The 144,179-nt window shown below is 39.5% G+C and overlaps 7 protein-coding genes across 10 annotated transcripts in view; 2 read left to right on the top strand and 5 right to left on the bottom strand.

Annotated features, from left to right (window-relative positions):
- Positions 1-9,201, bottom strand: part of grxcr2 (glutaredoxin and cysteine rich domain containing 2) — a 10,438-nt gene extending 1,237 nt beyond the window's left edge. Inside the window, exons 1-4 of the mRNA XM_078265908.1 lie at positions 8,931-9,201; positions 8,379-8,562; positions 5,471-5,580; positions 2,594-2,821 (exon numbers count right to left, since the gene is read on the bottom strand). Coding sequence (XP_078122034.1) covers positions 2,594-2,821; positions 5,471-5,580; positions 8,379-8,562; positions 8,931-8,987 — 579 coding nt within the window. The 5' untranslated portion in view covers positions 8,988-9,201. The remainder of the gene's footprint in view (positions 1-2,593; positions 2,822-5,470; positions 5,581-8,378; positions 8,563-8,930) is intronic.
- A 42,866-nt stretch (positions 9,202-52,067) lies between these two features.
- On the bottom strand, positions 52,068-56,522 carry plac8l1 (PLAC8 like 1). Of its 2 annotated transcripts, none has more exons than XM_078266035.1 (5): positions 56,393-56,522; positions 55,756-55,946; positions 54,649-54,905; positions 54,264-54,400; positions 52,068-54,040 (listed from the first exon to the last, which is right to left on the bottom strand). In XM_078266035.1, exons 2-5 carry the CDS (start codon positions 55,779-55,781, stop codon positions 53,909-53,911), a joined length of 552 nt encoding a protein of 183 aa, XP_078122161.1. In that variant the 5' UTR covers positions 55,782-55,946; positions 56,393-56,522; the 3' UTR covers positions 52,068-53,908. The 2 variants fall into 2 exon arrangements, with proteins under 2 accessions (XP_078122161.1, XP_078122162.1); XM_078266036.1 differs by having other exon boundaries at positions 54,649-54,881; positions 56,393-56,519.
- Positions 56,523-57,277: 755 nt separating this feature from the next.
- On the bottom strand, positions 57,278-85,052 carry lars1b (leucyl-tRNA synthetase 1b). Its single transcript, XM_078266639.1, has 32 exons — positions 84,916-85,052; positions 84,400-84,521; positions 83,864-83,951; positions 83,647-83,727; positions 83,159-83,296; positions 82,004-82,165; positions 81,574-81,686; positions 78,614-78,677; positions 76,749-76,837; positions 76,354-76,579; positions 75,971-76,058; positions 74,169-74,245; positions 73,778-73,831; positions 73,492-73,632; positions 72,899-72,976; positions 72,612-72,697; positions 71,850-71,915; positions 71,530-71,612; positions 70,064-70,202; positions 69,360-69,572; positions 68,980-69,037; positions 68,561-68,624; positions 67,054-67,237; positions 65,823-65,913; positions 65,407-65,547; positions 64,463-64,603; positions 62,003-62,113; positions 61,186-61,296; positions 60,139-60,243; positions 59,074-59,169; positions 58,659-58,791; positions 57,278-58,447 (listed from the first exon to the last, which is right to left on the bottom strand). Exons 1-32 carry the CDS (start codon positions 84,919-84,921, stop codon positions 58,242-58,244), a joined length of 3,555 nt encoding a protein of 1,184 aa, XP_078122765.1. The 5' UTR covers positions 84,922-85,052; the 3' UTR covers positions 57,278-58,241.
- Positions 85,053-85,283: 231 nt separating this feature from the next.
- On the top strand, positions 85,284-105,227 carry rbm27 (RNA binding motif protein 27). 3 transcript variants are annotated; one of them, XM_078266641.1, is made up of 21 exons: positions 85,284-85,487; positions 86,476-86,594; positions 87,526-87,653; positions 88,572-88,642; positions 90,177-90,367; positions 90,844-91,155; positions 91,885-92,112; positions 93,020-93,199; positions 94,983-95,129; positions 95,308-95,461; positions 96,015-96,168; positions 96,620-96,853; positions 97,500-97,631; positions 98,262-98,387; positions 98,547-98,621; positions 98,729-98,857; positions 99,649-99,753; positions 101,395-101,622; positions 101,762-101,845; positions 101,982-102,101; positions 102,626-105,227. In XM_078266641.1, the coding sequence occupies exons 1-21, from the start codon at positions 85,429-85,431 to the stop codon at positions 102,719-102,721; spliced, it is 3,072 nt and encodes a 1,023-aa protein (XP_078122767.1). In that variant the 5' UTR covers positions 85,284-85,428; the 3' UTR covers positions 102,722-105,227. The 3 variants fall into 3 exon arrangements, with proteins under 3 accessions (XP_078122767.1, XP_078122766.1, XP_078122768.1); XM_078266640.1 differs by having other exon boundaries at positions 85,285-85,487; positions 98,729-98,905; XM_078266642.1 differs by lacking the exon at positions 93,020-93,199 and having other exon boundaries at positions 85,286-85,487; positions 98,729-98,905.
- A 4,352-nt stretch (positions 105,228-109,579) lies between these two features.
- On the top strand, positions 109,580-110,988 carry pou4f3 (POU class 4 homeobox 3). Its single transcript, XM_078266643.1, has 2 exons — positions 109,580-109,699; positions 110,047-110,988. The coding sequence occupies exons 1-2, from the start codon at positions 109,580-109,582 to the stop codon at positions 110,986-110,988; spliced, it is 1,062 nt and encodes a 353-aa protein (XP_078122769.1).
- An 11,253-nt stretch (positions 110,989-122,241) lies between these two features.
- On the bottom strand, positions 122,242-124,155 carry LOC144527409 (uncharacterized). The gene is made up of 4 exons (XM_078265394.1): positions 123,720-124,155; positions 123,512-123,550; positions 123,160-123,279; positions 122,242-122,976 (listed from the first exon to the last, which is right to left on the bottom strand). The coding sequence occupies exons 1-4, from the start codon at positions 123,858-123,860 to the stop codon at positions 122,860-122,862; spliced, it is 417 nt and encodes a 138-aa protein (XP_078121520.1). The 5' UTR covers positions 123,861-124,155; the 3' UTR covers positions 122,242-122,859.
- Positions 124,156-124,219: 64 nt separating this feature from the next.
- Positions 124,220-144,179, bottom strand: part of rad50 (RAD50 homolog, double strand break repair protein) — a 29,912-nt gene continuing 9,952 nt past the window's right edge. Inside the window, exons 13-28 of the mRNA XM_078265393.1 lie at positions 144,141-144,179; positions 143,848-144,023; positions 142,869-143,106; positions 139,559-139,748; positions 139,058-139,184; positions 137,804-137,997; positions 137,215-137,325; positions 136,708-136,800; positions 136,330-136,443; positions 135,709-135,836; positions 135,407-135,508; positions 134,973-135,095; positions 126,776-126,861; positions 126,518-126,660; positions 126,240-126,373; positions 124,220-124,697 (exon numbers count right to left, since the gene is read on the bottom strand). The exon at positions 144,141-144,179 is cut by the window's right edge and continues 119 nt beyond it. Of these exons, the coding sequence (XP_078121519.1) occupies positions 124,511-124,697; positions 126,240-126,373; positions 126,518-126,660; positions 126,776-126,861; positions 134,973-135,095; positions 135,407-135,508; positions 135,709-135,836; positions 136,330-136,443; positions 136,708-136,800; positions 137,215-137,325; positions 137,804-137,997; positions 139,058-139,184; positions 139,559-139,748; positions 142,869-143,106; positions 143,848-144,023; positions 144,141-144,179 (2,185 nt within the window). The 3' untranslated portion in view covers positions 124,220-124,510. The remainder of the gene's footprint in view (positions 124,698-126,239; positions 126,374-126,517; positions 126,661-126,775; positions 126,862-134,972; positions 135,096-135,406; positions 135,509-135,708; positions 135,837-136,329; positions 136,444-136,707; positions 136,801-137,214; positions 137,326-137,803; positions 137,998-139,057; positions 139,185-139,558; positions 139,749-142,868; positions 143,107-143,847; positions 144,024-144,140) is intronic.

Genomic DNA, 144,179 nt, shown 5'->3' on the forward strand with positions numbered 1-144,179 from the left:
TCAAAGCTGATTAACTTGCAACACCTTTAGCCAGTTCATAAATAACGAAAACACTAAACAACGACAGAGGATTTTTCCATTAAAGTTCTCATATTATGGTCATTTTCAGGTTCATAATTGTATTTAGAGGTTATACCAGAGTAGGTTTACATGGTTTAATTTTCAAAAAACACCTGCAGCTCCTCTTTTCACCCTGTGTGTTGAGCTCTCTGTTTTAGCTACAGAGTGAGGCATCTCACTTCTGTTCAATCTTTGTTGGGAGTCGCACATGCGCAATACCTAGGTAAAGACTACTAGCCAGTCACAAGCAGAGTATGAGGGCGTGTCACGCTAGCAGCTAGGCGAGCATTATAACATGTGTTACAAAGTGATGCACGTTCATCACGGAATTAAAGGCTGGACTACAATAGAGCTGTTTGGAGCAGTTTGTGAACAATGTTTTTTGTTGGAGATGGTAAGTCCCTTTGGGGTGGACTTTGGGCTTTTTCACTTTGTAAACCTATAACGTACACAAAAAAATATATAACACAATAAAGGAAAGGGAAAAAGCCAAAAAGCATAATATGAGCATTTTAATATTTATAATTAAACGCCTTTGATAAATAGCTGTGTTGCGGGATAATGTACAGCCACCCGGTCATTTATACAACCAGCTGGTCATTACAACTACATTTTTAACAACAAGCAGCTGCCTGTAGATTATTGATGACACAATATCAATGGGGTGGATACAAACAGAAGATGTAAATCTTTACACACTAATGGATGTCGTAAACCACTAGAAAAGTGTATTTAAGAATTGAAGGGCCACAAACTAAATGCTCTAAATATCAGTACAGCGCCTTTAAGACAGAATCAGATAATCAATAACCATTGGACCACCATTGACTGAAATGCACCACAAACAGCAGGTGAAAGTGTTCAACCCTCACAACATTTCACTGCACACAAGCTTTTTGTTTTAATGAATACTGGTTTGCCTTAGTGTAGAGTTTACGCTGCAAGTAGGGTTTAATGATATAGTCACACATTTCACTGTGAAGCTCAGCTGTTATGAAATCTAAGTCCAGACTGGGTAAACAGTTGCAAAATTGCTCCTACTATATGAACCTAAGTCTGTAGAAATAAAGAAACAAAAACAGTGAAACACTAACTACTTTGGAGTTTAGGCAACAAAGGCAAAGATGATAAAGTAAAGAAAGTAACAAAGAGGAGTGAGATTGCCAAATAATGGGAAAAAAGCTGAGAATTAACTTTTTTTCAGCTAGAGGCAGAGAAAATGAGAAAATAACGAGAAAGGTGAGAAAAGAATGGAGGGAGTGAGGGGAAGAGAACAGTAATCAGCCAAGGAGGTGAACGGGAGGGGATAATAGCGAGCTGGGTATCCTTGCGGGCTGGCAAGTGGCAAGCAAATGCTGCAAGGGCAGAGTAAAACTGTGGACTCATCAGTATGTGTTCACAGTTGACAGATAACACTAGGACAATGGGGTGGCAGTTGTTGCAATGGGAGGGGGCAACAGCAAAAGAAAAGAGAAGCAGGGAAATGAGGTGGCAGTTACAAGGAAACAGAGGAGATTGTAGGACGAGAATAAACACCCATCTGTGAACAGTTTCAAATTCAACAAGTCCCCCAAACCATAAAACGATATAGGTTGTTTATTCCTACCCTCTAATACGACCCATAGAAGCGTTTTATAAAGTAGTGCTCTTAGTGGTGGCAGGAAATACCACCCACAGGAGCATTTTGCGTCCCCATAACTAAACCAGAGAATGTAACAGTTGCGGTCTTAAACACATCATTAACATTTCAATGTTTTTTTGCAACAAAACTACGTAGTTAAGTTTAGAAAAAGATCGTGGTTTGGCAGTGCCTGACGTCGGCTAACGGCTAATCCAAAAGGGCAGGGAGGTGGAGCGGGAATGGAACTGAGGCAGGCCCAATGAAACCTACAGTCTATGCTCACCTCCTGTGACGGCAGCCACCTGTTACTCAAAGTGGAACTTTAAGCCTGAATATAATTTAAATCAGGAGTTATGAAAGGTGAACTCAGCTATAGAGACCAAAACCATTTTTTTGTACCAGGCTCTAAACAAGTTTAATTCTGCGGTAAAGTTGGGCCTTTTGGAGCCAGCCTCAAGTGGCCACTCAATGAACTGCCGTTTTTGGCACTTTTTAGCACCGGAGGTTACAGCTTGGTTAAAATCAGTACATCTGTTACGTTACTTCACTTCGTGACATAGTTCCGTTTTTTTTTCCTGTCATAATTACTACGGCAATAGAGGGCGCCACCACTATGAACATAAATATGAGTCAAATTGCTGCTTGAATAAACGATTGTTGTTGGCGTTTTTCGGGGGAGAACAGTCTCTTCAAATTGCAACAATATGGCTGCACAGACAATCCTGCAGTTATGCTCTTAAAAGCACAGATAAAGTGAAGAAAGGATAGCTGTAGACATATGCAGAGATAGAGAGAGTGGGGAGAAAGGGGAGGATATGGTGACAGAGACTGAGACAGAGAATACCAAGAAACAGGAGCAAGGTGTTAAAAATGCACCATACTAGAGAGAATAATTTGGTCAAGGATCATTACCTTGGTCTCTGTGTCGCTAATATGTTTCTCCTCCTTCTCTTCCCCATCCTGTGTACAAAGAGCTTTAGCTCTCCTCCTGCTCCCCCTCTCCCTGGCTTTTGGGTATCCATCCAAGTCCACAGGGGGCACTGTGTGGTGCCGCAACGCTTCAGGCTTCCTCGGTGGTGCTCTGATGATGCGCAGATTGCTGGTGTAGATGATTATCTTACCAAAGTCCAACACTGAAGACTGAAGAAAACAGCACGTGTCAGATAATCCTACGTCAGTTAATATTAACAACAGCTGGTGCATCCTAAAATTAAGCATTTTAATTAGCCTAGATTTGTGTTAGATATTTCCCACAATGCCCAGATTCCATTCCTGCAACTGAGAGAGCGTGCCCACATTTAGCTGTGGGCTTTATGTGTGGGTGAGAAGAGGTTCTCTAGTTGAATGCAGCTGAAGAGTCACGCCCCTTGTGTAAAACACAACATACTTTGTAGCTGTGTTCTGGCTTTCCTTATTCTGTATTACCATTTAAAATGTTTCTACAGCATCCTCAATGTTACTTGATATAGAAACAGGAGTCTACTGGATAATGTAATGACCCTATAGGTTTATGTAAATTATATCTGTCATTTTGGCATGATGGACAGCTCAAAATACTGCAATAGATCATCAATGAGCCCAAGCTGCTGTTGCGATGGAGAAGAAGCCAGTCAAAGGTGCGAAACTAAGCACATTTCAGAACGCAAAACCGGCAAAGTAGTTGCTAAATAATTCCAAAATTGAGCCAAAACGTAAAAGAATTGTTTTATTGGATGTTTCTTGCCAAAATGCACCTTCCATTAGAGTTGTAGTTAAAGGACAATTCCGGCGCAAAACGAACCTAGGGGTTATTAACAGATGTGTACCCACTCTGTCGCTCTCTGGAACATGTTTTCATGCTAATCGAATGTGTTTTCAGCTTGAAAGACGCTAGCGCGGACCGCTGATTAGCTTACAACTCTAGTATTCGGGGCACAGGGAAAGTAAAAATTATGTTAAAAGTTATGCAGAGTGCGATTATTTCAGATATATTAAGCAAATTGCTTTTGATTTTAGTTTGCATCGCCAGCTGTAAGTCATGACTGGTTTCCAAGACGACGGCGGCATGTAAACATGAACACGAGTGTCTTTATAATCTATCTTTTCAATAAACTGTCTGTACACTTACAAAGTTCTCAATGCTTCGGTTAACATTTAGGGACTCTCATTATGCTACCGTTGAAGTGTGGTGATATTTTGAGCCTTTTTAGTGGTATAAATAGCGATTTGTTTTTACTTTCCCTGTGCCCCGAATACTAGCGTTGTAAGCTAATCAGCAGTCCGCGCTAGCGTCTTTCAAGCTACTTACACATTCGATTAGCATGAAAACATGTCCCAGAGAGCGACAGAGTGGGTACACATCTGTTAATAACCCCTAGTGTCGTTTTGCGCCGGAATTGTCCTTTAACTTCTACAGTCTCACAGTTTTTATGTACAAAGGCTTGTACCTTTAACTTTCTACGAACCAGATCTTTTTTTATCACAGTTTGTTTACCTCTTACACTAACTGGATTTAACTGGAAGAGTTTCATGCCGATCCATGCTGTAGAAGTGCTCCAACATTAAGTCAATTAACATTGTCTATGGGGAAAGTGAATCAGAAAAAATCATGTTTATGGGAAAAATGTATCAGCTTTTAACTACATATTGGCAGGACTGCATTGTTGATTGCCAATGACTTAGTGATTAATTTCCTAATCCCTGGCATTTATGACTTTACCAACTCATTTTTTGGCCATAGTGTTTTGGAACTTTTCCAAATGATCTGAGACAGTAGGTTGCATTTTTGTATCGTGGCAACGAATGTGCGACTATCCCTAAAACCTGTCCTTTCATCGTGGTTACAGTAGCTCCTCCAGGACCACTGTGCCATCCTTTCAATAATGCTCTAAAAAGAATAAACTAAATCCAAATTGCTGTTTTAAACTGATAAATGTGGTAAATACTGGCCTTGGTCACCAGGGCCAAGCGTGCCTTTGTTTGGAGGATAAAAGAATGAAACTGACACTAAAGCCAGCAGGCGATGTAGCTGACCTCCCTCTCAGCCTGCTGCACTAATGAAGCCACCGCAAAGCAGCTCTGTAACTGTGGCTTTTTCTCTTTCAGATGAGCAATGTTGTAGCTGTTTTGTATAGTATTTGTTCCACTTTAATTGTTGTACAATTTTTACAGAACAGCATGCAGTTGGTGCTTTAATTACCCAAGGATTCTTCTCATTTTCTATTTTAAGTCTTGATTGCTTGTTCTGTTCTAAAGATGTATGAATTCATTATTAAATGACTGTGTTGGCTGGTAATTGTGTATGTGTTTATTTTGGTGTGTCAGTTTGCTTTTCAGCATATGTAGACTTCTCTGTGCTCTGTGGGGTTTAAAAAATAGATAACAAAATGTCCAAGGAGCTGTGATACTTTCTTTATATAATTCCCTTTATGTAAGCATATCCAAAGAGATGCTGCATAGTGATCATGTTCCAAAATTACTAACTTATTCATTCAAACACTTAATCATAATTTTAAGGTGTTATGCAACTTTGTCTGTACTGTAGGTGTTGTTTGCAGAAAATAATTCTACATATCACATCCATAAATAAGTACATATGTTGCGATGACAATGTTTCTGGTGCTACTTAACAATCTCTATTACCAAACTGTTGTTTTTTTAAGATAACAAACTGTTGCCATGTTGGATATTTGAATTAACATCCAGCAAAATCTAAACATTTTCAACACTGCTAGTGGGAAATCTAATCTTAGCTGATCTTGTTGAAGATCAAAACTTATAAAATCAATACCAGCGAGCAGCATGGCTTACTTTGGCATCTCCCTCTGCTTCCTCAGTCTGGCCTGCAGCAGGCTTGTAGCTTCCCATTCCTCTGTACACGTTTATTCTCTGGGCAATGAGCCCTGTTGGAGGATAGACACCTGGGTACAGAACAAAACATGTTGTCAGGATAGAGTGAGAACTTCTACAAGAGATTTGATGTTCATGTCTATGTTTCATCCACAAACATATGCATATGTCTTAAGGCCCTGACACACCAACCTTCGCTGACCTTCGGCAGAAAAGGCAGTCGGACTGATCAGTCGGGGCCCCGAGGTCCAAAAAGTGGACGCCAACTTGAGCGTACGCTCTGCCCGTGCGCGAAACGTAATACGCCTCCATAGCAGCAGGCGGCGCTGCTCTGTATTGTTTCCATTAACAGTCTGATTGTTTCCCAGAAAATGAAAACCGGCAGCTGATTGGACGAACGCGTCACGTGGTTCTTTTTTCTCCGGAAATTCACAGCCAGACTGTCATGGCGGCCTGTTCAGAATATGATCTCATATTGTACTAAAATAGTTCACCGAAACGTGTTTCTGAAAACATTTTAAGCGAAAAATAGGCCGTGCAGTTTCTGAATTTGTCTTCATTTCAGATCAACAAAAGTTTAAAAAGTCAGTTTAAAAGATTTTCATCAGATTTTGAGTGGCTCATCCGCTCCCCATTTCCGGGTGAGTCCCGACTGCCCTGTCTCCAGACTGAACATGTCGGGTCGGCCCAAATGAAGGCCGACAGCTCCTCGGACAGCCGACGGCACGGAACACACCGAACAGACTCGAGTCACCGACCTTGCCAGACGGTCCGACGGCCGATTATCGGGCTGGTGTGTCTCCTCTATTACACATTTGGAAGTCTTGGTTAACTCTGAGACAACAGCCTACAATGACCAATCATAAGGTACCAGTCTACCTGACTAGTCTGGATCAACAACAGTTCATTTACCAGATAATCACCGGATGTTCTGCTGGATGTGCCTCGCCTTGCAAAACTCAGTTCATTTAGGAACAACAACCAGCTTCGAGATAGCAAGCTAAATGCTGAAAATGGCAAGTTTTGAAGAAAATTTGGATCGTGCAACAAGGCAGGCCTGCTTGGTTCTTTCAGGGAATCAGCTAATTTAAATAGCTCATGTTACTGTATTGTGTAAACAGTTAACTTCATTTTATATTATATGTGGCCTTTTCTTTTTGCGGGGTACAAATGTTTCACCAAAAGTTCCTTTCCGAGACCATTATACAGAGCCTCCATCGCTGAGTCCAGAGTTTAGCACCGGCCAAGACGATTGTGATTGTTTTAATGCAAACAACTCGTTTTTTTTCCTCCTATCTTTCAATGTGTGTGTGGAGGAGCCAGACCTTACTCCGCAGCACTGGGTCTGGCATTGCGAGACTAGTACCTGACTAACTGTGACCACCCAGGTTAGCTTTTCCAAAATCCTCCATCTTAACATTCTATGGTAACACTTACTTAAACGAGCAGACTTAAATTTCCGTGACCAGTAGCCGGGCAACCAATTCAATTTCAATTTATTTATAGTATCAAATCACAACAAGAGTTATCTCGAGACACTTTACAGATAGAGTAGGTGTAGACCACACTCTGTAAATTTACAAAGCCCCAACTATTACAGTGATTGCCTCAAGAGCAAGCATTAGCAGTAGCTATTGTGACAGTGGCAAGGAAAAACTCCCTTTTAGGGAGAAACCTCGGACAGACCCAGACTCTTGGTAGGCGGTGTCTGACGGCACCGGTTGGGGGTGTGATGAACAGTGGCAATAATAGTCATAAAGCAACGCAGACTACAGGAAGTTACTGAAGAAGAAATTGTTTGACACATAACCTCGTCAGAGGGTTAAATGTAATTTTTACACTTTAGTTTCTGTAGAGATTAAACACATTAGATATGTTAATTAGTGAGCTAGTAGGCTGATTTTGTTACCTTTGGACAAAGCCAGGCTAGCTGTTTGGACAAAGCCAGGCTAGCTGTTTCCCCCCCGTTTCCAGTCTTTGTGCTAAGCTAAGTGAAGCGGCTGCTTGCTGTTGCTTCATTTTTGCCATACAGATATGAGTGTGTGGTATCAATTCTCATCTAACTCCCTGCAACAAAGCACATTTGCGCATTTCCCCAAAATGTCAGACTATTCTACTAACTGCGCACTAATTCTGATAATGCATTCACTACAGTAGAAATGTATACTATCATAAGCATACACAAGAAATGTATAATATCATAATCATACAAACAATTACTCAGTATTTCAGCATTTCATCCTATTCCAAATATAATTTCTTGCATATTAACTGCCAAATAGTGGACTGTAATACCATTTGCGCTTAGAAATAAGCCATATTTTATTTTAGCAATAGATTGTGAACTGCATCATCACAGCAGAGACAATATGTTTGTACAACTGGTTGAGAAAAACGTGGTGGTTTCAGCTCAACATGTTCTACTTCTCCATCAGAAAAAAAATGACTGGAAAAAATATATACGGTAGAAAACATGCCACACTGATCACAGTATGATCTGGGCACATATGGGCTATTGGGCCTGTAATTGTGTAGCTTTGATATGTTCCCCATCATCATCATCATCATCATCATCACAAACATTGCTGCAACTCTTAGTGTTTGAGATGCACACACTGGCAGTTCTACTGTGCACACACAAGTACAAACACACTGTACAACAAATGCTCAATCATGCACAGCCATTATATTACTATGAAAGCAAAAACATGCCAAAACAATTTCAAGAAAACCACTATAACATATAGGCTGGAGATACATATACAAATGTAATGTGAAAATGTTGTTGGCCTCCTTGATTACTAGCTTACAGCCCACACAAACATACCTCAGTGCATATAAAGTGTGTTACGCAATCATAAAAACCCACCCGGTTGGTCCCCATGAGCATCCTCAAACCCACAGAGCTGCTCCACCTCCAGGTGGCTGGGAGGGATCTTGCGGTGAACAAAGCTGTGAGGGTATTTCTCCTCTGGACTGTCCAGCTCCTGACCGTCCTCATACACATGCTTTAACACCCGACCGCTGTAGGACGACGCCAGCTTGAACCTCACCTGTGGTTTGGAGTTGAAGGTGATTTGCATAGCTTGTTAGCAGAGAAAAGAAGATTCATGGGTAGAAAAAAATGCTGTTTGATAAGACAAGAGGGCTGCATACAAACATTTGCAGCATCTCATACATACAAGCTAACATCCTGCTTCATTCAGTTTGACATCAGATGCAATTAGAACCTGAACTATCTTCAAGCACACCAGCTTCAGATAGTTATGTGCTAAAGCATGCCACTGGTATTAAAGCAACTGCATAAAAATCATTTAAAAAGAATGCTTGGCAATGCCCTCAATACGTCTTTTGCTCAACACTTTTTACTTACTTCAAAAAGCCATGAATTCGTAAGAAAGTGGTTCTGTAAATAACTCACCTTTCTGGGCTTGGTGCCTTCATAGTGTTGATTCAGTTTTCTCTGGAATTCCTCCATGGTGGCTGATTAAGAAGGGGGCGCAGAGAGACTGTCACACCATCCAAGAAAACTCCTACCTGAGGTGAGTTGACATCAGCTAGACACTGTGGTGCCTGGTGAGATAAAAGATGTATGTATATATGTATGTATGAAAGAATGGATTGATATACAGCTTGATTGAAGAGCCTGACTGAAGAGCTGCGTGTAAGGAGTGGGTGGATGACTAGATGAGATGAAGCTCTCTCCGTGTGTCCTGCCTCCTAAGTTTGAATGTACCTGCTGTTTTAAAAGGACCACCTTTTTAGCTCCCTGTGCTAAATTATTCAAAGCTAGATCCCGTGTACAAATGGTTGCGAAACCAGAAGCTGTGTCATCAAATAATTATGATGACCAGAATAGAAGGTAGTTGGAGCCTGTGTGGAGCATTGTGTGTTTGTGTGTGTAAGGGGAAGAAAGAGAGTGAGGTGTGTGTGGGAGTTGTTAGATACAGTAGTTGTAGGACTGCCTGTCATTGGATTGGAGCCGAGTCCATCAGTGTTTACAATAACCATGACATTTGATGTCTGTTGCTGTCATACTGAAAACCTTTACCTTTATCAAAAATATATCTATGATTACTGACATAACACCTTGCTTTTAGAGTGCTTCTTTGCTTTGTATACATGTCTGTTTCTGTACTGGATGTTCACCGTTGAGCACTAAAACTTCCATGATTTATATTTCATGACTCAGTGAGGTTTGAGTCAGTCTCTTTGCAAGTCTAGTCTACAGAAGTCTCAGTATAGTATATAACTATACTGAGTACAGTACAGTACGGTACACTATAGTACAGTATAGATCTCAGGTAAAACAAAAACATTTGGTTTTCACACATAGCTATTTCATATATTACAAATTTAAACATTTAAAAATTATTTAAAAATTAATGATTTCAATTGAAGTAAATCCTTAAAAGTATACAATTACCCCCCCATAATCCTACAGTTTAAGGACTTCAAATGATGAGTCATACAATTAGTTTTAGTTTTAACTAAATCACCATGCGCTAAGTATTTTCCTGTCTAGTATAATGGCTTCAATTATGTGGTAAATACGTATCCTTATTTTGTATTTAACTTTAATTACCACAGTCACACTAGTAGTGGGTAATTAAAGTTGAATACATTCCTATTAGTAATAGGAAGGGTTACCATGCATTAGACACAGTAAAGACCAGAGATGGGGACTCGAGTTGCACACAAAGTGACTTCAGACTTGATTTGCGACTCGTCCTCAAAAGACTTCAAGACGCAGGACTCGTGAACAATCTTTATTTTTAGGAAACATCTGATGAACTGAATGTTATTTCCCTCCCTGCGTAACCCCTAACCTACCTACGTAACACGTAACGGATAACGTATCCACCTGCTGCGCGCGGCTACACGTGAGAGAGAACAAACAAACAAACATGTCGACCACACCGGCAGTGCCATTCATCAGAAGCTTTGGCTTCAAAAACTCCAGACGACGAGGCCCAAAGAATCGCTGAATGCTAAATATGTTGTATCAAGATAAAGGATTCTGACTCAACCACATCTCATTTTATCAGGCACCTGAAAACGCACCCTGATAAGTTAGCAAACAGGTTTAGCTCAGCATTGGCCATCTAACGTTAGCTTGCTTCTTGCTTAAGCTACGACGTAGGAAGGACTCTGACTGCCGTTCGCTAGATGTTATGAAAAGATGAATGAGCATTTGTTTGTTTGTTTGTCAAACTTTTTGGTGGGATTTAACGTTACGTAATCATTTACATCCCGTTGTCTGCCACCACGTTATTTATTAACGCTGCTAAGCGGTTACAGGTTTATTGTTGATCATGTAACGTTTTATTTAGTTAACGTAACACTGGCTTTGAGAGTCTGGGGGATGTGTTGACTTACCGTAGTTTCTAGGCTGTCAGTAGTTGTGGACGCAGTACACATTACATGTTTGTGCTCTGTAAGTGAAAAAAAGGTCAGTTATTAATTCTAGCAATATTTTCTGATAACCTGAGTAGCCTACCTCAATATTTGGTCTGTACTGTACTGTAGGTTTAGCCTGAACTCACCATTGGCAGGGCTCAATCCGAGGGGCGGTTGTCTTTCAAATTCCCTCTGCACGCAATAGGATAGCGCTACAACCAACCAGAGCAACGCTAGTTGATAGATTAAACTTTTCCCGTATCCGGTCGGCAAAACTTCGAACACATCTATCTTTTTTAAGAATGACTTCAGTGCCATTCTTTGTTCTTTTCTCAAAGAAAAGCTTAACTCCAAGTCTTCCAGAGTCGCGGCCAAAGCCGATTTGAAAGACTGCTGCAGCAGCAGCCATCTTCTTTGTTTTCAAGTAGCAGGGAATTCACGTGGAACCGTCACAACTCTGCCGTTATTATGTTAAGCCTGCCCACCGACTCTATACATGATGTAATTGGCCTGACTAGAGTTTGGTTTTTCCAGCTTGCAAGCCAACGGACAGTTGCTAGATGACCCTGGCTGCAAATTACATTTGCTGCCGCTAGGGTGCGTCTCAAGTGAAGGAGTTCAAGTACCTTGGGGTCTTGTTCGCGAGTGAGGGGACAATGGAACGGGAGATTGGTTGGAGAATCGGCGCAGCGGGTGCGGTATTACATTAAATTTATCGCACTGTTGTGACGAAAAGAGAGCTGAGCCAGAAGGCAAAGCTGACGAAGATGGATGGATGGATGGATAGGGTGCGTCTAGATTTCTAGGTTCTATGTTCATATTACAAGGCAAAATACAGTTATTACCTTGAAAGTAAACATTCCTGGTGTTTTTCTCACATTGCAATAGTCTGTTTAGCCATTATTTTGTTATTTACATCTGTTTTTCTTATTTTGTGAAAAAGGCTGATAGATCACCAGTTCGGAGACTAATTTAAGATTTAAATCACATCTATGAGCACTAAAGTCTGCATCACTTTCTCCTGAGTCAATGTCAGGTCACATCCTGGCATCATGTGTTGGACCTTGGTGTGTGTGTGTGTGTGTGTGTGTGTGTGTGTGTGTGTGTGTGTGTGTGTGTGTGTGTGTGTGTGTGTGTGTGTCAGTAGGTGTGCATCTGTTTTTTTGTTTGTGAGTGCCTGTGTGAATATGTATGCAATGCTCAATCCATAAATGCATACATACAGCATTTTCTTATTCAATATAAAGAGATTTGAAAAGTGTTATTATCTATGCTGTTTTTTGAAACTGCTGATGGCAGTGGCAACTTTCCTGTATCTTCAAGGGGCCATTTTATAGAACAAACACTAATCGAACAAATGGATGCCATTACCCCCATGCATCTCAAGATCAATCTTACAATTATCCTTACAGATGACTGTTATTAAGCTGAGAGTGAACGGATGGTTTAAAAAGAGAGCGAGAGGGAGTACTGCAATAAGACAGAGACCCCCTCTCGTCTCTTCCCTGACCTAGAGTCAGCTTAATCAGATTGCAGAACAAGCAAGTACGGTCACTCAAGCGAAAAATTGTTTTGGGTGCATCACAGTGAAGGAATCGTTTAATGTGTCAGGATTCTGGCTGCTTTCGGTTTAAATGATTACCACTGTAAATCTGTCTCTCCACATTAACAGTTCATCATCCCCATTATCCTCCCTAAATACAATACGCAATATGAGCTCCATTGCTCAGGTACAGTAAATGCTCTCTGCTCGCTATAGATCTCCATCTAATCCATTTTCAGCGCTCTGATGGTACAGATCGAAACTGAGCAATAATAGTTTTGTTTTTCACCATGCTGGTTGATAATGCATTTGGACCCAAGTGTGCAAAGACAAGCCTCATTGAGCTGCACATTTAAACCTAAATAGAAATATATTCCCCAGGTGGCCTGAATCAAACCCTACAAGGTGTCTTTTTGAATGTTCATGGCTGTTGTCATTAAGAGTCATTCGGTAAATTGTGACATTTTTAATGCAAAGTCAGCATTGTTCGAGATGTTTGTGTTATGATAACAAAAACAACAATCTGTGTTATCACAACCTGACATTAAGCAAGACAATATAACCTGTCAATGTCTTTGTAATGACAACTTGACAGTTGTCATGACTTGTCATAAATATGTCATGACAGGCCTAATTATCAAAATGTTAATAAACTATTTAGCTTTATGTGTTAACATTACATTAAACTGTTATCAAGTGGTTGGTTTTTGCATTGGCTGTCATGAGACCGTTATAATTGTATCATGAACATTTTTCCTTGACCTCAAGTAAAGGGAAACAGTTTGGACTTGTCATTAAGATGTCATAAAAGTTATAAGACCAGTTTGATGACAGTGAATGCAGTACCGAGGTGATTTAATGAGTTTTGGACAGATAACTTTAGCTTTAAGCTAACATTACTTGTTGCTAAAGTAACGGCTAACTGTAGTCTACACTATCCTCCCAAGGGGAATTGTATTAACTGACTACCATATCAGCAGCACCTTTTCAGGCAACAACGGAACAGAGGTCAGTCAGAAACACTGGTTTAAATTTCTCCATAGCGGTCATTATCCTGCAGGCACATGGGACCCAGATGTTTGGTGAAAGGTGGAATTACTCAGTGTCATAGAAGGAGTTTCCAACGATGAACTGTCCCTTGTCCCCTCAGGTCAGCAGACTTTGGTGAGGAGGTAATGATCGCCTGTGTGTTTTGCCTGTTAAAATGGAAACCACTATTATTCTACACCATCTCTCTCTTTCTCTGCCCATTTCGGCAAACTCAGATTGTACTTTTTGACTCTCAGGTAGCTGACAGGCAGGAGGGAGGAGGAATATGAAAGAAAGAGAGGGGGAGACTAAGGTGGAGAGAGAGAGAGAGAGAGGGCTGGGACTATGAGAGGGAACCAAGTAGAGATAAGAGGGCAGTGTTTAAGCTACAGATGAATGGGAAAGCCCATATTTGTCATAAACCATATCTGAAGGCATTAATGTCACATCTTCTCTAAAGGTTACAGACAAAATAAGAGAAACAATCAGCAGCTCAGACGATATATTAGGGCTGCTGTTCATCTAATTCACAAATGTCTTTCTCACTATAGTTTTATTACCTTTGTTACAGCTATTCAGCGAATGAAATATAATTATCCATATGATCTTCATGGACAGGGCCCAAGTTTAAAAGCTTTTGATAGATGATAATATAAGACGCTGTAACAGCTAAACAATGAGATAGCTTTACTAAAATCTTAATGTAATAGGAGTTTGCCCATACCCTCTAGAACAACATATATAATATATAGCAGGACAATATAATTTGTCTGTGCATTCCAAAATCATTACAAATCACCGTTGAAAAATAAATCTGTTTTGTGATCTATAGTTAGGGTTAAAAGACCTCCATTGCCCTGGTTACAATAATAAACACTAAGGCAGACTGTCAGATCGACAAGAAAAACAAACAGCAGTCTCCCATGTTAAGGTCTGATGTTTTCTTGAGCCATCCTTCCATACGCAGGTTGCATTTGAAAACATGCTATTTAGTAGGCTAAAACAGTATGTGAGATTTTTTAGGTCCGAAACCTTAGTAGTATGAAACTAATAGTACACAAATTGCATACAGTTTCCATTAAAATATTACAGTATGCAATACTGGACACTACGCCGGCATAAATATCCCACAATGCAATGCGGTAGTAATGACAACAGACAGTAACAGACAAACGGACAGAAACCGAGGAGCTCTGTAACGTCAATAACCATCTAATTTATATTTCTACATATTTGAATGACTGTTGGTCTAATTATTTCCTCTTTCCATAATTTAAGCATTATCTGGTGATGCTGCTAGAGCGGAGGACGGCAGGGGTTACCATGGCTACGTCTTCAAAGGCAAGGAGGCTCTCAGGAAGTGATGTTGAAAATTCCAGCTTAGTGTGTCCGAAAAGATACACAGTACTGTTTATTCACACAAAAGTACATTGAATGATAGTATCCATATTGAGTATGTGGTGCAGAGTATGAGATTTCGGATGCACCCGCAGACTGAGTGACTCTAGAACGTCACCTAATTCCTCTTTTGCACTCGTAATTTCTTCCTTCGCTAGAGGGTTTTGTCACTTGAAATTTAAACAGATGTTTATTCCAAAAGAATCTGCAATAATGCAGTCACAAGTAGCCTTGATACTAAAAGGATCCAATATGTCAAGCTTAAAAACTTCCCACTTCCTAAACATTTTTGACACTATACACTAACTTTTTCACAAAATGATGATTGAGATTTGAAGTGGTTTGACTTGGAAATGTTAGATTAGTACCTGTTCAGGAGTAAATCGGGTAAAATATCGCCTCACCACACCATAAAAAAACATCTAGCTTAATTAAGTGGTAATTAGGTTGTTTTTTAAATGCTGACACAGCACAAGTTGCCCAAGTTTACAAAGGGACTTAAATGATGATGAAGCAGAAATCTTCAACACATTAGATTAGACTGTCATTAAAAAAAATCTGTTCCACAGCAGCAATGTTTTAAATAGAAATACTAATGCATTTAAACTTCATTATCTTAATTACAATGTCTATCAAATGATAGATGTTGTAAGTCACAGTCAAGTTAATATTTAATATTTCACTGGGACTGATTTTCTCTCTTATTTTAATTCGCTGTATGGTGGTGGAGATGGGTGTTCAGTTCTCATTAAACCTTAAGCACATGCAGCAACTTGCAGATGGGATGCTACACAGGCTTCCACCTATGACCTATCCCCTCCTACTCAAATTTCATCTTCAGAAAAAAACATCCCTCTCAAAAAATGATGCATGATTGTTTCTACCAACTGCAATCCCAGACAAAATGAGCAGCAGGGGAATCTGGGCAAATGGCAGTATACAATGCTTTAGAAGAATTTGTTGCAAGGCCCATTTGGCCCATCTTTAAATGGCTTGTGAAGTGACTGTAGTTACATTACCTAAAACATAAATTCATGTTGGCCAAGAGGTGGTGCTAACAAACTGATTCTGCTTTTGAGGTTTTTTTTCAAAAACAAGTTTAGTGCGTAACTTTGTTATAATAATGAACGTCTGTTGCATTCAAACCACTGCCAAATGATACAAAGCTAATTAAGACTTTCAGCTTAACAAAACTCTGTATTTCTCATTATGGCTATGTTAAGAAAATTGTGTCATCCGGCAACTTTTACACGAAGAAAATCGAGCGAAGATAATTACCTCTTTTGAAGAGTCTGTCATGTTTTTTTAATCAATCACGGAAGGCTTGTATCATGTGGATGCGCCAACAGTGTTGTTGTCATTATTTAGAATTCCTCATTGGGGAGACAGAAACTACGCACTGTAGCTTTAAGAACAAAAGTTAAGATAAAGATTGAAATAAGACTAAGGTTACCATTTTTCGTGAACTGTGCAGTGCCACACAGATTGCAGTCCTGCCCAGTGCGTCAGAGGTGTGCCAAGTGCACTCATGCCACTAGCATGGCTAAAAAACCTAAAATGCTCATTTGGGTATTTTTTAAAAGCAAACTAAAGGAACAGTGGGGTCATTGTAGCTAATTTGTGTGTGGGACACATTAAACAGATTGCTCTCACAATGGCTCCTACCCCACCTGACACCAGGAACTGATATGTGGACAACACGGTCACCAAACTGCACTGCTCCAGTATGAACAGCTTCACCCAACAATAACATCAATAACACAAGTGGTAAGGAAGAAAGAAATTAGACACCAGTGTTCATATGAAGGCTGGCAGGAGGATAAAGATTGAGAAAACCCACTAGACCTGATCCTAATTGTAACTCACCACCAAATTACAACATTAAAGCTCAGGGGTGAGGACCCCCCACACACAGAGCAGCTCTTACTCGTGAAGAGGAGGACAGAGAGAAAAAGGTGCACTCAGCACCACTGGGTAAATAGAACTGTTAACGAGAATCCCACTCCAACCCCACCAAAAGCATGCCAGTGGGTATACATTACACGGCTGGGCTGTCAGAATGTCCAGCTTGAGTCCTAAAGTCAGGAATCAACAAGATCTCTGCTGCTACACACTACAGGCAACATGCAGGACTCCCCAGAGAGGAAAGCTGCATATGGGTATGACATCCCATGCGACAGCTGTGGGGACCATAACATCAGTGAAACAGTTTGCCCTGGACCAGACACTGAATGAATTTGAATTATTTAGGTCACGTGACAAAGACTGAACCATCTCCATGACAACTAAGCAAACTCCATGTGCAGTTTGTGGAATGAAATGCTCAATTTGCAGGCTTAGGGTTAGAAAGTAGAGAGTTGTTCTATCCAACTGATAGATATTTTTTCATCTTTCTATTCCAAACCTCTCGGCAGTTGTTGTGTCAAAATATATTCTTCTAAATATATTCTCTTATAGTCTTATTAGCATAATAACAAGATATCAGAGACAAATTCATAAGCCTTAATTGTTGAACCTGGAAGCAATGCAAATGTGCAGTGAAGTATCTCTGAATTGACATGACCCTTAAACTACTTAGATAGTTCAAATTTAATCAGGCAGTAAATGTAGTCAAAACTAAAAATCCATTTAAATATTGGAAATATTGTTTGATTAAAATGATCAGTGCAGAGGACATTCCTCAAGACTCAGTGTACTAGAGTCTTATTAAATATATTTTTTTTTATAGTTTAAATTACATTTTTAAATTCATGGGAAATGGACCATTTGTTGAAACAACAGCTTTACTTGAAGATGCACTCCAAATGTATCAGGGAGCACAAAACACAAAGCACAACAGGGATGTTCAAAATTGATCTCGGCAGTTTATCCTGTATCAAAGACTGTAATATTTGATATCAATTGTACAGGTTGACAACATGTACCGGTGGTACAAACACAAGCTGGGAATAAAGGTATGCCCAAAGTGTTTCTCTGTCCAATCAAATTACTTGGCTGAAAAGGCTAGACATTGAATGAGAAAATAACTCAGTAGCTGTATAAAAGGAGGAATACAACAGCAGATTTGGGAAAAAAATGTTTTGACTGATAACTATGCACTAACTAACTCCATACAGCAACCTGAGCTAATTGAGCTGCACACAAGTCTCAACATGTTTGCAGGATGGAAGGAAATGACTGGTCAAGGTCAAGTTTTTTAATTGAATGTCAGTGTGTTCTTGTTTGTTTTGTGCTGTGCTGGATACCAGAGTTTGTTTGTTTGTTACCAAAAATAACTAAAGGAGCGGAGGAAATTGAGGCATCCAAATGCTCCTCATCTAATGGTTTTTCTTGGCTTTTAGAGGAGGCCCTTAATTCAAGAGGGTCTGGCTGCTTTGCAAAGAGAGAAACAGCAGAGGCAGATGTCACTTGGGAAGAGGGAGTTTACTCTAAAATCAAGTAAACAACCAATCCTTAATCCAATAAAAACACAATGGCGGCCCACAGAAAGCCCAGGATTAGAATGGATGTCCAGCACCTCCAAATGCATAGATTGAAATACCAGAAGAGATATCTGCATTTGTACATATTTCGATATAATGGCTTTCACTAAACAACTCAAGCAATATTTGATTTAAGTTGTTTGATAAACATGATAGGACCTTAATATTTGAACTATGGAAGTGACGGAGGGGGAAATGCATTTCGAAGTTCAACCAAAGCCAATATGACACTTCGGCAGTCTGAGTTAGTCAAATCAAATGGGTATCTAGTGTTTTTAGTAATTTAATACTCATTCCTTTTGGTACTCTCTCTCTACCGGAGCTCAGCAAGAATAGAACATTCGGGGAACAAAAAGAGGACATTTTGCACAAAAGACAAGAAAGGCTAATTTTCAACGAACAGCTGCACAACTGGCTCCTGATGAAGAGATCCATGTCAGAGGAAGTGTTACACAATGAATGTCAGAAATTCATTAACTTAAATAATGAACTCTTGACACATTTTGCAGATCCTGCACTCTGTTGCCATAGATTACCTACCACAATAAGTCTGCAAAGTTTTGCAAATGAATTCCCGGAGGTTTCATGTTTGTTTTTTTACTTTTGCTGTCTTACCCAATCTTTCTTTTCCCCTTTCCTATCCAGCATCATACTTGGTCTAATAATGGTGTAGATGGCAGCCTGTGGCTGGGGCTCTGCACTCAGTGTATTCAGTCTAACACAGCGCTTCTACCTGTCATAGATCTTTATTATTCATTGTAGGGAGAACTGATCGTGCTCTTTCTGCAGGACCCGGCTTCAGGTCACTTTTCACTCTGTTCCATTTCATTATTTTTATTTGAAAGAAAACGTTAGATTAAAAAAGACGCGTGTGGGGACACATTTCTTGTATTTGATAATGTATTTTTCTTTGCTACATTTAAAGCAATTCCAATGCATGAGAAGGAAATATAGTCTGAATATTTTTCTTCCCATCAGCTGTTTACATCTCATTGGTTATTATATCCAAACAAATCCATGACCTTCTGAGAGCTACCACTGTGCATTTATAATAACACGAGCATGCACAATGGGATTATGCCAGGGAAATGACAAAATAACAGGCATCACCTCATATGTATTATAGCAGAGGCAGCTCGATCTTATCGCTGCAGGTTGTTTCAGTCTCAACCTCTTTGGGAAATCTTACTTCACCTTTATAATCCTCAACCCAAAATACAGAACAACACAAAAATACATGTACACACAAATTGCAGGACGCAACACCATGGATATAATATATGTTATGTAAATTAATGAAAACTGTATGTGTGAGCAGGTCAAGTGAAAAGGTTATTTTATATATTTTGTGTTTGCATATTTTAACTGTGTTTTGCAGTGCTCATAATTATTTACTTATATGCATGATTTGTCTGTTGTATTGCTGTGAACGTTGTTTTTTTGCATGCTCTTATTTTGTAGTGTTTTGATCTGTGAATTGATGATAACTGGACCTTTCCCCTTCCCTGAGGACACATTAATACTGATGCGGGCCACCTGTTATGAGGTAAAGAGACTATTTAGGTGGCGTTGTCGGCCCTTTTTCTATTTTTCTCAATTTTAAAAGAAAAACCTGAACCCGCCCCCCTGTTACATATGTATTTGACATTTCTCAATCCTTGATAAATTGAATAAGAAGGAACAGAGAGAGAGAGAGAGTGAGAGAGGGGGAGAGAGAGAGAGAGAGAGAGAGAGAGAGAGAGAGAGAGAGAGAGAGAGAGAGAAACTCTGCTGGAGCTGGTAAGCCTCTGAACCACCATGCTTGACTGGTTAGAAGAGCAACAAAGCAGTGAGGCAAGCAGTTTGCTATTTTTTATTCTCCCCGTCCAACTATGTTTTTTGGTGTGTGTGTGTGTGTGTGTGTGTGTGTGTGTGTGTGTGTGTGTGTGTGTGTGTGTGTGTGTGTGTGTGTGTGTGTGTGTGTGTGTGTGTGTGTGTGTGTGTGTGTGTGTGTGTGTGTGTGTGTGTGTGTGTGTGTGTGTGTGTGTGAGTGTGTGAGTGTGTCCTTTTCCCTGTTCTCGTAGCTAATTCTTTTTTCTTTTTTCATGCAAAACAAAAAGCAGCTTACCAACTCTTGCTTGGCTCTGTTGTCTGCTTGCACATTCTGTCAACTTAGCCTGTCAATCTCCTCCTGAATCCTGTACATAAGCCAAAAAAAAAGAGATGCTACCACACACACACAAATGCACATGCACAAAAGAACATCTGAATAAAATAATATAATAATTTAGAAAGACCTGCAACAATGGAACCAACAGCTTTTTTCGGTGTGCCAAAAAGAAATTTGTGCAAGAACAATTACAAAGCTAATATATGCTGAAAGCATACAGAGCAATGTAAAAATTAAACAATGTCACGTCACACAACATTAAATGGCGAGTAATAGGTCACTACTACTTTTTTAACAATGCTAACATAAATGTAGTAAGGTATAACATGCTTCAAAAACACTAAATAATCAACTATAAACTCTGCGGAAGAGAGTGATGGACCTGCGTTTGTATCAGCAGTGCTAAGATGTTGATGCTTTTCCATCAAGGCTCATTGGCAGGAAATGGAAAAATACAAGACAGAGGAGGTGAGAAATGCCAAAACTGTTACTGTTGCAATTTTGGCATAAAATATCAGACTTGAATTTACAACGTGAAAATGGAAGGCTTGTAACATGTGGACGCACCGACAGTTTTGTTGTCATTACTTAGAATTCCTCCAGAAACTACACACTTTAGCTTTAAATACATTGTACACACTGTAGCAAAAGCTACTATTTATCATCTTTCCAGTCCACTGATACATTTTGACAGAGCAGAGCTGAACACACTCATTTAACACCATGCCGGATGATGTCTCTCATTTCTTTTCCTCTCCACACCTCCTCCCCCACTTTGACCTGCATTTCATGATCTCCTGTTTGATTACCTTATAAAGCTGGGGCTTCCTGGGCCCAGGCTGAGTATTGCACCAACCCCTCTCCCACACAAGTAGCTTTAATTACACATGGTTGTCTGCATGATTACCGAGTACAGATCAAGTATGACACAAAGTCATAGTGACAGAACACGTAGCAAGGGAGGAGAAGCGGTGGGGGGAGAAATGAAGGTAAGGATGGTTAGAAAACGAGGCACAAAGAGATGGAGGATAGACCAAGAGAGAAATATTGTCCTAAGCTCTTTAAAGTCAAGTTTAAATCGTTGAGATTGTTTTTCGTAAAACAAATTATAATAATCTACAGGGTTTGACAGTTACCTTTTCCATTGATGAGATTTCTGTCTCTGAAACTATGTGGACATGCACTCTAATCAGACTGAGGCAATATTCTGATTATTGCAGCCGTCAAATATCACCTTTACCAGATTATTTTATTTGCATCAATGTCTTAATCAGAGTATATTGTTCCTGTCAATTACAGGCCAACCATTTTTAGCACAACAGAAGACTGGCAGGGCACGTGGACTGTGCCAGACAACATTTGCTTCATGTTGTAAATAGACAAAAAAAGCAGCAGAAGTCTTACTTGATTTTCAATATAATTTCAAGTGGATGCTTGTTTCATTTGCTCCACAATAAATGGCACTCTGCAGTTATAGCAGTACCATGACCAGAAAGCACTTCACTTAATACACTCCTCTACAGTCTTTGACAGAAAACTACTGTAGACAAAGTATATAACCCATTTTAAGTACAGGAGAAGGTTGTAACATAACTTCTGACAAACCAAATGCATCGTTCTTGTTCTGACAAATTTGGAAATCGACATAAGCATTACACAGAAATACTGTTTCAAGCTTTATGCTATTAGACAACAATATGTCATCATTATGCATTAGGGTAACATTGTTTTTTGTTGATTTTAAAAATGACACTGGAAATTGGTGTACTACAGTTTTTCAAAATTATTAACACACAAACACAGATACTAGAGACACAATGCCCACAACCTGTAACTCATGTACCATACCCCTAAACCAATTCTGATGAAATGCAAGCACATTTCCTGCTTTATACTACGATTGAAGTTCTAAACCACACTTTTTTCAAAACACTACACACAATTTAAACTTTCCTACTATCCACTCTGACTCATCCAATAGGCAAACACATGTTGCACAATTGTTGAATTAGCAATCAAAGCTTTAGCAGTAAAAGGGCCACAGGTGAGCTATTCTGTTTGGCCAATATAAGAGAGAGAGGCAGGAGGAGTATAGGTACAGTAAGAGGAGGAGGATCAGAAAGAGGAAGAGCAAGACAAAGATGAGTTATATTCTCTGATGAGAGTCAGGTCATCTGTTTCAACAATTAGGGAGGCTGGGCAGACAGTACAACCAAACTTGAGCAGATTCACAGTAACGTCTATGACCGCAATCTCCATTACACGTATACCTCTTCTGCAAGTTACGGATGCATGTGTGCAGATATCGCTGTATGATGCTACTGTAGGTGAAGCTTCCCCTTTTGCTTGACCAGGGAGAACATTGTATGCAATGTAGAAGAGGTGCTGTGGCCAGACCGAAACCAAAGATTCGGCCTACTTTTATTTTTACTGTATGTAGAACACTTTACACATCCAAATTTGTGTTTGTTGGGATGTAGTTTTAATGACAAAAATAGATGTAAGTGAGGTTTGTTGTGTCTTGGTTGCAGCGCTGCGTTGCCGATGTGTGGAAGAGGAATTTCGCCGACACTGTTTCTTGATTATAAAAAGGTTTATTACATCAAATAATTCAGCATTCATTTACAAGCTTCTGCAGGAGCTCGGAGAGGCGACCAACCCAATCTTCAAATATTGTCGCGCTGAAGTTGAGAACACATGGTATATATTCTGTGCATTGTGTAACCTAAAGTGGGGGTGTGAGTATATGCTTGGAGTAGGGAACTGACCATTTAAGGCCCCATACATGATATAGCTCCAACAAAATATCTTCTGTCTTAGGGGGGCCCTTCTAATGTTAACAGTTTCCAAATGTTTCAGCAACAGTAGGGTAAAGTTCATAGGAATTCCCTTATATGGCAAACCTTAAGTCAAAGTTGTAAATCTTCAGACACCACATATTTCCCCCCTTCGAGACTAATCAAGTCTCGAAAACAAAAAGAGTAGGAATACAACAAAATATCTTCTCATTACATCAGGTTCCTTATAATATAACCTTTGGAGTGTAAACAAATTTATAGAGTGTAACAAAATGTAATTTATGGAGTGCGAGAGCGAAAAACCTATCTGGCAGCTTTCTTTCCAAATAACCATCAATCAATCAAGATAGGAAAACTCTCTCACGGCCCCTCTGCCCTAGGTGACCACCTTCAGTACTCCAGATCAATTAGAAAATAAATCTTTATCAATTTATGTAGAGATATGGTTTAAGCAAATACATATGAAAACCTCAGAAAATGAAATAAAAATCAAAACAATGTCCAAATTCAGGCTAGTCAACCCATCGGAGCTGAAAAAGGACTTTTTCCCTGCCTAGACCCCATATCCCTAACCGTCGAACATCTGAGGTCCCCATATATTCACTCCATGACAGAAAACATCATTCTCCAAACAATTAATGCAAAGAGTATATGATACAAAGTATGTATTACTCATGCAAACATGTATATATATCAGAAAATATATCAGAACAAACACAAGAATGTAGTCCACTACACTGCAGCTTTCTCAGCAGTGTTGATTATATGACAATGCAGTATTGGTGTGATGAAATCTGAACGTTTCCACACTGTCCTGGTTCAGAGTTCTCCCAGTCCATTCATATTGTCCATATTTGTATCAGTATCCCCTCTGCACATTCTCCCATATGCTCTGGAAGAAAAGAAAACACCAACCAGTATCTTTTGCAAAACAACACATGAAAATGAAAAACATCACATAAGAAATTTAAAAAATAATACGAATCAAGAATAATATGAATAATATGAATCACATTCCATTTCGCCCCCTTTGATTAAAAAGAAGACACTAAATAACACAAAAATTACTCAAGAATGTGAAAATCATAGCACAGTCAGATATTCAAAAATGATATGCTTCCATCAATACTCCATCTAGTGTCACTTCTTCATCTCCGTCTAAATCAGTCACATTTAACAAAGGCATCTGAGTTCTATCTCCAGGCATCACAACTCCAACGCATCTCAATATCATAGCCTTCGCAAAGACCATAGAGTCCTACCTGCCCATCTATCTGTAATTTTTAAAACCGAAGAATCAAACCCATATGCCTTCCATGTAGCTTCTCTCTTCGGTAATGAACGATACTGATCAGTCATATCTACTAGTGCTTCACCAAAATTAGGGAGCTCCTTCTGTTCATCTTATTCTGAACTGTTTCAGATTAATCTACATCCTTCTCTTCTACCATCTGCTCTCCAATTCCAAAAAATATCCTTACTGCTATTTGCACCTAACTCCATCTGTAACGTAGACTTCTGGGTTACATTTACTACATCCTCTAATTCCAGAGAAGTTGTATTCGGTGTCTGCGTCATGTTCACACAATTTGTAGACATTGAAGGTGTTATCACTGTTGTAACATCTCTTTCCAAGTTACTACCAAATTAACTGCTTTAGTTGACGTATTAACACACTCAAATGTTTCCGAGGACAAAGCGACAAACATCTTGTGTGTATTATTTACTCTTGGAGTGATTACTGTAGTATATGGTTCCTGAACTCATTTTGTGACTGTGGAAACTTCAACAGACTCTAAATCTTTATCATTAGTGTCTCAATCAATCAAGATAGGAAAACTCTCTCACGGCCCCTCTGCCCTAGGTGACCACCTTCAGTACTCCAGATCAATTAGAAAATAAATCTTTATCAATTTATGTAGAGATATGGTTTAAGCAAATACATATGAAAACCTCAGAAAATGAAATAAAATCAGAACAATGTCCAAATTCAGGCTAGTCAACCCATCGGAGCTGAAAAAGGACTTTTTCCCTGCCTAGACCCCATATTCCTAACCGTCGAAAAAAAAAAAAAAAAAAAACATCTGAGGTCCCCATATATTCACTCCATGACAGAAAACATCATTCTCCAAACAATTAATGCAAAGAGTATATGATACAAAGTATGTATTACTCATGCAAACATGTATATATATCAGAATATATATCAGAACAAACACAAGAATGTAGTCCACTACACTGCAGCTTCTCAGCAGTGTTGATTATATGACAATGCAGTATTGGTGTGATGAAATCTGAATGTTTCCACACTGTCCTGGTTCAGAGTTCTCAGTCCATTCATATTGTCCATATTTGTATCAGTATCCCCTCTGCACATTCTCCCATATGCTCTGGAAGAAAAGAAAACACCAACCAGTATCTTTTTGCAAAACAACACATGAAAATGAAAACATCACATAAGAAATTTAAAAATAATACGAATCAAGAATAATATGAATAATATGAATCACATTCCATTTCGCCCCTTTGATTAAAAGAAGACACTAAATAACACAAAAATTACTCAAGAATGTGAAAATCATAGCACAGTCAGATATTCAAAAATGATATGCTTCCATCAATACTCCATCTAGTGTCACTTCTTCATCTCCGTCTAAATCAGTCACATTTAACAAAGGCATCTGAGTTCTATCTCCAGGCATCACAACTCCAACGCATCTCAATATCATAGCCTTCGCAAAGACCATAGAGTCCTACCTGCCCATCTATCTGTAATTTTTAAAACCGAAGAATCAAACCCATATGCCTTCCATGTAGCTTCTCTCTTCGGTAATGAACGATACTGATCAGTCATATCTACTAGTGCTTCACCAAAATTAGGGAGCTCCTTCTGTTCATCTTATTCTGAACTGTTTCAGATTAATCTACATCCTTCTCTTCTACCATCTGCTCTCCAATTCCAAAAAATATCCTTACTGCTATTTGCACCTAACTCCATCTGTAACGTAGACTTCTGGGTTACATTTACTACATCCTTTAATTCCAGAGAAGTTGTATTCGGTGTCTGAGTCATGTTCACACAATTTGTAGACATTGAAGGTGTTATCACTGTTGTAACATCTCTTTCCAAGTTACTACCAAATTAACTGCTTTAGTTGACGTATTAACACACTCAAATGTTTCCGAGGACAAAGCGACAAACATCTTGTGTGTATTATTTACTCTTGGAGTGATTACTGTAGTATATGGTTCCTGAACTCATTTTGTGACTGTGGAAACTTCAACAGACTCTAAATCTTTATCATTAGTGTCACCTTGTCATTACATAACTTGCTTTCCAATAATTCTTAAACAGAACAAATTTAAACTCTAACTGTAGTATATGTACACATGTATTCCCCTAGATCTTCCTGCTGGGAACTATACACATCAACAGGCTCTCAAGTTTTGAAGACAGGCAAGAGTGACATTCTATCTGCATGGTGACTTATGACGGGGGTCCTCCCCCAGGAAATTTTGAGCATTAAACACTTAATTTCCTGCATTCTGGTGAATTTGTATGCGATTATTTCTACCTTTGTCTGAGTCACTTTATGCTGGAAATATCTTTATGTAAAGGGAAACATAGATTACAATTCAAATATAAAAACATAATGGAATATATTGCAATAAGGCTCTCTGGCATTCTGTATTGTTTTCATCTATTTATTCTCCTGTAGATCGATTTTTCTAATTGTATCTGAATCAACACACACGTCGCCCAAGCGTAATTTTTACTCTTCCCTTCTCTTTTGCATCTTTTGTTGACGGAGTAACCTCCTTAAATGTGCACATGACAATTATTCACCTCAATGATACATTCATTTGTTTTTTAATTTATTAATAAACTCCTGGATTGTAATATTGTTAAGTTTAAGCAAGATTTCTGCTCATGTTCAACGCTTTGTGCACATTCAAAATATATCTATGTTCTCTGAGATTTGGAGGAGTCGTGATATTTTGAGAAAAACAAAGTTATAATCACTATAGTCACTATATTTCAGAAAATAATCTACCTGCACCAGACCGTCTGACAGACACAGAGCCCTGTTTGAGACTCTGGTCTCTAAATGAACGAACGTGTCTGTACGCTGCGCTATGCTTTTTTTTTTTCATTGGTTGTTGCGTTCAATCTTACCCAGATACAATAGTGCTATTTCCTGATTGGCTATTGTGAGCCCCTTACTTTGTTTTGATTGGCTGATAAGTGGCAGGCTCAACTAAGAACTCCAGGGGAGACGCGCTTGATTCTTGCCGGTTACATAGTGAGAGCGGCGCACCAGAGAAATGTTGGGCGCTGCGGCATATTAAATATATTATAAATAGTTTTTCCGCGTGAGAAATACAAGTGCGTGACGAAAGACCGAAATGAGTTGCTGTCACGCTCAATGCGTGACACTCGAGAGCCCTGAAGACTGCAATCACCTTCAATCTTCAGTCTTCTCAGTTTATGTCCAACTATTATCAAAAGTATCATAGTTAAGGGTCATGCTATCCATCTGAGTTTTAATAAATGTATCCTTGGTAGTCCTCACACTTAGTGGTTCTTCAGTAGATGAGATCATAGTATTCTTCAAATTTCTTATTAGTACTGTTGTCTATTTCCATAATGGATTTCCGAATCACATTTACAATTCCTATGGGTTTCAGAGAGATTGTAACTGTGTTGTATCTATAGTTTCTCTAAACAGCTCAGATGTTATCATTGTTCTATCAATGACACTTTCAACGTTATCTTGCACTATCAAGCTTTCCTTTTTACTTAAAACCTTATATGTAGAGGATCTCACCTCCACAACCTCACTTATAGGATTCCTAGCAGCTGTATATTTAGAAATTATCCGTATGGTCAGTATACATGTTAAACCAACTGAAGTCATAGCAGAAGTTGATACATTAATGCTACCATTCACTCACAAAACTAGAATAATGGATGCTATCTTTTCACTCTCCACCCAAGGGGTTGTTGCTATGGCGATTTGCTTTTGAGCAGCCGCCTGTTTTTGAATCTCATTCAAATCTATCTCTATAAGTGTTATTTCACATGTACTGAAAAGATGAACCAAGAACACTACATGTATACTCCCTAAATCTTCTTGACTAACATTACACATAAAAAGTAAACAATTTTCTAGAACATTTACCCACTTTCTTTCATTAAGTAAAAAATACTTCCTCTGATTGAAAGACACCTCAAATCCTTTCGTGGCTATTTTCTATCCTGAATGTTTTTCCACACAGGAGGACTATTATCACCTAGGACATTGACATGGAAACAGAACCCAATCTCCTAACTTTGCTCTAATTATAAGCTCCAAATCACTTCGATCTGATCTACATTCAGACTGGTTTTGGACTTCTCAGTCTACTTGAACCTCTAGGTTCTCTTGGAAGAACATCATGTTTCTCTGGAACCTATGATGAAAACATTTTCCTCCCGACATTATTCTTCAAACAGATTGTACACCTTCCTATAACATAATCAATTTGCTCAAGCAAATAGAATACCCAAAAGCCATACTCTTTTGTGATTTTTCTCCTAACTTCCCCTTTGCAACATGAGTTTAGAATCTTTGATGGCACCTCTGTCCAGCCATAACTGTTTATCTATGGCATGCTGTTAAGTTTTCTTCCTAATCCCATAAATCCTTCACTAAACCTCCACTATCTGAACATTGATTTTCAGGCTTTAAATAAAAATTATAAATATACTGCATGCAGAACATACATTTTAGATGACATAATAGGATCTAAGAATCCTAGCCAAAGGGATCTAAGTTCAACTCTTCCTCACCCTTTTATTTTATTAATTTATCTATTTATCTTTCTTTCTACAAGTCATTAAAGGCTATTGTTGTCTCAGAAGTCAAAGTCAACAAGTCAATCTTATCAAAAGTCTTCCCCATGTATGATGTCATAGAGGGTTGGGAGATCTTCACAAATTCATTATATCATTAAATTTCAATACAGGTTTTACATTACATACATCTAAATTGTCTAAATATGGTCCCGACCTAATTTTAAAACTCCCAGATTAGATGGCTATAGTGCACTAATTGCAAAACAAGCTGCTTCTTTTCAAAAGCATCATCATCTCTCTGACAGTTCTAAGCTTTGCCTAACGAATAACCTTCATGCATTATTGTCTGACCTAAACAGACAACCTTCTACTGGCAATATTGCAACTTCTTCTGTGAGATATTATACCCCTTCTGCAGTATCTTTAGCAATTTAATTGAATCCTTATGACATGTTTCCTCATTTGGTGAGCAAATGATGATGCTATTTACCTTTTTAAATTACCATGCTTAGTAATATCTGATCTATCCCTGCTAAATCTTTCAATATTTTATTGAAAATGTGAGGGCTATGTTTGAACCCTTGTATTGCTTCATCATCTCTCTCATAACGTCTGAATCTATCTTGGCACTGCAAATAAATTCATGTGTCATCCATACAGCTTACACCCTTACAAGTAAAAACAAACAAGAACTGTGAGTTAGGATTCACCAGAATGCTAAATCTGCATTCACTAAATCAATTCCCTACAACACCACCAGGATCCTACTGCAACCTGTGACTTTAGTGTTGTAACATTTAATCCAATTGTCTTACTTTATCCCCCTAAAGTCTTCAAATGTCTCCACTCCCTATATGATCTCTTTACTAGCATCATTTGGTGATTATATAATGAATGATTACCTTAAAAATGGCTCCTTCATCTATGAGAAGCAAAGAACAGTATCTTCAACTGCTTCAAGACTAAGGTGATATATCTTTTACATAGTCTAATGTAGAGTTGCACTCTATTTTTCTCCAAATCAGAACTTTCTACAAGTCCTCAAACAATCAAAAACTACTGAAAGCGATGTTTGGACTCTACAAAGAATCTCACTATATCTCTTCATATATTTAGAATTAACCTCAAGTTATATATAGTTATATATTATTAGTCTGTGACTACTGACTCGTCATTGTCATCATTTATCTTTTCCTTGCGTGTCTGTATCTATATCTGTGTACTTATTTAATACTCTAATCTGAACCCAACTGTCTCCTATAATTGTTTCTGTAGTCCTTGTGTTGGTGCCTCTGGCCAAAGCTCCTCTGGATCTTGTCCTTCTCACCAGATCGGACAAGAGATGAAAGTCAAGGAAATCTTTCCACCATCTCTCTCTCCTGTTCTCTTTGTTTCTTCATCTGGTTCCACATCCACATTTTGTTTCTTTAAACGTGCAAGATGTATATCTACACAGTCACTAAACACCAGCCTGGAAATGTCATTATCACACTCCATTGTCCTTTGGTTCCCTTAGCCAGTAATTATAAGTATCTACTAGTGACAAAAGACTCCCTGGGAGAAGGAAAGTTCGTTTTTCTCTGCCCTTTCCCAGTCAATGTTGTAGCCTTCAGAGAGAGAGATTGAACAGGTCAGGCACAGATGATCTTCCTGGAATTGTTTATCTTAGAGGGGTTCTTGTAATAGGAGCCAGAATATGGAGAGGTTCAGCCCTTCTTCTGGCCCTATATGTCTATGTGTGCCTATGGTAGACAACACTAGTTACATGATACCAAATGTAATCATCCTCATTCAACATTGTTTCTTCCTTTTTCTGAAATTTCAGCAATACCTTTAAGAGAATAAAGTAAGTAATTTAATATCTCCAATTTGATCCCTATTTCTACCATAAACTCACGTGAACTGGTTTGCTTTTGTGGTTTGTATTCACACATCATTCTCAATCTCACTGATCTTCCATACCAGGTATGGTCTGATCTTATCATACACACAAATCCTTTGGGCATTTCAGATTAGCCAGGTGGCTTTCATGACACCTACTGCCCCCAGCAGCACACTCTTATAGTATACCCAATATATATTTTTACTTCCTTCACACATATGCCCTCATAGTCATTAGTGGAATTTACCTCGCATTCTTTTCTTAGTTACATATGTTATATTTAGTCCATATTTCTGGTTATCCTTTTTTATATATATATTGTCCCTATTTCAATTGTTCTCTTTTCTTTTTTCTATTTTATTCTTCTTTTATCTTTTTCTTTTACTTTAATGGTTTCGGCATAACCTGAAACGTTTGAACACCTCATTTGGCTTTTACATCAACATAGGCTTGGAAACTCTCATCACCTCTTATAGGATTGTATTATGCAATTACACCAATTCCTCCTCAGGAACTACACAGGCTCAGTTCCAACTGCCTCTTTAGTACTCACGTATGGATATAAATAAAAGAATAAAGATTCAATGTCTTGTTGAACACACTTGCTTCATACAAACTTATTCAATCTTGCATATTGATTAATTATTTATATCATCAACTAAAATGTAACCATATCTTTTTTTGAAAATACAGGTATTAACTATTTGAGTAATCACAATATATTTTCCTATCTTTTTTTTTTAAACATACCTGTGTTGACTTTCAAGCTTAAGAAATAATCAATCAACTTAACTCGAGAACACTTTTAATCACTATAATAACATTTTTCTTATTTATCTGTTAACATAACTCTTATTTATAATTTAATGGATCTTAATTCACAGTCAAGCAACAGTCACCGAATATTTTACTGGGCTGCACTCAAAAACTCCCCCTTCCTTTTTTCGCCGCTCTGCCTCTGCACCCAAGTGCAGGCAAGGAGTGGCCTAGACTGTCTGTGAAAACTTGCATTCCTAGAATTGTAGACATTCGCAGTCCATTCGCCAGTGTGATCTCAGAGTGAGATGAGCTCCCAAGCACACAACCAACCAAGGAGGATAACTGAAGAATAACTCAAGCCCACTTCAACATAGAATTTCTTAATCTTACTGGTTTCAAAGCGGCAGATATTGCAAATAGCGATACACTATCACAAAGCAGTTTAAGCGATCACAAAGAAATCATAGAGAACTTAATGATCCTCAGCAGACAGACCAGCTGCCTCTCCATTTTTTCCCAACAGACCACATTTATAAAACAACAGTAACACGGAACAAATAGAACAAACCAGCATAAAAACATAGAACACAGATCCTAATTTGAAGCTTCTTAATTTTACTAGTCTATTTTCACGTCCTCCGAAAGAGGCTCATAGTGTTTTAACAATTTTTGAAAACGTTCTCTCGAGAGAGAGACTCATACATTTTAACAGATTTTTAAACAAAGTCCTTCCTAAAGGCTCATGCATTTTTATAATTGTAACTGTAAGGAACAGACTACCTTGCCTTAGGCTACTAATGACTCTTCCTCACACAACAAAAAAAACAAAACGGTCCAGCGCTGTCACACACACACACACACACACACACACACACACACACACACACACTTCTCTCCCACAGAGGAAAGTTCACAGCACACAAAAAGTCAACTCCATTCAAAAACACAAACAGCCTCACTCAGGATCCTTTTTTCTTAATGAGCATGCTTCACAGCCGCTCTCCTTATTTCCTTTATCTTTCCTAAATTTTTGCTACCTTTGAGATGTAGATTTCAATGAGAGGTCACTGACATGATTCGTCAATCATGTGAGTGCATACACTGAATATTATCCTATATATATTATCCTATAAATATTTTACTGTCATTGCCACTGACAGTAGCCAATCACTTTCAAGCAGCATATGCTATTAGGGCTATAATGTGCCGGTGGAACAGTGGCTTAACACTCCAGGGATTGGCTTATACCACTGTACCACTAGTCAATCCCATTTATTAGGCTGTGTCTGCTTTCCAGGGCGTTGCTATAGTGTGGGTTGCTTCCAATCCTTCCTTATATTATTTAACATAAAGACAGACACATTTTTAAATAGCTTGATACATCTAAAACTTTGCTCCTAGCAGACTTGTTCATGCAGCTTTGCAACCGCACAATAAGGAGCACATGGGGTGGGAAAATACGGGTATATGCATTGTATGGCAAATTAGTTGGCAGATCAAATGCCAGATTTCTTTTATTTAATTCATGCTAATAATGTTCTCTACAAACCACATTAACGATTCCATTTTCAACTTCTCCAAATTAATCCAACTAGCTGCATAAACTACTGTCTGTATGTGTGTGTGTGTGTGTGTGTGTGTGTGTGTGTGTGTGTGCGTGTGTTTTAGTGGGAGAGAGAGAGAGAGAGAGAGAGAGAAAGAGATAAAAAGATCATAATTTCTTAGAAATCATAATTAGTGACATAACACATGAGTGTTAGCGAAATTCCTAATAATTATCTGTGCTGGAAATGTTTTGGCATTTATTTGTTATCTGTGCAATGTCTTATTGGCCAATTTATAATTCTTCAATCAGTTAGCCAACCAAATGAGTGTTTTAATACCATAATTTATGCAATCACCCACCATCAAATAACTCTAATAGAATGAAGAACCTTTAATACTTTGAAGAACTATATGACTTAACAGAAGAACCACTACTAAAGAGGTTCTTACATTGTTGATGGTTCATTGTAGAAACCAATAAGAACTTTTGAAGAACCATTTAAGAACCATATTTGCTGTGAGTATCCTAAATGTATTGTCTGTTTGTCTCGAGCACCATGAGAGAACTGGTTCAGTTGGTTGTTAAGACCTTTACATTCTGATCACATCTTGATGCATATTTCATCCATACTATTCCCAAGATATGGTCCTGTACATCAGAGAGAGGAGAGAGACAAAGGATGATGGATTATGGCATTATCCACAAACAAGTTTCTATTCAAAAATTTGTTATATTCCTGACCTTGGTGGCTGAAATGAATAGCACCCTCAACTTGCCATGTCACCAAAGGAACCATCAGTTTCTAGGGATAAACTTTGTTTATACTCACATTATTATCTATCCTAATGTTATAGCTAACTTAATGTACTCTGGCTTTTGGCTGAAAAAAATAACAGATAAAATGAATGTACAGCAGCTGTAATTGTAAGAAAACAAAGTGCAAAACAAAGTTAAAAGTGCATTTCTGACTGCTTTAGTCATCACACAACCCAGGAAACAAAGACTTAAGGCTGATTTATACTTCTGTGTAAAATATAGGCCGTTGCTACGCACGTAGGTACATGAAGACACAAACCTACGTCGGACCCTACGCCGTAGCCTGACGTGCACCTCTCGAAAAATGTAACTACACATCGCAGCGACGCACGTCGCTCGGCCGTGGCTTAGTAGCGTTGCATTTCCCCCAACTTATTTCCTGCTTCTCCTTCTCCATAAACAACATGAAATCAAGGAGAGGGTTAACTTTTCCTGCTAAAGATTTCCCACCGTGGTCAGAAAGAACAGGGGAGACACGTTGTTTCTCTCACTATGACTCTAGAGTCGGTACTCGCTCCGAAGCTGATCACCGTCACTGTCTCTCTCTACCTCACTCTACTACACACACACACACATGCCGGCTCGACGCACACACCAGCGCACAAGTATAAACATCAGGCCACTTATGAAGGGTACGGCGAAAGCTCTGCGTGGAGCCTCCACAGAACCATAAAACAGCCATAAGACATTGCTGTCTAGCTTGTCCTTTTACAGAGCAGCCTAATTTTAGCCATGGCAGCTATAACTACTTAGATTTCCTTTTAAAGGGCTAATCAGGGTTAGACTGCTGCAGGGATGTGATCAGGTTCAGGCAGAAAGAGAGCAGATAAGGATGCTCAAGGGCAGTTAGTTTGAAAGGCACTATTTCGAAATTATTGATCCTCCCCCCCCCCCCCTTTTAACATGTTAATGCTCATTTGAATGACCTTCCTGTGCTGTTAATATCAAAATCCAAGCAGGGCGTACCCATCATCAGCTTGCAGATGTCTGTATTTAATTACTGATACAATTAGCCTCTCTTAGTGTTACATTAACGCTACTCTTCCTCTCTCAGATAGTGTATAATGTTGTAAATGAATGAGTTTGTAATTCTGCTGCTACCATTAAAAAGTTCAGTGACATCACTTGAAGATTAGCTCTGCCTCACCCACATGTAAATGTAAACATTAGATGTTAAATAGTGGCAAGGAAAGATCTTGCCTTTGTTACTTTCTTTTCTACCTTCCTTTTATCGTTTCTTCCTCCCGACTTTAACTAATTCCTTGACCTTTCTTCACCTGCATTTCTTATTCTTCACGTCTGTGGACATCTCTCTCAGCTTGCTATTACTATGGCATAGTAAGGGGAAAAGGTGGTGTCTTCGTAATAAATTACAGCATAGTGCATTTCATGGAAGCATTAGTGTAAAATGCCTTTCAGTACCAGGGCCAAATCCATATTTCTGGCATGGTTGTCTCCAGTGGAAAATAGACTGCAAACCCTTTGGTGCCACATTCTCTTCATTCAGCTACATTTGTCATGCATAGTGCTGCAGGTAATGTGGTCTTGTAAGGTCAGACATATCAATGTGTGTGTGTTTACATGTAGATCATGAGGCAACTGGCATGGGTTTTACATAAAATATGAGTGTGAAAAATAAAAGTCAAATTTTATACATCAATACACCTGGTGAAAGTGGTGCTTAAAACAAGAATGGAGCACAATGTTTTACAAGTCTGTCTTAAAGCAATAATCAGGTGCCTATATATCAGTTGAAACAGTACACACTGAATAAATCCCTTTCTAATGCACAATTTGAGGCTTAAACTTTCTGAGGTAGACAAATCAAGTGAGTATCTTCTAATGTTGTAATGTTATAGTTGTTTTAGTATGAATGTAGTAATTTAATATGTATTACAGTAATGTCTCAGTAAATGCAGGCTTGGACCCAAAAGCATGACCCAGATACCGATCAGATAAACATAAAAGTTTGTCTCTTCTCAAAAAATAATCCCTACCACAAGGTCCATTTAGTGTAGATACTGTTGTTATGACTTGGATGCAGAGTAAATGAACATACCAATGCTTTAAATACACTAATACCCTAGTGTTCATACTGTATGCCATGTGTAAGATCTGAGGAGTTCCACACACTATGGCTATTTTTCCTGCATTTAATTTCACACCGGAGTCTCTGTTTTCTGTGCTCTCCTTTTTCTTTCTGATCCTCGGCTGCTTATTCTCTCTTACACATTGTTCCACCAGATGTCTACTTTGAAACGTCAACTTTTCCTCCCCTTTTCAACTGTCAATGAAACTCTGAGAAGAGGATGTAGGGCAGGTTGGTGGCTTCGTCTTCCTTTCCCCTCTCATCTCTCTTTTACATAAATATTTGTCTGTCTGTCTTCGTCTCTATCTGTTTCTGTCTTGGTATTTTTATCACAGTCTTTCTGCCTGTCTATTCTTTTGGTCTCCCCTGTGCTTTCCTGTCTTTTACTTTGTCTCTCGCCTATATCCTCGCACCTCTCTTAGCTGTACTAATGAAAGGATGACTGATCTAGGTGTTGGCTAGGAGATGGAACCTGTCATTTATTTTATGTTACCATGAGAGCTTTCAGTCCATGCTGAAATAGCACACACGCATACTGTACAATATACTGCATCCATACATACAGTATATGCACAAACAGACTACACACACATACTGCTCCCACCGTGCTGTTGTCACTGACACACTGATGTTTGCTGGATTTCCAGCGAGTAGGAGTCAAAACAAAACCTTGTAATTCAATCCCTGTTGCCACTGTGTACCTCACTCCCTCTCTCTCATTGTGGCAACAATCTCTCACAGTCAATCTCTTTCTCTCTCTTGAAGAGTGTTCCTTCTTTTTGTCTCTTTACCTGGCCCTGTGCCTTTTCCCACCCTCTCTTCTCCATCGCCTTCAGATTTTGTGTCCTTCCAGAGGCTACTTTTCTCAGCATTCCTTTCACTATTTGCATGAGTGAATGTTATGGCACACATGGATGAGTTGGGTACAATTATTTAAATATTTGTGTCCATTTTGCTGCATGTGGTTATGCACACCACTTGTGCAAATGCATTTGTTGGTGCAAATATACACATTTCCAACTGCGTGCATCTGTGTCTTGGATATGTTTGTGTCCTATGTGCGCTGAATGACACCTGAACCAGTCAGTCTCCTCCATGCCTCATCGCGCTACATTGTTTTCCTGTTTGTTTGACTGACATGTCATCCTCTAAAGATGTTTGCATCGCCAAGGCACTCTAGATTGGACACGCTTGCGCGATCCCAGCCTGGGCTGTGTGTTTGAAGAAAGACAGTCAGTTTGGTTCTGGTTTATTTATAGTCTCCCACACTTGTTCACATTCTGGAGACTATGTTTTGATTAGACGTTTCACACTGGGATATCAGGGCCTCAGTAGTTACACATTATCTAGTATTTGTTTTAATGTTTTCGTAATGGTGAGGTGAGTCAAATCAGGACAAGTCAGATCTCTTCTAGAATGTTTGCCATTATAGGGAGACAGTCCAAATTCTGAAGTTTAATGTTTCTGTTCATATTTGTTCTTAAACACAACCACAGCATGTACAACATGCACAAAAAAGTCAAATAGTGACTATATAGCTCTCGATTTGCAAGTAGGTCACTTAAAACTAACGGACATCTAACGGACAAAGGACATCTTGTTCATCAGCATCACTCACTTCAAGTAAGATAATCCAGGTCATGGTCCTAGGATGCTGAAAGGCACTACTGAGCTTTATTAAAGGTCTTGGAAAGCTGACTCAAATAGAACTTTATTCCAGGGAATTAATTCCATGATAGTATTTGTTAGGTTTTTAGCCACTCTATCAGCATCCTTCGAGAGGTGGATCTCCAGAGATTTTGGTGAAAGTACTGGACGGATTACCATGAAATTATGTACAGACATTCAGGGTCCCCAGGGGTTAAACTTCCTAATGACTATGGTGATCCCCTGACTTTTCCTCTATTGCCCCCACGAGGTTCATATTTGTGGTTGTGCATTGTAGTGGTTATGACCATATCAGTTACTATGTAACTATGGAAATGGGATAAATGATGTCTGTGGCTTGCACAGTAATAGCGTTTCTGGCTACAGGCTACAGTGCTCAATAACCTATTTTTGAGGGGGAAATACATTTTTCGCCGCGAAGGCATGATCTGTTCTCTGGAGGACATCCACCAGACCACGGGGCGCTCGGAGGATTTTTGTCCGCTGCGGAAGGCGGGGACGAAGGCTGCTTGCCCGGCTAAGGGAACTACCACCCAGATCGACACTGACAAGCCTCCTACTCACCAACACCAGATCGATCACACACAAAATGGATGAGAAATATACACGGAACTGCTGCGTGATGATTTTCACAAAAGCCTGGCTGAACACATTTCTCACGGACGGCAGATAGCAGCTAACAGCTAGCAGCTAACAGGCCAAGCTACCCACCGGCAGGATCAAGACAGGGTAGGTGAATTTAAACAATGTCTGAGTTGAAAACGCATCTTGTTGTCACGTAAGGGCCCTGTTCATGTGGCTATAAAACTTGCCCCAACAACTGCCGTTTTAGCTCAGTGGACGCTTGTACACGTAGCTGCAGCAACTCCAGTTTGCTAGGACCGATCCAGGTCAGGTTTTTTTCTATCGAAAGTACTCACATAGCTATAGCGATCAAAATTAACATCAAAATTGGCCGGAATTCTCCTTTAAAGAACACTGGGTTGGACAGGTGAACAAGAGCAGTACCCCTCCAACCTGAATAATTCTCTGGTCATATCTCTAAGTGACAACTGTGAAAAGCACACACACACACACACACTCATCGAGAGGTCTGTGATAAGGTACTGTAATCCATTTACTGGTGGGGGCTACTATCCTGCTATCATGCTGAATGATGGAAACCAGCTTTCATCTTTCAACTCTCTCTCCCCTTGTATATAACTCTCTCTCTCACACACACACACACACACACACACACACACACACTCCCATACGTTATCATTTTCAAGGATTAATCAGCTTATGAATGTATGTAAGTGGTGAGAAGATAACTCAACCCCACAAAGATAAGCAGTTGAATGTTTTTAGCTTGAGCCAGTAGGCAGGTGCAATGTAATTAAATCACAGGTTCCTTGGTTTGAGACATTCTGTTCAAATGTAATTCTGTGCATGATTCTGTAGAGGTTAACATTATCAAAGGACATTTTAAAATAAAGCAGATTACTATAATGGTGTGCAGACGGACAGGATACTTCTGAAAATATTCAGACGCACACACACATGGACATACACGCGCACACCTGTAACAGAAGAGGGGCTTCTGACATTTAGTGTATTGTTGGAAGTCTTTGAATTGTCTGTCTGTCTGTCTGTCTGTATTAATGAGCTCCATAGAGCTACTTCCTGTTTTGATTGTTTATTCTATTGAAATCTAGTGCATTTGGCACCATGCACATTTCTTCTTTTTTTGTGTTGTATGTGTGTATCTGCATCTGTGTGTGTGTGTGTGTGTGTGTGTGTGTGTGTGTGTGTGTGTGTGTGTGTGTGTGTGTGTGTGTGTGTGTGTGTGTATGTGTGTGAGTGTGTGTGTGTGTGTGTGTGTGTGTGTGTGTGTGTGTGTATCTGTTTTGGACATGGAAGCCTATTGACTAATGTTCCAGTTATAGTCCAAGAGGATATTCAAATCAAAAAAACAAGGACCTTATTCTGAAAAAACACAGAAAAAGGCAGCCTGCAGCTTGATCTAATGGTAAGCATTAAATCTGGTTTTATCACTCTGTGTGAATATGTGATTGAAAAAACCCAAATCAGCAAATAAAAGCAATGGTTGAATGGTCCACATGAACATTGACTGTCAATACTGAGGGTGAACATAACAGAGGTAAGAAGTTATTTAGCCATTATGCAGAGCTATCAAATACATCACAGCTGGCAGATAGTGTGCTAAAGATGTCTTGAGTGGGAAATGACTCCTAAGAAGACATTAACTGTTTTTCATTACTCATTGGGTTCAGGTTTGCACACTTCACATCCATGGAACAGACTTACTAGGCACAGATAAGAGGCCCAAGGGGTCAGGGGGCCACTATAAGCAAGATATGCTGTGTACAGTGACTGTTATTAAGATTTCATATTGCACAGTGACATGTCAAAAAGACCCTCTAGCAAACTGAAGGAATTACCTACACATTCACTTTGAAGTTGCTACAAGCTCATTATGAAACCTTTAAAGCGCCCATATTATGCTCATTTCAGGTTCATAATTGTATTTTGAGGTTGCACCAGAATAGGTTTACATGGTTTAATTTTCAAAAAACACCATATGTTTGTTATACTGCACATTGCTGCAGCTCCTCTTTCACCCTGTGTGTTGAGCTCTCTGTTTTAGCTACAGAGTGAGGCATCTCACTTCTATCCCATCTTTGTTGGCAGTCACACATGCGCAGTAGCTAGGTACTGCGCAGTAGCTAGGTACTGGGCTACTAGCTAGAAGCTAACGCTGCTGGCGGTTAGCCACCTCGTTCTCAATGGCAAAACACTGCTACAACACACACGAGTTTACCCTAATCTATAAAAGAAATTGTATAGAACTACTTACATGTCCTCGTCTGCAGGTATTCAACACAAAGTTGGAAGTGTGCCCTCGTTTAGAAGAAGTCTCCCGGCTAATCCTGCCTTGTACTGACCGAAGTTGGAGAAACAGCTAGCTGATGTGGTATTAGCTAAAGTGGTTAGCACACACCAAATGTTTCGGCCAATGACGTAGATAGCCCTGCCGATTTTGACCAGCTCACCCAGAGACTGAAGGCAGGATACATTCAGAAACCGTATCTCACTCAAAACAGCAGGGCTGTTTTTTTTTCTCCAAGTTTGTATGTGTGTGGAAGCACCAGAGACACAAAATAACACTCAACATCCCAGAAAATGTGTTTCTTTTTCATAATATAGGCACTTTAAAGGGAGTGTTTATCCCTTCAGGTTATCTGTTGAATGTTTACGACTAGTGCTCCACACTGACAATAGTGGTCCTCCAAGCCTGCATTGAGAAATAAAAAAGGGACCTTATTCTGAAAAAACACAGAACAGGAAGCCTGCAGCTTGATCTCATGGTAATTCTTAAATCTTTGAAGAAGCAATGAATCTGGTTTCATCACTGTGTTAATATGTGATTAGGAAATTACACATATAAAGCAATGCTTGAATATGGTGCTTGAAAATTAACAAGCATTCTCAGAATGTAGTTAAATTAGTTAATAAATAAAGGGTACTTTTAAGCAAATAATTAATTTGGAATATAATGCAATACAATGTTATAATAATATGTTTGCTAGAGCAGTTTACAGTGTTCACAGTGATTGTTTAGGAACACTCAATGCCACAAACAAACACTGTGTTCTTCCAATGGGGCTATGTGCCATTGAAAAAGTGATAGTCTTTCTCTAAAAAAGACATCTTTGTACATGTCCCACTATGTTGAAGCTACTGCTAAAAAGGAACAGCTCAATATTCATGAATGTAGCCACATGGTTATCATCTTAACAAACGGCTGCATTTTCAAGCTTTTTTGGTCTAAACGACATACCCAAATTAAAAGTGGTACAACTCCCATATACTTTGACACTCAGGGATGTGCCTGGTATCATTGGAAAGGAAACACTCTCAAGGTTTTGTTACAAGGGTCAGAGTGATTCTAGGCCTTACTGCCACAGAGTTACAGAGGCTAGAATGGACGTTTTTTTATTTCCGTCCAAGTCATACATCTGTAAATTTATTGAAATACACTGCTGTAAACACATCTAGTGAGATACAACAAGACAACACAATGTCATAGCCACATGTCTCAGCTTACTACAGAAAAAAATCCAGAAGCAAAAATGGATTTTATATGAATTTATTTCTACATATATGTCTGTGCGTTTTTCTGATTTCCATTTGAAAATGGAAAAAAAAGAAAAAAGCCAATAAATTACAAAATAAAACACTTCTCAAATACACAAACACACCCACATCAATCATACACATACTTGAAATAACTATATACATAAATATATAGAAATAAGTCATTATACATTGCACAGGGTGTGATATGCTTATAGGAGGCCCTGTTTTTGCTTTGACACAGCTCCAGCCATTACAGGGTTAAAATTTCAGGGGGCAAATGTGGTATATATCTTCTTGTCTGCTCACTGGCTAAAAATGTGGACGGGTCTTATAGCATTTAAATCTAACTGGTCAGAGCAAATGTCACTCGTTTTCACGTGGGCTCATATCGCGTCAGAGGACTCTTCAGCTTTTCATTGGTGTTTCACAGGCAAACTTTTACCGATTGGCTTATACCAGATGTCTATTGAAACCTTAGATCTCAGAGAATACAGTGACGCCCACATCAAGTTGCTAGGAGAGAAGCGAGCAGCGTTAGAAGTGCTGGAACAGCTCGTTTTGGATATAATGGCTTGGATATTCCATTTCCTTGGACTCTTGGGGATTTAAGCAAAAAAATCCCCACAGTGGCTAAAGGGACAAGAAAAAAAGGTATGAATGCACTCTCGATTCTAGACACCAGCTGCTGCAGTTTACGCTGTATTGTTTTATTTTCTTTAACTTTGTAGCAGTTGTGTAACTGCTATAAATCATCTTATGCTTTGTGTGTGGGCTTAATGGAATCCTGAGAGTCTAACCTTTCAATTGGTGTGTCGCATGGCTGTATATTTTTGAAGATTTAATGCTTTAAAGTTATAAAAACGTTTATGAATGGACGTTACAGTGACGCCACAGCCACAAGGTGTACCGTACACGGTACAGTGAACGTTTAAACCACTAGGGCATCATGGGAGAAACAGAGAGAGACCGTGACATTTTAACATTATATGCAAGACGTGTCCTAAGTCAATTATCACAGTCTGTAGCATGGAAACTGGATGGAACACATGCAAACATCCTAACTGGAGTAATGCCTTATGACTATTGGCCATAATCTGATTATTATGTGCATGTAAACATAGCCATTGTCTAGTTCCACTTCCTCTCATTTATTTTGCAATACATGCCATGTGTAATTAGATCTTTAAATTTGGCTTGAAATGAAGTCATGCACCAGCTAACAATGATGCCCCAAATACACAGACAAGTGTGAGCCACAAGCAGAAACCACCACAGCTAAATGTTGAGGTTCAGTTAGAAAAGCTTTCTCTGATGCTGATTTAAAAAAAAATTAAAATAAAATCTGAAACCACCAAATTCCATCTAAAAGTAAACTAAGGAAAAAATGCTGTAAAAGTGTGACATAACTCCACTTGTTGCCAGGACAGTTCTTAAATGTTATATTAAAATAAGCTGAAATAAGAGATTTTGGAGTTCAATATTAAACAAAGTTATTTAAGGAGGATTTTTTGTATTTAGTGATTTATTTTTACTAATAAATATATATTACATTTACTGAAAACAAGCTTAAATTTAGGTATAACATGTTAATTAGTGAGCTTTAGAGGTGAGTCCTTCAAATTTAATTGACAAATATGAGATGTTCTCATCTAACTACCAGAATGTGAATAAGCGTTATTTCCCAAATTGTCAAACCATTTCTTAGATGAAAGAGACAGACTATTAGCATAATATATTAGTGTAATTAGTGTAGCTTATCAAAAATACAAGTCGTCTCTGCCGCTTTTGTTGACACCATGATGTGAGAAGTGCTGGGTGTGCATTCACTGTTCATCAAGAAATAGTTTCAGATCTAAATCAAATAATTGTCATTGTTATATTTCTGATTGTGTACAGATTAAACAAACTAAATATAATGTTACTTGTTATGTTACTAATAAATATAATTTTATGCTAAGCTAGGCTAATCACCACCACAGGCTTGAGAGTAGCATTTATTTCCTCATCTAACTCTCAGCAAGAGACTGAATATTTCCCAAAATGCTGAACTATTCCTTATTGGATGTTCACACTGACATTGTGGAAAGAATCACACCAAAAGGGCCCATTTGAAATGACTAAAGAGCCACATTTTTCATGTGACACAAGTAACCTAATATTAGAATATAAAATAAAATGCCCCCACATATTTTGGATATGAATAGGCTTTCTTTGATAGACACATTAATGGCGTTTTTCCATTACATGGTACCTGCTCGACTCTACTCTACTAGGCTCGACTCGATCGCGGTGCCCCGTCCTCCATTTTTCATTGCAGATTTAGTACCGCCTCATGCCTGAGGCGAGCATGGTTGGTCGTCATAGCCACGCCGCAGGAAACTGCCGTGACCTAACGCGAAATACACTCAGAACGTCGAAGGTGTATTGTTTTGACTCACAGAATGTGGCTGTTGCCACAGCCAGAAGACTTTTGTTTCAAAAGAAGCTGGAGGCAGCAAAAAAAACACACCGCTGGCTAAACTACTTAAAAATGGTGGGTTTGTTCAGGACACCCCCGTCTGTCACTAGCAATGATGACACAGTGATTAGTGTTGATTCTTTCTGACCAATCAGTAGTCTGCAGGTTTTCACGTCACCTTTTGGTATTGGCTCAGCTTGCTTGGAACCTGGACGGAGGTGGTACTAAAAAAAAAGTACCTGTTAGCAGGTACCAGGGACTTTTTTTTGGCAAACCAAAAAAGGCGAGTAGAGTCGAGGCAAGTTGAGCAGGTACCACGTAATGGAAAAACGCCATTAGTCAGTTTGCTGACTAGCTTTTATAGTTTAATCGTTCGTGTTCTGCAGCTGATATGTTTGTAGTTAAGATGAGAAATGTCTCTGGAGCACATCTGAAGATGCTACACATTTCTAGTATGGGAGGAATAAGGAAGGGGAGGATGAATGGAGCAAGGGAGGAAGTGTGGAGAGGGATAGAGGATGGAGAAGACTTTGCATCAGTCGTTCTCACACTGACTCTCTTTTCCTCTCCACACCATTGCAACTGCCTTCACAATGCACACCTACACATTTTCACACACTTAGTAAGGCACTGCATACTCGTGACATGTAGTAATTGCGCGCGCGCGCGCACACACACACACACACACACACACACACACACACACACACACACACACACACACACACACACACGTTTAAGGGTGCCAGATGAAAGAACACCTACATCAATGGCAGGACTGTGGAAGTGCGTGTGTCGTAGAGATAAAAGCATTATGCAACACATTCCAGCCTGCAACAACCCTTCATGTCAGCTATGACACACACACACACACACACACACACACACACACACACACACATATATATATATACAGTGGGGCAAAAAAGTATTTAGTCAGCCACCAATTGTGCAAGTTCTCCCACTTAAAAAGATGAGAGAGGCCTGTAGTTTTCATCATAGGTACACTTCAACTATGAGAGGCAAAATGAGAAAAAAAATCCAGAAAATCACATTGTAGGATTTTTAATGAATTTATTTGCAAATTATGGTGGAAAATAAGTATTTGGTCAATAACAAAAGTTCATCTCAATACTTTGTTATATACCCTTTGTTGGCAATGACAGAGGTCAAACGTTTTCTGTAAGTCTTCACAAGGTTTTCACACACTGTTGCTGGTATTTTGGCCCATTCCTCCATGCAGATCTCCTATAGAGCAGTGATGTTTTGGGGCTGTCGCTGGGCAACACAGACTTTCAACTCCCTCCAAAGATTTTCTATGGGGTTGAGATCTGGAGACTGGCTAGGCCACTCCAGGACCTTGAAATGCTTCTTACGAAGCCACTCCTTCGTTGCCCGGGTGGTGTGTTTGGGATCATTGTCATGCTGAAAGACCCAGCCACGTTTCATCTTCAATGCCCTTGCTGATGGAAGGAGGTTTTCACTCAAAATCTCACGATACATGGCCCCATTCATTCTTTCCTTTACACGGATCAGTCGTCCTGGTCCCTTTGCAGACAGCCCCAAAGCATGATGTTTCCACCCCCATGCTTCACAGTAGGTATGGTGTTCTTTGGATGCAACTCAGCATTCTTTCACTCCAAACACGACGAGTTGAGTTTTTACCAAAAATTTCTATTTTGGTTTCATCTGACCATATGACATTCTCCCAATCCTCTTCTGGATCATCCAAATGCTCTCTAGCAAACATGTACTGGCTTAAGCAGGGGGACACGTCTGGCGCTACAGGATTTGAGTCCCTGGCGGCGTAGTGTGTTACTGATGGTATCCTTTGTTACTTTGGTCCCAGCTCTCTGCAGGTCATTCACTAGGTCCCCCCGTGTGGTTCTGGGATTTTTGCTCACCGTTCTTGTGATCATTTTGACCCCACGGGGTGAGATCTTGCATGGAGCCACAGATCGAGGGAGATTATTAGTGGTCTTGTATGTCTTCCATTTTCTTATAATTTCTCCCACAGTTGATTTCTTCACACCAAGCTGCTTACCTATTGCAGATTCAGTCTTCCCAGCCTGGTGCAGGTCTACAATTCTGTTTCTGGTGTCCTTTGACAGCTCTTTGGTCTTGGCCATAGTGGAGTTTGGAATGTGACTGTTTGAGGTTGTGGACAGGTGTCTTTTATACTGATAAAAAGTTCAAACAGGTGCCATTAATACAGGACAGAGGAGCCTCTTAAAGAAGAAGTTACAGGTCTGTGAGAGCCAGAAATCTTGCTTGTTTGTAGGTGACCAAATACTTATTTTCCAGAGGAATTTGCAAATAAATTCATTAAAAATCCTACAATGTGATTTTCTGGATTTTTTTTCTCATTTTGTCTCTCATAGTTGAAGTGTACCTATGATGAAAATTACAGGCCTCTCTCATCTTTTTAAGTGGGAGAACTTGCACAATTGGTGGCTGACTAAATACTTTTTTGCCCCACTGTAGGTCACATCATATGGAAATGCATATAGAAAATGCAGTAAGGGAAAACTAATGTGACAGGACTGACAGATTGAAAAAGGCCTGTAGGAGTTTCCTAACATGACGGACAGAAATAGAATTATTGACTTAGACTAGATGTGACTAATGGAGAATGTGGACTAAATATTAGCATGCTTGTTCACCATGCAAAACCAAAGGTACATAAACATGTAGCACAGCATAAATAAGCAGCGTGTGAGACTGACAGGTAGGCAGACATGAAGTCAGACAGGAAGTACAAATATAAAATAGATTATTACTGTGTTCTGGGTTTTGTTTCCTATGCAAATGAGCAAAATACATCAAATATGAAAATAATTATGACAAGTCATTTGCGAAAACTGCAGCGTCTTCTTTTATATTAACTTCATTCTGATAGCAACATAAAGGTTCTAAAATAATCCAGTGCACAATTATAAAAAAATTGAAATATGTTAAGTTTAAAGCTTATATAAATGCATGATATGCCTTTACACGTTTGTACGTTACATTCATAAATGATGTATAATGTGCAATGAAATAAGGAGGATCAAAAAGTAGACAAAATGTACAAACAAGCAAAAATTATGGGACATTTTAAAAATTCTTTTTGAGGGTACACTGTGTGTTAAAAATGGAGAGTGAGCCAGGAAGTGATTAGCTTAGCTTAGCATAAATACTTGAAACAAGTTTAAACCATACATAAATAGAATTGTACAATGATAAGCTGATGTTTTACACACAGACTCCAGGAAGTCACTCCCACTGTTCGCCAAGGAACTCCGGCTCTCTTTTAGAGCGAATACACTTATTTCCCAAAATGAACTATTCTTTAAAAAAAGATGAGTATGAGACAAAATGGATCGAAAGGAGTCGGGCCTGCATTTGCCTCAAGGACAACTTCAGTCCACATGGATTTACAGTATGTCATACAAATCCTCATCTGTGTGTGGGATATTCAACTATCTTCATAGGGCAAAAAAGCCTTGGTCTTTGAGCTCTGAAGGAGCAAGAAATCTAGTTAACGGATTTTAAATATAAATTATGTTTACATCTGTTGACGGACAGCCGACATCACTCTTCATCATATTTCATATTTGAATTGTTTAGCAGTGTGTGTGGGAATATTGTCAGTATGCAAACATCTACCTGGTTCCCTACGATGGTTTGAAGTTCTTTAGCCATTATGCAGAACAGTCAGATACATCACAGCTGGCAGACAGTGTGCTGAAGCTGTGTCGAGTGGGAAAAAGAATACTCATCAGATCACATTTCCGTTTTTTATTTTTCATGGTTTTCATGCCTCACATCCTTGGATGGATTTTTGAACAGGGCTACCAGGCACAGACCAGAGGCCCTGGGGGTCAGCAAGACACTGTGTCAAGTGACTGTTATTCAAATTTCTCATTGCACAGTGAAATGCCAAAAAGTCCGATTGGCCTAAACATTCACTTTGAAATTGTCACAAGAAAGAAGCCATCATGACACCTTCAAAGGGAGTGTTTATCCCCTCAGATTTTCTGATGGTTGTTTAGGGCTAGTGCTTCATACTGACATCATGCAATATGGTCCTCCAGGCCTGCGAGGAGAAATCAAGATCGTCCTTTCATAATCTATGCTCACATCAAAATATGCATGTTTTTGCAAGAGGAATATTTAAAAAGCCAGTGGTATTGTGAGCATTTGGGTTTCTGTATTGGAACTCCACAGGGGCTCAAAGAAATGGTGGGAAATTAAACCTCTCGCAACTGTGAGTATTGAAAGAATATATGCAGGAGGGCAAACAAATGATTTTGCATCTGCCATCTTTGGGGCATTAACAAGAATGAGTGACATTCAACAGAGAGGAATATCTTCTTTTTTTTTTTAACAGAGGTTTTTAATAATCACAGTTGTGCTAGGAGGCCCTGGATTGTCTTGCAGTCTGCATTTTGTTTTTTTATATATTTCCAATTTCCTTAAGCACCAGTTAGAGAAACTGAGTAATTTTTTAGCGGTTAGTTTCAAGATTATCTTTATCTTTTTCTTATCCTTGCATGTCCTGATCCTGCTTGTAAATGTGTTTTTCTGAATGTGTTCAATTGTTTTTGAGACTGCACTCTTATTTTTTTTTCCTCCAAGAAACCTCATAAATAATTTGACATCTTTTTATTTTCTCATAATGCTTCAACTCACTTAGAAATGTGGTCACATCAGAACTCCTTTGAATTTGACACGTACCTCTAATTGAAACTTAACTTTGGAGCCACATTTGGTGTTTCTACATAGAACTGTTTCTACATTACGATGTACAAATCAATTCTTCACGTGTCCAAATGCAACAAATACTTAATTGCAACATATTGATATAGGCCTAAGTGATGTATTGTTGTTACTGTATTCCTCATCAACTGGTTTAATGTTTTCAGAACATTCATTTTTCTAAAATAAACACATAAATCAGTGTATGATCCATGACAACATTGTAAACATTGCCAATATTTGTTTATTTTAATTATTGCTTGAGGAAAAGAAAGCCATCTGCCATGTTTTCTAGTTCTGGCAACTGTCACGTTTTAATGACCTCAAAGGACGCACAGCTTATCAAGTGAAGAAAATGATCCTCCCTTTTCTTGTCATCCAAGGAATTTGAGGATAAATTCTTTAGCAGAGAGGAATATAGTCCTTCCGAGGAACAAAAACTACAAAACCAGGCAAATCTCTAGTATTATAATCCCTGTGTATGACAGTGGTTTTTGAAGCCCAATCGTTCCTACAATGAAATCCTCCTCCTGTCTGTCTTCGGGAAGAAAAATCTATAAAAACCACCTGCTTAGTCTGAGGAGTGGAGCGGTGCCAACTAATTCCAAGCTTCCACCATCACACGCAAACACACAACCCAAAACAAGACAACTTTGCTCACTGCGCAGAGACTCCCATACAAACTGCCAAGGCTTCTAGCTGCAGGCTAACCAGCAGCTCAATGCCCTCCACCTCCCTCCACTATGATGATGAGGATGTGTGTGAGAGAAAGACAGAACGGAAAATAGACAGAGACATAGGGAGGGCAACGAAGATACAAAAAGAGTATCAGAGAGAAAGGGATGTGAAGAGGTAGTGCGAGGAAGTGTGTGTTATGTAAACCCCAGGTGGTGCTTGTTGTCCTGGATAGAAGTATCACCTGGGGGACGACTGCACCAGCTCAGCAGGTCTCTCCACACCTCTCTTCTCCCTTTTTTTTTCCACAAATGCACACACATTAGCAGGAGTCAAGAAGAAGAGAAATAAATAAGACAAGGTTAAGGGAGAAGACGTGAGATTATTGAGGGGAAGGGAGGGTTGGGGGCAGGGGGGGGGGTGGAGGAAAGGCAAGAAGGAAAAGACGATGGAGAGGGAATACATGCAGGAGGTAGAGATGAAGGAGAAGAGAAGGAAGAGCGAGAAGTGAAATGCATTAAAAAACATTTCAGAAATGTCAGTGTGCAGTTTGGAAAAAGCACAAACACTCCACCTTCATCTGGTTGTTGTTTGTCACGTGTGCCCCGGGAGGGTATGATCTATTTTCACCCTGTGCTATGTTTTGTATTTCTGTTTACTGCTGGTTTCTCTGTACCAGTAACAGTTCGCAATGAGCACAATCACGGGAAGAGCCTTTCTGGATACATCTGCATATATCACACACACATTTCCACACCCACACAAACAGCTCCCTGAGGGGCTGTTGTCGATAACAGCCTGTACTCTACACCTGATGCATCTGTGGGGATAGTGGTCTACATGCTGAAACAGCAGGAAAGAAAATCAGCAGAGTTGTTTTTTGGTCCCTGTCTGACTGCTGACTTAGGATGGGCTTCACTGTTCCAAATCTTGACCTCTACTACTGCTGTGGAAATCCCAACGCTGACCCCAGATCAGCACTTAAGACTGAGCAGCAGTTGGAATAGAAAACAGACCACAGGGGTCCAGATCTGGGGCAACACTGCCCTCTAATGGTTCAGGCGTGGAGGTGTATCTGGTTGAGATGACGTAAGGTCAGACTGTGTTAGTGTGTTTGGGGTTTACAAGTGTTCATTCATTTGATATTTTAGGTTTTGTTCCATAAAACAGCAGTGAATCCCACACAAGTCATTTAAAGGGTCAGTTCACCCCAAGTTAAAATGTTTTATGAACCCTTTAAAAGTAGAAACAACAACGTTTTTTTTTGGACACTGGCCATAAGTCATGCATTATGTACTGTATCGCTTAGGCATGGAAAAACAGACATTTATGGGGGTTTGGGAGAATAGTTAAATGTCCCTTGTAATGGCAGCCACTACTTTGGGAGCGGTTTAAAAAAAAAAAGAGATAGATTTTCAATTCACCAACCAAATTTAAAGCTATTGATGCTGAAGCAATAATATTTGGTCATCGCATAGGGAGGGAAAGATGTTACCACAGTGCCTGAAGGCAGCGGTGCTCGAGGCAGATCCTGCTCACTAACAACCCCCAGTAGGCAGAGAGCAGTGGAGCTGCAGCAAGATTAATCCATCCAGGGCTGCTCAGGAAACACAGAAGCCTAATGCAGCCATAAGTAAGATATCACTGACCTTATTACCGCTGTGGCCATCTGGAACTTGCAGTATGTCACATCTGTCATAAAACTTGCATAAAAGTATTTTTACTTCAACACGCAAGTAAAAGCAACTATACAATCTTGTACTGTTGTAGCTTATACTGGGTAGTTTTACTGATCCGTGCCAGTAGGTTATATTTTAGTCTACAAAAATGTGAACACATTATTTTTACCATGATTTTCAGCTTGGAATTTATGAATTGCTAAATGTTTTTTTTCATGTGCATAGGAACACAGCAAGGGCTGTTGTTTGTCCTCTGTGTAGAGTGTGAATCCAAAATGTCAGTGGGAACAGTGGGACATTAACTGCTAGGTGAAATCCCCCGTAATTCAAAGCAAAGTGGTATAATCGCAGCAAAGCAGCAATTACAGGCAGAAATAGAACACACACCGCTGTGTTCGATTGTATGTTGCAAAGACTATAATCTGAAATAATTTGTTATTACGGAATATGAATCACACATACGGAATCAGTCATTCTGACACTTCATTCGTCTTCAATTGAGTAACACTGTTGGTTGAGGACTGCTATATTGAAAACCAACAACAAAATAATCAGATATGAGATGTACGCTTGTGAAAAATTGCAATGCAATTTATCTTCTGCAAGAAAATACATATAATCACACATATAACACAATTGTTTTTAATATATGTATTTTCATGAAAAAGATGAATGTGCAGTGTAGGGTACAGTATGTAAAATATGATTATAGTGTATATTCACATCCATCGACAAACCCATTTTCTCTCTTTCCCCATTTCATCTGAAGCAGCTACCACATCCATAAGAGTTAACAAATTACATAGTTGCCCTTTGAGGACCCATCTGCTTTGTGTAGAAATAACATTTTCCACATCCGTTCTCGCTGGTTGGCATTTGGGGTTCAGGGAACCACAGCAATCAGGACTGGATTAATAAAATGATTGGATGCCTGAGGTGAACTAAGGAACAGGATAGAATAAAAGAATATCAGCAATATGGAAATGGAGTTTAGTATCATCAAACTGTACTTGAACTGACGGACTGTAAGCTATGCTGCAGCCTGTTTGCTGGGTAATCAGACAAGTGGTTCTGCATATTAAATAGACTGGCACATGCTGAAATAAATAGAACTCTTAAAACCATCCAGGTTTGCTTAAGAAACCAAATGAGCACTTTTCTGTGCTTCTCTGGCTTTACTTGGATTTAGTTTGAAATGTGACACTGAAAATTTGATTTATTAGTCTGATTTGTAGATAGTGTGCCTAATGTTGAGTTATGTCCCCGTTTCACAATTTGTGCCTCGAGGTCTAGAAAGTTTTAGGTTTCAACATTTCATCTTCCCTTCATGTCTGAGAGAGACTGTATATGTTGTCTGGTGACATTTGGAATACGAGACAAAACTAAAGGGTTGGTTCACCCAATTCACTTTTTATCACTTCATTTGGACTGCTTTCTGATGAAGAAATTGCCCCTGAGAACTGTTGACAGTGAGCTACATTGAATATCCAGAGCACAGGGGACATTGTTTTTGGAATTATAATTTTCATTGTTTTTGAGTAGCATTAACAAACATTTACCTCCATTACATTGTGGCTGCAGCGGTTTTTATAGTAATACATCAATGATGATTTTATGCCTCAAATAAATCAAAAACTTAAACACTATCTATGTGTTCAACTGGGTTTAATGACTTTAATTATGGCTGTATCTTGAATAAAATTGTCAAAAAAGCTACTTCAGTTTCAATAGTTGGAGTACTGCCTTTTTAGGGTTAAGATATAATGAATTGTGTGCATGGAAACATATTCGGAATTAAAGAAAGTTGGCTGGTTTTTGAAAGATTTTCTGATGTCTGACAGAGTGGTACCAGATGTTTAGTGCCGTTTACCGACAGTGACAGCTACTGAAAACAAAAAAAAAAACGTGTCTTGCCACCTGCTTTTCTCCCAACTCAAAATGTAGCTGATGAGTTCTCGCCTCTGTATGAAAAGCAGAATATTGGTACCAAGTTTATTCATAATATCCTCTCTAAATAGAAGTCCAACAGCAATTTAAAGGTTAGGTTTCAGTTACGATCTTAAAACCTCAGAGGCAGTTTTAAGCTCATACTGACTTGAACTTTCGGATTCTTTTTGCTGTTTAAAAGAAGTTCTTTCCAGTCTTCTTCAAATGTTGTAGGACAGGCTTGATTCATTGTTATCCCCAGGGGAATTTAAAACCTTATAGTAATAATTCTTTGTGGTATACATACACCAGTAATCTCAGTTGGACCCTCAAAAGTCTCATTGTAAAAGGCCAGGCCTCATTGACTGTCTTGAGTTTCTTCAGGAGCATTCGAGGGCAGTGGACACATGATAGGTCTGTGTCTTCATCCTCCGCTTCATCTCTCTTATCATCTGACATACAGCCAGAGGGTAACAGCAACACACTGTGGTCCAGTCCTCACACACACTTCCCTGTGGATAAACATGCGGACAGGCACACACATACATGCAGAGACATATAGAAGCAGCACACATGCACAACCATGAGGGTCATGAACACATAAAAAAATTTACGGTGGAGCCCTAAAACCATTTTGTAAAGTCCACCTTTTGGTGTGTCCAAGGACGTTCTTACAACAAATTTTCACTTCCTATGGACAAATATGTTTTTGCATTCGAGTACACACACACTCACCCGAATCTTGTACCGCTCCCTGATTCCAACACGCATGGCAAAAGTGGATCCTGGCAGCAGAGGCATGCACAGGCACTCACCATACTGGTGAGCTAAACACAGGTCCAAACAGCACGGCACCATAGCCCCGAGCACACCTGCAAACACAGGGTAAGCACAATATGTGTGGGTGAGTGATGTGCGTTTGCTTGTGACAGACAAAAATCCCTTTTAAATGTTTTTGTCAGATGCAAGACTAAAGAATAAATGAAAATTAGTTGGTTCTTCATTTTTAAGAGGTACAATCATCATACAAAGGATAAGAGAGACAATACAGTTCTGAGTGCTGTGTGAGAACCCTGAGCTTATGAGAATACAGAATGTCTGTCTTGTGTTTTCATGTTACATGTAGTCTTGTCTCTGCAGATGTCAAACAGGCCAGTGCTCCAGTCTCCTCCCGTCTGTGTGATGGTGGTAATGGTTGTCGTGGTGACGCCGAGGCCGGGCTGTGTGAGTACGGGGTCTGTTGCTGCAGTGACATTGTTTGACCCCAAGTCATCTTTATTTCCTGTGGTGAAGCCCCCTACTTCCTCCTCTTGAAACGCTGATGCTGAGGCTTTGGTGACTGACATCCTCGGTCTGAAATTAGATTTTGTCACGTATCTGTCTTTAGATTAGATAAATTCACCTCGGCTTGTCAAGCCTCCAACAGATACTCAACGCAGGCTTAATATTAAAGCTATAGTGCGTAGTTTCTGTCTCCCCCATGAGGAATTTTAACGTTACATGTGACTTCACACAGTTGCTAGTAGCCAAGGAGGATTAAAAAAAAAAAAAAAAGGACTCTTCAGAAGAGGTAATATCTTCACTTGAGTTTCTGCGCGGGAAAGTCACCAGACGACACAATCTTCTTAACATAGCCATACTGAGAAATACAGAGAGTTGAGTGGAGCTGATAGTCTTAATTAGCTTTGGAGCAACTCATTTGGCAACGGCTTGAATGTAACCGATGTTCATTAACATAAAAAGTTACCCACTAAAGCTTTAAGAGTCTCAAATTAGAAGATGAGTCTTCTTTTTTGCTTTTCTGTAAGCAGAAATTTGATTCATTTTATTTTTCTAGAGCAGCATGTTTTGTGCTCAGCTGGCCTATGACATTTTAGCAGCACACCACTACAATTACCTAATTACAATTATCCCAAGCTTACCACTGATACAGCATTTATTCATGCATTCAAGTGATTGAGGCCTTCAGCAACATTTTAATTACCGCATATTTTAATGAAGGCAAAATCAAGTACACATTTAGCAGGAAAAATACATTGAAGAAATGTTCCTGATTAATAACCATGTATCCTAGAGACATAAAAGAAGAAACAGATGAAGAGAAAACAGCAGCATAAAAAAGCAGAATAAGATAAGTGAGCTGTTTGCTGTAATTCCATTGTGCTCAGTGGTGACAACACTGTGTGCTGGTAGGGACCCCAAAAAAAACAAACAAATGCAGACTTACTGGTCTGTGACTGTCGTCTGCTCCATGACTAGAAGCTACTGGCACCCAGAGAGGGGTGAGGCGAGAGAGGAGAGGGTGAGCAGGGAGTCAGCAGGAATGAGGAGGTGGAGAGGGGTGCGGAGTGACACTTCCCCAGTGAGAGGGTGTGTGTCGGAGCAGATAAACCAGCAGTCGGATGGCTCGGCCAGAAGCTGTGTAACAGAGATAAGTCTTGTAGTTGTCTTCTGTCTGTGACTTCACTGCGCCCCCCCCTCCCCGCGCTAATACAGCAAATGCAGAGAGGGCAGATACACATCAGGGTGCATGGACATGAATGTCTGGCATAAAATAATCAGATGTGAATACATGCATATACAAACATACCAGCAGGTCAAAACAGGCTGAAATATTGTAAAAACAGTCATTATATATTTACATGATTACTTGTAAAGCAGAACAGAGATACACTATATCTAAAACTTTGATAAAAACTCAGCACAGATGTGAGTAAAGATAAATGTAATTCACGTCAAAATGATATATACACTCAAAAACATTCTATCAATTTTAACATCAGTTTGTTTGACCTATGACATTCATTGTTTCTAGTTGTTTCTATTAAACTGATGTATTTAAAAAGACATATGGTTACACTTACCTCTTAAGGCAGACACACTCATACAGTGAAGAGCTGGGAAATGAAAGATGCGTCTTACAACCCAAGAAATACCTGGTCCATGTTTAGAGGTGATTGTATGCATTTCCTGTGCTCTTTAAATATAGACGTATTTATAGTGTGTGTGTGTGTGTGTAACAGAAAGAGAGAAGTGGGGGGAGCTTTACGTGGTGGAAGGACATGTAGTGAAACTATCGTGGGTTTAGGTGCTCAGGCTGTTCACTCACATGCACATTGGTTCTTAACCTAAAATTAGGAGAAACATGTAATAGTCTACATGAAAAGTGGATGATATTTCACTGGATTTAGCTCCTAAAGATGACGAAAATAGACATTAATTATTAGCGTGCACATCACAGAAAGTGTCATAAAAAGTCATATCAAAAAAGGATTACAGGTACGAGACCTTTGAAATAAAAATGAATACTTCTCTGAAAATGTAGCCGATTTGCATTTGATTATTGCCAGTTGTTGGACTAATAGTGATCCCTGAACAGAAAGTCGTTCTCCCAAAAGCCCTTTGAAGCAGAGAACCATCACTTTCAAACACACAGGTAGTGCCATCTGTGCAGTATGTGATCAAACCATACTGAAACATGAGTCCATTTTCATGTACCATGTCAGTTTTCAATATTTGGTTTCAGCTTTTTCTTAAAGTTAAAGAAAAAGCTAAACATTTTGGGAAATAGCTTATTTCTTGACCGGGACCAGTTGCCAGGCCTCTTCGGTTTTGCCACGGCAAAGATCCAGTGGCTCCACCAAAACCATGACACACGTCTTATTCTCGTGGTTACAGTAGTCTTATTTATGTCCTTAGAAAAAATAAAACAGCACGGAGAGGATAGCGAAAAACTATATACAAGGATGCTGAATCTTTCATAGGTTTTATTATTTCTCTGGAGAGCACAAGTCAGACAAGCACCACCCACTGCTAGAAAATAGGAAAGCTGTCTGACAGGCTTACAAAACATGAGGGAATGATATGCCTCACCTCTGATGTATAAAACAACACAGCAGACACATTACCATCTATATGAAAACAACAGGCATTTAGAGGATGCAGGGGCAGTCTCACAATGTTATAACATAAAATAAGTAGTTGGCCAGTGACAAAATAGGACATGGTGGTGAATGTTTGTTCGCAGCCAGAACAAAAACTTTATTGAAAAGCTTAATAATACAGATAGTTGATATATTGCGCGACATACAGGAAAAAAGTGTCCCATGGACAAAATTACGAGCTTAAATTTAGACGATGAAAAGACAGAACAGAATACATATTCTGTTATTCTCCGATATCAAACCCTTAAGAGAATGTTCACGATATTTTCAAAATGTTATTCTTAACACCATTAAAAGAACCTAATCTAAGTACCAAAGACCCAATGGTCCAATAGAATTTTATCAGTGGGATTGAGTTCTACAGGCCTGAACCATCTCTGTTCTGTGCAGATCAAACCCAGATCTGAATGTACTGCAACTGTACGTTTTTGTGAAAAGGAGAATAGAAGACGACCTTTAATGTCCAATTAGTTTAATATATCCTCTTAGGCTGCATTTAGCAGTGAAAAGGTGCAAAACAATGAGAACCTGTGTATCTGTCAAATTTAACACCATATGCAGTAGCAAATGGTGCAGTACAGAAAGATGAATTATAAAAACAAATACATGATTGAGTCAGTGTTCTACGGCTTTGAGTCAAAATTACCCATTTTGTTGCAACATTTCATGATGCATTCAAACCTTTCACAAATAACTCATTGCTGAATGTGCCCACATGTGTGTGTGTGTGTGTGTGTGTGTGTGTGAGAGAGAAAGAGTAAATGTTACTCTAATGAACCAGATAAACCAGAGAGTCCCCAATGTCCACAGTGAGGCCGTTGTCTGCCACAGTGACCCTCTTCTCCTCAAGATTGATGTTGAACACAGATTTGTTGGAGATGGGCAGTTTGCCCTGTTCCTCATGTCCCAAGACAGGCACCCGGCGAGGCCCCAGCACAGGGTCCTCGTACCTCATCAACTTGACTCTGGACAGATCTGGTTGAGGGGAGGCCGGCAGGGTCAGAGGGAGAGGAGAGGAAGCACACCTTTATATAAACTCTGACCCAATGGTTCAGATACATTTTCATCTGTATATATGTTCCTCCTCTTTAGATTATAACAATTATTTATGTATATTAAAAGGCCTATTTCGGGTTCCTAACCATTGTTTATGAATTTCTGCTGTATGTCCTTTTATCTTACTAACCTTTAATGAGTCTGTTGACCTTGGCTAGCCTACGGATGATGCTGTCTCCGCTGTCCCCCTGTCGAATGTCAACCTTTGTAGAAAACTGGCCATTGAACGGCTGAGGGTTGACCAGGGTCACACACACTCCAGGCTGGGGAAGCAGATGCACGACACAAAACGCACAAACACACAATTTAATTTGATTTGAGTGCACAAACAAACATTTTGTTCATCAGGGACGTACAAACAATACTCCAGATGAGATGCACACAGGTAAAAAAAGCACCTAGAGAGAAAAACGCACAAAAACATGAACATATTATGAATGAGAAAAACAGAAAAAAAATAAAATAAGAAAGCTAAATCGGCGACTGAAAAAAAGTGTACACCTGTCTTCTCACACAGCAGCCAACACACAGCCCAATGCATTTACCTCTGATCTGAAAACACTGAATGGTTTCCCTGGGCAACAGTCTTCCTTCACTTTTTCATCAGCCTCAGATGCAAACAAGACGTCAATTTTTTCCAACTGTAGAGGATGTGATAAAGAACGATTATTAGCAGCTCAGTCCAGATAGTGTGTATACAGGTGTGTTTGGTATGCACACTGGCAAATGCTCATGGTGTTAACCAGGCTCCTGCAGAGATCAGAGACGTAACATCTGGCTTTACGCTAATCTGTCGCACATTCCAAATCAGGGATGGTTTTTCAGTTTGAGATTGCATAGAGTAACAGGATTGTAAACGACTTAAGACCAAGTAAGAAAATGTTCAGCATAAACCACTTCTCTGCTGAACCCCCTTGCCTGCAGTGTTTGTTTCTCAAAAAACTGATTTAAGGTGGCGTATCATTCAAATCAGTTGAACCCCATTCAAAGCAGCTTATCTTTAGCGATGATCTATCCGAAACATGGGAATTGGAGTCAGGGTATAGTTTGATGTAGATTATGTTTTCGTATGAGTTTTCTTGCGGTGGTTAAATCTGTGCTAGTTTCACAATACTAACGTGTGTATCAGTTTTCGACTAGGCTAAGCTTCTGTGCAGACACAAGTAATAAGGGCTTTCATGACTGACAACTGGGCTCAGCATTGTCTCAACTGACTTTTGCAGAAGTGGAGAAACTCAGCTTTAAAGCGGAGATGTTTTTGAGGAAACCAAAATGCTGCAACTGCATGTTACAGCTCAACATTGTAAAGACAAACAGATAGTAATCAAGTGAACCTGTTCTGTTTATTTCTCACATTTAAGAGGATACTGAATAATAATATACTACTAAAGCTGAGATGTTTTTTGCTGTTGGGGGTTGTTGTCTAACCTCAGCAAATTTAGTACAAGATCGCTAGTTTTTTTGTTTTGTTTTTTAACTCTGGACTCACAAAAATGTAGACACCTCAGGGTTTTCTTTCTGGCTGGGACAGACACTTTTTTTTTTTTTTTTTTTGGGGTCATCCTTAAAAGCTATGTCTGATTTTAGGAGCGTTGGATCACAAAACATACCTCTAGAGAATTGGTTAAGTAGACCAGATTTTCCATCACAACTGCCCGCTCATCAAACTCCAGCTCCAGATCCAAGACCCTGGGCCCATTCTTCTCCAGGCTCTCCTACAGAACACAAAGCAGAACTCAAATAATCAGGAGCAATCATACAATACAAGCATGAATGATGGACACAAACTCTACTGAGGAATAAACAGGAAGTTAACATGTTCTGATTTAATTTTCTAAATAAAATAACAAGCAGCAGAAGAATATGAGGGAATATAATATTTAATTCACCTATTGAAACAATAAGGTTTTAGTTTATTTTTCAGCATCATGAAGAAAGTTAAATTGTAATGCTAATGCTGCAACCATGAGATTATTGAGGAAAAAAGCAGTTATTCCTTCCAAAATGTGAAAGGGGAGAACAAGAATTTTGGACCAAAGACATATGGATGTGCAGCCAAGCTGTTGATGGGGGGAAAAAATAACTTGGCAAACAAACATAAGAACAAGCTGAGACAGCCTGTAAAAAAGAGTGTTTTGTAGTCTTTCAATCAATAAAAGTATTCCAGACATTTCTTTGGAATGTTAATGCAACACTGTTGTTCAGTCTTGGCTACAGTTTTGTCATTATTCAACACAAAGAGGAATAAAAAAATACAAAAAATACAAAAAACAGCTTTTGAAGATGCAGACTCCAATCTTTTAACAGAATAACCGGGGCAGACTTGGGATCAATCAGAAGCAGAGCTGTGCACAGAACAAAAGATAAGCCACGTTATGGACAAGTTGAGTAAACAGCTTCTTAGGCGGTAAACAAACTCAACTTCAACAAACAAAAAAAAAAAAAACACAAAACACAAAGAACTATGAGGGGAAATATGTGTAGAATGGTGGCATTAATAAATTCAATATTTATATATATTTTTTTAAATCTCATAAAAATGACAATTATGCATTGATTGATTGCCCGTGTTTGAGCTATAGAAGGATGGCGAAGGGTCAGGATGTGCCTTTACATTGACGCCACTACACTGTCACCCTTACGTTCTCCAGATTTACCTTGATCATGGCTACAAAGGGCATGGCTCTCTTCATGTATTTCTTCAGTTCAGGCAGGGCTCCCAACTCGCTTGCTATCACTTTGTTGTCTGGAAGGGCCCCATTGCTGCTCTGGATAGAAATCAAGGAGAAAAAAAAGAGACAGGTAACACATGCAAACAAACAGAAACACAGTCTGAGAGATTTACTGGGCAACTGCACAGCACTTAAACAATCATGTAAGCCTTAAATTCATGGTTTATGTGTTCTTTATCAGTAGTTTATAAAAGGTAGAGGTCATGGCAATTCCTGATGTATTTTTGCAAGTTTGGGTCCTGGGAATAACATGTAATATAAAACTATATAGATATACACAATAATACTATTTCACATTGTAATATGTTTATTTTTAATCTTTTGCATGTTTGTGTGCTGCTGCGCGTCCCTGTGTGTGTAACAAGCATAGTGTGCACGCGCATTTCACTAATGCGCTGTTAAAATAACAACAAAATGCTGCTTCATTGATTTTAGACCAGGTTTTTGTTGGTCAATGGCACAATCACGTTCCGCTGCCTTAAAATAGCAATTTGCCAATAATGCACCTGAACACACCTCCCTTTAAGACCAGCACACCCATGGGCGCACAGATGGGCGCAGGTGCAGAAATTGACAACTGCGTCAGTCTTAAACTAGCAAAGACACTTGCATCGGGCTTTGCGCTGCACCGGTTGCAAGATAGGAAAGGTATTTCAGCCCATCACTACGCTATAGACCCCTGTGCTTTTGCATTATGTAAAAGCTTACCGCTGTGTATGACTGTTGTGTATTAGTTTCTTACTTTGTAGTGCTTGCCGAGCAGGGATAAGGCACTGTGCTGCCATGGTGGATAGCTCTTGGCAACGTAGATGGTGCAGTGGGAGGGCTTGGCTGGGGGCTTTGATTCAACCTTCTGTTGGAGGAAAACGGAATAAAAAAAGAAGCATTTCAGACTCATCTAATGTATCCATATAGTCAGGTACAAAAGACTTCTGTCTGACATTGATATCATTTACAAATTCCCCACACATGTTCTTATCTGGTGTGTTTTGCAATGACCTCAGCGACCACCGTTTCATTGCGTGTGTCAAACAGCCTGTCATAATCAATACTAAACTATTATTATTTTGAAAAGTTTTGATGAGCAAGCGTTCTTACATGAGCTAGCCAATGTAAGCTGGTACAGAGTCAGCCTGATCCCCACCGTGAACGATGTATGGTTGTTGTTCAGAGATCATCTTACTCCTCTGATAAAAAAAAAACATGTCCCCAATAAAAAGCTATGTATAAAAAATCTGTCCATGGATTAAATGTGATCTAGCGGTTCTGCTTTAGCTAAAAAATGCAGCCTGGTGCAAAGCACAAAAACCATGCTCTGCCATTGACAATCTTTAATTTCGCCAAATCAGGAACAAGGCCACACAAGCAGTGAGGTAGGCCAAAGCCGGCTACTTTAAAGAGCAGTTCACACTTTGTGATGCCAATCCTAAAGCATTTTGGAACGCGGTAAGAAAACTCGAAAACAAACCCCGGTCTGTACCACTGTCCCTGACGATATAGTTGTTACCAACAAGAACTCTATGGCTGATGCTTTCAATCGCCCCTTAATAAATATATGTGTTGACTGCTGTCTGTGTTGTATTTTAAATTGTATGTCTAATGTTCTTTATTTCCTAGCCCTCCTTCCCTTCCCCTAAGTGGCTTTGTCACTTGTCAGGCTGCCATTGTAAATAGTAACCTGTTCTTAATGACTTGCCTGTAAAAATAAAGGTGAAATAAATAAACTTTGTTGTTTTTGCTTTTATTCCGTGCAATGACAGCAATTGTGTGTGTGTGTGTGTGTGTGTGTGTGTGTGTGTGTGTGACAGCTGTCAAGACTACTCTATTCCTGCACTCTATGCATGCCTATATGTGTGTTCCCACAAATGAGTCTTGATGTGACAGTATATTACTATAAATTAAACATTATCAAAAATAGATAAAGCTGCTATATGGACAACATTTTACCTTTACAGTGGCAAGTCATTCAACCTTAACGAGGCTGTTGCAGAAAACAAATGTAACTACGTTTTTCGGTGTTATTCACGTTAATGGGGGAACATTGTATTGGGTTGGTTTTAGGAAGATTTTTACCCACAGGTCGCATAAAGCACTACTACTACTACTACTACTACTACTACTACTACTACAAATCAATCAATCAATTAATTCTAATAGGACATTCACAAAACCATATGAGTCTTGTAAATTAAAAAATAAAAAGTAAAATTATGGTAGCATGTCCTCTGATGGTGCCATCCAGATTCGTCCATCTTTCCCTGTCTTCTTTTACCCTATCTTGCCTCCATGGCAACAAAACATTTACAGCAAATAATGGTGTGTGGAAGCCTGAGATATTGGCTGTCTCAAATCTTGTCAATACTTTTTTGCCTTTCTCCCAGCTGCCTACAGCCACTTATCGAAGTGCCAAACTGTTACCAAACAACAGACTTAACCTACCGTTAACACAACACAGACTTAAGTCTTCAAGTGCATTTAAAGGGATAGTCCCGTCAATTGTATTCATATAGTCCAATATCACGAAAAACTAATTCCTATAAACTTAGAGCAGGATTCAAGTAGACCTCATTTTTTGTTGAAAACATTATCTTTCTGCATTGTCCTCAAATGGAAAATGTATGACAATCAGTAACAAGGTAACTCTTTATACTTGAAATTTTATTATTTAAATTATACTTGAAGTTTTTTTTTTACAATTCACTTCCAAGCACATAAAATGTATAGATTTATTAAGCTACAAGTAAAATAAATATCTCCTTGATCTTTTTAATTAGCAAAGAACCAAAACAATCTGGTAATTGTTTCTAAACAGCTAATATTGTAGATTGTAAAGATGTATACTGGATTCTGACATGATAAAATGCTTTTCAACAATAACTCTACTTTCGGCATGCCTCTTGATATTTTCCCTCTTATTATTATGTTTTTATCATTTTCTGCCTCATTGTGCTCCTCATCAAAGAACCATAAAACAGTTAAACAACACCTGAGGGAGAAAAGACTCAACTCTGCCTCAGATTCAATTACCAAACTTAATGCACTTTGAGATAAGTGTTAATGTCGGATTTAATAAAACAATAAAAAAAGAAAGCAATCAATTCTGAAATCAATATTCTTTTTTCAGAATTACTTTAAAATGCCATTACAGTAGTGAAATGCAGTGGCAGTGAAGCATGTGAAACAACACAGACACATTTCTTACTTTGTTTTTGGGGGGCTGCATGTATGCTTTGAGTCTCAGTCGGAGGTCGTGTGCGGTTTCCATCAGGTACTGAGAGGAACGAATCAGAATCTCGTCTACCGGACCCGCCACAGGCCATGATGCCTTCATCAGAGAACTGGTCTATAAGGAAAAGAGAGAGAGGAAAGAGATGGTGGATGAGTGAAGAGGAAAGACTTTGAAACAGTTTGAGGTCCACCGGAGCTTTAGAATCCTAACTACACAGCCAGGTCACATTCATAACAAAACAAGGCACATGCCATATTTACTGTGTGTCAGAATGCCAGACTGATGTGTGTAACACCGAGTGCCTCTTTACTGTAGCTTTTTAGCTAGCAAAAGTGCCAAACACATTATTGAAAAAAAGAAACACTAGTTGTGGGGCTTTTGTGGTTGCTAAGCGACAACCGGAAAAAACCATCTCTAGAGCAGCAGCACTCTTTCATACACTTATCATATTTGAGTGTTAAAAATATTCTTGGCTCTCTGTGCAGTTGGGAGTGTGCAACAGTAAGTGCATTCTTTTCATACTGATGAGAAAAAGAAGCCCATAGTGTGAAGATAGGCTCCTGGTGGACATGTACACCAACAGAGGGAATGTGTGTGTTAGTAGCCATTTCACACAAGTAAATGAGCACTGGGAAAAGCACTACTGCAGACCTACATGAAGTAGATCATCTCAGCTTGTTGATCCCAGGTGTATTTATGAATGTAAATGAACACAGGAAGATTACATATTTCTTTCACAGTATTTCTGTTTTACTCGCAAGATAAACACAATAGACAGAAGGATCTAGAGGACAAAAGTCACATTTGAACTCACAGTCAGAGCGCACATGCAACTCAGAACATGAAACCCACGTTATAATGCCAAATTCGTGTTTTCTTTTCAAAATCTTTTTATTGATAAATCCATATTTTCTTACCTTGCCAAGCAGACCCCAAGTGTATTCACAAAGGTGTGGGCAGATGGGGGCGAGCAGCAGAGTTTGTCTCTCTATGAACTGGAAGACAAGGTCTCTGTGCATGCCCTCAATAGCCAGCTCACGATACTTATCTTTGGCTGCCTGCATACATAGACAAAAGCAGTTTAAAAAGGTCATCATCATGTAATTATGTGATTTCTACACTATCCCAGACACTCTCTTCAGGCCAGTGAATTCACCACCTGCTCAGGATTAAATTTGAATCCTCAGTCATGTTATGCTCCATCTACTGCAGTATTCATAATAATATCATCATAAAATGCTTATGGAGGATGAAAAGCATGCTTGTCTCGGAAGACATAAAAATGATTAAGCGTGAATTAGAGTGCAGTTTTTATAATGGACATTTTACTTACCTGGAACTCAAAGAAGCCACTCTTCAGAGCCTCCTTGTACATCATCCTGTCATAGTGCTGCTCTGTCTTCAAGATGCCTGCGTTCATCTCGCTAGACAGACAGGACACAAAATCCTTGCAATCACTCTGCAAGCCAGTTTATCATTAACTTTTCAGCACTGAAAGTTAAAATGGAAGGGGAATAGGGCTGCACAATTTGGAGAAAAAGTCATATTGCGATTTACAATACTGCAATGACGATATAATAGTATCATGAGTCTACTTGCTTGATTATCAAGGAAATGCACCAAATACTAATATTTTGAAATGTGTATTTCTCAACTTGAACATACGTTAAACGAAAAATACATACATACACAAAAAATGTGTTTAAAGAAACACCAAAACACCAAGCTTCATCTGTTAATACGGTCGGTAAAGTGAAGGGTGATACAACGTGGAGACTGCAGTGCACACGGAGACTAGAGTGTCACGCGCACAGCACACCTTTTTGTTTACTCAAATCGCACAATTTCTGCGCTTATGTAATTGCACAGAGTGACATCGTGATTGCGATTAGATTAATTGTGACGCCCTAAAGAGTGATTTATGTTCACTGCGGAGGCTCCACGCAGAGCTTTCGCCGTAGCCTACGTACAGTAAGTGGCCTGAAGTTTATATTTGTGCATTGGTATGTGCGTCGATCTCTTTAAGAGAATAGCAAGGCCAGCGTGTGTGTGTGTGTGTGTGTGTGGGGAGTGTGTGGTAGAGCGAGTGAGAGAGTGACGGTGATTAGCTTCGGAGTGAGTAGCGACTCTAGAGTCATAGTGAGAGAAACAAAGTGTCTCCCCTGAGCTTTCTGACCGCGGTGGGAAATCTGTAGCAGGAAAAGTTAACCCTCTCCTTGATTTCATGTTTATGGAGAAGGAGAACCAAGAAATGAGTAGAGGGAAATGAAACGCTACCAAGCCACGGCTGAGCGACGTGTGTCGCAGCGATGTGTAGTTACATTTTTTTAAGAGGCGCACGTCAGGCTACAGCGTAGGGTCCGGTGTAGATAAACAGCTTTGGGTTTTTCACTTCAAAGACTTAATAATTGATCAATGAATTAATCCACTGACAAAGACTCTTTTGTTCAAAGAAATAAAATTCAGCTTTGTATTCCCTATCTCCCTATGATCTCAAATAATTTATGAGAGCTATATATCTCGGTAACAGCGATACCACCATTTTAATGAATTCCTTCATCTACCTGGCAAAGACCCGATCGTTGAAAGTGTCTGCAGGTCCTGTCCTCAGGTTGTTCTGGTTGGCAATCATCTCCTTCACCCACTCCACCCAAGTGTATAGGCGCAGGATGCCAGCGTCAGCCATGGTCTCTACAAAGTTGGCGTCCTCCACTGTGTCCCCAGCATCGGCGAGAGCCAGACGCATACCTGGGAGAGGAAATGTATAGGTGTGTTAAAACAGCAGGAAGACAGAACAGGTGCAATATCACATGTGGGAAGGTGATTTGTAGTTAATTTTTCAGAGCAAAAATATCCAACTATATGGGTCCCTTCAATCGGTAAACACTAAACATAGCACTTCATTTCTCTTCTTCAAAATACTTCGACAACCAGGTAAAGTTCTGAGACTTTGTGGAAATCTCCAGTCTAGGAAACTTTAAAAACCCAGCAGACATCCCCCCAAGCTCTTAGACAGGAAGTCAATTTAACACATCTATCTGCTGTCATTTCATCCCACAGCAGGACAGCTTCTACAGATACACCAGACACATCTATCTATTATTCAGCTCGCTCAAAACATAAAGAATACGGAGGGTAGATATAATAACCAACAACAAACGAAAAGGATGGCTCAACTAATCCTGAGGTATACCGAGAGCAGGAGGGATACAAGGGTTAATCTATGTCCCTACCAGGTATAGATGAAAAAGATCAGAAAACAATAGCTAGAAAACACAGACAGAAAAACAAATAAAACATATGGAGATGAACAAAACAATACTTTAGTTCTCCAAAATGGATTCTATCTATATTAATTATGGCTCACAGGACCCCCCCGAACATATGGCTTTCGTTTTAAATGACACTTTCAGAAACACATTCTGCCACTGTACATCAAGTCATTCTTGGTGTCACTACTCCTTAGTGAAAATCTTCCTCTCAAGTTCCAATAAATATTTAATTTAGAGTCTATACTTTTCTTCTTTCCTCAGTATCTTGTTGCCCTGTGGTGAGACCAATAGATGGTACTGCGTTTCTGGAATAGCGATCGTGCAAATCTGAGATAAGTGATAAGAACATTTCTATTGCAATGATATCATGAAGCTGCTGTACCTCAATTAGTTGTTTCTGATGGAGAGATCATGGTGAATATACACTGCAATGCTGGTTACACTTTGATTTAAGCATACATTATTATACAGAAACTAATTACTTACAGAGCAGTGTAAGTGATCCATCCAGTGTATACCCAATAACTCATAGCACCCAATATCAACACTCAGCTATCTCATGAAGATGGGGCGTTTTCTAATTATCTTCAGCACAGGATAAAGGATGTATAATTTTTCTATTATGTATAATAATACGTGTAATGGCCCATTTACTATGAAAAGACTTTGTAATCTGTTCTAAACGTACACCTGATGAGTTTTGTCTCCCACGTTTAAATAAAACCTGACAGAGATAAGAGAGAAAAGCATCAGAAACATAACACAGGAGGGAGATAAATCAAGAAAAAACTGAGTGTACCGTCTGCTGAGAACTTGTCAATGGCTTGGCAGAGAGTGAGGAAGTTTCCAGTTGATTTGGACATCTGGTGAAGAGAAAAACAGATGTTAGCAGCCTGATTCTTTCAAGCATGCCCACCCACACGAGTTCATTACAAAGCTTAGTGAAATAAAACCATCGAATAGCAGACTGTTTAAAAAAAAAAAAAAGGAAAAAAGAAAAACAAGTCAAAAGCACATAGAGTAATTAAAATTCTTAACAGCATCAAACACTGTATCTAATTACTGCCACATAAAGAGTGTTAATATTGTTATTTAATGTTCAAATAAACCAGACAAACGACCACATCAGATGGAACCAGACCTTTTCTCCTGAGATTATAACCTTACTATCAATATAAGAGACTCATTGAAATTCATTCAGAATAGTATTTGACACACCTTTTCAGAGTTAAGGAGCAGATGTCCATTGGCTCGAACTGCTTGTGGCCACTTCCCACTGTAGACGAAAGAGAATGTTCTCATTAGTGACGTCTTCATCATCATCAATATAATCAAGTTAACCCTAATATAAAATAAAATGTAACACCGTAAAACCTTTTAAATCCATAACTATTTCCACAGCAGAACAAATGCACGTTTAGGCTGGGGGATATGTTTAAAATCATTATCATCAGTCACATATCAATTAATCACATAAATGGTTAATGCAATAACTAGATCGTCTATCACCTGGATGCTATGAATTATAACACCTGCCTTTTAATCCTCATTCATTTGCTCCTACTCTTTGTACTGGTCAATCAAGCAGGCACACTCACTTGTCTTTGGGCCACAGAGCCACATGGTTGTACAGGTAGTAAGACAGGTGGTTGGGCACCAGGTCTTTGCCAGACACACGGACGTCCACAGGGTACCAGTACTCAAACTCCCTCCTCAGCCTCTGTAGACGCTCTTTAGGGATGTCTGTCTTGGGGAAGGGAGACGTTTTAAAGAAGATAAAGTCCCACACCTCTTTGGTCATCTGCTCCGGCCTGTGGGAGAGAGAAAAAAAGAAAAAAAGAAAAGACAAGAAGGGTCAAGGGTAGAACAATGGATGGATTGGGTTGAAGCAAGGTAAAGAGAAGTAATTAAATGCAGCATATGAGAGTGTGTTTCACTTCTCTTTGCCATTTTATCTTAGTCCTGGGGAAGAGATTTGAGGATACTTATTATAAATGAACATTGAGCTATGAATTGATTTTTCTAAACTGTTTCTGAAATGCATCATTTGTCATTGAGTAGACGTTTCATTTATTTGTTTAATTTCCCCAAGCAACATATCGACTTTGTCTGAAAAGCAACACCTGATTTTGTTTTTAAATTGGAGTCTTTTCTCCCTCAGGTGAACCACGTCTATGGTTGTTTGAAGGCAGAAAGACAAGGACGAGAGAAGGAGAGGAGACATAGTGAATCAGTTAGGGTTTAATCCTTGTTTATTCTAGTGTGCATGTATGTGTGTGTGTGTGTGTGTGTGTCTCCATACTTAATGCCCAGTGGTGAGGCTCCCTGTCCGTTGAGCACACCTCCCTGGAGGAGGTGGGCTACAGTGTAGTAAGCCATGTAGATTGTGGAGTCCGATAGTGACTCAATCAGCCACTGCTCGTCCCAAGGCAGCCGTGTTCCTATAGTAACCAGAAGGCACATACGCACACACACACACACACACACACACACACGCACGCACGCACACATGCACACACGCACACACGCACACACGCACACACGCACACCCACCAATGGGAGAGAACACAAAAGAGACACAAAATGATTAAGAAAGACAATTGTTGTCTCCTCTGAGCTGACACAATCTTTTGTTGCATTTGCCATCTTGTCAAGCTGGTTACATTCTGGTGCCAAGAGAAACACTAAAGCAGTGGAATAAGTCCTGGGCTTCATTGTGTTATCCTTGGGGAAAAAAGCTGAGATGTAAATCTTGTATTGTTCAATAAACTGAACTCAACCAAACCACAAGTGGCTAACCTGCTGCTTTAACAGATACCAGTAACTTATTATTTTTTCCACCCGCTTGATTTGCTGCTTTTCCTCAAATTTTAATTTTTAGCTAACAAAATTACTGCAAGCCTGAGTAGTAGCAGTAGCTCCATAAATATGAGATCTGATCAACATTAAATATGAAATGTTAATATGATTGAAAAATAAAAGCACCTACTCTAGCACTTATTTCCATTAATTTGAATTTAACTTCAGAGACAATATATCACACACTAATTACACATATCTTTTTAATTATTATTAAACATCAAGAGGTGTATATACTTTGTGACTGTGGTACAGTCTGTCTATGGCTTATGGGTTTCGCTGCAATCAAAACAATCTATAGACTAATTTTCTCTGTGATCACTTAATCTAAATACAAACTTCATTTGCATATTTACTTTTGAGTTTTCAGTGTATAACAATTTGAGTTGGTTTGTTAAGGAAAACAGTGAAAATATTAAGGTAGGTTTTGCTTCCACAAGTGAGACAGAAGTGAAAGAAATCTGCACAACCTGCACCTTGCCTTAAAATAAGGTAGCATACCAGAATGTCTGGTATGCTGGTTGATGAAACTTGTGCTTCATATTCTGAAAATGTGTGGAGAGATTTCTACAGTAAAATCGACAACAGGCCTAGACTGTACTGTATGCCAGCTGGCCCTCAATCTGCATCCATTCCTGTATAAACAGAAAGGCTAGGTGCTTCATCATCAGTCCTCTGTCTCCACCTATAGACCAAACAAATCAGCCATACTATAATAGTTTAAAAACCTTTAAGTCCTGTTCATCTTTGCCAGGGTGGTACATTTAATCTTAATGCAAGAAACAATATTACCTTTAAAATAAACAGCAATGACAGCAGCAACAGAGTTGTATATGTCACCTACATGAACAGTTACTGCAGTCCTGACACATCATTCATACACACAAACCATAGGAGGAAAATGCTCACCAAGTCCGTAGGTACGAGAGCAGGCATGCTCCTGTAGCCAGGCCAAAGTTGCCTCAAAGTTCCTCCTGGTCTCTTCACAAAATCTGTGTAGTGTGGTGCAAAATAGAGATCATTAAATCACAGGAAGTGGATGCAGACTTTGTAATCAGATTTGTTTTCAGCATGATAGTAACAGACAATACATACATTAAATGTATTTTCTACACTCCATTATATATTGTCTAGACCTTCACAGTAGCCCCCACAAGCACAGACAAATACTGCAGAAAGCAGAATATGACAGGGAAGGGCATTGGGTACATCAGAGGTCAGTGTCTTACGTTTCCAAAGACTTGAGGACTTCATTGGCCTGCTGTTTCCACTCTGCATCCCCATAGTCCAAATACCTGAAAGACACATATCATTAGCATGCTGCTAATCTGCTAATTAAAGAAAGCCCAAAGGGCATGAGATATTCTACAATAGGGCTGCACAATATATCGTTTTTTTTTTTTTTTATCATCATCACCACCACCACAATATCAACTGGCGCAATATACAACTCGCAAAAGGCTGCGACATATCGCAATAGACGCTCAGAGATTTTTAGAGTTATTTCCAAAAAAAAAATAAAAAATATCAGTAGAAAACTGCACTTTGAAATGTAACTGTTTTTGGTGGTGGCTTTCATATTCAATTCAATGTTCAATTTGTTCAATAGAAGAATGTTGGAAATTATTTCCTTTTATTTGTTTTAAATTCAACCAACAATCTGTTGTATTTAAGCAGAATACTGAAAGGAGTTACACCTTATTAACGTTATAGCATATCACATATTTTCCTCATATTGTGCAGCCCTATACTACGCTTCAAAATACAGACCATCTCCAATCATCTTGGTCATATTTTGTCATATTTTATTAAAAGTTTCACAGCTTGAACCCATTTAACAAAAAACTATAACAAATATATTCACTTATATTCCCCTAGTTTCTATCTACCATGCAGCTTCAGATCCACTTGGGGCAAATCATGTTCTGTTACAAATGAACACACTTTATACTATAAAGCCTAAAAGACTTTTGTGTTCATGTGGCACTCACCACTGGTCACAAAGAGCCACCACACACTCATCGGCTGAACGCGACATGACCTGCTTTTCTGGTTCCATGTAGATCACGGCGTCACCCTGTAATACATTGGTACAGTGCCAACATCATTACAGGTAAATACAGATCAAACATGGCATATAATGACCTCTGAAATACTCTGTAATAGTGCACAGACATATGGAACACAAAACAATCCAAGATAAAGTCAGAATTTAAAGTTGTTGTGCCAGATATACTTTATTTTTAGTTTTTTGCATTAGAAACAAAGATTGTCTTACCCTATCAACCATCATCTTTTGGATGGGTTTTTTGACATCCTGGACCTTCTGCCCCTTGTAGCCATCGACCAGCATGATCTGAGACAGGAATTCATTCACAGAAACATTTCATTCGTACTGATGCAATTTTTTCACAATTCTGGCAGTTCAGTCAATAAGAAGTGGGGCATGTCTCTGCAGTGCATTCTACAATCACAAATAATCATAACTTTTAAATTCTTATTCCGTTCAAATTTACAATCTGCTGACAGTGAAGGAAGCTGAATTTGTACATTGGAACATGACTAATGGCATAATGTTGCAATGGGAAAAAATGGGCTTAGCAAAAACTACAAATTCTAAGCCCTGTATGTGTGTGTCTGTGTGGGTCATGTTTAAGCGTGCTGTTATGGACAGTTTCATAATAGACCGAGGCAAACTGCCTGAGGGCAACACGTAGCCAATAACCAGTTAAATAATAATTTAGTCTAGCCTTAAGGTGTGAATCACTTGGAGATATATCACACAAGCTTCAAACTAAAAGTTAAAAGGGCGGTTGCATTTTGCTGACTTATGCAGTTGTTTTTAACTTATTAACCACTAAGTTGACTCACCCCTTCATAAAATCCCTTCAGGTAAACTTTCTCCTTGGCCTCAGCCAGCTTCTCCTTGTCATTCTGGCTCTGGATCTTCAACTCATCACACACCAGAGGAGCAGATAGGTTCCCATAGCCTGGTATCTCTATGATGGGGACCTAACATGGGCACACACATATACATAACACACACATTAAGGCTCCATTAAGCAACTCAATATGTTATCACTTGTCTTTTTTACTTGAATTGGTTGAGTCAATGCAACCTGACAAAAATCAAACTGATATTTGCTGATCAGCTTACCGGCTCAAAAGGCAACACCATTTTGTCCTCGATTCCATACTTCTCCCGTAGAGCCTTTTGAAAATGCAAGCATTTAGAGCTACATTAATGAAACGCAAAAATTAAGTGCATGCTTAAACAATGGATGCGTCTTTAAATGGTCCCGTTTCATCCTGAAGAACTAGGGGTTTGGTTTTGGCTACCTGAACTTAAGCAAATAACACAGCAGACTACTGTAATTTCATAGAACAATCTGTTAAAACATTTCAAAATCTTAATTTCCAAATTGCATTTGAAGTTTCAGATGGGCTCTGTTGTCTGTGTTTCTCTGCAGCAGATTTCATTTGAGATATAAAGGCTTACTGAATTGCGGGCAGGATAATAGACATTTTTAAAAGATCTGTAACATCACCTGTTTTTTCTTGATGTCTCTGAGAGCAGCAATGTCATCGGGAGCATCAGAAGGCACACTGGTAACTACCCCCGTACCTGAGGAAACCGTGGACAAAGCAAGAGGCCAACACATAAAATGTATTTATGCACACCAGGTAGTATGTTTTTCATTGTAATGTACATTATACATATTCAGTACTATTGCCCATTGCCCCCACATTTCATTAGCTGCCGAGCAGCTACACTGTAGCAACTGAAGAACAAATAAACATGATCTGGTAACTGATAAATGTCACAGGTCGACCCAGACACACTTGCTTATTGCTCGCCATAACCCTTAAAACCAGAATGCACACACTTCGTACAAGAGCTTTGACAGATCAACTTGGTCATCCCGAAATTCCAATTAAGGCTTTTTACAAAGATTCATCAAGAGGCCACATGGGAGCAAACCCCTCAAGCACCACAGACCAGAAAACAGATCGTAGTGACTTCTAAAAGAACAGAGGCACTCTGGCTGCAAATAGAGCCATTTGATAGGTTTACAAATGTTCTCCCTCAGGTCAAAAGAGCAGCCATTAATCCAGTCCTTTGACATCATAGAACAGCACTTTATAAATTCTATGGTGACCTTGGCCTGCTATTTTGAGACTCCAATACTTTTCCGTAAACGTCTCCAAGAATATCTAAGACAAGGAGGAATAAGTGACAGAGCTCAGTGTAGATTTTCTGCGAGAGTAATACCTAAAGCAATAAAACCGGGAATACATTATCTTTTTTTTGAAACACAGACAGATATAATGTCAGATGCATTTAACTGAAGTTTAGGTTGGCACATAAAAAAGAAAGTAAAGTGTCCCCACTCAATATTGTGACTGCTGTAAGCAACTCTGAAAAAACCCTACTACGATGCTTTAAAGTGCTCATATTATGCTTTTTGGCTTTTCCCCTTTCCTTTATTGTGTTATATATCTTTTTTTGTGCACGTTATAGATTTACAAAGTGAAAAAGCCCAAAGTCCACCCCAAAGGGCCTTACCATCTCCAACAGACAACACTGTTCACAAACTGCTCCAAACAGCTCTATTGTAGTCCAGCCTTTACGAACGCTCGTCACTTTGTAACACACGTTATAATGCTTGCCTAGCTGCTAGCATGGCACGCCCTCATACTGTGCAACTGACTAGATAGCATTGCTTACCTAGCTACTCCGCATGTGCGACTCCCAACAAAGATTGAACAGAAGTGAGATGCCTCACTCTGTAGCTAAAACAAAGAGCTCAACACACAGGGTGACAAAAAGAGCTGCAGTACAACAAAAATATAGTGTTTTTTTGAAAATTAAACCATGTAAACCTATTCTGGTACAACCTCTAAATACAATTATGAACCTGAAAATGAGCATAATATGGGCGCTTTAAAAGGTATCATAATGGCTTGTTGCTTGTAGCAACTTCAAATTGAATGTTTAGGTCATTCCTTCAGTTTGCTAGAAGGTCTTTTTGACATGTCACTGTGCAATATGAAATCTTAATAACAGTCACTGTACACAGAATATCTTGCTTATAGTGGCCCCAATGTGCACATTGCTGCAGCTCCTCTTTTATATGTATGACAAAAATATGGTGTTTTTTGAAAACAAACCATGTAAACCTATTCTGATATAACCTCTAAATACAATTATGAACCTGAAAATGAGCATAATATGAGCACTTTAAACAAATACGCCTTTAAAAAAAAGAAAAAAGAAGAAGAAATAAATCAACGCAACCACTCTGAATAAATGTATCTCTGCTAGTTTCCCTAACTTCTTGACTTGTACCTTTGTCCTCCTTGATGGTGAGCATGGGCAGAGCATAGATGGTCTTATAGGAGGTTAGAGGAGCACTCAGGGCACAGCCAAGGATATCCTAGAAAGAGACAATGAAGCAGAGCCTGATTTGATTTACACTGTAAATACATAAGCCTGATCCTGTTTAGAAAATCTGACTTACTAATTTCTGGGTAAAAGAAAAAGGTAAAGCAGAAGTAATACATTTAAAGTAATCCATTTTGCAGGTTGTTTGCAGCGTAGCCATGAAACCTTGTCCCTCCAACTGTCTTTATACTGCTGATTGATTTACCTCTTACAGTTAAAGTCTTGAAAGCCTAAAATGAACAAGAATTTATTTGCAGCTGAAAGCAAGAATCACACAAAGTTAGTACCTGGCCCAGTATTTCCATGACCACTGACACCACTCCATTCTCTTTGGTGAAGCCCTGGTATGACATATTCCTGGCAGATCTACTGGTGCAGATGAAGATGTCTCCGCTGGTTGTCTCAAAGGCAACATACTTCATGTCGGGCCTCACCCAGCAGTTGGTCTGACCGAACATGGTCTCTGGTCTCAGAGTGGCAGCCACCAGAAAGATGTTTTTGCCTTTCATGGCGCTGTGGAGAGGTTAGCATTATCACTTTACTTCTGTCTCAAATTAAGAGTTAATAGTACTGTGTTTATCAAAATGAGAATTACACTTAAGTGCATGTAAAACTTGTCTGTGGTGTAGAATCCTTCCTATAAAGTACTGTTGACAGGACAGTGTTCAGTGTAATTTGTTACCTGCTATAAAAGACTTTGGACTTGAATTTTGCTGTGTATGGTTCAACTATTTTCATCTTGATGAGTGTATACTCCTGAGGGCCAACTCCCTGCAGGTAAAGAAAAATGTTAGTTGGGAGTAAAAGAACAAAATACAGCTCTCAAACCACTTCAATTCAAAGTAAGAGACTATTTTATTTGGTTGTTTTTCCTTTCTGTGCCAACATCAGTAAAACAAACATTTGCAAAATTCAATATGTGGAATTTTCTACATTCTGAGTAAACTGCAGGAATAAGCAACAATGGTAAGTCAGATAAAATCCCTAGTGATTCTACAATTCAATTGTCAAAAGTCAATTGTTTTGGGTGTGGATAAGTGGGGTACATTTGCAGTACATCAAAGAACAATTTCAAAAATGTAAACACAGTTCCTTCTACTGTTTTCTGCAGGACTCACAACTGATCATAACTACCTAGGAGCTCAGTGATATATGGATGCCTCAACAAATTAAGATTGTTATTGAACACCGGTTTAAGAAATGTTAATGGTTGAGGCATCCATATAAAACTGAAGAGTTTGTTTCTTTAAACCAGTTTGTCATAGTGATGGGACGTTTGACACCGAGGCACCGAAGCTTGCATCACTCCTGCAAAGCACACTGGTTCGAAACAGTGTTGGAGCTTGTATCGAATTGAAATAAGCACGCGACTGATGACGTCCAAAGCTTCAAACGTCACTGAAACTCCGGAAGGGTTTGCTGGATTCATGTCGCTGCGTGCTTACCAACGGCCCGTTAGAATTCACTGGAACATCGCAGTAACATTATCATCAAGCTGCCACTTCCTTGTAACACATCCTGCTGCTGCAGGCTGCAGGCATGATGGAGAAACACAGCAGCAATAACTCTGAATGGAGCTTTTTATTTTCCAAAACTCCCGGACGGCTCATAGACAAGTCGAAAGCCATATGCACATTGTATAAATCCAAATTAAAATATCACAGAAGCACGTCAAGCTTGAGCTACCACCTACGGAGCTAAGCATAGCAGTACAGTTAATGTGATACTACCTGCTAGCATGCTACCCAATCAGGCAAAGCAGTATTTTGGAGAGTGCTACTTGCCGACCTGTGGATGAAACCAAATCCCAAAAAATTACTACAGCTCTTGCGAAACAGGTGGCAACTAACTGCAGACCTGTCAGCATCGTAGAGGACTCAGGTCTTAAAGACGTACTACGGTTGGCATGTTCTGACCCGTCTTATACACTGCCGTCAAGGGGGACAGTAGTTTCACGCATACACAGCCTGTACGACACGGAGAAAGCAGCTGAACTGGAACTGCTGCAAGGTGCTGCAAACGCTGTCTCATTAACCGGTGATCACTGGACGTCAGTGAGTAATCAACATTATTTAGTGTTACTAAACACTATATTGACTCTGGTAAGGATAGGGATTTTTAGTTTTTTAGTTAGGTACTTGGAGGAATTGTGCAATAATGACAAATTCACACGTTTTTCTTTTGTTTACACAGTAAATAAATAATTACAAATCTTAAAATCAAGTTCATAAAGTAACTTTCTTTGCAGTCATTTGATTCCCAATCAAGATACACTGGTAAGAATTGCTTTTGATTGTTAATATGTACTTAAAAACTGTTCTGAAATGCAAAATAACAGAATTTTAATCATGTGATAAAATATGCGATTAATCGCGATTAACTATAGAAATTCAGCGATTAAAAAAAAATTATCGTTTGACAGCCCTAATTTTTTGTAAATATATATATATATATATATATATATATATATATATATATATATATATATATATATATATATATATATATAGCAAGTTTACATAAGTTTTATATATAGAGCAAGTTTACCTCTCCTGTCTGCCTGTCGTGGTCCATGCATGGCTGTCCATCCTTGGGGGAGTAGATGGTATACCTGCAGAGAAGGAATATATTACTGAAAGAACATGCAATGCCAAATGCAAATTAAACTGCCTGAGACTAAAGGACAAACTTTAATATCAGTTATCTACTAATTATAATACTTCATTTTAAAATATTCCTTTGCTTTTACCCCGCAGAAAGAAATGACATTGGTACAGGACATTGTTTCAGGCAAGACAGTTCAACTGATCCAGAGCCAGCAACAAAAACATATTACATAATGTGGGGCACTTCCTAGTTTCCTTACTTTTCTCTATATTTCTACAAGGACATTGCCACTAGAGATACCCCGATCACGTTTTTAGCCACCGATATAGTTTGTTGATCATCAATGAGCAATATCTGCTGATAGGGGGCCAATACCGATTGTGTTTGTGTTGTTTTGTTTAGTTATAGCAGCCGAAATAGCTGTATTAAAGTATTGGCCAGTTTGCCTGTTTGTAGTGCATTGTGATCTCCACCAGGTGGCAGTGTGGAATAAGAATCACAAGTCAGTGTTGTTAGTTTCTTCCTTTTTCACCACAAATTAACGCATATATGCAGATTTTTGAACAGGAAAACAGGCGTTAACTTTTCCTGCTACAACTTACAGTGTACAAAACTGCAAACTCTGCTGTACCGTTGTTATTATTCATCCATGAGCATCATGCAGCGACAACAGTTAAAGGACAATTCCGGCGCAAAATGAACCTAGGGGTTAATAACATATGTGTACCGAGTCGAATGTTCTCTGGGATCTGTTTTCATGCTAATTGAATGTGTCTCTAGCTTGAAACAAGCTACCGCGAACTGGTGGTTAGCTGCTAACGCTAGCTTTCGGGGCAGAGGGTAAATCACTATTTTATACCACTAACAAGGCTCAAAATAGCACCACACTTCAACGGTAGCATAATGAGGGTCCCTACATGCAAACCGAAGCATTGAGAGCTTTGTAAGTGTAAAGACAGTTTATTACAAAGATAGATTATAAAGACTGTAGCGTTAATGTTTACATGCGGACGCCATCTTGGATAACAGTCATGAGCAGTCGAATCATGAACGCTGTGTTTGAGCTATGTTACTGGTTGCTGGTTGCACGGCATTCGTCGTTCGACTGCTCATTACTGTTATCCAAGATGGCGTCCACATGTAAACATTACTGTTACAGCTTCTAAAATATCTAATGTGTTATAGCTTATAATCTCTCTTTGTAATAAACTGTCTGTGCACTTACAAAGCTCTCAATGCTTCGGTTTGCATGTAGGGACCCTCATTATGCTACCGTTTAAGTGTGGTGCTATTTTGAGCCTTGTTAGTGGTATAAAATAGTGATTTACCCTCTGCCCCGAAAGCGAGCGTTAGCAGCTAACCACCGGTTTGCGGTAGCTTGTTTCAAGCTAGAGACACATTCAATTAGCATGAAAACAGATCCCAGAGAACGTTCAACTCGGTACACATATGTTATTAACCCCTAGGTTCATTTTGCACCAGAATTTGTTTCTCACTCTCTGCTGTGAGCTTAAACTCACCATGCTCCGCTGGTGACGACTCTCACCAAATTAGATTAGTTGTGTTAAATTTATTTATGTTGGTTCCCCCACGACGTATTTTCTCCTGGCATACATTGAAGATGGCATGTGCAATATCAGTCTCACACACTTTGTAGAAGTTCCACACCGCTGACATGTTTTAGCAACAGCTGTTAGAGGGCTTATGTTATGCCTATATGAATCTGGAGGTACAATACCTAACTATTGTTTTGTTTGTATTGTATTGTTTGTTGTTTGTAGTAGCATGCACGCACCTGAGCAATAGGGGTGAACGATATATCGACTCAATATCGTTATCGCAATATCACGTTGCGCAATATTATATCGACAAGTGCAAGATATATCAACTCAATATCGTTATCGCAACATATCGAAAGTGTCACAATAAGTATGCAATATTTTGTTTATTTTGTGGAGCGCTGCGTCCCGTCCGTTGGCTGTGTGGCTTAGTTGTGTTTGATTTAGAGCTTGCTTGAAACGCTATAATGATTATGTTTCGTTGGCCAGTTACTGTGCCACTTGCACTACGTGACAAACCCTATGGAGCGTACCACATGACTTGTGTGCATATTTCGACCGAGTGAAGAAATAGATAGAGACAACAAAACGGAACGAATCAGAGAAGCAAAAGAAAAGTTGTGTCCTGTTCTCTTTATTTATTTTATACTGTCCAACCAGTAAAACATGTCTGTAGACATGGTCCTTATTTATGCCGCGTTCTATTTACCTTGGAACTCTGAAGCCGGAGCTGGGAATGACATCATACCCGAGTTGAATGCGTTCCATTTAAAAGTTGGATTTTCATTAGCTCTAGCCCGGTTAGCTATTGTTAGCAATACCAGTTGATGACAAAGCATTACGCCGTTTTTTGTGCATGCAAACAGCGTAACAACATGTCCACAGATAGAAGATGAACATGCCTGTGTGAATGACTGATTTAATGACACAAGACAGAAGTGCTTATAACTTTATATTACTGCAGCTTTCACAACTGTTGATACAGGGGGCAGACATGTTGGATTTTGAACTCGGGCTACTGCGAGGTTGTCCGAGTTCCGAGCTCGGAAATCTGAGGTCAGGGGGCGTGTTTCTGACTTTGACCTCGGAAAATCTGAGTTCCGAGGTAAATAGAATGAGGCATTATTTATTCATGTTGTACCAGTCCAATATGACCGTCAGTTGAAATAAACCTTGTGTTGTAAGAAAACTTGTTATTGTAATTTGTTATGAATCTATTTTGATGCGTTTTCCCGTAACTTTTGTAATTTTACATTACAATATTACATACTCAAAAATATCAATTGGGGCCTCCCTAATTGCTACAGTTACAGTTATATGGAAACCTCTAAATCATCTCACCTTTTGCCAAACTTGATCTTTTTTCTCTCCTTCAGTGTGATGAACTGCCACCTGACGAAGGAGTCATAAAAAGGGTTCACATCGGTGGTGATAAATGAACGCCTCCAGTCCACCTGTGAAGTGATAATAGGACACAAAGATTTAGGCACAATTGACTAAAATGAATAACCTGATTTAATTATCCTCAGGGCAAATACATTCTGGTGAATTGTAGGTATTAAATAAAAAGGGGACTCTAGTGTGTGTACCTCTTAACACATGTTCAGATCAATTAGCCCCATGACATTGCAAAAAGGCTCAATAGTAAATTGTACTTAATTCTTACAAAAAACTGTAAAATCAAAGCATAGATTTACTTGTCATATTTTCATAGCATAAAGGGCCATAAACAAAACAAACACAGTTGCTTGGTAGAGTTACAACTAGTCACCTTGACTCCCATCAGTTTGAGATCTTTGACAGCCAGAGGAGGGAAGTACTCCAGCCAGTGTTCAGCATTGGCAAACTTGGAAATCTCCTGGTCATTCAGGCCCAAAGACCTCATAATGTCCCACTGAAAAGTGGCGGATCCAGATTTGGCCATTGCTTTACTCTAACAGAAAAATAAAAAAAGAAAGTGTTGAAAATAATGTCAATTGACACACCCTTCGGGAATGCTACATGAAAAGAAAACTTAGGATAACGAGTCATAGTCGTTACTGACTAGGGATGCACCGAATCCAGGATTCGGGTTCGGCCGAATATTGGACTTTTTGACGGGGTTCGGTTTATGCCGAACCTCAGAATTTTTTTCCACCCAACCCTACGCTTGCACTGCGCTCGCTACGCTGGTCGACGTAATGTAGGTGGACCGTTCAGTAGGCTGTGAGAAAGTGAAAATGGAACTTGCGAGCAGAAAAAGCGCCGCCCGGCAGCACCCAGAAAAGAAAGCGACCCAAGCCGAGCCACACGCTCAAGTTAGCTAACGTTAGCTTTCTAATTTCACCCACCCAACATGCCTTCAGCATACACTGGTTAGCGAAAATTTCTGGCGATAGCGATGTGCTTTCCTACGATGTGAAAAGAGCGTGAGAATTCAACATTAAGTTGTTACATTTGTAAGGTATTTTATTGTGTAACCTCTCAGTTGAAGGTTTAGAGGGAAGTTACAGTAAAAATAGAGCTTTTATTGTGATGGGTAAAACGGAAGTGAATAAAGTGTTGTATTTTCTGACGGTTGACTGTGTTGGGGTGGAATAAAGTGAGACGTGCAGTGCCGTCTTGGTTCCGGCATTGGAAGTTTGTGTCTTTATTTTAAAGCTAAACCTGAGTCTAGACGATATAAGAAACCCTCACACATTTAACTATTTTAGAGGCTGTGGACGTTGTTTACTTCATTAATGTGTTTACTGTGTTAATGGACTGAGGATGGGAGTAGGATTCGGTATTCGGTTTCGGCAGAATCTTAACCAGTGGATTCGGTATTCGGCCAAACCCCAAAAATCTGGATTCGGTGCATCCTTATTATGACAAAAAAATTTACTAAATTCTGTATTTTTTCATCCCCACGGAAAAATGCCATCAATCTGGTCCCATGGATCCTGACCTTCTTGCCCTTTGCTTTGTCCTTGATGATAATTTCGTCAGATGTTTTTGGCTGCTCCTTCTCCTCTTCCTCCTCATCTGGAAACTGTGGAGGGTTTCCATACACCTCCATCTCTCTCTTCAGCTTGTCTGAACAGGCCTGGTGGATACAATATGGATATATGAATACCAGAAAAAAGGAAAATGCAGTGTGTGTGTGTGTGTGTGTGTGTGTGTGAGGGGGTTGAAGACAGGGATGAATTACAATTGAGTAGAATATCAGTAAAAATGCAGTAGTGGTTAAATTAATACCACTGCAGTTTTTGTTTCCTTTAATTGTGCAGGGAAGTTAAGAAAATAATGTAGTTGGTTACAACTTGCACATTGTGTTTGTTGAATGAAATGATTATATAATGCAATGCTTATAATTATCATACCTAAAATGACCTCAAAACCTGTATGTCATTGCAACTACACACAGACGGACTGAAAAACAACAACAACACTAACTTTGATTGGCATTCCTGTGCAGTGCAGCCCAAATGGGAAGAGGCATTTCTTCCCTTTCAGAGACTGGTAACCAACAGCAAACTACAATAAAAAAAAGTTGAAAAGCAGTGAGTCATAGACCAATGATTATACGTTGAATATTTGCATCTTAATTGTACGTCATAGGTACAGACTGAAAAAAAAATGTAATCTCAGTCTGATTTGTAAGCAAACTTACCTCACACTTTGACAAGCTGAAAGTGTGACCGAGGTGCAATCGGCCATTCATGTAAGGGTAGGGGAAGGTCACAAAGAACTTGTTTTTGCTGGAAGGGGAAAAAACAGTAGATCAAAATATGTATTTGAGACCAAAAGGATTTCGTTTGTGGTATATTTTTCCGAGCAAAGTGCCGTGAGCTGGGAAATAACACAGGGCAACCGTTAGTTTCAAAGGCTCATCCTTGGTATGTTAACTGCACCACACTTGCATGGCAAGTTTTTTTCTATATTTTCCCCATGGCAACAACAGACATTACATACCTACTACCTGTTAAGAACACTAGGTGATCATAGTTGCATCAGAAAGAGATCAGTTGATGAAAGTACACCTGCAAAAACAGCTCTGACATTCCTGAGTACAGAAATCTATGTGAATTGCTATCTTTATAGATGGTCTTACAACTGCTTATTGAACTATACCTGTGTCAATAGTGGGAAAGAGTAACTCTTTGGGAATAGAACACATGGTCCTTGCTCATGATAGCAGATACTTACTTTGTGCTTTCCCCAACTGTTGTCGGTGCATCTTGCTCAAATGCCTTTTCCTTCTCCCATTTCTCCTGGATCTCTATCTCAATCTTTCTCAAAAAGTCCAACTTTGCTGTTCCCTTCCGTTCCTGGAATACCATGACGAGCAAGATGATAGTTAATTAGAGAAAACCCAGTAATAGCTGCAAGTGAACTGAATAGAAAATATTGCATAAGAAGAAGAAAAAACAGACTTTAAGGATACTGTTAACTTTAGAGCACCGAGAATATAATGTAATAGATACGAATAGAAAATAATAGAAAAACTGTTCAACACGTGTTTAAAAAGAAAACAGCTGTAATCTCTGGTCCAGCTGAATCAGATTTTTTTCAATTCTATTTCTGCAGTTAGCTCGACAACTAACGTTAGCTTATGTTAGCTAACTGAGCTAATAGCTACAGTAAGTTAATTAGACATAACGTACTACCTATAAACCAGCATTAACCATTATAAACTGTAAATAAATAGAGCATTGGACCTACCGTCATGTTTAACCAAAATTACGAGCAAGTAGCAATAACTAAACTAATGTGTAGACAGAATAAACAGTAGAAATAGTTTCCAGTTTGACAAGGGAAACCCACGCCACCGGTGCCTGGCTGATGACACCTACTATCAGCTTCTCGCATGGTTTTCTGGGAAATGCAGTCCGAAGAACTTTTCAGGAGTATTTTGTTAGATATCTAACGTTAGTGAACTAAGACTTTTATTCATGTAGTATTATTTGGTCAATCGTACATATTTTAATACACAACCGTAGAGCCGCTGACATGAAATTAAGGAATTGCTATTGAATAATGACACGATATATAACGTCCGTCGTCTGGCCTGCGTTACGACAACTCAACTTGTATTGCCATGCCGTAAACACTTTCGTCCGACCTGCCAGTGAAGAGAGACAGAAGGCCTTAAAGCTTATTAAATTTATAGACGATGAAAGCAGGGTTATTGAAACGCACTTTCATTTTATAGACAGTATTATAGTCCTTCTCACGATGATCATAGAGAATGTTGAAGCCTTGAAGTCATGGCTGGCAAAACTCCTGGAGCCAATGTGAGTGTTGAATTGAAATGACATTTAGCTTGCATGCTAGCTACGTAACGTTAGCTATGTTAGCAAGCTAGCCAGTGGGTTAGCCAGGCATCAATGGAGGGCTAGAATCTGATGGCAAATTCTTGCACGAGTTAGCAAACCACCGTTGCCGCTAGCTGGCTTTTCATAGTAAGGAGGGACTGCAGGACTTGTCATCAAACCTAACGCTAAAGAAATAGAAATTGTGTACTTTGCTCTTTTGTTTTTGTGTAACATTGCCGTTAGTTAGCTAAGCTAGCCCACGATAATGTGACTTTATCACAGATCTGTAGCAAGCTATCAATCCGCAACAGACAACTTAGATGGTAGCTACTACTTGAATTTTAAATAAGTGTTGGATATGTTGAACTTTATCCAGCGTTGCGTTACTGAATTATAGATACATTTGCATAAATACATAAGAATTGTTTGCTCTTTGAGTTACCATAGTTACACACACACTTTCGACCTCTCTTTCTGCCTCTCAATTAAATGCAAAATCATGAAATTGCACTGTAATTACAAGAGGACACGTTATCGCACATAAATAAATGTATGTTTTTACACATATACAAAGTGATTAAAGAGGAGTTGATGCCCAGTGTAGATGGTGTTATGCACACTGGAGCTTTGTGTGCTTGTAATGTTGTTGTAATAGCCCCACCACTTGCTGGCTGACAGGACTTTTTAGCATACAAAGGTTTTATACAATATAGCATGGTGGGAATTCTGTCTTTTTATTTGGTGTAAGTTTAGATTTATTTAAAAAATGTCTGCATGCATGGGCACCACTGGACGGCACACCTCACTGACATACAGTTTATTGCAGTTGGAATTCAGTTTTCTTTCTTGCTTTTGAATCCCATGTTTTACTTATTAAGTAGTTTGACAAAAACTTAGCCTTGCTTTTTCCTATTGTATTGTTAAAGAAAGGGTAGCTGATATTGACAATGCATATTTGAACCTACAGATGTGATGCTGACCCCTCTGCATTAGCCAACTATGTCGTGGCTCTTGTAAAGAAGGACAAACCGGAGAAAGAGCTAAAAGCACTTTGTGCCGATCAGCTTGATGTCTTCCTACAAAAAGGTATGAATGCCACACAAAGCTTTTCTGCCAGTGTGAGTGATTGCAACATGCAGTTGTGATATTGACCCTAGCTCTTGCTGGTCAAGAAAGTTTTGCAGGTTTAAATCCAGCAGAGACTTCCATAATTAAGCTAAAAAGCTGCATTTATTTAATTTAAGTTTCATTATACACTTATAGATGCAATCAGCTATACATTACTGTGTCACCAATATGGTCACCTTTCCCCCCCTCTGTCTCCAGCCTGTATTACATGAATCATTAACTAGTTTAGCTTGAGTTGAGTTGTGCTTTCTTTCCTTTTAATGGATACAATTATTTCACTTTATTAAATGGTTTCACTTTACTTTTAATTGCACAGTACAATCACAGAATATGATTGGCTTGGTGATGAATACACATGTCACATGTCAGCAGAATTTGTGGTTTAACACTAAAGTTCAGTTCTGTGCCCTTCCAACAACATCTTAGTTTTTGCTTCAAAACAGCCGCTGATTGAAGTTAAAATTCCCTTGTACGAACCATTCCTTTGCAAAAGTACTGTACAGCGCAAGACCGTAAATGAAGATGCAAAGTCTAAAGCCTGTCAGAACTCAACTATTGTCATAGTCGTACCCAAAGATAAAATAAATCTTTGAATATAGTTTCTTTTTATTTTGTGAATTGCATTTTCTCCTTTACGTCCTTTTTATTACATTTTTATTTAATTTGTTTCCATTTTGTTACATGTTTTATCAAGCAGCAGTTTATTGTCTTTGCTCTTTCTGTGTTAATTATTTGGTGTTTATTAGACTTTGGATATATGTAGTGCAGCCAGGAGGAATGTCAGTACATTTCATGCCTGATGGCCAATTTAAAGGGAGTATGCAAAACGACACATAATTAAGATAAAAGATGAATATATATATTCACATGATTCATGTTGTCTTTGCAGAGACAACAGGATTTGTGGATAAACTCTTTGAATGTCTGACAACTAAGAACTACCTGGGAAATCCTGCTGCCAAGGAAGTTCCTAAAGAAGAGGTCAAACCACCTGCAGTCAAATCTGATGTTGTGGAGGTAAAAAGAAATAGTGACACATTTATTGGCTACAATACGACTCTGAAAATAAAGTAACACTCATAAGTTTATGAACCCATACTAAAGTTGACTAAAAAGAGGAATAAATAAAATGTATCTTAATGCCTTAATTAAAAAAATGAGGAAAAATCCAACTTTTACAGACACCAATTTTCTTTGAATGAATAATGTATCGTAAATAAATAAATGTTCTTCCTTAAAATACAGGGGGCATAAGTGAGTACACCCCTATGTTAAATTCCCATAGAGTCAGACAGATTTTTATTTTTAAAGGCCAGTTATTTCATGGATCAGGATACTATGCATCCTGATAAAGTTCCCTTGGCCTTTGAAATTAAAATAGCCCCACATCATCACATACCCTTCACCATACCTAGAGATTGGCATGGGGTACTTTCCATAAAATCATCTCTCAATGCAAATCAAACCAGCTATTAGGCTAAGTGAAATAAAACCATGCCAGTCTCTAGGTATGGTGAAGGGTATGTGATGATGTGGGGCTATTTTAATTCCAAAGGCCAAGGGAACTTTTATCAGGATGCATAGTATCCTGGATACTATTCATCCTGATAAAGAGATGATGGTTTTATGGAAAGTACCCCATGCCAATCTCTAGGTTTTAATTAAGGCATTAACATCAATTTCCAAAAGATGATATATTTTTTTATTTTTTTTATTATTCCTCTTTTTAGTCAACTTAAATATGGGTTCATAAACTTATGAGTGCCACTGTATATAGCTTGACTGTGAAAATCTGTATTGTCACATACGGATCAAATCATTTTAATAAATATGTCATTGTGTATTACAGGACACTGCATATAAATCTTCTGTTTTAAAAACATAAAATAGAGAAGAGTTTAAGTCAAGTAACAGTTTTTTTTTTTTTCCCTCAAGGCTGAAACTCCAGAGGAGGAGAGAGAAAACAGGCGGAGGAGAAGTCCTCTGAGGAACTTCAATGAGTCCAGGTATGGCTTTGGGTTCGGGGATACGTTTCTGCTCAGCTTAATGACGAAGCATATATGCAGATACTATTCTGACATGTGAGACATATAGCACCTTCATTCAAGTCCCAGTGAGGCTGAATGTGCAATAAATAGGGTATAGATTACTTACTGCTGATAAAAACCCATAATTTTGTAGAGATCTTAACCTGTCGATATATACAGTATAATTGCATGGTTAGTTTCCCACGAGTCCTGTATTTAGCTTGATGAAGGCCCTGGTGTCTAGTAGCCTGTCCCTTGTGTACCTTGTCAATAACAGATCAGACAATACAAGAACTGTTATACTAACATTCAAAACAACAGTTGGTGTTTAATCTGCTTTGATGCTTGATTTACTTTCTGCGGCATTAAATCGGTTGCTCTGTCTTCATGACAGAAATAATGTCAGAAATCATTTGTCTATAATTTATTCATTCTGATCAATTTATTTTTCTGTGCTTTCACTGTGTACAGTTCATGAAACTCAACACTTCCTGTAGATTTTGAACACCAACAGCCTTTTAGGAAAAGAAAGGGATTATGCCCCAAGAAATGCTGTAATAGTTTTAATGTAAAATGTGTAAAGAAGCCTGTTATTTTTTTATTACAAATTAACACAGCGCTTTGGAGCAGATCGGATAGAAGGGAGGATATATTTAGTAATCCAAGTATAATCCTAATCTAACATACGCTTATAAAACAAGGGAAATGAAAGACTCTTTCCAATAACAACTCAAAGCCTGTTTCTTTCTCCAGTACTGTTGAATAAAGGCCACCAGAACTGATTTAGAGTATTTTGATATGATCATTATGACCTCCATTTACTATAGCTGGTTTAAGATTCAATCCTGCTACAACCCTCTTAAATATGCCTGTTGGACTCTTAAAACAGGCATAAAGATAGTTCTTGGAAAAAATTCCCTTTAACTCATCCACCACGGCTGTGGCAATTTTGCAATTCCACTTTGACAAAAGAGGAATGAGACACAAATCTCTTACAGTATTGTCAAACTTTATTAATGCTCCGAGCATGGTACGCAAAACAAAGGTTTGTTTGAAATGTGCACACCCAAGAGAAGCCATTCACCTCCTTTTTATACCTTGGAGTGGTCCCAGTTCTTGGTTGGCACTCCCAGGGGTCATGCTTGAACCATGTATGACTTTACAGGAGATGAAGCTGCTTCCCTTGGTGGCTGTCTAGTATGGTCTAGTCTCAACTTACAGTTACTGCTGGCAACTTGTTACATGCTGAACACAAACACACTTTCCCAGAAACCTTTTTTCATATTTGTAGCACCCTGGGGAGCAATCAGGCAAAGGTTCACTCTACATGGTACAGATTCAGAATGATCAACAAAGTAGAAATAATACATGATTATTACACTGTGCAATACAGATGTTTTGGACATCTGTAATATGGAGTATGTGTAATAAACATTCAAACATGATTGTGTGTATAATTTCCCTTACAAGATAGTTATTGAAATATATTCCCTCTAACTCATAAACCACACAGGAGCCGTGATGACAGGAGGCGAGATGAGCGCAAGCGGCGCGACTTTGATCGGCACGGGAAAAGCGTCAATGACTCGCACCGCGAGCGGCGCAGGGGCAGCCCCCGTGGGAGGAGCTACAGCCGAAGTCGCAGCCGGAGCAGGAGTGGCAGCCGAGGAAAGAGCAGGGACAGGGAGCACAGAGGAGGCAGAGGTGAGAAAGTTCCCCCACAGCCAATAACAACAGCACAGGGGACCAGACCCAAGAGTGTAGTAGTTGCTGAAGCTCCTGTCAGCACAGTCGAACTGTGCATTAGTGATGCAGAGTGTGAAGTGCACAGAGGCGCTTAAGTTTGTTGAGAGTAGACTGAACAGAGTTGTGGATGTAGCAGTTTGTATTATATTCTGTTGGATTGTTGGTCAGTGTTGCTGGGAGTTATCGATAAGGAACAATGTGGACAGCTTTGCAGTCACATCAGTGGGGATTTAACAACATGGCCTGGAATTGGCCTTATCAGCCGCAAGGTTACGGTAATCTACACCTCTAAGTGTTTGACATGAAGAAAGAAGTATCTGTTTTTTAAAAGCTTAATATTGACAGGGTATACATTTCTGCTATGGCCCACTACTCTACTGTAATACTTATTCGTGTTTTGTTAAAATACCTCTATTTCTGCTTGTCTTCAACAGACTTCAAGTCTAAGTTTGAGTTGGAAAGGAAGGATACAGACTGCTACAACTCTTCCAACACATCCGGCTCCCAGCAGCAGCAGCACCCGTCGCCTCTTCTGCCCCTGCCTACACCTCCGCACCCCTTTTCTTCCTCGTCGTCCGCTGGAGTCTCAGGACCGGGAGGTGTTCCCGTAGTAACACCGGCTCACCTGCCCGATAGCACTACAGACAGCTGGTCTGGCTACTATGGTACCCAGAGGCAAGATGTTGTCGGCAAGCCTTTTAGCAACAAGACTGTTTCGCTCAAACAGCGCTGCAGGGATTATGATGGTAGGAACAAAGTGAATCATCTTTTCCTCCTTGCCCTTTATTTATGCTTACTAACAATTCTTCTTTTTTTTTTTTTTTTTGCCGCAACATTCCTTCCTCCATCTCAGAGCGTATTGATGTTTAACTATTTCTGCAGAAAGTTACGTTGTCATTGTAAGGTTTGCTGTCTAATCTTTAACATTATATTCCCATTAAGGGTTATCGGTTGCCTTATTTTATTTTGTCTCATCACTAATGACCACTGTTTAGCACTCGCTCTTTTCTCCCCAGTGAAATGTAGGAAAGCAAGCAGGCTCACCAGAGACACAAGGGTTTAAAGTTAACCACTGTCCCTGAAGCACACTGCTATCTGTCACAGTGCTCAAACACAGCCACTAGGGACCCAGTTTCTTAATGAGACTGTGGGGTAAATACATGCACTGTATGTTTTAGCTGTTTTGATCTTGGACAAGCTTTCATCTTGTTTATTTATCCTCATTGCTCTTTATATTTGTTCTTATTTTACTTTCAGTAATATTTGTGTGAATGAATTTGACTTCCAGGGGCCCAAACCCCTTAGAAGGATTACAGTAGGTTACAAATAGATACTTTTAAGTATCTGAGGGAAAAGTAGCGAGAAGATTTGTAGGTCTTGCTTAGAGTTTTTATTTAAACGGTGTCCTAAACATCTCAAATACCTACATTCTGTATGAAAAAGCTATATTTTGACATCTGTTCTCCCTCACACAGAAAAGGGATTTTGTGTCCGTGGTGACCTTTGTCCATTCGACCACGGCAACGACCCTCTCATCGTTGATGATGTCAATCTACCGAACATGATTCCGTTCCCTCCACCACCTGTTATGCCCCCCGCTGGCCTGCCCATGCCCCCGATCACTGAGCCACCCCCTCCCCTCAGGATGCCTGCGATGCCACCCTATGGCCAGCCACCACCACCGGGCGTCTTCCCCATGACTGGTAAGTAGTACCTCAACACTGGTGCATAAATGGAAACGTCTCGAAATTCCAATTGACGTGAGCGGTAACATTTCCCGTGACTAGTGCAATTGTGAAAGCGACCGGTGACTTGATTTTTACAAACCAGTGCAGATAGACACTTTTCCTCCATCTCTGGTAATGTGCTCCCTTATCAATTTTTTAAAGTGGATATAAGTGACTACTCTTTTTCTTGCTTCCACCAACAATTAGGTAAACATTTTGATGATATGTTGTATGTCATAACTGATGGGAGTGTTGCACAGATCAGAAATCTCTTCTAAGAGAATAGTCCTTAATTTGTCTATAGCTGATTCAGAACTTCTGACAAACATTTTGTTTAGATACACAGGCATAATTTCACTACCTTGGTTGTTTTTATGACCTTTGTTTTAGTTTATTTATTGTGTTTAGAAGGTTTTTTTTTATACTGGAAATCCAGCTTTGATTTATACAGTATTTATCAGTATTATTTCTAGAGACTACATTATGTGTGGAAACACACTGAACACAGACACCACACTCTGCGTAGAGAGGGTTTTATTTACCTGGTAGAAGAAAAGGCCGTTCATTAGGTTGCTGTTCTTTCTACATACCGTCCTGTCTAATTCTGGCTTATTCCTACCGTTGCCTTGAATATGCTGGTTCATGAAATGATGTTCTTACTGTGATGTTTCTCTTGTGATTTTGCTATAAATCTAATGCAAATGATATAGTTTTATCGTAACGTGGAAGCATTGCATTGAACAGTTATCACTTTCTGGAACCTTCACTGTCATATTAAAGCAACCTGTCTGGCATGACATACGTTTTAGTAGCACAAATCAAAGACTCACTGTCATACTTGTGATATACCTGAGTCATTAGCATGGGCTTGTGTCTCCCTCAGGACCCCCACTGATAGTAACCAGTGGAATTGATACCCCTAACCACCAAACGGCAATCACTTCTTCTCCTCCTATTGGACCGCCTGGTGTGGGGCTGCCGCCTACTCTTCCTCCTCCTCCTCCTCCTCCTCCCTCCTCGTCCTCATCTGTATCTCTTCGTCCCCAATATGTCCAGTCTGAATGTAAGCAGCGATGCTTTTCCTATTCAGATTGGGAAATTATGGTCTTTTGTTTAGTGCTCTATTTCCTGTTTTCCTGTTTTTGTTTAATTATAGTAGACATTAGGGGTGTAGCGGTACACAAAAGTCTCGGCTCGGTTCATATCCCGGTTTAGGAGGCACAGTTTGGTGCAAGTTTGGTAACGCGGAGAAACAAACCAACGCATGAGGATATGTTTTTCATTTGTTTTGAGCCGATCGTAGTGCAAGTGTCAAATACGGATTAAATGCTCTTGCTTGGAACTGATTGGGACATTTTGCCCACTAGCAACTTCGGCAAACTATTTTCATTATAAAAATAAGGAACATTTCAAACACTTCTGTATTACACCATGCAAACACTAAAACACTTTGCCAAAAGGCAACAGGTCACAATAGGCTATAAAACTAAAATGCATCTCTCATGCTATGAAATTGAAAATACCAAAGTAAATTGAATGATACAAAATACAATGTGTGCATTGGGAGGAGTTTTTCAATTAGTTCCACCTTTGCTATATTTAAACATTCAAAGCACCCAAACAAAAAATTCTGGGCAGAACTCACACCTGTGAACTTTGGTTCCACAATACGTACACCAGTCTACATGCTGTGTATTCTCGTGCACCGGACTGCGACCCCCGGACCGTGACGGTTCGGTACGAATACACAAACCATTGCAGCCCTGGTAGAAATGACTAAATAGTTAAGGTTGAACTATACAGACTAAGCAAGTGAGCATTAGGTTGCTTTTTGTGGACTACCCTGTCTTTCTTTTCTCCTTCAAAAGTTGTTTTATGCGTGACGTTGTAGTGGATGCGGTGTGTGTGTGATGCACATGTATTTCTTCAGACTGCAGTAATGGCTTTTGACCAGAGGGTAGCACTGTTTATTAACCTAAGACAAAGTAGCTATTAGCAATTAACATGAACTCTGCCACATCTTATTGTGTTGAGTGTAATTCAGCTTATGGATAATTCCAGCTAAACAGAAAAGCTAGTGCTTAGTTCAAATGGAGTGGGTCTATTTTTAGTTATTTACAAACACCTTAATTCAACTCGGATAGCCAAAATGACGTCTGTCATCAAAGGTCCCATTTTGTTAAATTTTGCCTTTCGTATTACAGTAAACTGTGGCTCAGGATAAGAATTGTCATCTTATGGTGTTTCATCTTTATTATCATCTTAGATATACGTTTTTCCATTACAATTACTGTACTTTCATTTATTTTCATTTGTATATATTTTTCTCATTATTACATATTTATTTGAATTACTATTTAGAGCTGTATTTAACAGACTGTCGGAGGTTGTTTCTGTTACTCAGTTGGACACATTTAAACTAGGGCTGCAACAACGAATCTAACGCGTGCGTGCTTTGGGTTACTTACCTTTACACAACTATTAACTAAAACAACAAGTATGTATTGAGTTGACGTAAATTAATGCGTTTCTTTTTATCCGATTAATCGAAAAAATAATCGACAGATTAATCGATTATTAAAATCGTTAGTTGCAGCCCTAATTTAAACTCATCACTTCTTTACAAGATTGGTGTGTGCTAGATAGGTCACTGAATGCCAGGCAGTACTTACTTATTAATGCCAGACTGCTTGATTTCAGTGTAATTTCAGTTTATCTTTGTTCATTTTCTTTCATTTGAATTTTTTCACATTATGGCTGTTAATAAGATTTTTCATATTCCCTGCTCTAAGTCTTGGTGCGTTTGTGTTTTTGTGTGTGTGTGCGTGTTCATTTTTACACATTAGATAACTATGATCCAGAGGGCTATAACCCAGAGTCGCCAGGCCTGACTGCAGCAGGTCGTAACCCGTACCGTCAGTTCATTCCCCGGGTGCAGACGCAGCGCTCCAACCTTATCGGCCTCACCTCCAACGAAGGACAAGGCTCCAGAGGTAGCAAATATTCACCTTCTTAGTAGTCACACTCTTCCCTAAACTAATCCTGGGCAATGGGCATGGTTGGACAGATGGATGATGATGGACAGCTTTATGATGGATATAACTATATGCAAAAGTGTTAGTTAGTGATAATTGTTTCTCTGTGGTTTTTGTCTGTGTGTTCGTCTTTCAGCTGCCAACATAGTGATCCAGACAGAGCCTGCCACTGCAGCCAGCACTCCTGGAAGTAATGTGTCCCGTTTCAACACAGAGCAGGACAGCAGGAAGAGAACCATGGTACCCAGTACAGCTGAGGGACCAGCAGCTAAAAAACCCTGGTTGGAGAAGTAAGGATTTTAAAGACGCGCACGTTTTAAGGGTTTTACTGATGTTAAAATTTGAAATGGAGAAATGTCCTGCCTTTTATGGAAATCATTAAGCTTGGAAAAAAAATTAAAAGAAACTAGCTAGCCAGTGGAAATTTGATCAAACAAATCCTTGCCTCCCCCATTTCCTGTCACTGCAATGAGAGGCTTGTTTTAAGCCAAGGTGACTCATAAATCAGGAGCCTATCTTTAGTGTCAGTTGTGGGAAGCAGGTGCACACAAACATCCCTGTGACTACTAGGATGCTTCCATTGGCTCTACTTCTAATCCAATTTGAGTGTCAACCAGGTTAAACATGTTCCTCATTTTCAAGTAGAACTGATATGTGGTTTATAGGAACTTCAGTATGAAGGCAGAAACTCAAACCTCAGGTCATCAATCTGGGTTCGATTTCACTGCTTATCATTGTTATCCTAAAATGTTGATTGGCTTGTCTGCTTTTCCCATTATCTTTCTTTAAAGCAAATACTGTGGTGAACTTCAGGTATCAACATCAGTCTTCTTCTTGTTTTAGGCCCGGCTTTAACAACCAACATAAGAACACTTTCCCCAAGAGGTATCACTATGTGAACACTAAGTTGGAGGTGCGCAAGATCCCACGTGAGCTCAACAACATCACCAAGCTCAATGAGCACTTCAGCAAATTTGGAACCATCGTCAATATCCAGGTAAAATGCATAAATTGCTGCTTTGCGCTGAGCAGACTTGCAAAGGGCTACAGTTCTCATTGTTGAAGGGATCATTTTGACAAGTGTAGACAATAGTAGCAGAAGAAGTAGTAGTAGACTGTAGTTTGCCAAAAAGTCGAGTGAAAATGATTTAAATTTTGCATTTTTTAAGATGCATGACAGACATACAGTGCAGGATTCACAGAAGATGCAGGACAAAATGTAACTGGATGTCACATTTACTATATGTGGCTCACATATACCTTTAGACTCAACTCAAAAAGAAAAAAAGAGAAACAAAACTTACATGACTTTTTAATGTAATGATCATTTAATTTTGGACAAAAACAAATAGCTCAATGTTTAGCAGAGTTCATGAAGTTCATATCTACAGAATAATTTGTTTCATCTAATTCACATACCTACTCCGCACACTCTAAACTCAATCCAGGTGGTATTTGGCGGAGACCCAGAGGCAGCGTTAATCCAGTACACAAAGAATGAAGAGGCCAGGCGGGCCATATCCAGCATCGAGGCGGTCCTCAACAATCGCTTCATCCGTGTGTACTGGCACCGCGAGCCCGGCACCAACAACACAGGGCTTCAGCAGCCGGAGCAGAGCTCAGGGAGCCAGGTGGCCGGGGCAGTGCCCAGCCAGGGGCTGCAGCACAGCAACATGCATAAGGTTAGAGCTGAAACCAGTAGAAGTCCTTCATCTTTTCGTGATGATCTCTTAAGCCCAGTTCAGACCAAAGATTCACGACGAGACGAGTTGAAACTTGCAATTTCTTGCAACGCGCCGGTCTGCAACATTCTGAAACCTGCCAGTTTACACCAATGTGACGAGACGGTGTATCCTCTCCATAGCAACCACTCTTTGTACTTCTGTTCTAACTTCAGACTTTGGTTTTCTTTTGTAGCTGGATATCATTTGTAGCATCCAAAAATATGAATGTGGATAGTCATAATGAGATGCTTGTTACAGCTGCATTTCTAGTAGTGATGAAATGCGAAAACAGTGTTTTATTTCTCCGATTCACGGCTTTGTTCTAACACTGCTCCCTCTCTTAAGTCACTCTAGCTCGCTTGATTATATATCGTGCTCGTGGGCGCTTGTGGGTCCCAGAACTCTGCCATTTCAACCAGTTGACCGTTTGTAACAGAAATAAAATGGATTATGGATCATTTTGATTCTATAGTTTGTAACTGACTTTACAAGCCGACCTCGCTATTGGCTGTTGAAACGGGTGGTGTCCTGGGCTGAACTGGGCTTTAGTTTTACCACTCCTTCATCAGATTGACTTTTTTTCTCCCTTTTCTTTGATCTGCAGGGTATCAAGCAGCACAGTCCAGCCGCCTACGTGTTGAACAAGACTGTACCCAAGCATCACCTGCAAGCATTGCCTGGGGTCACAGCTACAACCAAGCCGGGCAGCCTGAACACAAACGCAGACGTTGTCACTGTACGTTTTAGTCTATCTGCAGGTGTCAGATGATGCCAGACCTGGGTGAAATGGCAATTTCAAATACATGATTTGTTTCAACAAGCTTTGAATACCACACTTAATATCAATCTGTGCAGTTGTACTTAGGCACAGTAGTGTTTGAGCTAAATGCTCATGTCAGCATGCTAACATGCTGGTATAATTTTAACTATGTTAACTACCTTAGTTTAGCGTGTTGGCATGTTCGGTATAATATTATCGGGACAGTCAGTGCGTCCAGTCAACAGTGTAGGTGGATTGTTCCCAACACACAAATATTAGAATTAATAAACCCTGCCCTGCGGTGTGTGTGCCATTGTAAACGAGAACATGTTACCGCCAGTTCACCGCTATGAAACTAGAGGCCTCAGAGACATAAAGATTACAGTCCAATGACACTGGTCAGCTGATCCTGATAGCATATAAGAATAGGAGTAATGCAGGAGAATAAATAAGAATTTGTTGGCACTTAATGCATTCTTGCTCATGTCTATTGCAGCTGTACACAAGCTCATTGTGATTTTCTCTCTCTCTCTCTCTCTCTCTCTCTCTCGGTCTGTCTCTCTCTCTCTCTGTCTCTGTGTCTGTGTCTCTGTGTGTGGCACTTAGGTGGTGCCTGCACTGACAAATACCCAGAAGGGCCCCTATACTTCCACAGCCCTAAAGTCCTCCTCAAAGAGCTTTGGAAAAACGGGAAAAGCACTAGAAGCACAAGAAGTCCTCAAGAAGAAACAGGCATGTGGCTTAATTTTATAATACATATTTTGACTGGATACGAGAATAGCAGAGCTGGGATTAACCATTTGTTTCCCTCAGGGGCCACCATTGAGAAATGAAATATCCACCTACAGCAAATTTTCACTTCAGTGAATGTCTTTTTTTTTTTTTTTTTAGGAGGCATTAAAACTCCAGCAGGACATGAGAAAGCAGAAGCAAGAGATGTTAAAGACACAGATTGAGTGTCAGAAGGTAAGACTGGCCTCAACATTCCTTCCCTTCTATTTACCTCCCCCCCAAATTTCTTTTCCTGTCTTTTACACCTTCTTCTTTCTCACTGCTCGTCCTCCTTCCTCCAGGCCTTGATAAACCGCCTTGAGAAGAACCGAGGGATGAAACCCGAGGAACGAGCCAACATCATGAAGACCCTGAAGGAGCTGACGGAGAAGATCGCACAGCTGCAGAATGAAATGAACCCTGCCTCCCAGGTATCCAGCGCCAAACCCAACCACGGCCAGTCCAAGACCAAGACTGATGTAAGTTTGGGCCATTTTGGTCAGGAGCATGATGGAGTGCATCATCTCCTTTTTTAGGCCGCGTTCAGACTAGAGCAGGTAGTCCGGCGAAAACGCCAGTGCTCCCATTCATTTTGAATGGGGATAGTGCGTTAGTAGGGTGCCAAAAAGACAAATTCAACTTTTGGAGAAAAGCAACCCAACGTCACGCTACAGTGGCCGTGTAACCAGCGTAAGACTTGTCAGTCCATTTTGGGGCGTTGTAAGAGTACCATACAGTAAACAGTACTCTATCGCTGCCACAAGAACGTTTTTAAATAACTATGAGGGTAAGAAACGAAACGCAAGAACTTCGCTGCCCGGGGGTTTGTTTAACCGCCGACTTCCTGCAACGAGCTCCAGCACCAAGCACAGGACACAGCACGTCTCTTCTCTTTTTCTTTCTGAGAAATTAAGCTGCTTTCAAGTGAGGATGGAAATGTCGAGACACTCTGACGGAAAACAATAATTGTGAAATATAAAGTCTACAGAACAAAACGGCGTGTCACACAAATAGGCCATTTGGTGACACTCCCACACTGCCCCACATCCCTGCTGCGGATCGCTGGAGTCGCCAGATGCTCTCTGAGCGCGGCCTTACACAGAGATGGCCATGTGGAGTTCTGTCCATCCACTGTAGATCTATTTTGAAACTGACTTACTAAATACAAAAAAAGAAATGGAAAAACTGAAGTGTTTTCTCATTTTACATATGTGACCACCAGGCCCAGAAGGAATTGCTGGATGCTGAGCTGGACTTTCACAAGAAGATGACCTCTGGAGAGGATACAACAGACCTAAAGAGAAAACTGGGACAGTTGCAGGTGGAGGTAATACACACATGCACACACGCCCACACACACGCACACAGTACATAACCACAGGCCAACAATCTGAAAAGATAGCTAGCAGTGCACAAAGAGATGACAGTGGCCGCATCTTTCATCTTCAGCATTTTTCTTGAACGCTGAATTTGAGGATGCGATACCAAGAAATGCCTTAGAGGAAGTCAGCAAATAAGATATCACTCAACACTGCCTGATTATGTAAAGATACAGGTAAAAGAAAAACATGAACATTTTGCACAGAACATAGAACATTTTTTGAACAGATAATGGATCACTATAAAAAGAAATGTGATTTTGGTTTTTGGTGTCGTCCCTCCACGCCCTACTTTTTCCTCGCAGGTGTTGCATATTGCAAACTTGTTGTCTTCTGCACACACGCTGAACAATTTCCAAACAGCTGACATGTTGCAGGTTAATTCACAAGGTTCCCTACATGTGCGAGAATAGCACGGACACGCGCTTCACACCGCGAGCGGGTACGCGCGACACACGGCGGAAAAGATGAGAGAAAGGAAAAAGAGACTGCGTGCGTGCGTCCTTCGCACAATGTACGAGTTAACCATTTTGGTAGCATTAAAACTAAGAGGAGATGCAAATGCAAAAACACGCTCTCGGGCATATCTCGATTAGTCAGGTATCCTATATATGATTGATAAGTGAGTTACGTAGCTAATAAGAAAAAAAGGGCACAGAATGTTAAGAAGTATGCAAGAAGACAATATGTTATTGGGTATATGTCACACAACCTAAAAGTACATGAGTCTGTTTTTTTTAGGCTTTTCATCATTAAATGAAATAGTTTTGGGGGTTTTTTTTTTTTTTTAATCCATGAAAAAAAAAAATTGAAGGTACATCCACGGCTGTTAGTCAGCTCAGACTTTGCCCACTTCTCTTTTGTCATCTAAACTAGCAGCACACACAGACACACACACACTAGGTCGGCTGTGTCACAAGACCAGCCTAAAAAGAACATAGCTGTTGTTAGCAACACCCTGCCTAGCATGTTTTTTTCCCCTTCTACCCCTATGCGTCCTAAATTAGTTTATTAAAAATGCATATTCATCCAAACCCCAACCCTCCTTCTGCACATTAAACTGCAGCCACTCAAGCAATCCCAGAGGGACAGCTGCTAACGAAGCCAAATTAGACACAGGTCCAACACTGATGGCGTGCCGTCTCATTAAAGTTTGAGCCGCTGGTCCTTGTAAGAAAATCGCGGGATGACAATTAGAGGGAGAAGTGAGTGAGGGACAAATGGATAGGAGAGTGGTTCTGGAGTGGTTAGGAAGCCAGGAGATGTCACTTTAAAAATGGAGGAGTGACAACTAATGGTAAAGGGTGGAGAGTGACCGAGGAATGAAGGACCAGAGTCAAGTGTAAAGAATGTTTAAGTTTGTAGACCCATGATGAATTAAAACACTGTAGTTTTCTTTTTTGTTTTCACAATGAAAAGCACAACAGCACAGCATCAAGACGCACAATCTGGTTTTCCACATCTGTTCGTAATGATTATTTTAACGCAGCCAGGTGGCGCCCATCTATTCTTGCCTGTGTGTATTGACAAAAAGCAGCAGCTACTCGGTTGTTTTATAACATTAAACCTACTGAACTGTCCTCTTTTAGGCGACTCGGTTGGGTCTGATCCGGCCCCCAGTGGGTCGAGGTCGGGGCCGAGGTAAGATGGGGCTGGAGCACGGTTCTTTGCACGTGGGCCGCGGCAGGGGCCGCAGCCGGGAGATGATGGCGCGAAGCGGGACCGTGAACCGCATGGTGGTCGACCACAGACCCAGAGCCCTGGCTATTTTGGGGGTCACTCAGGAGGAGAAGGACGAGCTAAAGCCGCACTTTGTGGTGAGGACTGTTACACTTCCTCTATTATTTAGTTACAGGTTCAGGAGTCACACTGTTAACTGTTACACAGGGAATTTAAATTGATTATTGAACAATTACACTGCAGTTAATCCTGATCTTCTTTTTTTTTTAATCTTAGAAATTTGGTGAGGTCGAGGATGTCCGTGACCAAGACGCCAACAGCGTCGTCATGACTTTTAAGACACGAAGCGAAGCGGAGAATGTAAGTCGCATGTCTCTGAATCAGACCGGTCTGTCTTTGCCTCCTTTCTTTCTTCTTTTGCGCCCTCTAATCATCTAAAATGAAATGATAGTCAAATGCAAAAGGTATAACTTGCAACTCGTGTTTTGTTTTCCAGGCAGCTAACCAAGGAGCTAAGTTCAAAGGTCGTGTGCTGCAGATTTCCTGGTACAAACCTAAAACACCCTCTGTCACAACGGAGCCAGAGGAGGAAGAGGCTAAAGATGAGGACAATGCGGTATGACACATCACACACAAACGGCTAAAATATAGCCACCCAGAAACCAGGAAGTCCATGTACAGCACAACTTGAAATTCGAAGCAGGGAAACTTTTGGAAGTTTTAGTTACGTTCACAGATTTAACTCGTACATTTCTTTCCAGTGCTTCTAAATGTTTCACTGCTGCTCCCAATGGAAAATCACAGCAAGCCTCTCAGTACTAAAAGCATCTTAGCCCTTTGAGTAATATGGCATTACTGTCAGGTGAAATCCTCATTCTGTATTATCGTGTTTTTGGATGTTTCGGCGGTCCCTTTTCACACGGACGTTGGTTCGGCACTGTTACGGCTCTGTGACTGCCCTCGCTGCTGGCTTAAAGTCGCGGCAACTCTGTCCCCCTCTTCGTAACTCTCACACAGACGGCGAGGCAGCTTAAAGGCGCATCAGTCCTGCCTTGAACAGGCTGTGTGAGAGGGGCTCATCTCATCAGTTTGGGTGTTCAAAGCTAAACAATAGATTTGTTTTGTTTTTCATCCAAACAGAAGGAAGCTAGCTCGTATTTGCCCGGTGAAGAGGAAGAAGAGGAGGAGGACGACGATGAAGATGACGAATACGAGAGCCGATCCTGGAGACGATGAAGGCATTGTGATTCGTCGTGACCGGCACCTCAGCAAAATCGGTCGCTTCTTTCTTTCCGACAAGCAGATGAAATCAATACAACCAAACTCACATTTTTCTTCTGTTCCAGTATTGTCGAACTAAGTAATTTTAGACTCTAATCAAAGTAAAAACGTTGTTACTTTACTGTACATCAAAAGAAGTTTAGAGGGCCGACAGTTTTTGTATCCCTCGACTGAACAATTATTTAAAACCTCTCACTTTTGCTGAGAAAGATAAATGTTAAGTTGTTCTTATAGATAGAATAACATAAGTTTCAGTGTGCATACCAGATAATTAATATCAGTAATGCACAAAAGTTGTGTCTACTGTGAATAGGTATTTTTATACATACTGTATTTAAGCCTTTTTCTCACCAGTTTTTTGAAAGATCTTGTCCTCAGTTCAGGGACAGCCATTCCCTCACCAATAGAACATTCTCTGTTGCTACCAGAGAGAGATTTATTTATTTTTCCAAGCCCAAAATGTTAAAGGATCCAATCATCCAAATATTTTTGACGGTGACTCACTGTGCTGGCATGACTATATGCTAGTTTGTGCATGTTGTATTCTAACTAAACAGAGCCACCTTTACCCAGCACCAAAAGGTGCTGATACTGTACCACAACCATATTGGAGCCAGTGCAGGTACAAAAAAAAGATACCAGTGCAATAGAAAAATCTAAACTTGTTTACAAATCGCCGTGTTCATGCACGCCAATACAGTCTTATAATGAATCTTCAAATTTCCCCCCCTTGTGTTTTGTTGCTCAGTAAATGTCCGGTGCCACTCAGTGTAAATATAAACACCCACATGGGTGTTTATAGTTTACATTTTCTAAGAGTGTGTAACATTTTTCACTTGTTTTATTCTGTCTCCTGGTCATCCATCAGGCCTGGCAGGACAAGGATCAGATCACCCATTTAAAAAAATGAGATCCATAGACGGGTGTTTGAATGTAAACAGTTGATTTTAATATATATATATATATATATATAATTTCTTTGCCTTACACAATCAGCGTATGGCTGAATTTTTACAAGATTTGTGATTTACTTTTTGTAAATTTTGTAAATGCTTGAAAGAGAAATTACTGTTGTACTTTTTTTTAAAGTTTTTTTTTTAAGTGTTTTTGTCATTTTCAACAGTCAGAAAAGGTCAAGCAAGAGTGCTTAGCATCTCTGCTTATTCGCAAGAATATTTCATTCGTGTTAAACCAGTCTTTGATTTTACTAAATTTGTCATCTAAGTAGCACATTTCTTTTTTCTTTTTTTTTCTTTTTAAACTTTCTGAGCTGTGGAAAACACTCCGTTGAATGGCAGTGGGAGTCATGCACCTCACTATATTATTTGGGAATTAGTGCACCTTTGCCTGTGTCTCAAAACAGTGCTCTTAACCCACTGTACAAGTGCACAATGTGCATCTTTCATAACAAAAAAGTTTTATTTTGCAAATGTGTTTTAGAATCCTCAGGGTGGGAGGAATGAAAGTCATTAACGTTCACATGGAAACGTGCTTAATGCAAGAAATACATGTTTAACAGTTTAGCAAGTTTTCAATTTAGTTGCTTCCCTGAAACGAAAAGTTTACATACATTCTTATCATAACTCAACTAAACTGATCATATCAAATAAAACAACCAGTCAGATTGAAGAACCTAAACAAAGGAGAGATAGTAACTTATTAGTTGCTTGTAGCAGTCTCACTACTTTACACAAGCATGCAGGTAGAGATCTACGTGGCAATAGTCAGTAACAGATAATTTAGATCTAACACCACATGTAAAGGGGTGTGGAACAGTTTGAAACACATTACGTGTTTTCCTCCCAACTACAATGTCAGTAGCACTCTTGTTTGGATTGCATATCTCACTGTTGACTGATAACTCAGACGTCTCCTGCCAGTGGTCCATTTAAAACATTTGAGTTCTGTGGCGTTCAAAATTAGGTTTAGGTGTGTGCGATGGAAAGCTGAAGCGTCTCTCTTTGGCACTTAGTACTTTAATATGATTTGCTCATATTTTTTTATATGAGGTCACTGGCAGTTGTATAGGACAAACCTGTACTGGCAGGGTTCTTGCTTGTGTGAGGATTCAGAGAAGGTCTCTCCCACTTTTGTACTATATTCTGTATGCTACTATCACAATGGTGTAAAAAAAAATGTTTATTCAATAATAGTTTTGGATTTGTTACTGTTTATATTTGCAGGATGTGGATGTATTTTCTTCATGTATTTTGTTTGTAAAAAAATTGATTTCTAATTTACTAGCATGTTTGCTTTTGCCAATAAAGATGGAGGAATGGGGTGCTTGAAAGACGGTAAAAAAAAAAAAAAAAAAGAAGAAGAGAAAAGAAAAAAAAATACAATTTCAATTGGATCTGGGAAAGAGAAGAAAAGAAAAAAAAAACATTGACCAAAAAAGAAGTTGGCATTGGCAAGGGGAAAAAAATGCAGGCAAAAGCATTCCAGAAAATATTACCTTAAACTCTTGTGTGGTCTCCTTCATTTTGCATGGTATCTGATAGAAATCATAGACATCAATTTGCTGACATAAAGTAATAACACATTACTTAACACCCTGCTCAGTCTGAGACGAGTTATCTTTAAATATAAAAATTAATGCCCCCACCTCATTCACAATTTTCATATAATAGGACACCTAGGAGTGCATTATTTCACTTATACGGTGGCCGATTACTACGGACAAAAAGTGAAGCTGTGCTCAGATTGCCAGTTTTAAAAGTGTTTGGTGTTTAACCTAGGTCAGGGGGATGCCTCAGCAAACAAATAGTGCCTAACAATGTTACTAGGCCAGTTGTATATTGATTTCGAATGGCAGTTGGTGGTGACCCAGTCTTGCATTGGCAGACCTATCTCCTCAGTGCTGTGTCAGAGCTGTAGAAAAGTTCAATCATTCTGGTATGGGAGAAAAAAAACGTTTTGGCTTGTTTGTATTTCTTTAAACCAATCACTATCGTCTTGTGTGGCGCTTAGCCCCGGAGGCAGCGATTGGCAGGCCAATGGCAGGCTTTATACCAACAGTCTACATCTGATGAGACAGCCTAGTGGTAGTCTAGCGTTGCCAGACCTATCTCAACAGTGCTGAAGAATTAGACTAGTGCTGGCCTAGTCCCAAGAAGATTGTGATTGATTTAAAAAATGCCTATAAACCAGAGCATTTTTTTCTATCCATCTCTTAATGCTGTGTGGAGTAGCCAGACCCTCCTCCGCAGCGCTGTAGAGGAAGGTCTGGCAATGCGTGACTAGTGACTTTGTGGTGATTTTATCGGATTCTTGCTAGCCAATCAGAAATGGGGCCATGGTACAAACAAATAAAATGTACAACAATCAATCCAGGGCTTTAAATATTCCTGAAATTACAGGTATAAAATTGATGAAATAAGGTGCAACTGTTACTATTATGTTATTGCTACTATAATATAATTATATCAGTGGTGGTGTATTCAGATCATTTACTCAAGGAAAAGTATCAATACCACCATGCAAAAGTACTCTGTCACAAGTTAAAGTCCTGCTTCAAACTCTTAAGTTAAAGTACAAAAGTATTAGCATCAAATATATACTTAAAGTATCAAAAGTAAAAGTAGTCATGTAGAATGGCCCATATATTACATTATTGGATCATAATTATTGATGCATTAATGTGTTCATCATTTCAGTGTTGCAGCTGGTAAAGGTGGGGCTGATTGTATTTACTTTACATAGGCTACTGCTGGGTAGCTTAACCTATAATAATAATACATGGTCATTTATGACTTGATTTATATTTTTTTAATCTAAATTTGAAAAAAAGTATCTAGTGACTAAAGCTGTCAAATGAATGTAGTGGAGTAAAAAGTACAATATTTGCCTCCAAAGTGTAGTGAAGAAAAAGTAGAAAGTAGCATAAAATGGAAATACTCAAGTAAAGTAGGCTACAAGTACCTCAACATTGTTGTAGTTGTAGGCCTACTTCAGTAAATGTAGTTAGTTGCATTCCAACACTGAATCCTATGTAGGGCTTGGGCACAAATATAAGACTAGGCGGCAGCCTATATGATAAGACACATCTATCTGGGTAGTCAACGTAATTCAATACCTTCCATTGTGTCCATCTTATTAAGGAGAAGAAGCCAATCCTTGCTCACACGCTCACTTTGACACCCACGCGCCCAAACAAATTGTGTCTACTGTGAATACCACGTCACAGTAGACTACAGGCTGACCTCTGACTATTTTAATTACAGCAGCCAGAGACTACGACATATTAAAACATGCCTGCATAATGCACAAGCGTTTCTTACTTTAGGAAGTCAAGTAAAAACACTCAGAGTCTGTTTAGTTTAATGCAGAAGCTTCCAGCTCTCCCTGGGGGAAGGGATTTCACTCTGGGGCCTGAGCAGAGCACTGTTCCGGGTAAATCCTGCAGTGGCCTGGTGACTGGGAGGACTCTAAGGAAGCATATTTCTGCAAGTACAATTTGATATAGCCTAGATATAAATATAAAACATAATTATAGAACTTAACAATTAGAATTAATGTTTTTCTAATATTATGGCATACTACAATAATAATAATGAAAAGTTTATAAAATGACAAGTCACAATTATGAGACAGCATCTAAGGTATAATGCCTTAGTAAGTCAATTTATAAGACACTAAGTATGTATATATATATACACTTACTACTGGTCAAAAGTTTGCGGTCACTTAGAAATTTCCATTCCACTCCATTGTAGACAGAATACCAGCTGATCTGAGTGGGTGGCTGATCTTTAATGCAATATCTACATTGTCCATTATCAGCAACCATTTATCCAATGTTCCAAAGGCACATTCTGTTTACTAATCTGATATGATTTTTAAAGGCTAACTGAGAAAACATTGGAGAACCCTTTTGCAATTATGTAAGCACATAATGTAATCTGAAAACTGCTGCCCTGGTTAAAAAAAAACAATGCAACTGATCTCAGCTGGTATTCTGTCTATAATGGAATGGAAATTTCTAAGTGACCCCAAACTTTTGACCAGTTATATATGTGTGTGTGTGTATATATATATATATATATATATATATATATATATATATATATATATATATATATATATATATATATATATATATACACACACACACAGAGTAGTTATAGTATATCAGTATAAATAAAAGATAACATAGTCTATAGATAAGAAATACAAATATGTTGTTAAAACACATTTGTGAAACCGGGCCATATTTTCAATTATGATTAAGAAACATAAACAAGGCTGCTGAATTGTAGCTAACTCCATAGTCACCATAAAGTAATGCATGCTGTGACAGTAGTTACAGGGCATCTGGTGGAGTGTACAGTATGCAGGCCAGATAAGGGTGAGAAGAATAGAGTCGCTCTCACATTTGGCCACAATATGGCAACGTTCTTCTCAAAACATGTCACATGCAATCTTCAGAAATCTGAAAAAGCACAGAGATGACAGAGTTGTAAACAATGACCACTAAATTATGAATGGTCCCAGCTTTATAACAGCTTTTAGGGGGTAAGAAAAAGGGAAGGGATGAGAAAAGGGACTTTGGCCTTTATTTAGACTAATATACATTCAATGGGATCCATATACGAACAGCTTCTTAAGTTTTTTTCTATAGGACACTTACAGTCTTACCTTACCTCTTACCTGTCTTTCTCTCACTTTAACATTTTTTCTCTCGCATATTCTAAAAACAGATTCATTGTATCACTGTTATGTGGTTACATTTCACATATGTACTCCTCAGGTAGAAAGTCAAAACATTCAGTCTTTATTTAATTAAAAATCTCAACCCAGACATTAAAATTCTTTTTTAAAGGCATCTCCATCAAGTCTATTGTCTCCCCTGAACTCATGCAAGTAACCAGACATGCAGCTCTTAAAGTTTGGCTCCCCAGCCTGCAACAGGTTTGCATGGTGAGAAAAGATCTCAGCTGTTTTAATCTGTGTAATGAATAAGAACATGCCAGCGTGGTAATGGATGCCTGCCACCATGCAGCTAAATTATTCAGAGTCTGGGGAACCAGAGAGGCGGCCAACAGGATCAGATGGACCCACTGTGTCATCGGTCCGCCTCTGCCCGCCTGTCTCTTCTTTCGGCCCGTCCACCCGGGCTTCGTGAGTTTAAACCAGGCAGCCACATGAGAAGGCTGTAAAGCAGCCCCGAGGATGCACGTTCATATGGGAGGAGAGCAGGCCAAGGTCCTGGGGTCAACTGGTCAGCAACCTGCAGGCCTGAGATACAATTTGAATCATGTAGTAGCCTACCCAAACTGTTGATCAACATTGCATGCGTTATACATTTTCTTGAATCTGTCTATGATATATAGATGTACATATAGGGAACACTGTCACCTGATAACCACAGGGTTGCTGCGCTGTCCATGGTGCTGAAATAATTGGACCACTGTAGCGGATGAATCCATGGTTTTATTTTTGTCACACCAAATATAAATATTAGTAAAAATATTAGTAATGCCATTGGAAGTCATACCAACGACATCGTCAATGAACGTTTAATTAGAATATAATTTATGAATTTGGTTGGGTTTGTTTGACGCTTGCGCACAAAGGCCAACATTTTGCAACTTGTAAATTGAGCAGAGGAGCAGGTGGGAGGGGAGGAGGAGAGAGGCTGAAAGAAGAGGAGGGGGAGGAGGGGATAAGAAAAGGGAGAGAGGGATGCCGGGAGGTGCCGCCGATGTTAACAGCTCAGTCTAGTGAAGAAGAGCAGAGGAGCTCTGTAGCTATCCGCTCCCCGGTTTTCATGTCAGGGGCCACATTGCTTGCGAGGTGCTTGCAGGGAGGAGGATGATGACCATGAACGGCAAGCAGCATTTCTCCATGCACCCGGCTCTGCACGAGCCCAAGTATCCCGGCCTGCACCCAGGCTCGGAGGGCATGCGCAGAGTCTGTCTGCCCGCCCCGCAGGTACGTTCAGGTCGGGGGGAGAATGGCTGTGGAATATAGGCCTACTGGGTGAGAGGAGGGGGAAATATCACACTGGAAATGTCTGTAAAGTTGATTTGACAGGACTTTGTTCTATCCGCTATCTCTCTCTCTCCTCTGTCTGTGCCACCCCCCCCTTCCTCCTCCCTCTTATCCACATGTCTTTTCAAGCCATGCGCTTGCTTTCATATTAATTTTTATGACCTGCGCGTTTAGGAGGGTTTTCTCCTCTCCTCAGCGCTGCTTGCCTTTGGAAAATGTTTTTTAGATCCTAAGAGCTGCCTGACACAATTCCCCACTGACTCCAGTATGCGCACTCTTGCTTGCAGCTGCAGGGCAATATATTCGGAGGCTTTGATGAGAGCCTGCTGGCACGGGCAGAGGCTCTGGCGGCTGCTGACAGCATTGTCTCTCACGGCAAGAATCACCCGTTCAAACCAGACGTGACTTACCATACCATGAGCAGTGTCCCCTGCACCTCAGCCTCCTCTTCCTCCTCCACCACCGTGCCCATCTCCCACGTGCCCTCCACCATCGCCTCCCACCACCATCACCACCACCACCACCTCGGACAGACCCTGGAGGCCGGGGACCTCCTGGACCACCTCTCCTCCAGCCTGGCCGTGACCGGGATGGGAGCTCCGGAGCCTCCCGGGATGACCACGTCGGCGCACCACCACCAGCACCCTCACCACCACCTGCAGACCATGGGGCAGCTGCATCAGGCGATGGCCAACATGGCTCACCCTCACTCCCTGTCAGTGCACGGCGGCATGGCGTGCATTAACGACGTGGAGTCGGATCCCAGGGAGCTGGAAGCCTTTGCTGAGCGGTTCAAGCAGAGGAGGATCAAACTCGGAGTGACTCAGGCGGACGTCGGGTCGGCACTGGCCAACCTCAAGATCCCCGGAGTGGGGTCTTTGAGCCAGAGCACCATCTGCAGGTTCGAGTCCCTCACTTTGTCCCACAACAACATGATAGCACTCAAGCCGGTTCTCCAGGCCTGGCTCGAGGAAGCAGAGGCTGCGTACCGGGAGAAAAGCAGCAAGCCGGACCTTTTCAACGGGAACGAGAGGAAAAGAAAGCGCACGTCCATCGCCGCGCCGGAGAAGCGCTCTTTGGAGGCTTACTTTGCCATCCAGCCTCGGCCCTCCTCGGAAAAAATTGCAGCCATCGCCGAAAAACTGGACCTGAAAAAGAATGTGGTTCGAGTGTGGTTTTGCAACCAGAGGCAAAAACAGAAACGAATGAAGTACTCTGCGGTGCACTGAGTTTCACACATCATGAATAAAATAGCCTACTACATTTTTGATCGAGTGATTAATAATAGCCTAAGTAGCCTAACTAACAGGGATTTATCAACAACTGTTCACGTCTCATCTGGGATTATCTCCAAAAAGACTTTTTCACTCTTCGTTGTTGCACTTTTTTTCGATTTTGTTATTAATGTGGGACTCATAAATGATTGTGTTCTATCTGTGAGGTGGGTGATTTTGATGTTGTTGATCAAGTACCTTGCGCACACTAAATATGAACTTTCAGCAAATCCACCCTGACTGTTTGTCACATACAGGGACTTTAATTCACTTCTTTCTTTTTTTTTATCCATGAAATGGAGTTTAGAAGCTATACGTTTACGGACTGTTTAATTGTCAGCGGTGTTAAACTGATGCTGTATGAAGATTTTAAAAGAGAAAGAAATGAAGATTTCATGACAAGATAATGGATTTTTTTTGTAATGTTGGTTGAATTTATCATCCGCATCACTGGCTCACATGTGCAGAAGTAGCCTACACCATCTAGAACGGTGTTCTCTCTTTTATTTTATTTTTTATGAATTCAGACTAATGAGTTCAATGATGAGGGGATCAAAAATTCACCTTTTTAAACCACCATTTTGTTTTGCAAAGAAATCTGCTCTCTTCGTGAACTGTTTGATGTCATTAACGCACAGATATGAATAATTATTCTACAGTAATGTAATTACACAAGGTATGACACACTGAGTCTGTTTATCTTCAATTATTTAGAGATGGAAATGACACCGTCATATATGAAGCACATCCGTGTGGCTTTGGCAGCTGCTATTTTAATATTTTGATGTGAACATGTTTTGGAGCATTACAGGTGAGCTATAGACCTATATCGATTATGTAGCCCAAATATATACAGTATCACCTAAATTAAGTATTTATTTTTTCCTCACTCTTGATTTTACTTGGAAAAAAAAACGTGTGAAGTTTAAACTTAATAAATGGTTATTTTCTAAAAAATAAATAAAAAAATAAATAAAAAATCCTCTGAGGCAGCGATGTTATTTTTGTGCTTTATTAAGTTAATCTTGAGGCCTATAAATGCGTAATATACATCGTTTTACGACAAACAAACAGCAACAGAATTGATTTCCTTTCTACACATCCTGAGCTGCACCAATGGGCGATACAATCTTTGTTTGTTTTATGGGAACTCGCCTGACTATTTTATTTATGACTCCCTAAAGCTCTGCTGGGATTAAATATGTATTCGTCGTACATGATATAAGCGCCACAGAAAAAAATAAAGGCATCTATTTTCACACCGCGGAGGGCAGAATGTGCGTCCTCTACACGCTGCTAATGGCCCCTCTTCCTCCTCTGATTAGTGCGCTTTTAATTATGGACGCCCTCATGTCACCGGGTTATGTCGTGCATTGGGTTTGAAATTATTAAGTAATGACGATGCAATATTAATTATATATTGGTATAAAATGAAGCAATGTGGAGGAGTTGGGAGTAGAAGTCTGACTGGGAACTCTAGGGAGAGACGCACCGGATACAACAGGTTAACCGGGGAAGCATTGAAATTAAAGTAGTTTTTTTTTTTTTGACTAAGTAAGTATTTTCCCCCTTTATTAACGTAATTATTATTTTGTTTTAAAGAGATAGGGCAACCATTTCACTAACTTATGATTAATTTCCCATAGGCCAACAGTGCTATTATTATTATTATTATTATTATTATCGTTGTTGTTGTTGTGGTTAAAAGTAAGTGCTACTCTTCATTGCATTTGACGTATTTTTCCACGTATTTCAATAAATCTTCTCTTGGCAGGTTTAATTCAAATTGCTTAACTTAAATCAAATGTATCCCTAATATTAACCAAACATTTCTAAAATAATAATAATAATAATAATAATAATAATAATAATAATAATAATAATAATAATACATTTAGGCTACTATTAATAATGAAAAGCTTCCTCCGGAACCCTCCCAGGGCCAACATGCGGTTGTGTGATGTTCCCAGTGAGACTGTCGGCGGGTTGTTTCAGCCAGGGGATCAATACTTGGCAATTACGCGGAAACGTTTGTGGCTCTTATTAATATTCTCTTTGATGCTGAGTTGGGATTAATCACAGTCTGTAATTAATGGTGGTAAATATGATTTATTTAAGGGGAATACCGGATAAAATGCAAATGTTAATTGTTGTCATTACTATGCTTCTTTCTAAATTGTGTCACATATCTGTTTGGAAATGTTTTACATGTTTCAGCTGATGTTTCGTGATTAAACAAATGTCATCAAACCCTCTAAGAATGAGAACGATTAGGCCTCAAACATCCCACATCTTTGTGTGTTTCTGACGTAATTGTAAAAAAAAGAAAAAAGCTTGTGAATAATTGATCTTTGCAATAGCCGTATTGATATCATAACGTACTCGCTATGTGGTAAGTTGAGCTGAAGGCTTGTAAGCGTTAGCGGCATGTGGCGATTGAGGGCACTTGAATTATTTAGCAGCAGCTGAAAGGTATATTGCATTTTCTCATGCAATAATGGATGTGTGCTGGGTCCAATTTTTGCATTATGCTTAATATGAAAACTCGTTTTGAATCAAACCTAGTGCAAGTTGATTCATAGGTAAAACAACTATGAATAAGCAGAATTAAAGAGCCAATTTAAGATTAGCAAGAGAGTGCAAATGATTAGGACAGATCTATAGACAAACAAACTAAACGAGAGAGAGAGCGTGAGAGAGAGAGAGAGAGAGAGAGAGAGAGAGAAAAAAAAAAAGTGAGGAGGGGTGTGAGATAGATAGAGACAGTGTGTTTACTTGAGATGTTTCCATGCAGGGAAGACCTTTTTTGACAGAATGAGGATGGAAGCTCTGTTTAATTGCTGAAAAATGCATGCACACACACACACACACACACACACACACACACACACACACACACACACACACACACACACGCACGCACGCACGCACGCACGCACGGGGACTGACCTCCCTGGGAGCAGAGTGAGGGAATGTAAAGAGGGGAGGGGTGGGAGCCAAGACACCCAAAACTCAATAATTCATCCAATGCCAGTAGCAACAAATGAGAATGTGACCACAGCGAAGGGAGACAGCTACCTCTGCGCTCTCTACTAGTCACCTTCTATAATCATCAAGAGCCAAACCATGGGACCAACCTACTGCTAAAATCCACACACACACACACACACACACACACACACACACACACACACACACACACACACACACACACACACACACACACACACACACACACAGAGATTGTGTTACTCTCTGGAAACTTGAGGCCAGGGTGATGGATGTCTGTGAAAAGTTATAGCAGGAGATGCTGTGTAGCTCCTTTTCCCTTCTCTACCTTGTTGTGTGTGAATGCACAGCACATGTGTGTTTTTATTCAGATAATGGCAGCCATAACGCTTATTGTGGCTATAGATAGAAGTGGTGGAAAATAACTAATTACATTCAATGCAATTACATGCAAGTAATTGTATGTTACCTTATATTTCTGCTGAGACACATTTTAAGGGGAGCACTTCGTTTTGAATTGTCACCTTGCAGATTACAATCTAAAAGACGTATAATAAACATATAAAAATACAATTAAAACATTAACATTAAAATTAAATTAAAATAACATTAAAATGCTGCTCACACTTAATGCATCAGGAATGATTATCTAACGGTATAACATAACTAAGGTCATTTTGCCTGCAAAATCTGTACTTTTAATTCTAGATGTACTAGTTTAAATTGTGCTGATAATACTTCAGTAAAAATACTTTTAAGTACAGTTTTGAATGCATTACTTTTACTTGAGGTATTTTTTGATTTAATTTGGTATAACTAAGATCTGATCACTTCTTTCACCACTGACAGAGATATGACGCAACAGGAAAACAGGACAGATTGGCACGAAGGTGACACATATTGGTGAAACAATTAGTCAATTTTCAAGGAGTCCGTTGACAAAAAAATGTATCAATAATTTCGATAAGTCATTTTTTCAGTTCCAAGCATCTCATGGTTTCCTGCTTTTCTCTGTTATATCATTGTAAATGGAATATTTTGGATTGTTTCAGACAGTTTAAAGACATCACTTTGGTATTTGTAGGACAGGCCTGTAATTTGCATTTTTCACAATTTTCTGCAATTTCACAGCCTAACTCAAATAATTATATACATAAACATATAATCGAATAAAAATGAAACAACGAAAACGGTCTCACAAATTAAATGAAATTGCTTATGGAGTATTATTTTTAATAGTTAGAATAATTGTGAGTTTTTTCCTCTCTGCATTGTGAACTACTAATACGTGAATTTGAAGCAAAACCCTTGGCCCATGCCAGTTCTTATTACATTTTCTCAAATAAACCAAATCGATGATGTATGAGTTAAAGAAACATACATCTATGAATTGAAATAGCAACACTCCCTCTTAACGCAAGATCATTAATCGGAAATTGCAATAAGCATCAGCTCTGCAGAGAGACCAGTGAACTTTTGTGACAGAGAAACATTTAGAGTCTCATGGTCTGTGTGAGGTCAAGCTGTCTGCTAACTAACACACCATGCATTATGCCGAGACTATTGAGATGTGCACACACACATGAAGGGATGTGAGCACAGAGAGCGGGAGAGAAATCCTTACTCTAGCCATGATAAGGAATGAGAGAGAGAGACAATTGTGTGATCTATATTTCATCATACATTAATAGCGTTGTGTCACTACTCCCGTATTTCCTTCAATGCTGAAATGTATATTTTTGTTCCAGTTCTAAAAATACAAAATAAGAGCATGACATGTAAAGGACAAAGATGGGGGCACAGCACTATATTAGAGACACTCACAGAAACTCACGTATAGGCACTTGCTTAATTCATTCAGTGGGCCTGAGAACAGTATTATACACCCCATTCATTATTCAAGTCCTCTCCATTATCAAAGTGCCCAGAGAAATAAGATTAACCCAGCCAGAAATAACACACTGTGGCGTGATTTTTTTCTACAAAGCACTTAGCTGGTTGGGTATAGGTCTGCACACAAACTCAGATTAAGAGCATATGAAGCTATAATCAGCATACAGTCTACTGAGCATAATAATCCTCTCCAAGAAAATGTGGCTGTAGTGTAGTAGAGACGGAGAGAATGGGGAAGAAGGGAATAGGAGAGGAGGGATAAAAGGAAGAAGGGGATTGTTAGAAGGAGGCGTGAGTTCAATTACAGAAGAGATGAGGAGAGTGATCACAGCCAGGAAGAAAGGATGAAAGAAAAGGATAGAGAAAAATAGAAGGGACACACAATAGAGACAGGAAGGGCAGAAGGAAGGAAGGAAGGAAATAAAGGGATGAAACAAGGTAGGTTAGGAAGACAGAAAAGATGGGTACAGGATGGGTAAAAGAAAGGGACGCTAGAGAGAAACTGCGTGAATGAAAAGAGAAAAAAAAGAAAGACAAAAGACCACTAACTCCTAACGGTCGACATGTCTGTCATCCCGATTGTCTGGATTTAGTTCTCTTCATTTCCAAGTTGATCATGTCAAGGTGAGTGCGTCCCTGCCGTCATGAACACTCTGACACTAAAGTTTTGTGACAGCAGGAGCACCCAGAGGACCACAGCCAAGAGGAGAGGCGCTACAAGGAGGCTGCGGCCTCCTGCACATCGTCCAATCCAAACTCATGTCCATTTACACCGCTTGTTAATTTGCTCTTTTTCAATTTAAGATTGTGCACAAGAGACACTGAATGTAAATACCTGCTGCAATCATATACAAAAGAGATATGTAAATTCATTTTTTAAATAAACATGCTGAGAGCTGCTTCTTCTTTTTGTTTCATTTACAAAAAGGTACGGCTGCCAACCACTGTTTAATGTCTGCTCCACCAGAAAGCCCCTTAAAAATAAATAATAAACAAATCATTTTGTATAACTAAAAATAAATACATTAGGTTGGAAAAAGCTATAAAATGTGTTACAGAAGATTTACAGGCATTTCTTTATTATTACATAATCTTGCTAGGCCCTCTTCAGAATACTAAAAGCACAGTAGGCCATAGAAACATACGTTATATTTGGTATTTTGTTTACCAATAAGGCATCTTTTAAAAACTCTGCAGACACACATCACCCTAAAAATCTACCCAAATATGTTTTCCATGGTAACATTGGACCAAGACAAATAATCAATGCTTTATAAAGTATAGCCTACATCAGAGTTTGACATACAAATATTAAAATAATTGAAAAGAATGCTTTAAAAAATCATAACAATGGATGAAACGATATATTTTAATGGTCCTGTCTACATTCTATATTTCGATAGCCTTGAGGGTGAAAAACATGAAATAAGGAAGTGAAAAGTAGCTCAGTGTTGACACTCTTCCACCTCAGACCTGTATACAGACTGAGGGCACATGGGAAAATAGCAATGGCAGCTCCGCTGTCAACAAACTGTCTTCCCCTACCTCTCTCCCTCTGGGGCTGTGCTTTTGAAGACAGACATAAAAACCAAGCCAGGCCACAGTGGGGCCCCTGAAGGAGGTACCCTAGCAGATGCAGCCACCCCCCCCCCCTCTGCTCCCACTGTCCCCAGGCCCTGAAGACAGCCCCGAGGCTAATCGACCAGGAACACAATAAAGAAGCAGCAGAGGCAGCCGGTGCCAAGCGCCGATGTCTGACGTGCGTGTACAGATCAAGAAGATGAACGTAACATTACGATATTTATCAAGCCACTTTAAATACAAGTAATGATCCTGATCCGCTTAGCCTTCTACACACCTAAAGAGATCCATGTCTACATGATGCTGGTGCATTTGAGCTCTTGTTGTGAGACGTACCCTTCAGTTGACAGCCTAATACCTGCTGGATGCCATCAGATTAGGTAAAAGAACAAAGATGGTGTGATATGGTAGAATAACAGGTCAGGTTATATTGCCTTGGGGTGATTCAAGCTCATTTGCATACTTTCAAACCTTCCCACAAGGGATTTGGATTGGGAGCCAGGATAACAGGTCTAAACAAATCTAAAACAAATCTTATTTTATGCTTTAATGAGGCCACGGGATACCACTTGGAAGCACAAATCCCTTTAAGGGAGCATGTGGTCTTCTGATTCAACAAGAGTTGTTTTTCTGTAAGGTGACTTATCACGATTCAGCAGAATTACATTAACTTAAATCTCTCTTCAATTAATATTAAAAAAAGAGGAATGATTAGCATTTATAATAATAATCATGCTGCTAATAAAGTATATGAAAAATAATTTTAAAGAAAAACCCAGACAGAGGCCATTCTGCCGCATGAGTAGTTTTACCTTAGATAATTAAACTATCTTTTGCTAATAATACTTCTGTACTTTTACTTAAGTAAGATTGTGAATGCATGACTTTTACTTGTAAATAGACATATTTTTATATTATTATTATTACATGTCATTTAGCTGACGCTTTTATCCAAAGCGACTTACAATTGCTATATGTCAGAGGTTGCACGCCTCTGGAGCAACTAGGGGTTTTAAGTGTCTTGCTCAGGGACACACTGGTTGATGTGTCGCAGGAATCAAACCCAGATCTCCCACCTCAAAGGCATGTGTCATATCCGCTGCGCCACTGTCCCCCCATATCATTGCGCTGCAACTATTGTTACTGAAGTAAAGGCTCGGAATACTTCTTCCACCACTGTTAATCAGTCTTTGGTCTACAGGAAAATCACCATGCAGTGGTGCGCCCTGGACACGTACAAGTTTTTCTTCTTAGTACACAATGTTAAACTGATCTAAGTTTATTTGTCCTTTGAAGTGCTCCAAGGAAGGCATGGCAGGGAAGGTTATACAAAGTATTGGGAATATTCCAACAGTTCTATAAAAAGCGCTGTTGAAAAGGAGAGTGATTCTCTTTATTTAGTAATGAGGGAGCCACGGTTCAGTAGCGCACATACACATAGCTGAACGCCACACAGAGACCCCACCACCACCAAGAGCAAGCCTCCCCATAGCTCTCACATTGCATCAAGTCACTGAGTGACAGGTACATTGTCCAAGGCAAGGGGGAAAAGAGTGGTGAAAAATGTTTCTCTCAGAGAGCTCCTGAGTCAGTCAGGCAACCAGCTAAACCACAGCCAGGCAGAGAGCATCTACACAAATGTATTTCTAAGGTGCACCGGTAACCGGGTTCTTCAGAAGTTCTTTGGGGGCTGAATGATTTACAGAAACATTAATATTTAAGCAATCATTTGAACTTGTAAACGTTCCATGCATTGCTATTTCTGCACATACATAAATAACAAAATACTTTTATTGTGTTGTTTCCCCTGGTCCTGTGATTCAAATGAAACACTTTTTAAGTTATCTTTTGACTTTTTGTTTTTATTTCTGTGTGGTCTATATATAATCGTCTTAGCAAAATCCATATTTAATTCAATACAATTTTGAGTTTCTTTGTCCATTTACAGTGCAATGAGGTTACCGAAAAAAAACCTAAATGTTTAAAAGTGTAAAATATAAAAGGTTTAGTTGGTGCGTTTCTGCAACATTTGATTAAAATGACACACCACAAAGTATTTCTATGCACACTCCATTCAAGAACAAAAATATTTTCTGTTAACACCTTACAATTGCATTTAAATGCTGTATGATATACACAAATGTGTAATGTAAGTGCATGTAACAGCTGCAGTTTAACATTTTATGTTAAATAAAGTAAAAAAAACACAGGTTAACAGGTATAAACAGGTGTATTTGATAGCATTCAGACCACAACAACTTCCAAGTAGTATTTCTCTACTTGCTGTTGCTCATTTTGCTTGACAATTCTGTTTGCAAATATCACATTTTTTGTTGTGTCGGGCTGTTATTTGGTCCAACTGATGTTTCTCTGCTGGATACAGTGCTTGAGATGTTCCAAAAGTCTGGATAACCTTCAGTAACTGTGTTTGGAGCCAATCAGAAAATCTGTCGACTAAAACAAACAGGGCCATAGCATTCAGGACACTGACTGTCCTCAATATTGTTTCTAGGAAATATTTTAGAAATATGTTAAAATGATATTTTCTTGCCAGAAACTACATAAATTACAATATAAAGGATTTTGTATTCATATACATCATAATGACTGGCAGTGTAAAGGTCTTAAAAACACATTTAGGACATAAGGGCAATAATGTTTTTCTTCTCTTTCTGAGTAATAGAAGAAGAAAAAAAAAATAAAAATGGGTTGGATGCTAATCCATAATTTATCATGTAGGTGGGGTTCTGCTAGGGAATTTAGATTTGACATCAGTATTTCTAATATCCTGGCCCCGAACACAACTGTACATCCCAAGTACTTAATTCCAGTGCTAGTTTATAACTGCAATAGTTACATTTCTTTTGACAAACAGCCCAGCACATCAAATACAACCAACAGTGTTTTAAAATCACAACGGTTTGCTCACCTCACACCTTCCGCTGCCACGAAAGAATCCTGCATCACAAATAAGAATGAGTTTTTTTTTTTACATAAAATATTTTTGAAAGAATATGCATCAATAAATGGAAAAGATTACAAAGCAAGAAACAGTTCTTACCTTAGTGAGAGATGCACTGCATTTTTCAGCAGGTCATATATCTCACTTAGGTTTTGCTGAATACAATCTGACTTCAGCATGTGAAGAGGACCGGCAACAGCTGGATTGACCAACGGAGTCACAGCAGATACCAGCAGAAGCATCATCATCTTCATGATACTAGGATATTGGTTGTTGACCTCTAGAAGCAGATTTTTCAAGAAGCATTTAAATGGATCATTCAGCTTGTTCTGAGGTTTTAGCTGAGTATATAAGATTTTTCACTTGCTTTTCCCACGCATTAGCCATGTTTTGTTTCTGTTGACTCATTACAAAGGCAATGTCATCAGTCTATAGAGCAAGATGGTACTGATTATGACGTGGGTGATGATGAGCAACTTCACCAAAACCGAGGTATGTTCATCTGACCTCAATCTAAGGAGGCTGCCCTACTGGAAACAAAACCATTCAAGCAACAACTAATAGTCAGCAAAGATATAACGGAAAGGGGACAGAAATTATAGCCTGGGTGTTTCACAAGTGATTTATTGACACAGTGTTATGAGTTAACAGAGACTGATGTACATGACAACACAGACTTTGTTTTAATAGCCGGATTAACCGTCTAGGGAACCCCCTTCATCCTCCCACCCTTTGTGCTTTGTGTGTGTACCAAGTCGCCTTAAAGTGCCCACATGATAGCCTCATTTATTTTGGCTGGATCCCCAGATACCAAACTACTTTTTATCTGAAATACCTGGCCATAGGTTTGCCCCGTGTTGAAGACATACAGTAAATAAAGCAAAGAAGACAGAGAAAGCAGAACAAGCTTTATTGATCTATTGGACCTCCTTTATCTTATTTACATAATTTCATATGCAACAAATAATTCACGGCGTATGACTCCAGATACCAGCGTCTTAAAAAATTATGTGACAAATGTAATACTATATTTTCCCATGAATAAAATAAATGTTGGCATTAAGTGCTGATGTACAACCATAAGTGGAACAGAAAAATAAACTGTAGGTCTCTAAAAGTAAGGAACAATTCAACATCAAGCCTACAGAAATCTGGCAATAATGTAATTTATTGTTTGAGCAAGTCAAGCTACAAAGCAAAATGGGCCGTAGTTCATATTTCACCGTGTGGTTCCCCACCAGTCATTTAGAAGAGGAAATGATCAAACAAACAATCAGCTCGATTAGCAGCCAGCGTTTTACATACTCAAAGAGTCATTTGAACGTTTTTATTTTCCATTTATTTATTTTATTTTTAAATTCAGCAATGCTTTTTATAAACAAAAAACATCTTGGTTTAATCCATCTTGAACTCTACAAATATTGAGTTAAGTTGGAGAGTGCCAATTGCTACATCATATGCAAGGTCAATATGAGGCTACAAATATAATGTATTTAAAGAAATGAAAATAAAAATATATCAAAGTAAGTACATTTCCAGCACACAAAACAACTAAATTTGGGACTATAGTAGATACAGGTTAAGCTATAGTTCAGCTGCATTATTAATAGGCTGTTAAAATGTGATTTAACTCATTTTAAGACTTGTTTTATATTGCAAGAGGTCAGATGTGTGTGAAGCCAAGTGAGGACTGAATGGGTATAGACAACTCGTCAAAAGTACAGCATCATCACAATTCAATGTAATAAGATAAAAATAAATGTGATAAAAAGTATCTTTCTGTAAATGCTAATTAACATACAGCAATAATTTCCATACACACTGCATACTATGATTACAATAAATATGTCATTCAAATATATTAAAGAGCCTTAACTTATTAACTTATGTTAAATACAATGAAAAAAAAATAAATATTTGATAGTGCTCAGATCTGGGTCATAAAAACTTCCAGCCCAGACCTGAGCACAGACCCTTTGTCAAGTCGCTACAGTGACTGTTGAGCGGATTAAAAAAGCCTACCTGGACACTGTTAAATGATCAGGGTTCAACGCTAAGGTTTTTTTTTCACTTGTCCAGTCAGGCAAGTAATAAAAAATTCTACTTACCTAAAGTCAATTTTTACTGGCCCCCTATGAAAACAATTCCAAGGAAATATAGTTAGTTACTTGCCCCAAGTGGCGTTTAACTTGCCACGGGCCATCGGGCAACCCTTATTTTTACTCAATGTGAATCTTTGTAATTGTAATGTATATAGTTGCTCCTAAATCAACAACAATCAACAACATATGTCAAACTATAAAATAAAATGAGCTGTAACAGAAAACTTTTCATAACAATATTCATATCCCCCAACAATTTGCTTTATGTCATTAACAATGCTACATATTCTTTAAGTTTCTTTCCTTGATACATTCGGTGAGGTTTTCCAGAAGTTTGGGAATTGGTATTTTGGTGCCTGTAGATGTCACTTCCTTTAGCAACTCTTTACAGTTACCCTGAAAGACAAGAAATCAAGTTAATTCAGTGCACTACCTAACATAAAGCAACATAAGTCACTCTACATTACAGCTGCATTAGCATTATCTATCTAAAAAGGTACAGAGAGTGTGGTACTCTAAACCTCCGTAACAGACTTGACCTTCTCATTTGGCAAATGTAATGTCAAAGGGAATTCTTACAATTTTGTTGATGGAATCGATATATTGTTTCAAGTTTCTCACAAGCAGCTTCTCTTCAGTCATATTTCCATAGTGTTGATGGTGGTGCAGGATATTGTGCACTTTGCAGAAGAAAAAAGCCTGTATGGAACAAAAGCATGAATACATTAGCTTTGAAAAATAAACAAGGCACACACATTCATGTTAAATTGTGCAAAAATGCCATTGCAAATCATCTTCTTCAGAAAGCAGACACTAGACTAACACAAATATAAATCAAAAATACTGCTGCTACTAAGTTTTGCCAAACATCATCACACACAAACTACAAGCAATGCAAAACAATGTTTCAAAGACATAACACTCTACTCACCCCACATTTGCCTTTAACCACTTTGTCCACAAAGTATTCCTGTAGAATATATAACAAATATGACAATTTATTTTACTTTAGGAAAGTAGTACTTTTTTTTTTTTTTTTAACATGAAAAGATTTAACAACATAATGCACCAAGAAATTGTTGCAAAAAGAACAACTTAACAGGCAAGAAAACAGTTGTGCTTATGAGATGAGCTCTTACCGTACTGAGCGATGCATTGTATTTGTCAACCAGATCAATTATGCTCTTTCCGTTCTCATTAATGTGAGGAGTAGGACTGGCAACAGCTGGACCGACGAGCAGCGCCACAGCAGATACCATCAGAAACATCATCACCTCCATGACACTAGTTCGTTGGCTGTCGACCTCTGGGAGAAGCTATTGTAACAAGTCTTTGAATTGATCACTCAATTGTCAGCTTGCAGCTTGCTCTTCTGAGGTCTTGGATGAGAACACGAGATTTATACTTGCTTTGCCCACGCCTTTGGTTTCCCCCTCATTGCAAAACAAAATGCAGTGAGTTTGCTGAATGTTTGAGATAAGATGTATGATTAGGTTGGGGTTGATGAGAAACGTTACCAAAATGGAACTGCGTTTATCTGAATCAATTCTAGAGTTGATTGCCATACTAGTAGTAAAAAAGAAGCATTCACTTACTCCAGCTATAAAAAAAAAAAAAAAAAAATCATAAATAGCCCATGTCCTCCACAAGAGATTTAATGACAACATTTTGAGCAAACAAAGTGGCAAACATGGAAATATAACTGCAATATTTCCCCAAATTCTTTAAGCAGAACAGATCCTTCTGTTGCCACTGCTGGCCAGCAGATGGCTACTGGACACTGTATAAAGAATACAAACACCAGTGCAAGACTATATTCAAGTGTATAAAGTTTGTTTTTAAATGTTTATGATTTGTGATGTCATCCAAGTAACGTTTAAACAAGATCATCAAGGATTGCTGTGTATTTCCAAAGGAGTCATTTGACTGCTCAGTGGAGATAGGATGAGAGGGAGGTGATGCTGCACTTTGTGATCTCAGAGTTCTGGTCCTGGTTCTTACGGATGCGGTAGAAATGCTCAATGTAGCTGGACCTCCCCAGAAGCTCCACAAAGTCCTCGTCGTGGGTGATGATCAGAAGCTGGAAGTTACGCTGGCGAGAGCGACTCTTGATGATTCTGGGGAGAGCGAGCGAGCAAGAGCAGATAATAAAGTACATAACGAGGGACGGGCACTGGAAACTAGCAATAGCTATAAAGATGGAGATAAAGAAGGAGACTTGTTGCACAAATGTCTATGTCGTAGCATCCGTCCCTATTCAAATAAACAAGAAATGAAAAAAAAGCCACAGACCACATCAGAACAGCCTTTTGTATTTTTCTGGTGCAAAGCTTTTGGTCAGTCTATCAGTTTATCCAAAGCCAGGCTGGAGACGTGGTTGAAGAGGCTTATACATTATTGACACAGTCACTGTGTGTATTTTTGTACTTCTATTTTTGTGAGGACCTTAATGAATTTGAGACCTATTTCTGATACCTGGGGAGTGAGAACATTTAGCTCGATCCCGTTTGCATCATGTGAATGAGTGTCCTCACAAGTTTAGAGGCGACTAGAATGACCGCCTTTATACCTCCTCTAACTAGTCTGTCCAGACTCATAATATTTGCAGTTAAATCTTTGAAGGAATTTAATAAAAAATATTAAGTTATTGAAGGAAACTGACAGATTACATTGAACTGAAATTGTATTTTTACATGATTTCTCGTGACAAGTATATTTTGGCAAAACATGGATGCTTCACTCACATCTTCACCCCACCAGCACAGAAAATCTATACAATCACCACAGTTTTAAGATTAGTGTCACCAATTCAGTGTCTGACTAGTCTCGCATTGCCAGACCTTCCTCCACTGCGCTGCAAAGGAGGGTCTGGCTAGTCCACAAAGCATTCTGGGATGGGAGAAAACCGTGCTCTGGTTTATTGGCATTTCTTTAAACCAATCAGAATCGTCTTGGGCGTTGCCGAGCAACGGCGCCTCTGCAAAATAGCCTCGGGAAGGAACTTGTTCTGGTGGAATGTGTACGTTCAAAAGTTGTTTTAGTCGTGCAACAGAAAACTGGACAGATAGTCTAGCTAGCTGTCTGGATTTACCCTGTAACCATAGTCCTCATAAAACGGCCGGAGTTTAAAATGCCAACACAAAGGAAGCCCAAGGCAAAGGATATCGTGCCCAAATGAGTGAAATCTGGCGGAATTTCCGTCGGCAACGGAGCAATCTCGGAAGTGGAACGTCGGGGATATAGACCAGTATCTGAACAAATATCCCCCCTTTTGTTCCTGAGTTATGGTGTTGAATAATGGCCAAAGTGATGTCACAGTGAAGTTAACCTTTGACCTTTTGGATATAAAATATGATATGATTTATCTATTAGACATTTGTGTGACATGTTGTCGTAAGAGTAGGAATTCTTCAACGTTGGCCCAAATTGCATTTTGTGAGGTCACAGTGACCTTGACCTTTGACCCACAAAATCAAATAAGTTCATCCTTCCATCCAAGTGTTCCTGTGATATCACGTTTATAAGAATGGGACGTACGGACGGACAGACGTACTGACAGACGGACAACCTGAAAACATAATGTGTCCGGCCACGGCTATCGCCGGCACAGAGGAATAAAAACATTGTGTGTGTGTGTGTGTGTGTGTGTGTGTACTGACTCTACGAGGGCGTGTGCCAATGACTCAATGTTGTCTCGGTCCAAGTTGGTGGTGGGCTCATCCAGGGCCAGGATCCCACAGTTCAGACAGAAGGTCTCTGCCAGAGCTAGACGGATGATAAGGGACGCCAACACCTAGACACACATCGCCACATTAGGGGGACAAAACAAGTACAACAGATTTTTTTAATTCCACTTGTATACATCATGATTCATTGGAAAATACTGCAAGAATTTTATTTAATATACGTGCTAATACAGAAAATATTTTTCTAGTACCTTCTGACCAGCACTGCAACGTCCTCTCATATCCAAAGCCGTGTCTCCTTTCACCATAACTACTCTGTAGTTGTAAACCCTCCGCCTGACTCCAGCAGACGAGTTTTCGTCCACATCAGACCTGATCTCCACGTACTCAATGTCTTGAGAGAGGGCAAGAGGGAGTGATGAAACACAGAGAGAGGGAGGAATGAGGGAGATGAACTATGTATACACAAATACTACATACAAATCATAGATGTAAAAGCAAAAATGCACCTTGACCCCTGTAGGTGCTGCGCCATAGGTCTCTGATAATCTTGTTGATCTCATCCATCTTCATGCTGTGGAATTTCATGATGGTTCTGAGGGGGAAAACAAGAAAATAAAGCTACAAACGCAATAGTAGACTAGATACTATGCTGCCTTCCCAAAAGCCAGGCATCTACTAGACATCGTTTTGTTGGACGTCTCACTTTTCCCAAGTCTAATTTCTGTTTTGAGACAAACCCAAGACAGATGCAGACTCATGATTGTGATTTATAAATATCAAAACCTATATCAAATAATATCAAATATTTTAATATTATATAAAACTAGTGCAGTGCCCGTTGAAAATGTGCCTGTTTGGAACGGCCGATTGCTTGGCCTGTGGTATTGCTGCTTGTAGAATTCTTCAAAACCAAATTGTACCCCAATTATTTTGGCGATGGTAATGTTATTAGTGTTGTAAGTTAGCAGTAGACTTAATTAACCAGACCCAGGGTGAGTCTGATGAAAACTGATGTGTCTACCCGGTTCAACTCTGAGATTTTCTAGCATTGCACAGCGCTGTGAAGGAATAAGCTCAGAGATTACGTTATGTTCTGCCAGCTCACAGCAACTTAATACAATAGCAGGAAAAGAGTCCCCCCCCCCCCCGCTGTTGTAAAGCGTTCCGCATGTGGTGTCTGCGTGTGATGTGCAGGTTACCTTCCCCCTAAACATGCCCCCAAACACAGACACACAGATACGTCTCGCTGCCACTTGTCTGTAGCTGGCTGTGCTTTGCATGTGCGGGATTCTGTCGTTTGTTTATTCAAAATCAAAAGACAGTCCAAAGTAGTGCTACTTTGCTCATTTTTGTGGGTTTAAGGTGTATGTCAGATTTTAGCTGCCAAACCTCCGCTGCTCTCTGTCTCTGGTCCTCAGGGTGAGTGGCCAGCGGCTAGAGCGGCAAAAGCCAACGTGTGCTTCTTTTACCGATATATATTTAACGATATCTTTTGCATTTCTAATCCAAACAACGGCAAACTTGGCACTGCACTTAATCGTGGCCGTAGCAAGACAAATTTGAAATCCATCAGTCTAACGGTTCGAGAGATATGTGCATCACAGACAGACAGACAGACGTTCCTGCAATTTATAGATAGATGTTAATTCCAACCACATGAGCTCAAAATGGCTATCAAGCATGTCCTTTTGTATGTATATCTGCCATTAGTTTTACCACAGCTCACAATGAACACATCTGCTTCGAATAGATGTCAAGCTGTGCAAAATAAAATGTGTCACTTTTAATTTTAATTAGTGTGCTGTTGCAAATTGTATTTATTTAAATACAATTTGCAACAGCACACTTATTTAACTTACATAAAACTTCATGGTGGTTATCCATTTGAGTCAGACATATGTTGATATAAAAGATATGAAGGCAACCAACTAGATGTTGCTTTCCGGCATACCAAGAAGCAAGTTTGCCAATAAACAAATTGACGAGAAACTCTGATGTGGTTTGAAAACACCAGAGTGATAACAGTATATAGTATATAAACTGTGCTTCTTCTGAAGCCCATATATGGTGGATAAATCGACATACCACGAAGATAGGAAGACTATCCTTATCCATCCGATCTTGCAAATCTTGTGTATTAACACAGTTAATGCAACAGAAGGAAGTCATGGCTTATGACTTCCTATTAAACCTTTATATTTGAGATATATCATATTGCTGATACGGCCAATTAAACATTTTTTTCCTCTTTTTTTATTGTTTATCTCGAACAGTCATCAGTGTTGCAAAAAAAAACCAGACTCAAAAAATAAATAATAAAAAAGTATAAGTTAGAGAAGGAGCAGGCAGAAGCAAATAGCTTATTAGGTCCTGCCCCTACTTCACAATATCATATTATTACAAAACAAATAGATGTGCAAATACAGCATACAATCTTTCAGGTCTTACAATAACTTACAATTACAATATACAACAATACCTTTACATTACAATTCCATTCCTATGTTTCGGTCTATTCTTTTCTGTATTGGTCAAGAATTGATTTCTATGTATTTTTGAACTGAATGACATTATGGCTCTGTTTGATGTCATTGTTCAATCCATTCCATAAGGTCACCCCACAAACTGAAACACACATGCTTTTAACAGCAGTTCGCACAAAAGGTTTTTTGAACATACATTGTCCTCTTAGATGATATCCCCCATCTCTTTCATTAAACATTGCGCGTATATGTTACATGGTAAATTTTTTTTTTTAACTTTAAACATAAATTGTTTAAAAAAAAAAAAATCAATGAATTAGATCAATGAAAATCCCCACTGCGTAGTTTTGTTTTCAATACAATTTGTTAATTTTTCTACAAAATCAATTAGTGCCATAGACGATCTACCGGATCGGAATCCATGCTGACTGTCCTACTATTGAATTTGGGTTAAATAACATGTTCATCAATCATTCTCCCATTCATACTGACTATTATAAGATTTCTTCCTAACATGCTTACAATGTAAGGCACTATACATATTTATACTCCAAAGTTTAACAGAAGTTAATAGGGCTTAAGCACTCAGAGTTAATCAAATCAATTGGGTATCTTGCACAGTTACAATCTTTTTAGTACAGAATTCTCTGCTTGTTTTTCCATAAACAGTGTTTCCTTGCTGAGCTTCAGTGTAGGGGTAGTGACACAAAGTAGGAATTTTGTACTAAAAAGTCTTACTATGGATGATACTCACTTTTGCCCAAACTCAAAGTCATCTTATAAGACGCTGCGGTACCAAATACATGTAAGCTTACATCACATTCCTGCTGGATTACTTTGTAATGTGAATGCTTTATTTCTACGGTTTACCTCGCCAAAGACAAAATAGTTGCTGCTCAGTGACCAGCAGATCAGACTGTGGTTGCACTAGGCAGTGTTCAGGTAAAAGTGTGCATCTGTGTAAGAGGGGTAAAGAAGAGAGCATTTGTCTATGTAAAGTTTCGTGGATGAAAAAAGATTAAAATTTGTGTTTATACCTCGCAAATACGGGATGAAAACAAGAAGGGAGAAGTCATGTGCGTCATGTCAGGGTAGCATGTTACAATAATTGGTATTTTAAAATGAGAGAGAGAGATATATATCAAGCATTTTTAACACACTGCTTCAGAGACATCTTGCCCAGTATCTTTACTTGGACAGCTTTTTAACAACATTATAATGAGGGGTTGGGTATGTTCACTGGGTTACATATCAGATGTCTAATAACCACTTTACCAGATGGCAGTCGAATGTTTTTTGAAAGCTATTTTTTGTGATCATATTTAATTAGTACATACATTCTGAAACCACAGACAATATTTGGTTCATACACCTACAGTGACTGCTCTCTATCTGGCTGTGACCCAATAACCTGGGAGCCTGCTTTAGGATACTTTAATTTCATAAATGTACTTGAGCATCACTTTTCACATGGATTCTGTTTCATATGGAATACATAAATAGCTGTACACTTGATGTATGAAACAAAACAATCTCAGTGAAATGAGGTCAATTAAATATTTATTTTGGTTTTAAAATGAAACTAGAACTGCAAACAGTTATGACGGGGTCCTAGCCTACTCGGCGCGAGTCACCCCCAAACTTTTTGTCATCTCGGTCTGGAGATGCTACGTACCAAGTTTCGGGCAGATCGGTCGGCAAAGTAGTTTTCCATAAATCGAGATTTTTCACGCATAAAAGTCTAGGCGGAAATGGGCTTGGCCTATATCAGTATTCAGCTGGATCCAGGGAACAGGAGGATATAAGGTTTTTGAATGTACGATGTACAGTTTGGGAGTTATAGGGCCAAACACTTTGTTCCCCTGCTATAGCGCCACCTAGTGGTGGAAGTGGGTCAATTGTTGCGCCTGAGGTTCTTGCAGAGATCTGGACCTGAAAATGCCCCCCCCCCCCCACCATGTACGGTTTAGGCTGTAGTGTGACTTTTATCAACGGAAAAATAATAATCTCTAGAAAAATAATAGGGTTCCACAGCCCTGCTGTGTACCGCAGTTCTCCCACCCCTCAGGCTTGGACCCCTAATAAAAAGAAAGCTGAAGGCTACTGCCAATTGCTTGTAGTAAAGTTAAAGTTATAACAGACATTTTCATTATTTTCTGGGAGTCAGCTAAGGACAGCTATGACAAACAGGTATTACATAATACTACATAATATGCTTAAATTCTGTTTTGGGTTGTCTGCTTCAGATCCTTGAATATATTTAATCACTTTAACATGATTTTTGAAACTTTGACTTTATGGTGGTTTTGTAGTTTTGGGTGGGCTTTTTTTGCCCACTATTATTGCCATTTATTTGACATACGTATGCTGTACAGGTACAAATTAGTTGTTGAGTTACTCCCGGACAATAGTAATGTTTTTAAAATGCCAATGGACATTAATGTGCACTGTCAACTATTCATAAACAAACAGACACACACTTACATAATCAGTTTTGATTCAAAGTTATTTTACAACAATGAAACAGAAATTATACAGTAGGTACTTGACAGTCACGGCATTGTCTGAAGGGTTTTGAACTATTATGCACACACAGCTTGTTGCAAAGTGAGTGACGTAGGGACTTTCATATTGCTTTTTTTCCGCTCCAAAATCAAAACATCTCATCATGAAACCATTTTCTGTGTATTCAGACAGAAACTGTGACCTGGGTGCATGGTCTACTGGAAGGCTGCTAAGTCTTGCTTTTAATCTTGATAACAGACACTGCATCACTGATGCCTTAACCCACAGATATGGGTAAATGATGCTTCTGCTCTCTTGTCAAAGAGAATCTGAGACTGTGAGCTCACACTTCCTTACTGAGGCTCACTTTTCATTGAGCCTTTCATCTTCAGTTAGTGTCTCTGTCAGACTTATCCATGTATCCAAGAACAAAAAAAACGGCGTGCCACCATGACTACAAATATTGTTATTAAGAGCTGTCCCAAATGTCACCTTTTGGTTATTGAAGCTTTGGTGGGAAGTATTCAAATACATACGAAGCTTCGCCGTTTCTGTTGATTTCTTCCAATGGAGCTAACATATTTTAGTTTAGTCAACTTTAACTTAAGTTGTGACAATGGACTTTTTCGACAACTTGCATGCTGATAGTTGCAGCCGAGTTCATGGCCTTAACAGTAACCTATCTGCAATCAAACTGTTAATTAAAAACTAATCCGATACATTCATACATCATTTTAGGATGTGCAATATCGTGCTCTGCTACCCTGCTGATAATTTTCAAGTTATTTGCACATTTTTATCACGGTAATCAACGCTGCAAATGCAAACCTGATGTCACATTAAAATGATGCCAATGATAGTAATGAGGTCACATTTCTAGGAAACAAATGTGACAGTTTGTGGTAAGTTTTGTGCTCCTAAGACTTGCAAAGCACTGCATTTTTTTTCTTGGACCATTTCTGGACCAAAACGTCCCTCTCTCTTGTATACGCTATGTGACTATGTTATAATGCTAAATATATACATACAAAGAAAATGTTAAAATGTAGTGTTCCAACACTACACTACACATTTTGCAAACCCCTCACAAATTTAGCACAACACTTTCTAGTGCATTATGATGCGATCAGATACAGTCCTAATCAATGACTACTGACGTGTCTGACTGCATTATATTTGTCCACCTACACAAAAGGAAAGTCAACTGCTGCAACACGTAATCCCTTTGCCTCAAATGTCGCCACTGCTTTGCTTTGTTTGCTGCCAATGGTTGTGCTCTCCATTAATCGAGGGCAAGCCAGGTCACTTACTTGGGGAGGTTTAGAATTTAAACGTGTCACAGAATGCGGTTCTTACAGTATACATATCAAAATACATATATTTATCAAAACCACTAAGTGTACTGCATTAATCTGTCAACATTACTGGTATCTTTGCACATGGTTTATGTGGAGCAGTATTTGGCACTACAACTCATTAAAGAGAAGTTATAATAAATAATGTCCATATGTATTTATATGCGTTTGTGTTTATTAAACATTTTTAAATCTTATCTTAATTTATCTTATCCTTATTCTGTTCTCACATTTCTTTATTTTGCTGTACTGACACGCGGACTAAAACAAAACCCTTGGTTTGTACTTGGTGAATTAAGTCTGATTCAGAGGAGCACTTAATCAAAAATAGGCAATCAAACTCAGTAGGCTGGCCCGAGTTGGCTAAATCTTTATTTCTTTTGTCATTGAATGTAGTAGGGCTGAAGCAAAATATCCCAGGCCTGTTTTTGTGGTCTATACAGTATAGTGGTCTATAAACCAGATATGATTATACAAGTATGTAAGTATAGAATAGCAGTAAAAATAGTAAAGTTGCCCAGTTTTCTATAATAAAATGAATCAATTTGCTCAAATCTATTAAATTATTCATTAGTGGTACACTGGACATTATGCATAATAGTCTACTGTATCATCACACTTAAAAGTGGCATTTGTATTCACTTGATCACAAATGCTGGCGAGTCATGTCTCACTATGTTTGGATATGCAACTGATGACATCCAATTGAGAAGTTAGCATTAAGTTAGTGCTACTGCTGACCCTCTGCACTGCAGCTGACTGAGCTTCACACAGGACAGCTAACAGGACGAGCTGCTCCACTGGAGGTCTAAATTAAGAGCTTTAAGGTGATGAGCTTAAAACAATGATATGATGTGTGTAAAACAAGTTTAACATGCAAAGAGAATATCCAAACTCCACACAGGAAGGCCCAAGCAGGTCGGTAGCTACCCAGGACCTTCTTACTGTGACGTGACAATTACTCACGGTGCCGACCTCATTAGTCATTTTTAATAGTCAAATGTTTATCTGTGGAACCATCCAGCTGAGACATTTCGAAAGCTCCCAGTGTTACTGCCTGAAAGAGTTACATAAGAAATGACATAACTGTTCAAACTCAGTTTCCACACCTCGAGGCAACTGACCTTTTAGCTAACAACCTAAAAACTTTGTGGTGAGTTTAATAGCCTAACTTTAAAGGGCCGGATAAGGAGACACAGACAGATGGCTCATAACAGGAAAACTACTAGAGATGGTTCAACAAAGATGGATGGATGGAAGGATGTGCTAAGGTTGACAGTCTGTTGTGTTCTCATTATTTTTGATACATATCTCTGCATTTGGAGGAACTGATTTGAGAGCTGCAGTTTGAGTTTGTTAATATAAATGAATATTTAAAGAGGTTTTCATTGCGTTGTTATTGGTTCTTCTAGGCAAGGCAGCTTTATTTGTATACATATAAATATAAATATATATATTAACATGTTAAATCAAACGGTGCCACAGCTTATCTGTCCTCTCTGCATGTTGACAGAAAGCAGGGCTCAGCTGACACACACACACACACACGCACACGCAGAGATGCGGACGGAGTGAAACTACATCGACTTGGCAGTTTGTTTAACTCACAATGAGCCAAAGCATTGCCGATAAAGCGGTTGCAAGTGTAGTTACACTTTTCAAAACTCCAAGCAGACACCGTTCGCTGCAATATAATATTAATGGTGAGGCGAAAGCAGTCGCGGTGCAGTTAATGTTACACTTCCTCTGAGACAGACAGGCACACCAGTGTTCTCTGTGCCCTTATGACTGACTGAAAGGCTGGAGATGGCCCAACAGTGTTCTCTATGCCTGCCTTGGTGACTGGCAAGGCAAGGCACCTTTATTTCTAGAGCACATTTCAGCAACAAGGCAATTCAAAACGCTTAACATAAAAAATTAAAGAGCAGTTTAAAAAGAGATAAAGAATGAATGGTGGCTAAAATAGAATAAGGAAGAAATACAAAAATAAAAGTTAAAGTGTAGTGTAAGAAGTAAATAATTATTTGATTTAATAGGTTTTAGAAATGGGTTTGGGAAGAGAGAGGGAGGGGTTTTATTTTGTGTAGAGTGTAAAATTGTCTAACTAAATAACAAAAAGTAAATAGGATAAATAGTTTTGGAATTATTTTTACACCTGAAATAAATTTTTTGTTATTACAGAGGGAAAGTACCAAAAAAAGGTACTGTTGGGTACCAGAACCAAATTTCAGGGACCGGTATTGGTACCGGAAAAAAAGTACCCAACCCTCCCCCCGATTAGTTAAACTTGAATTAAATTAAGAAATTCTTTTTGGTTAATACCTATTATAAGTGTGCGTACATGTTTGGGCAACACTTACTGATCAAGGGCCTTGTAGTAGAGATCCAGGTCTTTAATGACCAGCTCGGTTGTCCTCATTGTGATCATCTTGTTTTTGTAGCGCTCATCAGCTTTGTCATACTGATCTTCTCGCAGCTCTTTTCTGCAAGCAACCAGTTTAAAGAGAGTTCAATTCATGGGGGGAAAAAAATCATATTATTAACAATTAGCAGGATCCATCAGTAGTAATAAATACTAAAGTAGCCAAAGGGCTGGACAGAAACAAGCAAAACAATGCCCTTTGTTTCTGTGGCTCAGTCATGAAGTGATGAAAGTGGAACAGGAAATCACTTATTTAAGGTGCACTGACATAGGTCAGCCTTAGATACTAGATTGGTAGAATAATGAACATCTCATCTGAATTTGGTTAAGCTCTGTGCTGTGTAAACCCCACAATAGATCTGCATATCTCACCTGTGATGCAGTATCTCCTCCTCGAAACCTTTTTGACGACCCAGTGCAATACTGCGGTTCTTCTTCAGATCTTCCAACTTGCGATCCGCTTCACGACGTTCTCTGGACAACCACAGAAAGCGACAAGGTAATATATTACTACCAGCCTGACCACAAGTGACCTTAAAAAGTGTAACATCACCGAGGCAAAAAGAGAGTGGGGATGTCTTGAACAGTTAGTCTCTGTGCAGCTTGGTTCCCTTTTAGCGCACTATCAAATGTACTGATCTTACAGATGATTAATAAAGGTGTAGTGCTCTTACTGGCGTAGCTGCAAGACTTGCATGTTGCCCATGTCTTTCATTAGAGCCTCGCGCTTAGCCACAAGCTCCTTCAACTCCTCCATACGTTTCCTCAAGGTCAGGTTGTCTTGCAGCCAGCGCTCCTGGACCTAAGAAATATAACAAAAGGTTAAAAAAGTAACTTAACTACTAACAGAAGTGTGGGGCGGAGTCCCTACAGGTTCCTACAGTGAACGACAGTGGAGGAGCTGAGTAGGTGTTTGGGGTCAACACTGATGAAGGCCAGAAGCCAAAACATCTGTCAATCAATAAAGTTGTTTTAATGCTTGAGTGTTGCTGGAGTTTTGACCTTTAAAAGACTGATACCCTTCTCTATGCATCTAAATATGTGAGTAAATTAAGTTGTGCCAGAAACAAAGACTCTACTGGGTGTTTTACAATTACAGAACATACGGCACAGTGTTTAACTGTTCTATTGCCAAACAGATGCAAAACTGGATGCAACATCCACAGCTTAAGTTAATAACTAACTTATTTGCAACAACCAGTACAATGGGCGATTGAACTTTCAAATGTCTTTAAAAAGTTAAAGAAAAGAGAACTTAAGACGAGAATGAAGACAATAATGACTCGAGGCTGTACCTTTTGAGTGTCTATGTCCTGACGGATGTTTCCCATCTCCTTGTTGATCTTGTCTTTACACTTCTCAGCCTCATGGAGCTGAGTGTTGGTTTCTTGAAGCTCAGACTCTTTTTGCTGCAACAGCAACAACAGACAATGTCAATAAAGTTGTTCAGTTCCTTCAAAAAATTAATTATCCAACACAATTAGAGCCTAACTTCTATGGCAAAAAGGAAAGAATGACAAAAGCTATTCAAAGGAAAGCTGGTGTTTCTGAGTCAATGAAGACTGCATATGTTTGCCTTTTATGATAACCATGTGGATGTAATGTCACAAAATGACCCATAGAGGTATCAGAGACACGGCTGTTAGCAAGTACGATAGTGACAAACATGTTACCTCTTTGTATTCATCTTTGCTGTCATCGACGTATTTGGTGATGTCTCTTTCCAAGGTGCTGATCGCCTTCACTTTCTCTTTAATGGCATTGATCTGTCAGAGGCAAAGTGTTAGAATAGTGACTAGATTAAGATTCATTATATGTAGCAGAAGAAGTTTAAAACTGCTTTTAGTCCACCCTTACCATTTTTGTGTTGCCTAATTTGTTGTAAAAACGCTTTCAGAAAATTCTAACATAATTCTGTTGAATATGAATGTTTCGCTAATAAACGTAGAAAAGAAGCATATAAAAAGGCCCATTGTTAGCATTTTCTGTTCACGCAAAAATAGAGGGAGTTACACGAACAGAGGAAAGAGATAAAATGGAGAGGAGGATATACTGTAATCTACCTTGTCTATTCCTATGTGTGTGAAGAAACAGCTTGTTGCTGAATTTATGCTACAGTACAGGTTTCAGTACAGAGAAAGAGTACAGTAAAAGAGAGACAAAAGTAAGAATGTGTCCACCTTCTCCTGCCCCTCTTCCTGCCTCTGCCTCTTGCGCTCCACCAACTCCAGCCTCTCTTGTTGCAGCTTCTCCAGAGCAGCAGCCAAAGGGGACAGCTGTTCCTTCGCTTCCTGGTTGGACACGAAGTGAGAGGAAAAGTGAAAACATAGCTAGATATAAAACATAAATGAAGCATACAACAACATGTCAAATACAAACAGATGAAATAAAAGTAAAGTCACAGGTACACACCACAGAATTATATTTACTGTGTACTTGTACATGGAAGTAGAACTTACGAGGTGTACGTGACTTAATGCAGGCCGTGCACATTAAGAATAGGCAAATTATACTGCACGTACTGTATATAAAGAAATGGGTTTGTGTATGGAACAGAAATATGCAAACTGACAGAAAAAACATGATGTGCAAAATGTGCATTGTACTCTTATAAGAGGGTGAACTTGAACTTCAAACGATGAGAAGTGTAAACATTACAAACAATCTTGTGTCCTGCATATTTTTGTGAGCGCTACAGTTATTAACAAGTGCCTCTACATCAACATGTTACAAGTAGCAGCTCATATAAACAGAAACAAAGAAATGTACCCTGATATCCCTGGTTAAGGCCTGTATTTCAGTGGTGAACTCGACACACTGCTCCTCCAGCTGCTGCTGTTTCTGCATATCACTGCTCAGCTGGAGTTTCTCTGCTCTGGTCTCATTCACAGCACCTTTCAAAATCTGAATCTGATCCTGCTGGTCCTGGATCAGCTTACGCTTCAGCTCCATCTTGCTGGAGGCTGCAGGGTCACAAAAAGTTACAACGAAAAAGTTAAACAAACAAAGACAAAAATACAAAATAATTGCTTCAACTCCATTCCCTTTTCCATCAGACTCCTGAAGTCAACAATCTTCAGCTGTGCATAACAAGCTGGGGACAAACAAGTGATCTTTAGTGTAGATGTTCTCCATAGCATGCAACAGGTTTTTTGATTAATTGGCCACCACGCCACCATTTACTCTCATTACTTTGATTGATTACCTATTCTAAGCATGCTTCAAGTCTCTGAAAGTTGAGATTCGTACTGTACTCACATGGCAAACAAACTGTGATTGTAGCTCAGAAACTACAAAAAACATAATTCTTTAAATTTGGAACCTATTGTCTAGAAAATGGTCAGTGTGGTTTGACTTCAAGATGCATGTATCGTTGAGATATGTAGCCTACTTTTGAAGTAAGACTTACACTCAGTTGCCAGTTTATTTGGTACACCTAGCTAACACTAATTCAGTCTAATACATCAGTCCTGCAATAAATCCTACCTAAATGAAGGTATAATGTTCCGTTTAAGTTCAAACTGTTTTGGGAGGTGTTGGTTCAACTTTGTGACCATTTTGGAGGCTGCAGTTTGTGGTGCTGCTGAACTGCAGTGCATTATACAGAGACAGGTTTCTGTCATTGATATACATTAGGTGGACAACTGTGACACTAGAAACACCTGCTAATATTATGTGATTACCTATAACTTCAGAAGAGAAAATGAAGATAATTGTTAACAATTATAACCCAAATTGCCTGTTGTAAAGTCTTTAAGACTTTAAGAGCAAATGAAAGAGATGATTATACAAAATATATTTTGTGTGTTCACCTTCATTCTCACTTCAAACTTAGAGGTTATGATAATTAAGTTCAAGTGGACTCTGTAATGCATTTTAAGCTGTCTGATACATTTGGCTCCAAATCTTAGCAATTAAAGTAAAGAGGAGTAAAATTAAAGTGGTGGCAAAACTACAACATAAGACCCAGACAGTAGAAAAATGGAATTTCTCTGTGAATATGCCTGTATTATATTATCTTACTGGTATCTAGCTTGTGCTGAGTTTCTTGTTTCTCCTGACTGACTTGCTGGACGGTTCTGGTCAGGTCTACTCCCTGGAGTTTGGCTGCCTGCTGAGCCAATTTCCTCTCCAACTCTTTAAGGTCCATCTGGAAAGAAAAAAAAAAAAAAAAAAAAACAGTAATGTGAAGAAAGACAGGGGAAAAGAGGGGTGGATAGATATTTTCAGGAATTAGCAATGTCTTACAGTAATTTCTCTTAATCACCAAGATCTTTCAGCATCGCAATTCAAATGCCAGTGTTATCAATTTTCTTATCCGACTAAATAACTGCTGTTATTTGTAACTTTTAAATCAGAGAAATAGAGACAATGACAAGAAAAGAGTTTAATAGGGAAGAACTATGGTGGAAAGATTATAAGCGTACGAGAGAGGCAAGACACAGCCAGGAACTGGTCAGAATGCCCAGGATGAAAAAGTGACAGAGGTGGCCAAAAAGAGTGAGACAGATAGGAGGATGGTACCAGGTATCTGTCCATGAGAGCTATGTCCTGCAGACAAGCCTTGGCCGTTTCCTCCTCTGACATCAGGGTAGCAAGCAGAGTCTCCTGCTCCTCCACATCGCCCTTTAGCCTCTCGATTTCTCTGTTCACAGTCTGCAGGCGGTTTCTCAACTCAGGCAACTCCTTTTCCTGAAATTGTACAATGGACTGCCTGGGAGGCAAGAAAGAAAATAGAAATATACTTTGAGCAGAGAATAAAGATGTATGTTACATTCATTTCGATACTGTCATCCAACATTCTCTCTTTTTTGACTTCCTGCTGTTATTATGGGGGAACTATTTTCCCTGAAGCCTCCTAGGGATGGAAGAAAGGATGCGCACTTCTTTCTGGAATTTGTAATGAGTTACACCACAAGTTTCAACACACACTGAGATCATTTTGAAAATTGTCTAGGATTTGATGTCCTGAGGGTACGCCTAACCTGAAAGGCTAGAGAAGGCCTAATCAATGACCCAATAACGACAACATTTTAGATTAAGTTTGCAAAATTGCTTGTTTGGATAAGTTTCCACTATATGTAGATGATCATTATCTTATCTTACTTGGTTTTTCCAGATAAACAGTAAATAAGTTAACTAAACCATCTCAAGCTGCTGATAAAAGCCACAAGATGGAAACCAGACAAATCAAGTGGATCTTGTGATAAGATTTTTTTATTTTTTTTTATTGCATGTTTAACTTGAGCTTACTAGACCCCAGAACCAGTACCCCATACCCCCAAAATATGATTTGGTTGCAAGCATTTTGGGAGAGCCTCTCCGTGAACCATCTCCTTATCGTGGTGGAGAGGTTTGGGTGTCCCTATGAACCTGAGGGCTGTGTTGTCTGGAGCTTTGTGCTCCTGGTAGGGTCTCCCATGGGAAAGTGAGGGAGGGGCCAGACAAAGAATGGTTCAAAAACCCTATGAGTGACCGAGGAAGAGAGAGAGTGACCCTGCCAGGAGGAAGCCCGGGGCCTCCGTCTGGAGCCAGGCCCAGATGGAGGTCCAGACAAAGGGGTTGCAGTTCGGTGGGCTGGGGATCTCATCACTGCTTTTTGCAGATGATGTGGTCCTGATGGCATCATCGGCCCGTGACCTTCAGCACTCACTGGATCGGTTCGCATCCGAGTGTGAAGCGGCTGGGATGAGGATCAGCGCCTCTAAATCGGAGGCCATGGTTCTCAGCAGGAAACCGATGGAGTGCCTTCTCCAGGTAGGGAAAGAGTCCTTACCCCAAGTGAAGGAGTTCAAGTACCTACCCTCACCTATGGTCATGAAGGCTGGGTCATGACCGAAAGAACGAGATCCAGGGTACGAGCGGCCGAAACGGTTTCCTCAGGAGGGTGGCTGGCGTCTCCCTTAGAGATAGGGTCAGTCATCCGTGAGGAGCTCGGAGTAGAGCCACTGCTCCTTTGCGTCGAAGGGAGCCAGTTGAGGTGGTTCGGGCATCTGGTAAGGATGCTCCCTGGGAGCCTCCCAAGGGAGGTGTTCCAGGCACGTCCAGCTGGGAGGAGGCCTCGGGGAAGACCCAGGACTAGGTGGAGGGATTATATCTCTAACCTGGCATGGGAACGCCCCGGGATCCCCCAGTCGGAGCTGGTTAATGTGGCTCGGGAAAGGGAAGTTTGGGGTCCCCTGCTGGAGCTGCTGCCCCCGCGACCCGATACCGGATAAGCGGACGAAGATGGATGGATGGATGGCAATTTGGGAGAGGTCTATCAATTAAACCCTTACTGTATGTACTGTATGTATGCTTTGTACTTTGTATATTTGTTTTGAATGAGCTTACCTCTGCAATTTCGATAAAGTTTAATTGCTCTGAATGTCACCTCATTTGTTGAAATTTGTTTTGTTTTTTTATCGAAGGGGTTGGCTCTGGGAAATTCTGCTCTCAACAGTGGGATTCTGCTCAGGTCATGAAAAGACAGTGGAGAGAACCAGTTATCAATCATATGAGAATCTGGCTCCATCTAGTGGGGTACCCGTGCCATACCTTAAACCAAATGGGAGAAGAAAAATGCAAGAAGTCCACTTATATACTAGTCATCTAAAACACACATTCCGATTGATCTAAAGCAATATGACCTTTGGATACTTATTAGTATGATATACATTTTCCATACTTTTTTGTATTATACCTCTTTCACACCACTGACCCGGGTTGGGCCAGGGTTGTCTGATCAGGGTTCAACCCTTCTTTTGGAAATTCAAACCAAGCAATAAACCATGGGTCTATCCCTGGTCATGACAATTCAGGGCTCACCTGTGTCAACCCGGGAGCAATGCATAACAAATTACCTAAAGTGCTAGAAATGGGCAGGGCTTTACACGTCATATTCAGTGAACAGCTTACATCACATACTCCAGTCCAGCTGTATACCAGCAGAACTAATGTTTTGTAGCTACATGAATTTGTCATTGTACAGTAGGGAGAGCTTTTGATTACGTTCTAAAGCACAAATAAATAACCATCAAACACTTCTCAGGTGATTTTGTGCAGACTGATTTCGCCTCCTCTCCATATTTATTGCAGCAGCTGGACAAGGAAGTAGGTTACTCTAGTAGTGATTTATGACAATTTTAAGATGAGGGGAGAACATTTCTCTTGGTTTGATTTTTATTAAAAGCAAAGTTGGGCTTTGCTGTTGGCTTCATGGCTCATTTTTAAAAAAGAGAGAGAAAATAGAGAGATTTACGCTACCGCGGCAGCCGCATTGAACTGAAGGCTGTAGCGGGGGTGCCGAGAGAATTAAACGAAACCTATTTTTATTATGTTTACGTTCTAACGCTGGGTTTTTACAGGCAAAACCTGCCTATCCCCGTTAGGCAAAACCTGCCTGTAAAAACTCTGCCACCTCTGCAAAAGGCAGACTAGTGAACATCTGGGCACCCACTGTCAGCGGACTGTTCGCAAATGAATTGAACCGCTCCGCTCTGCTGTGCTGTGCTGTTGTTGAAACTGCCTGTGAAAATCCTAGTGTTATACAGTCTGTGGTGAAAACCCAGTGTAAAGCAAAGGCAATGAAAGGCATTCACGGTGTTAACAAAAAACGACAGAAGTACTTGTGTGAGTAATAAAAATAAAAAGAATTGAGAGAGTTCAAATCCTGCGTACTTTCTCTGCGGACACTGTTCGACAATCACTTTATTTGAAGCATGCTGACGTTTTTAGCTTCAGCCCTATTTGAGTAGTTTAAGTACATTAAATCTTTTCATATTTCCTGAGCATACAGTACACTTGTTGCACTACTACACAACCTCTGCGTTGCCACAGCCAGCTTTCTGCATACCTGACAGGTCTGAGAGCCATCATCTCATCTCTTTTCTTCTCCTTCCTCTTCAGGTCCTGCTCTGTGTTTTTCAGCTTGTCTGGCACCAGGCGTAGTTTGGACTGCATGTCACTGATAACTTCCTGCAGATCAGATTCTGAGGGGAACGTCCGCTGGCACACAGGGCAGCAGGGCTCGCTCTCCTCCGTCAGCTGGCTGATGAACTGGGTGTACACTGCTGTAGCTCCGGCTAGCATGGCTATAAAAACACAGGTGGAGGAAGAGAGAACAAACGTATCAAATCTTTATTTATACGACTTCTATCACTTGGACTGCGAGGTTAAAATGGACTATTCTGCCACTCGTACTATGTCTGTCACACAGTAGAGTAATCTGCTCCTTGGTTGTTTTACTCCAATCAATGCTACCAATCGATCAGTGCTACCAATACTAAAACTACATTCAATAGAAGGCCATTACAAGGTTAAAATGGAATCCTTGTACTGTCTGTGCCTTCCTCATTGTCAGGTGTAGTGTCACATAAATGTAACTAACATCAAATGGCAAGCATTGCATTATGGTATGTTGAGTAAAAAGTTGTGGACATGTTATGGACACTACGTTTTTTGTTCCATTCAAATAAAATGGTGGTAAACATGGTACAAAGGGTAGCATTTTGGTAGTGGTTTTGGAGAGAGCCACTGATTTTTGGAGGCGCTTAAACTCAAAGTTTTAGTCTGTGACACAGTGAAGGTTTTAATTATATTCATCCATGACGAGGTTAGGAGCATTGGAGGGCAACACTGACCCTTCTCAAATCAGTGCAGCAACAATGTGCAGATTCGGGATTTGTCTCGGATTCGTCAATTCACGTAGTGATGTCCCATCACCTACTGGTGCAGCAAGGAGGGCTCGGACTGACTTTTTTTTACAATCCAAATGACATCTCATCTGTATGAAGGTCTTCTCCAGATCTAGACTACTATTTGTGTCCATTCACCTCTTTGTTTGGAGATCTTCTCCAGATCTTCTCGCAGTTTGCCCAGGTCCTGCTCCAGATCCTGACTGCCACACACACTGAAGAATTTCTCTTCGTCGATGACTAGCTGCTGCTCTTTCTTTCGTACCTCAGCAGCAATGTGGCTTTTATTCTGCTCACTTGATGCCAGGTCCTTACTGATAATTATTAAAATCATCACATAACACCAGTCAGTGCCACAGAAAGGGATTTTTTCTTTCTTCCACATTCTCTTTTATTATATGTGAGCTTTAATGTAAAGAATTCTTACTAACTTGAGTTTGGCAAGTCTGTCCCTGGTATTGTTGATTTCC

The sequence above is a fragment of the Sander vitreus genome, chromosome 13, assembly GCF_031162955.1.
Source record: "Sander vitreus isolate 19-12246 chromosome 13, sanVit1, whole genome shotgun sequence".
In the NCBI taxonomy this organism is placed as follows: Eukaryota; Metazoa; Chordata; class Actinopteri; order Perciformes; family Percidae; genus Sander; species Sander vitreus.

Coding starts and splice junctions, on each gene's coding strand:
- LOC144527409 (XM_078265394.1), bottom strand. CDS start 123,860: ATGGAGGTGATGATGTTTCTGATGGTATCTGCTGTGGCGCTGCTCGTC. Junction 123,551..123,719: donor ACAATGCATCGCTCAGTACG/GTAAGAGCTCAT, acceptor TATATTCTACAG/GAATACTTTGTGGACAAAGT. Junction 123,280..123,511: donor TGGTTAAAGGCAAATGTGGG/GTGAGTAGAGTG, acceptor TGTTCCATACAG/GCTTTTTTCTTCTGCAAAGT.
- rbm27 (XM_078266640.1), top strand. CDS start 85,429: ATGATCATAGAGAATGTTGAAGCCTTGAAGTCATGGCTGGCAAAACTC. Junction 97,632..98,261: donor CAAACGCAGACGTTGTCACT/GTACGTTTTAGT, acceptor TGTGGCACTTAG/GTGGTGCCTGCACTGACAAA. Junction 99,754..101,394: donor TGGGACAGTTGCAGGTGGAG/GTAATACACACA, acceptor GTCCTCTTTTAG/GCGACTCGGTTGGGTCTGAT.
- plac8l1 (XM_078266035.1), bottom strand. CDS start 55,781: ATGGAGCAGACGACAGTCACAGACCA. Junction 54,401..54,648: donor CTGCAGAGACAAGACTACAT/GTAACATGAAAA, acceptor CTGTGTTTGCAG/GTGTGCTCGGGGCTATGGTG. Junction 54,041..54,263: donor GGGAGCGGTACAAGATTCGG/GTGAGTGTGTGT, acceptor GTTTATCCACAG/GGAAGTGTGTGTGAGGACTG.
- pou4f3 (XM_078266643.1), top strand. CDS start 109,580: ATGATGACCATGAACGGCAAGCAGCATTTCTCCATGCACCCGGCTCTG. Junction 109,700..110,046: donor TCTGTCTGCCCGCCCCGCAG/GTACGTTCAGGT, acceptor TCTTGCTTGCAG/CTGCAGGGCAATATATTCGG.
- lars1b (XM_078266639.1), bottom strand. Junction 76,838..78,613: donor ACGACAGGCAGACAGGAGAG/GTAAACTTGCTC, acceptor CTTTACCTGCAG/GGAGTTGGCCCTCAGGAGTA. Junction 59,170..60,138: donor ACTTAACCAATTCTCTAGAG/GTATGTTTTGTG, acceptor CATCCTCTACAG/TTGGAAAAAATTGACGTCTT.